The sequence below is a fragment of the Polypterus senegalus genome, chromosome 6 (assembly GCF_016835505.1).
Source record: "Polypterus senegalus isolate Bchr_013 chromosome 6, ASM1683550v1, whole genome shotgun sequence".
Classification (NCBI taxonomy): Eukaryota; Metazoa; Chordata; class Cladistia; order Polypteriformes; family Polypteridae; genus Polypterus; species Polypterus senegalus.
Window position 1 is genome coordinate 133955811 of NC_053159.1, and position 144179 is coordinate 134099989.

Sequence of the window (144179 nt, forward strand, 5' to 3'; positions counted from 1 at the left end):
GGCACACAGGCCTATTCTAGAAGCTTCAGGTGCAAAGAACAAACAGCCCCCATGGGACAGGTGCACTCACGGTGGACTAACACAGAGCTGCCAAAGTCCCCACGCTGCACATCTGGGGGGATTGTAGGAGAAAAGGACAACTACCCAAAGAAAAACTCACACAGACAAACCAAACACAAGCAGTGACTGGGACTCTGAAGTTGCATGGTAATAGAGCCCACCACTGTGTCACCTCTAAATATTATGGATGCTGCTGAATCCTTGCTCATTAACTTTTTCTTCATTCATACATGGCAAAAGGCTGAGTTGTGTTTACTGTATTCGTCTCCAGTAATGAGATCTGAATGAACAACTATAATGTGCGCCTAATTTGTCTTTGAATGTCTTTTTACAGTAAATAAGATCGTATGACACTCTTATGACATGGCTCAGTGATTATTGCTAATGACCGATGGCTCCAGAGTCTGGGCCTGGCTACTCTCTATTTAGAGTGTGCATTTTCTTCCAGTTTTTGTGGACATTTTTTCCAGCTATTTTTTCTCAGCTACTGCCTGGGTGCCCTGCGATGGACAGGTGCTCTGTCTGGGGTTTGTTCATGCCTTGCACCCTAACCTAGCTGTGAGAGACTCCAAGAGTGATCTTGGTCTGGATTAAGGGTGTTAGGAAATGACATGAGCAGCATGTGTGACTGTTGATGAATGTGTGTCCACAAATGACCAGGCACCCCCTCTAGGCTTAGTGTTAGCAGACTGGAACCTTTGTAACTTGAGTAATAGTGCATAGGTGGACTTTTCACAAAATAAAATCTGTGTCTTCAATATCAAGCTATGACAATAATCTGCATCCTCTGGCACTGCTTTTTAATAAAAAATAATTATATTTCTTATTGGAGTCATTATTACCATGAGCACGCCATGAAAATGAGCTTCTTGCCATTGTTACTGTTATAGCACACAACACTAGATAGATAGATAGATAGATAGATAGATAGATAGATAGATAGATAGATAGATAGATAGATAGATAGATAGATAGATAGATACTTTATTTGTCCTCAAGGCGAAATTCACAGAATTCATAGAAGAAAGTTAAACTAAAGCTGGTGTTCTTGGCTTCTTTATTGTTTAGCTTTTTTAAAAGTTGCTGTTCTCCACCCACATCATTCATACAGTGGCTATCAAAAGGCATTTGTTGAGGTAAAGGCTGACATAAGGATAAATTACTTTAGAACTTTTCCTGACTTTAATAAATAATTTTGATTTAAAAAATTATTGTAAAATTAATAAAACCTTTTAACCCCTGTGCTGCATAAGCATGCACACCCTTTAATTAATGCTAAATTTGATTTCATTCCAACTATGAGTGTGTTTGCATAGGCCTCTATCTACTTGGTGTGGCCTGTAGGGGGAGTCGCTGAGCCCCAAACCCCAGACACAAATACTCCACAATAGCCTTCGGTTGAAATTAACTTATTTCAATGCTTTTTCTCCTGCATTCCTTCCAGGTGACCTTTGTCCTTTCTCCACACTTGACTCCAACTCCCTGAGTGAAGTTAGGGGGCTCTCTGTATACTGGACACTTGAGTATTTCCAATGCTACAACATTGCAAGGAGGAAGACCCCTCAAATTAGTATGCCTGCTCTTGGTAGCTCCCCCCAGGTGGCACTATGGGACTACAATGCCCAGATTGCTGCACAGGTATGCGCATGGGCACTCCAACCAAGGGAGGCTGCCACCTAGCACCTTGGGAGGACGTACCAAGCACCTGACATACTTATTAAGTTTATTTTTATTTATTTATTTTTCAATTGATTAATTGGCTGTATTATTTGTCCTGTATGTCAGTATCCTTGTTTTTATGTTTCTGCTGCTATATGTATCTGAATTTCCCCATGGGATTAATAAAGATTAATCTAATCTAATCTAATCTATAAAATCATACATATTTTTTTTTCTTTGTTGCTAATTTATTATTATTCTTACCTAATCTTATTTGTTTTCTCCTTTCTTGTAAATTTCTCTGTGACATTTGTAAAGCACATTCTTTATATGAAAATGTGCTATAGAAATAAATGTTGTTGTTCTGGCCTTGCAACGGTCCATCCACCCCCTTCAGGATGCCAGTCCATCCTTGCCATCCATTACATTGGCAAACTTGAATTTTCTTAACATATTAACATTGAGTTATTGCATTTTATAAAATGGTGCTCTCACAACTTTCTCAAGGTAAGTGTGACTAAAATGAAACAGATGGTGACAGACTTTAGAAAGAAAAACATACTGTATTTGTTTTTCAAATAAACGAAAGCTACAAATGTTTCAGAAGCCAGGTTGATGATCAGATGTTATCTTCTTATTTTGCCCAGACTGTGGTTAAAGAAATGAATAATGGATAATTCAAACTGATGATTTACTAGCAGATAAAGACTTTATTAAATTTGTCTCCACTCAAATCAGCATTTTTGTGGACACTAATGTAAATCCAGAAGTGTCTGTCTGAGCTCCCTGACAAACACGTAAAGCATAATCAAGTCGACAGGTACTCTCATACAGTTCACATGTAACAAATTGAAAATTGGAAGGGCAACAGAATTAATCAGTGCTAACTTCAAATTGGATTTCGAAGATGTAAGATGGATTACAAATAAAATAATCTACTGACTTTAAATGAACTGAGAATTTACTTAAGTTGCATCATTCTTATTATGAACAATGAATAAAATGCAAATAAGCCTAACAAATAAATAAGAAGCAAGTCTGGAATGCTATTGCAGAAATCACTAATGTAATCGTGATGAAAGTTACTGAACATAGAAAAATAAGTAACATATGTGAGTGCCACGGAGGGGCATCCCAGCTGGATGGTGGAATGACCACTGGACAAGATGGAAGGTACCAGGGGATGGATAAGCAGAAACCGGAGGCCAGGAGCAGTTCTATCCCCATACGTTGGCTGGCTGTGGTCCACTGGAGGCGTCTCAACTTAGACACCCGCAGGGGTACATGGGAACTGGAGATCAGAAGTGCAGTCCCATTGGGGTCCCTGGGTGCGAGAAGGGGGCACTATCGGGGGAGGACTGCCTTGGTTTCCAAACAAACTTGAAGTGAGTGCTCTCCACAAGTCATCACCATTCCAGGTCCAGCATAAAAGGAGCCCACTGCCTTACCTTGAGGAGTCAGAGCTGGGCGACACTCACCTGAAGGCAGAAAAAGAGGAAAAGAGTCTTTGTTTTGTATGATAATTGACTGTTCTTTATAGTATTTGGTGCTTCATGGATTAAAAATCTATTACTTGAACCTGTGACTGTGTTGTGTTTGGGGCTCAGCAGAAACCCTCTACTGGTTACATATACTGTATTTTAAAATATAATATAATATGCATTACACATTGTAATGAGTGTAATGAAAATGAGGCTTTAAGTAGAATATTTTTGCTTGAAAAAAAAAAACCAAAACTACATCTCAAGACAACAAATACCTTTAAGGCTCTTTGAGACTCCGGGTGCCGTTAAATTCCTAAAGAGTCACTGAGGTGCAGGTTCAGATGGCTAACCAACAGTATTTTATAATGTAATTATAATAAAAACAAAAGAACAACCCTTTGATAAATTAAGCCTTCCATATTCACAATGACAAAAGAATTAAGCAGATGTACTAAATAAATTAAATTTCAACACATGTACTTTAAGTGTGTTTTCTCTTTCTTATTATCAGATATTTTGTCACTTCTTACACACCTAATCAAATGAATCTTCTGTTGTAAAATAGTAATACATTTATTTAGCGTCTCCATTGAAAAAATTAAAAGGAAAGCCCTGAAACACCCAATGGAAGGAATAAAGGTAGGACAGCTTTTTGAGCACAGACGACTGACCTCCAAAGTGGTCAAGTTAAAAATATTATCTACATAATTAATATAGGGCGGCACGGTGGCGCAGTGGTAGCGCTGCTGCCTCACAGTTGTGAGACCCTGGTTTGCTTCCCGGGTCCTCCCTGCATGGAGTTTGCATGTTCTCCCCGTGTCTGCGTGGGTTTCCTCCGGGCGCTCCGGTTTCCTCCCACAGTCCAAAGACATGCAGGTTAGGTGGATTGGCGATTCTACATTGGCCCTAGTGTGTGCTTGGTGTGTGGGTGTGTTTGTGTGTGTCCTGCGGTGGGTTGGCACCCTGCCCGGGATTGGTTCCTGCCTTGTGCCCTGTGTTGGCTGGGATTGGCTCCAGCAGACCCCCGTGACCCTGTATTCGGATTCAGCGGGTTAGAAAATGGATGGATAATTAATATATACAAATAAACAAAATAATCACAGAATATTGTACAGACTGGAGAATTCCTGCCAATCCCTAATAAAGACCAAGAGAATTCTATTACCACAAAATCCTTAGAACTGAGCATAATTGTTGCAATAAGGAAATGGGAGAGGCTGAAAGAATAAGCTATTTTTCATAGTAGCTAGAAAGGAATAACCATGAAATATAAACTAGTGAAATACATTTCTTAGGTTGGTTATGCAATGAGAATAGGTTTACTGTAGAGACCAGACATTGAAAAACATTTAATGAGATAAAAGCAAGGGACGATCAAGCACAATGATATTTAAATGGACTGTTAATGCACTTGGCTACAGTTTCATATATTTGTATTTTGTAAATATTAAATTCTATAAGCTTTCAAGCATGTGGTGTGATCAGGAGTTCATGGGAGAATCTGCTTCTTAGTGCTCCAAAGTGATCGTGACTTCACGGGGGAGATTATTGTTCGATGTGGTGCATATGGTGCTGTGAAACGCATCACTCCATCTTCACCAGTTAACTCTTCTTCTTTTGTTTAATGGTGGTTGGCATGGTAACTCTCCAAAGTCCAAACTTCTAATAGATCTATACGATGGTGCCAGTGCTTGTGGCCAACCAATCAGTACAATCCATTGTCCAAGTCCCACCAGCAATAGTTTCTGGTTGAACAAAAAGTACAGTACATACCCTGTGTTGCTGCCTTATCTGCACTACCTGCCCAATCCTATAACAGAGCTAAAAAAAAGTCCCAGAAACTACAAATGGTTCTGAGTTCCTGCTGTGGGAATGTTACCAAAAGTCCCTGGTTTATGAAAAAGTTCCTGCGGTGAGAATGTGCCTTATGTGGCCCATCCAAGTTGGTTCCTGCTCCTTGAGCCTATTACCTTTAGGACTGGCTTTAGGTCATCAATAGCCCTGAAACAAATAAAGCAGGTTTTCATATCATGGGTATACATAACATACATAACATGTACATATAAAATTCAAAATAAGCCACATGCAAACATTTTGTTTATTTCAAATGTATAAAATCTACATTTGGCTCTGTTTTACACATAGATAAAATATACTGCTCAAAAATTAAAGGAACACTTTTTAATCAGAGTATGGCATCAAGTCAATGAACTTCTGGGCTATCGATCTGGTGAGTTAAGTAGCCGAGGGGGTTGTTAATCAGTTTCAGCTGCTTTGGTGTTAATGAAATTAACAACAGGTGCACTAGAGGAACAACAATGAGGCCACCCCAAAACAGGAATGGTTTAACAGGTGGAGGCCACTGACATTTTTCCCTCCTCATTTTTTCTGACTGTTTTTTCACTAGTTTTGCATTTGGCTTTGGTCAGTGCCACTACTGGTAGCATTAGGCGATACCTGGACCCTAAAGAGGTTGTACAGGTAGTCCAAAACCTCCAGGATGGCACATCAATACGTGTCATTGCCAGAAGGTTTGACTCAAGGGCATGGAGGAGATTCAAGGAGACAAGCAGTTACCCTAGGAGAGCTGGACAGGGCCGTAGAAGGCCTTTAACCCATCAGCAGGACCCACTGGTATCTGCTCCTTTGGGCAAGGAGGAACAGGATGAGCACTGCCACAGCCCTACAAAATGACCTCCAGCAGGCCACTGGTGAATGTCTCTGACCAAACAATCAGAAACAGACTTCAGGAGGGCGGTCTGAGGGCCCGATGTCCTCTAGTGGGTCCTGTGCTTGCTGCCCAGCACCATGGAGCTCAATTGGTATTTGCCATAGAATTCCAGAGTTGGCAGGTCCACCACTGACACCCTGTGCTTTTCACAGATGAGAGCAGGTTCATCCTGAGCACATGTGACAGACATGAAAGATTCTGGAGAAGTTGTGGAGAACGTTATGCTGCCTGTAACATAATTCAACATGACCGGTTTAGTGGTGGGTTAGTGATGATCCAGGGAGGCATATCCATGGAGGGACTCTACAGGCTAGACAACGGCACCTTGACTGCCATTAGGTATCGGGATGAAATCCTTCGACCCATTGTCAGACCCTATGCTGGCACAATGGGTCCTGGGTTCCTCCAGGTGTACGACAATGCCTGGTTTCATGTGGTGACAGTATGCAGGCAGTTCCTGGAAGATGAAGGAATTGATACCATTGACTGGCCCCCACGCTCGCCTGACCTAAATCCAATAGAACACCTCTGAGACATTATGTTTTGGTCGATCTGACGCCGCCAGGTTGCACCTCAGAGTGTTCTGGACCTCAGTGATGCCCTTGTCCAGTTCTGGGAGGAGATCCCCCAGGACACCGTGATCCATCGTCTCATTAGAAGCAAAACACCTGATGTTGACAGGCATGCACACAAGCACATGGGGGCCATACAAACTACTGAGTACAATTTGGCGTTGCTGCATCAAAACTTTGGCAAAATGGACTAGCCTGCCACATCATTTTTTCACTTTGATTTTCACGGTGTCTTTGAATTCAGACCTCTGTAGGTTGATCATTTTCATTTCCATCAAACAATGTGGCATCCTTTCATTCCTAACACATTACAAACAGTCCATATCAGTAAAGATATCCAGCAGGATTTTTTTCCCATTAAGATCTGATGTGTTTTCAAAGTGTTCCTTTAATTTTTCTGAGCAGTTTATATGTGCCCCATGACAATGAAATTATTTAAATATGCTTTGAAATTCATGATATATAATGTATTGAGCCTATAAAACATAGTCACCCCATTGGAGGTTTTTATATTTTATGTTATACAACATTAGAACTTGGCAGATTTAATTTGCCTTTTTTGGACACTGATTAACAGAAAAAGAGTCTTTAATGTCAAAGTGAAAACAGATCAAAGTGGTCTAAATTAATTACAAATACAAAAATTGAAATGACTGATCACATAAGTGTTCACCCCTTTAGTATGACACAAATAAGTGAGCAGTAGGGCAGCCAAGAATTAGTTCAATGGAGTTCATCTGTCTCTAGTCGAGGGGATTAAGTTGTTTGTAGTGGAAATGCACCTGTATGTGGAAGGTCCAGCTTGTAGTGAGTCAGTATGTTGGCCTAAGTTGCACAATGAGGAAAAAGAACAGTCCAAATAACTCCATCAAAAGGAGATTGAAAAGAAAAAGTCAGGGGATGGAGACAAGAAAATGTCCAAGTTCAGTTAAAATAATCATTAATGAATGGAAAAAGTATGGCATAGCTGTAAATCTGCATAGAGCAGACCATCCATAAAAACCGAGTGATCATTTAACAAGATGACTAGAGAGGGAGGCCACCAAGAGACCTGTGATAACTCTGAAGGAGTTACAAGCTACAGTGGTTCAGACTGAAGAGACTGTGTCCGGAACAACTGTTAACCAAGTGCTTCACCAGACACAGCTTAATGGGACAGTGGCAAAGATGGAAAAGCAAACAACACATGATATCTCACCAGACACAGCTTAATGGGACAGTGGCAAAGATGGAAAAGCAAACAACACATGATATCTCCGTCAGAAGGCACATGGTAGGATGAGGCATCACAGAAGGTTCAATGATCTGATGAGAACTAAATTGAGCTTTGTGGGCATCATGCTAAATGCCATGTTCGGCACTGCACAGTATCAAAAACATATCACTTGTGTACTATGGTATGGCTAACTTTTATTTTTTAAATGCTCAGCCACAATTTACATTTACTGGGACATCTACAACTGAATACAGGAGTGTCTTATCAATTATTCCTAGGACTGGTCAACTAACTGCAGTGACCCAAGTTACAGGCATGATTTTACATTTATTCTCAAGCCAGACTTTATTATGATTCTTAAGGAGTTGATGGAGACATTTAATATACACAACTGAGTTACTGTTGGATTTCTTCTCTCTGAACCTTGTGGCAGATGACTCAAGGCATCAGCATTAGCATGTCATTTTCCCTCTTTATACATTAAAGTATGTTCAAAAGCAGCTGCAGTCAATGCCCAGTGCTGAATGCCAAATACGACACTCCTTTCTGTTCACCAAACAGACCTAGAAAGGGGTTGTGATCTGTCCATTATTACAAATGGTTTGCCTAAAAAGTACTGATAGAACTTGCTCAGACCAAAGATTATGGTTAACGCTTCTTTTTCAAGTTGTAAATAACCCCACTCATCTTTAGTCAGCATGCAGGACATATAACCAATGGGTATTCTGTTCCATCCTCCCGCCTATGAGAGAAGTCTGTCCACACATTTGGATGAGGTATCACAAGACAGGTACAGGTATTTCCCCTCATCAAAATGAACCAATAACTAATTAGATTTTAATGGTTCTTTGGCTTTCTGAAAAACCTGCTTTTCCACAACTCTCCAACAGCATTGAGATTCCTTATGTAACAGTCGATGGAAGGGTTTCAAGGTGGTGCCCATATTTGGAAAAAATCAAGGATATTTATGCAACTCCAAAAATATTTTAAGCTTCATCAGGCTACCTGGTTGGGGTGTGGTAGAAATTTAACATCTTATTAAAGAAAGAAATATCCCCTAACAGGAGAAATCAGTTATCAGGCAGGAGAAAAGCTATTTATTGTATCTTTTAATTATTCCTCAGAAAAATGCCTTGGAGAGAACATTCTTCAAAAACAATCCATTACAGCATGGTCAGAATGATCAGAATGGTCAGAAAAACAAAAAATAGAGGTTCATTTTATAAGCTGTTGAATTTACATACAGTGTAAATCAACGCATATATTTTACTCTGGTTGGTTCCTTAGTTTACACCCAAATGATTGATATAAAAATTTAAAGTCCATTATATTATATTCTGGTTCTTCTTAAACCTTTGAGTTGCGCCACCACCCTTGAAATTTCTGTACATATAACAACTGTCCGCTCTCATTTACAGTACAGGACATCTGCTGATTTCTTAGTCATCCTTCAGTACATTTTGTATGTTACATCAACCTTTCTTCTGGTACATTCTTTATTTACTTGACCATCTCAATATTTTTCCTAAACCAATTCTTGTATTTCAGTGTACATTTTGTTGTTCACTTGACCTTTATCTGGTTTCCGACATTTATTAACCCTTTATGCTGTTTCTGAAAGATGAATTCTATGTTACCCTAAAATTATTCTGCCACATTACCCCCTTTGGGACTTCATAAAGTCCCACTAAAACTGTAAGGAATAATTTCCTCTTGTAACCCTATTTCTAATCCGTATAAAACGTGTGTATACTAAATATGTCCCCCCATAGAGGCTAAAAGGAAGCAAAAGATTCCTGGCTAGCTGTGTTTTAAGATAAATCACATACATCAATAATAGCTAATAAACTCAATAAAAGTGAACATAGAAAATCAAGTCAACTAATAACATATATCAAAGTTCTTTTTCTTCAGAGTATATTGGCATTACATTTTTTCCCCTGTAAATCTCAGATTGGTTTCCCATAACCTGATAATTTCCATGTAGGATGATAAAAACATTGTCAAGAACTATCTGATTTCCTTATTTTCCAACAAACATTAGCTGTCTTAGTTCACAGAAGTGTACATAGTTCTATATTTTTCACCAATAGTCAGGTAATTTAATATTACTGTTGGTGGTGATACAGACAATGCAAGTATTTACTTTAAACTTCCAAAGTCCCTAGTTTATGGTGCCAATGATATGTACAACAGTAACCAGAGACAGAATCCTTATAAAAACAACTATTCTCACATCCACAAAGTTGGCCCTAATTACATCCAACTGTGGTCTTAAATTAGATGATCACCTTTGCTACATGAAAACAGATATCCTCCTGAAAGTAGGTGTCAATCCTCCCTTCAGAAGATGTCAGCACTACTCTCATTAATTCAAGCCACTGGCTCATGTGAAGGTCACATTAAAAATGCAAGGGTTGTACCCAAGTTTCTTTTATTGATGTTAAAATCTTTTGCCACCAGCTGGGATCCTTGGTTTGTATCTGGGTTTTCCACTTTCACATACTCCACATTCACCACTCCATGCACAAGACACTTCATCTCTGTTGTGCCAAATTATTACTTTGTTTAGCTATCTTCTATATTACTTGGGCCTAAGAAGCCATAATAGTAATTATTTGTCCTGTATTGCCACCAACTATTTCTGTCCATATAGCCTTAACTACCCCAGGTCCTAAAAAATACTGATAGGACTGTACCACAAACTTCATTTCCCTTATACCATGTTCAACAAACTTTAAATGTTTGTACTATATCCTGTATTTAATATAGCACGTTTAAACCTTAAAACCCAATATCATACAATTTGTGTCCAAATGTTGTATCTAATCCTAATGCAAGGTTACTAATACATTAATATTCACATTTGTTCCATCCTTCTGTATCATTTACTATAACAATGGTACATTTTTCTTGCTTCAAAGCTTTTGGTTTAAACTATATATTCACCTGTCATAGAGTTATGTTAACTCTATGTTATCCATCCTATTATTAAAATCAATAACCAAGAAAAAAAAATTGTACTGACTTTTAACTGGTTATGCTACAAGTGCTAATGATCACGTGTTAAATCCCAATTAACAATTCAAATTACATACAAACATTTAAAAGTATTTTTTTTCCACCAAGTATCAACAGCCTTATTAAAAACAGCTATCCAAAATTATTTACTCTTACAAATTGCATTTACTCTAAGTGCTGACTAAGTTATGCTACTAACATTTTCTAAACTGTTCAATTATATTGTCCCAATTGCTATACAGGTTAAACCCAAAATGATTCAAATTAACAGTACTGTAATTGTGCAGTAATTCTATTAATAAAACAATAGTTACAAATATTCAATACATGTTGCTTATGAAAAAGAGTTCATGTGCCTTGCTGTGCTTGTAGATAATTAACTTTTCTTCCTATACCTTCTGTAACTCCATAGTTCAAATCATGAATTTTCCTGGAAAGAATGCGCTGCAGAAAAACTGAGATTAGGTTGTGGTTTCTGACTCCTAGAGCAAGAAGAATGAAAGTACAACTGCCATAAAACTGCAAATGAGTGGACAAATTGTAAGGGATATCAAGGACAGTTAAAGTTTGCTCTGGCAAAGAACATAGAACCCTGTATAGTAAAACTGCAAAGGATATCAATATCTGTAACTTTTAATCTAATGAATGAGGCTCTGGTCTGGATGCCATGCAGACTGTCCTCAATGATTCTGACCCCATGATGATCATTCAGAATCAATGGTCACCTGCACAGTTAGCAGCAGGAACTCATCATCCCTTGGACTGGAATTTGAATACATTGTCCAGTAGTCAGTTGGTCAGTGGCCTGGTCCACAGCTTGATCCCCTCTCTGGTATGGCTTGTTTCTCCTTGGACTCGGATGATTTATTTGTCTGCGTATCTTTGGCACAGCTCAGTCTCCAGGTTCAAATTCAAGTGCTGTCATAAACATTGTCCTAGGAAAAACAGCTTTTTCCTGCAGGTGCAAAAGACTTCAAAAAGTTTTGTTCCATATTAGTCGGTATTGCAATACTTCATTAGTAATTTTTAAAAGTTACTTATAGATCCCAAAAATAGTGTCTCATGAGATATTAGGCCTGTTTTGTTGGGGATACACCTTATCAAAAATAACACTAGGAGTAAAACAGATGGTCATTTTATCCAGTCTCTGCTTGTCTCTTAGTCAGTTTGTTTTTAATGGCCAAAAATAAATTTTGTAGGTGGCAAGTGCAATGCACAAGTTTTCATTCTTTGCACACATTATGTTCCAAATTAGATACCTCAATAAAAAAAATCCTCTATAGCTGTATCTAGTTTGGCCATTTTTGTGGACTCCACTCAATTAAAAGCATATTCAAGTAACACAAAAACATCAGAAAGGTTTAGGGCAGTCACCCGTATAATATTCCTTGGCTCTGAATAGGAATAATTGTGAGACGATCACAAGACTGAGTCCAAAACAGAACTGATGATGTGGAGGTAAGATGGCTTTTAAAGGCCAGTGGAGGAAGTGACGTCATCAGGGCCAGAAGTGCCACCATCGCTAGTGCCAGAAGTTATGTCACCACAAGACCCAAAAATTCCCCCAACACACACACACAGAACCGAAAGTGCCGTCATCAAAGGCACCGGAACCGGGTGAGAAGACGTACGTCCAGGAGTGGCAAGGTAAACCAAACCAAAACAAAGAAAGGAGAAAGTAGAGTGGTGTGGAGGTTATTAGTTAAAGAGTCATCTTCTGTGGAGGTTTCTGTAGAAAATTTAATTTAAAGTATTTACTTCCTTTCTTATTCCAATCTTGAAGTGGAGCCAAGACAGGCATTCTTTTATTAGAGCATCAAATTATATAAATAAAGCTAAAACCTTCTATCAGCGATGTATCATTCAAACAATAATATTCAATTTTACACTTAAGATATTCAAATTACTTGTGAACAAGGAGTGATGGGAAAAGAAATCAACATCTCACACTTTAGTTGTTTTTTGCACACATTTTTGTTGATGTCACCCTGAGATGCTTCTTGCAGCTTCTCCAGAGCAATGTACAGAAAAAGCACAGTCTACCCTTTTAGTTATTTAACCCCCCTTTTGTAAAGCATATCTTAGTATAGAACACTACCTAGACTGGAAGCCAGTGCTCATCACCAGTTTTCTTGCTGTCCTAGAGAATATGTCCTTTTCTTACTTTAATTTAAAAATTACTAAAAGAACTTTCTTCCATTTGACTATGGCCAGTACTCAAAGAAAAAAGGTACAATTTATGCCAAATCGGGAAATGTTTCATTCGACCTAATCATATTCATTTTTAAGTTTAAACATTGTATATATTGTGATTAAGGCGCTTTATTGGAGCCGACCCGACACAGACTGACACCAGAGGCACAGGTAAAATAAACAAAAAGATTTTATTTTTTCTTCACCTGTGGGGCATGAGATTCCCTGTAATCCCCACAGGCACAACACAGTCCCAAAAACACCACCAAAGAAAAACACCCAGACCACTCTTTTTTTCCTCCGCTGCTCCCAGGGCCGCTTTGTCCTCCTCCTCCCGATTCTGGCGCCCTGAGTAGTGGCTGCAGGCTCCCTTTATAGCCCACCCAGAAGTACTTCAGGTGGTAATTAACCTAAATTAGACTGCACTTACAGGTGTGGCTGCATTGCCGCCCACATGGGCTCAGGGAGCCTTGCAACCCCACCTTGGTGGTGGCCACGGAGCCCAACCAGGATGAGCTCTGGTGTTCCATAATACTGGTCCCGATGCAACCCAGTGGGGCTGCCACCAAGTGTTCCGGGGGACGTAGAGTGCATCCCATGGCTGCTCCCACGGATCCAATGTTGAAGAAGCGTCCTGGCCGGGCATGGGTCCTGGCCGTCCGCCACAATAATTATGTACTCCTTCATCAATTGCCTCATCATTTCAAACACCAGATATTTTCATACATTGTCTTTAACCAATGTAAATGGCACTATATAGCGCCTGACCCGACACAGATTGGGCACAGGAGGCATGTGTAAAATAAAAGGATTTTTTATTCCTCTTCAGCTGGAGGGCACGTCTTCCCCATACTTCCCCCAGCCACAACACAGTCCCAAACACCAGTACAGCACCAGTAAACCACAAACACTCTTCTCTGGCACCACCACTCCTCCCTCACAACCTTGTCTTCCTCCACCCGACTCTGGCCGATGAGTGGTGGTTGCTGGCTCCCTTTTATAGGTCACCTGGAAGTGCTCCAGGTGTTTGATCACCGAGATCCGGCGGCACTTCCAGGTGTGATGAAGCTGTTGTCCACACGGGCTCAGGAGTCCCAAACACACCACCCCCTGGCGGTACCTGCGGGACCCAACAGGGCTGCCCCCAACTCCAATTCCCAGGGTGCCCTGTGGGAAACTGAGGCACTACACCAGCCCAGGGGGGCGGCCATCTAGTGTCCAGGGGGAGGTATTGCACTGTCCAGGGCTGCTCCCCCTGAATACAGTGTGCAGGGGTGTCCCGACTGGGCATGGACGCCAGGCGCCTGTCACACCAAGCATATTCCCAAATTCACTCATATTCCTTCAAATATACTTCACTCACAGAGATCTCGTTCACATTGCACAACATACTCAAACTTATTTAAACTCTTTCTCATTATTATTTAGCATCTATTATTTAAAGCATTTACACACTCTTTTCCTTTCATTGCTTACATTTGTTTTACTCCATGCAGAGAATATGCAAGTTTGAACCTTCATTTCCTAACACCTCATGAAAGCATTTAAAACAACAAATATACACCTTCACATTCAGAATTTTGTTTTTAATAAGTCAGCTCACACACACACAAACAAGCAGCATTTTATCCTAGAAAGAAATTGTCTCTTTTATATTTTATAATTATTAAAGAACATTTTTCCTAAAGACTTGACCAGGGTCTGAAGGAAAGATGTATTACACATCTTCATCTTCTTCTTTTGGCTGCTCCCGTTAGGGGTCACCACAGCAGATCATCTTCTTCCATACCTTTCTGTCCTCTGCATCTTGCTCTGTTACACCCATCACCTGCATGTCCTCTCTCACCACATCCATAAACCTTTGCTTAGGCCTTCCTCTTTTTCTCTTGCCTGGCAGCTCTATCTTTAACATCCTTCTATACTCAGCATCTCTCGTCTGCACATGTCCAAACCAAAGCAATCTCGCCTCTCTGACTCTGTCTCCCAACCGTCTAACTTGAGCTGACCCTCTAATGTATGCATTTCTAATCCTATCCATCCTTGTCACACCCAATGCAAACCTTAGCAACTTTAACTCTGCCACCTCCAGCTCTGTCTCCTGTTTTCTGGTCATACAAACATTTTTATAAGTAAAGTGGAGACGTTTTCATTTTATAAAATAGTATACATTTTCAAAACTCACATTTTAGCCTAAATTAACTCAGAGCTCTGGAAATTTATTAGATATTTCTAAATTTGTGTGCTAAATATATTTTTTAGCAGACACTCGTAACGTTTAATTTAAATACCAATACATTTCAGACAAAGAAGTCCCATTCACACGTCCTCTCCATTTCTCTTATTTTCTAGTCGCACTCTCCTTGCATGCGTAACATTACAGCGCATTCAGATTGGACTATTTTAAAAGTACAGGTATTTATTTTAACCAGTCTCCCTCACTACAATGTGTTAATAGGATCTTCCTTCTACATCATCAGTCCACTTGCTCTCACGTTTGGAACACTTGCTGCTGCCATTGTAAACATCTGGTAAAAAGACAGATTCCCCTGTACAACATCTTCACTTCCTAAACCTTCTTTCGGCCACTGGCCATTACTTAGTTTCCTAAATTTAAGACCTGTCTTCTGTTCTACGTATATCAGCCTTAGACTTTCCAGCCCTACGACCAATTTACACACGCAATCTCTCAGTCACAATAGTTACACCATTTATTTTCTTTCAATTCGTAATTTACTTACAGAAAAAACAAACCTTACAAATCCATACTAATGAAAAAAAAAATCTTACTTTTAATCTTAGCCCTTCCTTTTTCTATCATACAATTGTGGTCTTTTAACCCTATTCTACCTGTGCGCTTCACCATTTCATGGGTTGCAACCTCTTAACGTGTATAATGTGGCCTTCACCATTCCACTACACACGTGAAGCGTCCTTCACTTAAATCTACTTGGAACGACTCCAAGAGCCACATGAACAGGAGACAATTAAGTGTCCAAAAGTTAAATGAAGTGAAGACAAGAAGTCTCCACTCAAACCGAAGACCTCAAGTCTCCAAGAGTTAATCCTAACCCTATTTTAATGACCAATTCCTTTTCTTTATAGAACTTACAGTATGTTCTTAACTACACTAAAAACTATCCTAACTCTATACAGAAAACACGCCTTATTTTAACGGCTTGGGATATTACCCAGCCCCTTATCCCCAAAAGAAAAAATGAACATGCCTCCTCCTACCATTTCAGGTCTGACAATTGTGTCCTCCAAATGGGAGTCCCGCGCAGATGGGATCAAGTCCATTTCAATTTTGTGTCATTGGCTTCGCATCTTTTCAAATTCTTCTGCTGGGAGTTTCCTCCGAGGTATGGAACGCCTTATCATTGGGCACCAAAAACTGTGGTAGAAATTTGACATCTTATTAAACAAAGAAACGTCTCCTAACTGGACAAATCAGTTATCAGGCAAAATAAAATCAATTCATTGTATCTTTTAATTACTCCTCAGCAAAATGCCTTGGAGGGAGCATTCTTCAAAAGCAGCCCGTTACAGCCTGGTCATAATGATCAGAATGGTCAGAGAAACAAAAAATAGAGGTTAATTTTATAAACTGTTGAAATTACATACAGTGTCAATCAATGCATATATTTTACTCTGGTTGGTTCATTAGTTTACACCCAAATGATTTATATAAAATAAAAGTCCATTATATTATATTCTGGTTCTTCTTAAACCTTTGAGTTGCGCCACCACCCTTGAAATTTCTGTACATATAACAACTGTCCATTCTTGTTTACACCTGCTGATTTCTTACTCATCTCTTAGTCATCCTTTAGTACATTTTGTATATTACATCAACCTTTCTTCTGGTACATTCTTTATTGGCTCGACCATCTCCATATTTTTCCTAAACCAATTCTTGTATTTCAGTGTACATTTTGTTGTTCACATGACCTTTATCTGGTTTCCGACATTTATTAACCCTTTTTATGCTATTTCTTAAAGATGAATGCTATGTTACCTTAAAATTATTGTTCCACAGAGGTGCTTCCTTAATGGCTACTACCATATTAGGCACTGGGTTGATGCCATGATGATCTACTTTATATCCCATCCTTGTCACCAGTAATGTTCTAATGACCAGTCAGAATAATTCCCAATTTATGAATTTATTTCAGAACTTTCTTGGAACAACAGGCACTACACATAATTATTCTTCAAACCCTCCCTATTCAACTGCCCTCCTTTTCCACACCTCTCTAATAGGACCCCTGCGGCCTGATTAATAATCCAATGGTTACTTAACTTGTGAAGGTACATCACCCACCTTACTCCTAGTCATTCCCAATGCAAACCTTGTTCATCATTATTTCATGCTATGACTAAACTTGACAAGATGCTCTTATATCAACATATGTAGCAGATTTATTTTTTATGAATTAGTTTAGTCATTTTGAAGCATTTACTGATTTTTCTTGCCTTCAGCATTTATGCATCAGCTTTTTTAAATTTCCTGTGCTATATAAATTGCCCTGGAAGTTATTGTTCAAACTAGAAAATGTTAGCACAAGCAAAAGCTGTATTTCAATGCTCCTCATCTGACCTGCTCCACACTTCACTTAAATGAGTTCAAGCTTAAGTAAAAAATGTTATTATTTGCATCTGCTAGCTTACAGAATTATAATTACCTGGATGAACTTCTGAAACATTTCAGACTTTATAGTATTTAATTGACTTGATGGTCGAGTGAAAGACATGCAAGTCGCCACTGGAAACATTTAGGGTGCCAAATCAGTCATCCCCTTTTAATTCCAACAAAAATATTTTCTTCAGAACAAACAAAAATCAGAGTGGCTATGCGTGCCAACAGCACATTTTTTTTATTAATTGATATAATTAATAAAAAAACATGATTTTAAAAAATGCAATAATAGTGTGGCTTTAAACAATTTATTTTTTACAAAACACAAAATTCCTTTGCCTTTATTGGTACTATTTTAGTTATGTTGCAACCATGAACCAGAAAAACATTAGTAATAGAATAAAAAAAAGTTTCTACAAAAGACTGCCAACTGGCAATGTAATAACAAAGTTTTCAGAAAGGAACTGTCTTGTCTTGGGTTTGGTTCAAGACTAAACAACTTTTCCCATCAGTAGCATGTTATAAAGATTGAGCACCCAAAGGAGTGGAGTCAGTTGCCCTCAGTAGGTGTATTCTCTGTGCTAAGGTGGGGACAAGAGAGGAGAATGTTAGCACCAGCACCCTCTCTCGTCCCAAAACGGTATTACATACCTATGATGAGCCTGGAGAGTGGTCCACAGATGCACATATGTGACAATGTCCAGAGTCTGCATTTGATTTGAAGTGATTTCCTTTAATTTTCAGGATAAAGTATTTTAGAACTTAGTTGCTTGATTGTATGATTGTAAGTAAAGCTTCATTTTATATATTGGACTTTACGAAAATTATCTTGCCACTTGCATTAACAAGAAAATTCAGTTTATAGTTGCTGTTTAAGATGCACTTGTTAAACACTTGATTCTACTTGCTGTAAAAAAAACTCTATCATGAATGTTTCTCTTCTAGTTTGTATTATCTAAATCTCATTAAAGTTATACTTTACACCACAATTGTTCTTTGCTTTTGTCAAACACAAAGTGCACAAGCAATTTTTTAATATGGCAAGTATTACAAATGCATGAAATTAGTTATGATTTCCCATCACGTATTATTTGCGAAATGTGGACAAGTAAAGGCAACAAAGGTCAGTGATGAGGCAGTGGTGTGTCATTCAGAATCCTAAATGGGATGATCCTAAGCACAGTAATGGAAGGATCCCCAGAAGTTATGGTTCCAAGGATGGATTTGTATTGAGAGAAGAGAGGTTTCAAAAGGCTGCAAGTTCCTTACATCAATAGGTGGCTTTTGCCGACCTTGGTAATGGACAAGTGTAAAAGCACTGTGATGTTTAGGACTATAACTGCTGGGGTCACTAGGGCTTATTCTAGGATGTGGTTTCATGAATTGTCAGGGTCATTTCTGAACACAGAGGTGACCTCTACATTTTCTCCTGAAGTAGTATCTCACTAGAGCTTAAAATCCCCTTTTGGTAACTGGCCATTTCAGCTTGCAGTTGGGAGAATAGTAGTTAGGAAGGGCCCACCTGGCTGAACAAAGTGGCCAATGTGGTTCTGGATGGTGGAGAGGGAAATAGAGGAGTGTTAGTTAGTGTTGTGTGTGAGCAGCCATCCAACTGGTCCAGGGAGGAAACCTACTTCTGTGTTTGGGTGGGGGGTCTAGTCTTTATTGTTCTCACCTTGTTATCTCACCTTGCATTTTCACACTACAGGAGTACAAGTTCCCAATTCTCCTACATGTTTATGTTGTTTTAATAAATCACTCTTGTTCATTTAGCTGAGCCTCCTTCAACAGTTTTGGGTTTAGAGTTTCCTCATGAGCACCCATAAAAGCCATAAAACATTACCTTTGTGAATAAAATCATTTTGTCATGTGGTTTTTACATAATCAAAGTTAGATTAAATAAAGTTTTCTTTTATTTCCACATTTTTTCATTAACCAGGCAATTTGCTACATGTGAACAAGAGTCACTCGACCTTATGGTGTCAAGTGACCCATTTTTAACAGCACTTTCTATAAAAGATCTCTTCCCACATGGCCCACCACAATAAATTCAACTGGGAGAGCTACTCTCACAATAGAGATAAGAGTAATTTCTTTAGGATTTTTTTTTCCACTTATCATACATTAATCATAAATTTGTTTTTTTTATGTTTTTGGACAATGCCAGAGGAAACCATTACTTTACGAAGTGTCTATCTGAACATAAAGGGTAAAAATAAACCATTTACTATACAAGATTGGATAGAAAATGCACAGTACTATAACTAAAATCTAGACTTATTCTAGAATGTAGTGTAATTTTAAAATTACATAACCAAGAATGCATGATCTACTTCTGTCATTGTTGCAGCAACAAGTGGAGCTGATTGACCGATGCCCTTGAAAAAAAGTATTCCAGTCACTAGCACTACATTCATAGGTTTTTTTTGGAGCTAATCTTCTGAAATTTTAAAACCATTCCCATATTGACTTACCATACTGAGCAGAAGTATGTAACTCATCTCCTGGAGAGCTGACTTGGCTCTGTGTTTTCACTTCAGCCAGGTTGCTAATTAGAATCCAACACCTGCTGTTAATGAAACATAACATGAAAATATATGACTTGTTAATGCTCCACATTAGGACATTCTTAATATTGTAAATTGTGATTTTTCTGAAAACATCATTCAAATGTTTTGCAGATACTGACTGATTGTATGGTAGCTATTGGCTTCCTGAGCACTCTGTTATTAGTTCACAGCTGGCTAAGGCATGTTAAGCAAATCAATTAAAATTAAAGCAAAAACTAAGTATATTCCATTAGAGCAGCATTAATTGAATATTAATTAAGAAAGAAACTGAAACACCTGTTGCAGCTGTTGTCCTGTTGGATCTGAATTTGAGACCTCAAGAATGGTCCTCATAATGCATGCAAGACCTATTTTGTCACTCTGAAACTGTGGAATGAATGCAAGAGTAACTCGATGAGATGTGCACATGGCTATGGACATTTGTGGCAGCTTATTCCTGCATGCTCCTTTCAAGTTCTGCTATCACATTACATAGTTTTCCTTCTTTCTGTCAATGCTAATCTCAGGAAACGTTACAATTCTGTAAGAAAGGTGTTGATTATGATGTAAGATTTATCTGTTTTGGAAAAAAACGTCTATGCAGCTGAGGAAAGCTACCTTTCTTACCAGCTTCTTTGAAACCTACATGAGTTGTACAGCATAAAAATATTCCTTAAAGTTTCAGGCCATTGTTTATTGACATAGGCAAGACTGACACCATAAAAAGAAAGGGTCCCTGTATGCTCTGGTGTAGTCATTTAGGAAGCCATTATCTAATATGAAAGTCTAGAACAGTGGTTCCCAGACTTTTCTACTTTCCACTCCTTTTCTGAGATGTTGAGTGAAAGATCCTTTTCCCACTGTACTCTTGGATCTTTGAAAGGGAGGGACTGTAAAATGGTTTTATATATTACAGAAATGCTGTCTGATTCCTCAAGAGTGATTGATATTTTTTCGGCCATAGAGGTAGGTGGAAGGTGAGGAAAATTGGGCAGGTTTTGTTTAACAAAGTTTCTAATTTGAAGGTAGTAAAAGAAATGTGTTGCTGGTAAGTTAAATTTAGAGCGTAATTGTTCATAGGATGCAAAGACGTCATGGTACAGATCTCTAAGTGATTTAATCCCAAATGTTTTCCAGACATTAAAAACTGCATAGGTTTGAGAGGGTGGAAAAGGGTGGTTCTCGTGCAAAGGTGCCAGAGATAAAAGCTTCTCTATCTTAAAAAACTTCCTACATTGGTTCCATATTCTGAGTGAGTGAAGCACAATTGGGTTGTTAGTACATTGGCGATAACTTGTATTTATTGGGGTGCAAAGCAAGGAATATATTGTGGACCAAACCTGTGTATATTCATCTATTTGTATCCATGTCCAGGTTTTTATAGTTTGTATGTTTGCTGCCCAGTAATAAAATTGAAAGTTAGATAGAGCCATGCTGCCTTCCGCCTTAGGTGTTTGTAGGATCACCCTTTGGAGATGTGGATGTTTTGAATACCAAATAAATGAGGTTATGGTTGAGTCTAATTTCTTAAAAAAAGATCTATCGATGTATATTGGAATGTTTTGAAATAAAAAGAGAAGCTTAGGAAGGATATACATCTTAACAATGTTAATTCTTTCAGCTAAAGTGAGATGAAGGGTTGACCATCTATGCAAGTCTTGCTTAATTTTTTCCATCCAGACGGCAAAATTTTGTTGATAAAGAGCTTTCTGTTTATTTGTGATGTTTACCCCTAAATATTTAAACTTATCTGCGATGGTAACAGGGAAGGAGTTCCAAGACATTTCTAAGCCCTACACCCCTACAAAAGCTTTGACTTATATTCGCTCCCTCTACAAAAGAAACACCAGATTTGAGGAAGTCAAATTTATTTTTGAACCACAAAGTGAACCACATACACTACTGTGTGTGAAGAAACTGATCTCAAAACTGAATTAAAAAATAAATTGAGCAAGTTACCTTTATAAACCTGAATAATATTAGAAATATGCCCCCTTGAAGCTTAGACACTTGATTAACGATCCAGTAGTTGGGTTATCCCGCGAACCATCAAGTGCCACAAGAAAATGACACATGATCAAAGATCAAGGGGTTTGGGAAATTGAAAACCCCTGTGAAGCAACAGGTGCATTTCGTGCCACCAAGCAATGAAACACAGTCAACAAGCTTTGTTCAATGATAACATCTACACTGCATTTCAAAAACAGATGCATTACACTGGTAAAATTGCTGTACTACCGCCAGGACTGCCAGCAGGGGAAATGGTCTGAGAGTAAGCAACAGATGTTGCATCTAATTCAGTCCCCCTTGTTCCCCCCTGGCAAAAATGTCAATCACACCTCGAAATCAGTAATGTTTCACGATAAGGTCTTGCATAGAAATCAATACTAGACCTTGGCTTTCTCTACAGATCATTGGAAAAGTCCAAATTCAATTCTCTTTAAAAAAGTTATTCACCTCTATGAACGCTTCTCCCAAAGCAAGGAACCTATTACAACATGCATGTCTGTGGCTAATTCACAGGTAACAATTGCATGCACAGGGCTTATTGTTTTCATATCACAGAACAGGAGCACTAGCTGATAAATGACCTACAAATGACAGCACACTGCTAGACATTGATTGCACCACGATAAAGCCGCACAATGCACCTTACTCAATTTTGGTGAATTGCGATGCAACCTTCCACTTTGTTGCACCCTGTGAAATGCCATATCACACCACAGGTTAAGAACCAATTACTTATTATGACAATATCTGAGCTGGTTTTGTTGACCGTAATTGCAGGTGGCTTGTAAAACACCAATTTTTGAACCTCTTCCATTTTCTTGACGTAGTATCTTCCTGTGGACCATTTCCAAGAAGCTAGAGAAGACATTCAACAAGTAACTTGCAAATTCTAACGTTTAAATTTAGAGTTTCCTCCACTTTGAGATCAGCATTGTGAAATGATATTTTAAGGAAGGGGGTATTGTTGACATAAATTAAAATATGCAAGACATCATTGTGTTGTGAGCATGCATTCCAGAAAGTCACTTTAACTTGCATTCATTTCTGTATTTATCACACATTGCACACACAAATAAGTTACTATAAAGTTTTTACACAAACTTGTGAGATAGGGAAATAAGAACATAATGAATTTGACAAACAAAAGTAGACTATTCAGTTCCTCAAACTTGTTTGTTTAGCTAATAGCTAAGCTATTGCTGTATCTCATCAAAATATCTAGTTTTAACTACATAACTTGTTAGTTTGTTCTAACTGTTTGCACAAACAAGAGCTTCAGTCCAAAATGCACTTCTCTTTAATTTCCACTAGTGTCCAAATATATGTGACTCTCCATGTTGTCAAAAGAATTTGGATCTGCATTATGGATGCCTTTGAGAATTTAAAAAACCTGGATTAGGTCTCTTCTGCCTTTGACACGGTCAACCACCAGAACCTCCTTGCCACCCTCTCTGACCGTGGCATCACTGGAACTGCCCTCAGGTTGTCTGAGTCCTGTCTCTTGGGCAGATCCTACAGTGTGTCCTTGTGAGGAGAGATGTCCCTGTTCAACTCAGCCCATTATCACTAACACCCTCTTAAGTATGCCTGCAACCTTCAGGTGGTGATGGATGACCAACTATCCTTCAAGGACCATGTTGCAGTGATCTTTTGGTCACTTTATACAACATATGCAAGATAAGATGATATCTGATGGAGTATGCAGCACAACTCCTGGTCCAGGTTTTGGTCTTGCCCTATTTGGATTACTGCAGTTCTCTGCTGGCAGGGGTACTAACATGTGTCAACAATAGTCTACAGCTGATTCAAAATACAGCAGCATGTCTGGTGTTTAACCAAAAGAGACATGCCTCTCTGTCCAGATCACTACATTGGCTGCCTCAGTTAGCACCTAATGTGCATCCGGAAAGTATTCACAGCGCATCACTTTTTCCACATTTTGTTATGTTACAGCCTTTTTCCAAAATGGATTAAATTCATTTTTTTCCTCAGAATTCTACACACAACACCCCATAATGACAATGTGAAAAAAGTTTACTTAAGGTTTTTGCAAATTTATTAAAAATAACAAAATTGAGAAAGCACATGTACATAGGTATTCACAGCCTTTGCCATGAAGCTCAAAATTGAGCTTAGGTGCATCCTGTTTCCCCTGATCATTCTCGAGATGTTTCTGCAGCTTAATTGGAGTCCACCTGTGGTAAATTCAGTTGACTGAACATGAAAGGCACACACCTGTCTATATAAGGTCCCACAGTTGACAGTTCATGTCAGAGCACAAAATACGCATGAAGTCAAAGGAATTGTCTGTAGACTTCCGAGACAGGATTGTCTCAAGGCACAAATCTGGGGAAGGTTACATAAATATTTCTGCTGCTTTGAAGGTCCCAGTGAGCACAGTGGCCTCCATCATCTGTAAGTGGAAGAAGTTCGAAACCACCAGGACTCTTCCTAGAGCTGGCCGGCCACCTAAACTGAGCGATCAGGGGAGAAGGGCCTTAGTCAGGGAGGTGACCAAGAACCTGATGGTCACTCTGTCAGAGCTCCAGAGGTCCTCTGTGGAGAGAGAACCTTCCAGAAGGACAACCATCTCTGCCGCAATCCACCAATCAAGCCTGTATGGTAGGGTGGCCAGACGGAAGCCACTCCTTAGTAAAGGGCACATGGCAGCCCGCCTGGAGTTTGCCAAAAGGCACCTGAAGGACTCTCAGACCATGAGAAACAAAATTCTCTGGTCTGATGAGACAAAGATTAAACTCTTTGGTGTGAATACCAGGCGTCACGTTTGGAGGAAACCAGGCACCGCTCATCACCAGGCCAATACCATCCCTACAGTGAAGCATGGTGGTGGCAGCATCATGCTGTGGGGATGTTTTTCAGCGGCAGGAACTGGGAAACTAGTCAGGATAAAGGGAAAGATGACTGCAGCAATGTACAGAAACAACCTGGATGAAAACCTGCTCCAGAGCGCTCTTGACCTCAGACTGGGGTGACGGTTCATCTTTCAGCAGGACACCGACCCTAAGCATACAGCCAAGATATCAAAGGAGTGGCTTCAGGACAACTCTGTGAATGTCCTTGAGTGGCCCAGCCAGAGCCCAGACTTGGATCCGATTGAACGTCTCTGGAGAGATCTTAAAATGGCTGTGCACTGACGCTTCCCATCCATCCTGATGGAGCTTGAGAGGTGCTGCAAAGAGGAATGGGCGAAACTGGCCAAGGATAGGTGTGCCAAGCTTGTGGCATCATATTCAAAAAGACTTGAGGATGTAATTGCTGCCAAAGGTGCATCGACAAAGTATTGAGCAAAGGCTGTGAATACTTATGTACATGTGATTTCTCAATTTTTTTATTTTTAATAAATTTGCAAAAACCTCAAGTAAACGTTTTTCACATTGTCATTATGGGATGTTGTGTGTAGAATTCTGAGGAAAAAAATGAATTTAATCCATTTTGGAATAAGGCTGTAACATAACAAAATGTGGAAAAAGTGATGCACTGTGAATACTTTCTGGATGCACTGTATGTATATGCAGACACACTGCTGGTGTTGCCACCTTTACATGACATCAAATCTCACTCCAGTCACTTTTCATGTGTAGCTCCTAGCTTGTGGAACAAGCTGCCTGCCTCCATTTAAATTTCTGGATCTTGTTTGATGAATTTCTGAATAATTGCTATTAAGGCTTTTCAAATCTAGGAATTGTAACCATGTAGCTTGTATTTTGTTCTGAGCTATTCACTTCTTATGATCAATTTGTACCCAGGAAACAAACTGACATTACGCAAATTTATGCACATTGTTGCCAGCCAACAGTGTCTCAGTTGGGATTTGCACACTGGGGGAACATTGTCCCCAAAACACTGGCACAGTGTGGGCAAAAAGGGAGCACAAATATTGCTAGTCCATCCATCTATTGTCTATTTCAACTTATCCAGGGTAGTGTTTCTGGGTACCTGGAGCCTATCCCTATAAGCAATAGGCAAAGCCAGGAACAACCCCAGACAGGGCACCAGCCCATTGCTATATGAACACAGTCACAGCACAGGGCAAATTTAGCAGTACCAGTCCAACTAACCATTTTTGTACTGGGGTGGAACTGGAGCATCCAAAAGAAACCAGTATAGACACAGGGAAAACATGCAAATTCCACACAGGGAGGACCTGGGCTGCAAACCCCTATCTCAGCCATGCTACCACTGCACAACCCCTTACCAGTCCTTTCCTTGAAACTTTTTTAGTGCTTGTTTTTTTATCAACTAAATCACACAAAATTAAGAAGATTTAAAATATAATTAATAAAAACATGATTTTAAAAAATGCAATAATAGTGTGGCTTTAAACAATTTATTTTTTAAAAAACACAAAATTCCTTTGCCTTTATTGGTACTATTTTAGTTATGTTGCAACCATGAACCAGAAAAACAATAGTAATAGAATAAAAAAAAGTTTGAAAATTAATTTAAAAATGATACTTTTTGAAATTGTTCAAATTGTTATTTATACTTTTACAATCGAAATCACTTGGTGGCTTTCCTTTGGACAGCTTCGAGTGCTGCATGATTCTGTTTTGTTGTATGGTGCTCAGAACTGCCCTCAAGTCTCACTAGTGCATATATAGTCTGAGAATAACATCCCGCAATCTATATTCAACAGGTTTTGCTATATAACCTAATATTTTATTGGCCATGTGAATTGCTTCTACACAATGACAATGTTGTCAATGTAATCCCCCTTATTCTTTCTCAGAGGTTGCATCCCATGTGTCTCCCATCTTGCTTTTATAACTGACGGTCCTCTTGCCTACATATAGCACTTTGCGCTACACGTGGGCCAGTAACTTTTGGCCAAATGCTTTTCATCGATGGTGTCGGCTTTGTATTTTAACTAAGGGGATAAAATCGACCCTGCCGTGGATTAAACGGGTTTAGCAATACATGGTTGAATACCCAAAATTATTTGCAAAACGATCTGTAATAAGTTTCTAGTGAGTAGCGGTTTTGCGCTTCCAGTTTTACCTGTACGTACCAAGTTATTCTGCTTTCGTGATCCGATGACAATAGAGAATTGTGACTGTTATGAACCTGTATATGTGCGTTTGATTAAGCATTAAAAAAACTAGTTGCCAAATACTAAAAGGCACCAGTTTCAACACCTTTAAATCACTGTCTTTGTCACATTAGTTGTCACGTTAGTTGCTGTTGCTTCCAGCATGGGGTGCTGCAATCCTTGCGCTTATACTACTGAATCCCTTATCCTTGCTTATGAAATAAAACGTGAGCTTGTTTTTCTTGAATGGCGATTTTGTTATGTGAGAAGCAAACAACATATACGGATTGCTCCAAAAGATGAAATATTTCCTTTTCCTATAAACACTTTCGAGTATAGATTTTGAGAATGGCACCGAAGACTTCCCTTCTTTTTTATTTTCACTGTTTCTTGTAAAAAAATATATAGTAGTACCTTTCACTGCGAATATTACCACAAAGCAAATCAATTTGAAGGACGCATCAGGCTAATCTCTAAATTTCCACAGCTAGAATTTCATGAACTCAATAGTGACCTCGTTTGGCCAAGGTGTAATACATGGCTATCCGAAGGGAGGAGGCAAAAGTGCCAGGCTATCAGCTGCCACTTTCGAGCAACTTTGTGGTTCTGCACCCTAGCATATAGCGAGGATTCAACGTAGCACCACGGATAAGAAACCTCCCACTTAAGAATTTTACGGTCGGCGATGACTCGTAATTAGTCGAGCACCGTTTCAATTAACTGTGCAGTAGAAAATGAATTCCTGGATAGCACTGATAACAGAAGTGGGCAGAGGAGTTTCCAAAACAATTATAGTTAGACACTCATCAGGTGAAATGTAATTATGCTAACCGCTGTGCCACCGAACCGCAAACGATTAAATTAAAAAAAAAACACCAGAGTAACCTTTCACGAGTAACATGACAAAATACCGCATGTGTTACGATGACTGGAAAACACACGACTTCTTATTTATTTTTGTATCGACAGGCAAATTCCTGACAGTTTTGGTCCACGGAACACTTAAGCTTATCCCGTTGCATTGTGGTCTGAAATAAGATGCGGAAAGAATGAAGCTAGTAGAAAACGCTTAGAGGGGGAGGAGACACAACTCTGTCCGACCAATGTGTAACGACGGGCGGGGCGGGGCGGAGGCGCGAAGGGAGGGGCGGTATTTCAGTGGGGCAGTGAGCCGCTGTACGGAGAGAGATACGCTCCTGCTTGTCTGAGAAGCGTTCGGCTTGACAGAGAAGTGGTATACACTCTAAAACAAGGTAATGGCGGGCTTTATGTTGTTTTAATGGTTGTGGTACGCGGAATTACAATTTTGAGTAGAAAAAACTGCGTTTATGCCCGCTTGTTCGAAGTTGAGCTTTTTTTTTATTTTTAAGTAGGAGCTTCCCATAAGAGAGGTGGCGATGGTTGTAAATGCATTTTAGCAAATGTGCTGTGCGACGTGTTCTCGCGCGTTTAGATTTCATTTGTACATTTTTATCTATTTATGTTGACCGCAGCGTGATCCCTGCGCCCCGAGAATGAACGCGCATTCCTGCGCATAAAGGGGAGGGGGCGGGGATTGTAGCAAGAAATCGAGGCGCACGTCACGCTGGTCCTCTGCGGTTATTTATTTATTACGTTTGCGGAGGGCTGCACCGCGAGTTCACGGAGACCGACGGGTAGGTTATATAACCCACCAGCTATCTTTTGTGTTCAAGAGAATGTATGACCATGTAAACGTGTTCATTTGTCTTTGGGGTTCATTTGGTAAGCAGTGTGTCCGGTATAGTTTATAGCTTCTTCCCCGATGTGCATTTACATGGGATGACTATGGCATTTTACAATAAATGACACGGTCTTCTCGGTGCCGCCGCCGCCACCATCACCACCTAGGGGAATATTCGGGTGCTGTTTTGAGCTGCGAGCATACATCGCTTCATTCGTAGTCGGTTGTTGATGTCCGAATGGAGCGGTTTTCTTGGGGTCCCCTAGGTGGTGTGTGTCTGTGCCTTTTTTTTTTTTTATAGAACTGTATACAGTATTTGATGGTTCGTTGTGACTTGAGTAGATACGTTTGCCCGAGAAAATCGCTTGCAAAGTGTATCTCAATCACACATTCGTATTGTGCACTTTTTTCAATAAAAATGTACACATTGGCTAGCCTTGAGTGTTTTTGTCATCTGTAACGAGAGGATTATTGCACCCGTCTCATTTATGTATGCAGCTTGTTTGTTGAACTAATATATTTGTAATATATTAATCCAATTTTTAGTTTAAATTTGAGAACTCGTGTTTAAGTTAATGAAAGTAAAAAAATGGCTCTATTACAAGGGTTAAAACGTGCATTGAAATGGGCAGTACACAAATAATGCAATTCATGGTCAAATTCAGGCCTGTTCGTATTGGTAATTCAAACATCTACATCATTTGCAGTTTGCATTATTTTATCCTTTTCACTCTGCGGTGTAGTGCAAGATAGGACCTGCCACTTTTCTCGGCAGCAAACGTCCATGTATAATTGTCTTTTTATTGTCATTGACTAAATAGTTCACTGTACTCTAAGTATCTTCCAGTGTAGTCAACCTTGCTAGGTCATACACTTGAATTAAAATGCTTTTTAAAATTATTATAAAGAGGACTCCACACCATGCACTTGATAAAAACGACATCTTAAAGGTACCTCGTTAATTGAAACATTTATTGATCTATGTTGGAATAATTATGAATGGTTACAGTTGCAACAGTAAATGGTACTGCTTGTGTTAGTTGAATTAAATCCTAGACTGCAAGGCTGCTTTTCTGCAGAAAACCCATTATTTTAATAGTTGTATAGAATGTTAGTTTTTCTTTGAATGGTCATTGTGGTGACATCCAGTCACCCACAGTCAAGAGTGTATGTTTTAAATGTTAATGTGGTAGGTTTGGCTGCTTACAAGTTATCATGCTGTTTTGATAGTTTAGTTACTAGAACAGTAATATACTTTATTCATCTTTGAGTTTTGCCTTTTATGGTGCATTCCGTTCTGTAGCTATCATAGATAACTTTCTTATTGAGCCCCTTCTAATCCAGATTTGGGGTTACAGGCAGCCATAACCTTGTAGGACAAGACAGGGACCCCAGAAGGTTCTTAGCAGGGAGCACTAATACATATAACTACATAATTCCATAATGGATCAGTTTTAAATGTTGCTATTTAATCAAATGGGAGGCAGTGTGGCAGCTTGTTGCCTATGGATAATGTGATGTGTCCTGATGTCCCCAATGAGACGAACACTTAACTGGTACTGTCTTATTCCAAGACAGTGGCATGCTATAAACCTTTATTGCTTATGAGGCTATTCTAAAAATTATCTTTAATTTACTGACTCTTCAAGTTGACAAAGCTGTCAGTTTTCATAGTGTTTTAAAGCCAAATGACAGTAAACTGTTTAAACCACTTAAACTGGTCAATTTTTTCTTTTTGTGAACCGCTTCTTAAATTTATCTAAATTGTGGTGGTTCTTCTCCCAACAGTTTAGTTTGACCTGCTTTTATGTGGAAATTTCAGGCCATAATCAATTCCTTAAACTTAGACATCCTGCTTCTCTGTAGTGTTTTAATTTCTACCAGTGTAACAATGTTTTAGCTGCCTTGTTCCCAACTGCTCATGGTGTCTCGAATGACGCAAAGCTTTGTGTTTAAAATGGCCATATACCCACAATATTTGACATCTGAGAGTAGTCTTTGCTGTAAAGCATTTAAGATGCTGTTTGGTGCCTAGACCTTTTGTGCACTTAGCGCTCAGATGTATCTTCCTTGTAGTTCAATTAAGTGTCTAGTGTTTGTGCATGTGCTCTTTTGTCTGAGGATTCTTTTACTGGAAATGCAGTTGCTGTTAATGTTGGGCAGATGGATCAGCATATCCTAGACTAGTGTGGGGTTTTTTTTTTTTAATATATGAAAGTCTCCACTGTAATATTCTAGTGCATGGAGCTCTCCACTGAGACTATTTTATTGCCTTACGCACCTGATGTACTACATGGGCATTGATGAACCTTTATGCACATGTGTAAACATGAAAAAAATTTTAAGGATTGTATTTTCTTTATGTAGAGTCTTGAGTAAGTCAGTAAATAACCCCAGCAGTCTTGTCTCGAAGGAATTAACTAAATTGCCTCCTCATTTTCTAGAAACATGTCTGATAGAAAAGCTGTGATCAAGAATGCAGACATGTCTGAGGACATGCAGCAGGATGCAGTGGATTGTGCCACCCAGGCCATGGAGAAGTACAACATCGAAAAGGACATTGCAGCCTATATTAAAAAGGTAAGACCTCTTCTGGGATGGTCATTTGTTAGAGAACCACTTCTCCTCCAAAGTGGTCTACATTAACAAACTTCAATTTTGATTGACAATTTTTTTTAATGAAATTTAAAATTATAAAGAGCTCCATGTTCATGATTCTTTCCAGTACAGTGCTTGACAATGCATTCTTTTGAAGCTGCCTCAAATTTAGTATGTGATTCTATTTAACCAAAGTTTGTATGAGAGACTGTAACATGGCATTCAAAGCAGCAAGTATCTGAGTAATTTATACTACTGGAACTTTAACATTCTCAGTGGTCTTAATTGTAGATTCTGTAGAATGTGTATTGCCTGGTTTAAACCCAGGTCTTACCTACTAGTGGATTGCAATTTATGTGAAGTAATACAGTAATTCATGATTGAATTTGATGAGTTGTATGTAATTGGTGTGTGATATTATATATAAAAAATATAATTATACACACACATGTAAAATTCCTAACTAAAACCTGGCTTGCTCTTTCTACAGGAGTTTGACAAGAAGTATAATCCGACATGGCACTGTATCGTGGGAAGAAACTTTGGGAGTTACGTCACACATGAGACCAAACACTTTATTTATTTTTACTTGGGGCAGGTGGCCATTCTTCTCTTCAAATCTGGTTGAAGGAAGGATGTAAACAATCCTGGACTGCAATGCACTGATGGCTAAAGCCACATTTCTCCACACACTAAAAGAACTGGCTGTGCAAATGCATGGACTGTATACAGTATTTAAATGTGTATATGTTGCAGTAATTAACTTTTTTCTTTAGTTGCCTGGAATAAATAGGGGAGAGGGTAGTGTAGGATTTTTTTTGTTTATGCTTTATCTTTTTATTTTCTTTTGTATTGCACAAATTGTTTAAAAAAAAAAAAAAAAAATTAATGGTGGCCTTTAAAGGGAAAATAAACGAGTCTAAACTCCTGAGAGGGAAGGAATGTTCTACTGTGCATTTGTTGTTCACTCTTATTCCCATCTTCATGAAGTGATGGCAATATGCTGGTCTGGCTTTTATTTAGTGTGAGCTTTAATTTTACACTCTACATTCTTTTGCATCTGCTAACTCTTGACATTCTAGTTATGAATTGGTGGGATTTACTAAAGTGCTATATAAAGGTGTGGTGTGTGTGGTGGTTTTTTTTTTTTGGGTGGGGCAGCAAACATCAGCTTTCCATATTTAAATATTTAAGGCCAAATATCAACTTTTTTTTTTTTTTTTTGGTGGTATGTTGTTGAATTTGACCCTGTCTAAAATGTTAATGCAAGGCTTTAAATGTGATGTTTTCATGAGGCTCCATTGTGTGACTTCATTAATACTTAACCCTAAAAATTGTGTGAAGTCTTCAGTGGATGCATGTTTTATCAGATTATTATGGTGAAATTGATTTCTGCCTGCAGTGTTTTTTTTTTTTAATGCTCTTCCTTTTATTGGCCATCTGCTAAACTCAAGTTATATGGGCATGTTTACAAGACTCCAATATGGTCCACTTTAATGACTGATCATCTGTCTTGACAGTTTTTAAATCTTGAAGAAAGATGTAGAGGGCCTACATTATCTTGCTACATTTTACTACTCTGCCCTCTGGAATCTGGTAGACAAGGAGCAGCCTTTTGTGCATTTTTTAGTACCCTGATATTTCAGCAGGGAGAATTTGTCCTATTCTGTGATATACTCCTCTGCTGTCATGACTCTCTTCCTTGGCTACTGCTTTTAGGGATGAACAGTAAATGGAAATGCAAGGGGATCCATATTAGAAGGGGTCCTACATAGTACTGAACTGGACAAGAGTTTCTGACCACAGTGTGTGATGTTTTGTTCTTCAATGTATATTTTAAGTTGAAATTTTGGCTTTCTCACCGAGGGGGGGGGAGATGGTTGTAGTGTAATTAAACTGCACATGGACCTGTAGATATACTGTTGGTGGTTGCTCTAGGTGAATTTGGTTTCTTGTAATTTTCTTAATCTACTGGAGTACACCTTGATTTAATGAACATTGGAAAGCACTAGTTTAATGAATTTTAAAGGTTGGATTTCAAGATATGGTTATTCTGAGAAATGATTCTATATCAATATGCACCTACTGTCACTTTGTGTACTTGTTTTACCTACTCAGATTGCATTGGTTTTCAAGATGGCACAGTGTAGCGAAACACATTGAAGTGAATTGATTATTGCACTTCTATAATGCATAATGGTATGAAATCTGCTTAACAGCCATGTAATATGAAATGAGGCAAGGTAGTTGACCTGCTATAATCCTAACCATGCTGAATAAGACACGTTTTATGGTTGGATTTTGATCAGCAGATTTATTACAAAACTCGTTCGATCTATAAGTATACGTGGTGAATAATTAGGGAAGTTGCATTGTATAAAAAATCCATATTAAGTGGCTTGTTTGAAATATCTTCTCTAAACTGCCTTTCCGCTGCACAAAGGGGTATGGGAATGAATTGATTGCATACTGTGCTGTTGTTCCCATCTCATTTGGAACGTCAGTCTGTGTTGAAGCCTGTTGAGTATGGCTTTGAACTTTGTCGCTTTGGAGCTATGAAAAGTAGTAGCTGCCAGAGTAAGTATATCTGTGACATGTTAACATTGTTAGTCTTAGGCAGAGGGCATGTTGGAGTGCTGCTGCTTAGTTTTCTGTGTTTAGAAAATTTCTTTGAGGACTGTAGAAGAATTTTCAGTATTTTTCTTATTTTTGTTTGCAGTGGCTGAAAGTAAAATTTGAGGCTAATCATTTTCCAATTTGGTCATTTTAGGAGGGTTTAGTAATGGTTCTTGCAATGGAAGACAGCCCTGGGTGGAACATTATTTATTTACTACTACAACACTGTTGCATTAATTGATGTTGTGCAGCTCTATGGGCTCTCTTTAGCTGCTGTTTTTTCTTTATAGTTTTGTTTTTTTTTTTTTTAATTTGTTTCCACGCATGCTTTAAATGTGGTGGAATTTGTGTCATGGTTTGTCTTAATTCAGCACTATTTTGTAGGCAATTGCTCAACAGACAATCTTGACTTTTAATGATTTATTTTGTGTACATTTAGTTTTATTTTCTACCTTTTTCCTTCAGTATTTTATTACAAAATGTATATAACATAATTTATTGTAGAGCCTTACATGGTGACTTCTGAATTTAGTGTGGAGCAATGAATTCTGCTGGAGGAACAGCTAGCTAGCTGTTACAAAAAAGCAAATGTGCCCGACCAGATTGTAATTCAGTTGTATTAAATTTGAAATTCGCAAGCTAACAATAAACATGAAAAACTAATGGCTGTTTGGAGGTGCATTTTTCATTAATATTTAAACAAGGTTTATTAAATGCTGCATGGTGTGTGTGGTTGGTTGGGGGTGTGTTGTGTGGTTTTTTTTTTTTTAGTATTTCTGATTTACATAATTTGCTCTAATTAGACAGCTGTAACTAACACTTTAGCAGCAAAAAAAACTTGATAAATGTTCTTGTCGGCTTTCCTAGCTATAGCAGTAGAACCAGCTTTGTGTGAATGTGTTAATAATTGAAAGTATTTTGTATTCTGTTAAGTGTGATTACATCAGCCTATAACTGTAAAAAAGAACCATAAAGTAGTACTTGGCTACAGCTAAAAACCTTTTCATTTTTCCTGGCTCATTTTGGAGCAGCAATATCTCATTTTTCTGCCCTTTCTCTTGATGCCTGAAACAAAATATAATAACTAGATACTCTTATCTATGGAAAAGAATTTACAGTTTGATACAAAGTTTTACATGTCATTTTGAGGTTAATTACTTGCAACAAACTAAAATTGGAATTAATATAAATTTACAATCTATTTGAAGAGTAATTGTGGCATTTGCAAAGGCTTGGGCACCCTAATATGTCCACACTTAGCAATACCCTTTTGCAGAAGTCACATCTTGCAAACCTTTTGTTTTTGTAGCCAGCCAGGAGTCTTTGAATTCTAGTTTTGGAGAACTTCTTACTCATTCTACTGTGCAGATTACTCCTAGTTGTGAAATGTTTTGGGCTGTCTATGTATGGGTAGTACATTTAACATCTACACAAGATTTTTTTCAGAGATTGTCAAGTCTGGGGATGGTGGGTCAATTATAAAACCTTTTTAACCTTTGTGTTTATTAGGTAGTTTAATAGAAATGAAATGATGTCCTTTTAGGGTGAACTTTTTGTGATTCCATCTTGGGTAAAGTTTATTCAGAACTACTCTTCCATGAAGGCCGTGTCTGCAGTTAACACTTTTTATTGTAAAGCAGTGCGCCACCACTACTTCTGTGCTACAGCGGACTGCAGCTATCTTGCAGTCATACAGGGAGGTTTTGCTTTGCCTTTCTTACACAGTATACAAGCTGTCCTATATATCTGGGTCCTGGTCGTTCAGATTTTGTCTTGATCTCTATGTTTCCCCATAACTAGTGTGCCATTCTTGCTGTCAGTTATATTTACTAATTTTATTTTTCCTTCAAATGTCTAACCAAATTAGATATTTTGTTAACATGTCGGACTTGTTCCAAACCTTGAACAAGAAAATTTTACTTTTGCCCTTTCTCTCTTTGGAATCCAAATGAAGTTCGCCTCTTCATGTGTCCAGTCACGGTTGAAGTTATCTGAACACGTTAAACTTTAGTACAACAAGCATTTTATTCTATAAATTCTAAATGTATCTGTATAATTTACATCAGTTTTTGTGAGGTGCTAATCTTTACAGTTGCAGTTTTACTCTTGAATGTGTTTAGTATAGTGCTAAAACACTTGTGGATATTTTTATTTAAAAATTCTCAAAGCTGTTAAGCACTATAGTGGTACGGATAGTCTTGCATTCCCACATTTCACTTGGTGGTCTTTGCTACTCCTGTTTCAGCACATATCTTAGTGTTTGATATTTTGAATACTGGATTAATTGTAAGGTGAAAACAAATATTTTTATCACAGTACACTTCCGGTCTGTCCTCAAGGAAGTACATGGAAGTTACACATATTACAGGAGATTTGCAAGACCTTTTGCGAGTAATTTTATAGACTGAGCAAAAGGGACTTGGGGCATTGCGTATAAGGAGTTTGTATGATTAAATGAGCCATTTCACTAGCCCTAATATAAAACATTGTGTGTGTGATGAAAATTGATTGCCTACCCCATGTGAAATGTAAGATGGTGTGGTGGAAATACTATGAAGAATTGGGTGCTGCAGTGGTCAGGAATTGAAGAGGCTTGTGCAGCGTAGGATGGGAAAATCCAGATACAAAGTCTGTGCTGGTCCACCGGGGCCAAAGTATACATAAAAAAAAATCCTGAGTGCTCTCCCCTAGACTTGCTCGTATATTCTGAGACAGGGATGGATATTTGAGGAGTAAACCACAAAACAAGATTTTTTTTTTATATACATTAAAGAACCATCAATGACAAATTTAATAATATATTGGAACGATTATTGTAAAAGTAAAGTTGAATACATTGGACTTTGCAGGTGCATGACTCAAAGGTAAAGTACCACTTCTGGTTAGCAGGAATAGCCTAAAAGTTGATAGAAATTTACATTTTTTACCTTAATTGTATGTAAAATTTGGTTAACCTAAGTGAAAGCATACTCAAGTTATCATGTTTACGCAAACACACACACGCATGCATACATACATACATAGACATAATTCCAAAAGTGGTATTTTTGGACCTGGAGATCTAAAATATTGAGATTCATCAAAATCTCGACATTCAATTTTTGGATGATTACACTACTTTGCCTATACTTCGTATATAAAAACGTAAAAAAGCAATAGATCTGTTCAGCACTCCATAGATTTACGGAGCTAAAGATGTTCTGTCAAGTAAGATGGACAAAAATCCACATTTGTTGTGCAAATGTGACTCCTACTGTTACTACTACAGATGAGGTTTTTATTAAGTATTTGCTTAATAGTGTGTGTGTGTGTGTGTGAGATGTCTTCAATCAGGCTGCTTTTATTAACACTACAAGCTCATGTAATACAGTAAAACAATTTAATGCGTTCAGAATGTGGGCTAAGCAGTGGTGTAATTTTTACATTTGATATACCCTGTAACTTGCAGTTAGATGCACCAAGTATTGAGCTGCATAGTACATTGGAAATTTGCTTCTGTTCCACATGTGAATACTGGTCATGTAGTTTTGCTCAAACAAGTATGATTTCTTTGGGAGTATAAATCGGGAGCCAAGAATAAAAAAATTGCCATGAGAAACTAAAGCATACTTTTTGGTTAAAGGGGTGTGTGTGTGTGCGTGCTTTTAATACTTCATTGCAACAATTGGACAAATTATTGTCTCCATTTGTGATGGAGCATCTATGGAGTTATAAATTCTATTTGTGTGCTCATTGTAGATGAATGAATGGGAAAATGTAACATTTTCTTATTTCCCTTTCCTGCAAGACATATGAGTAGAAGCCCTTGGCATTTTTAAAATAAAAAGGCCATTTTAAAACTGGATCGCTCTGAATTTAGAACAAGTTTTTAAAGTTTCACCAGCCACTCTGGCAGTACCCAAAGTCATATAACCAGAAATGATTTAATTATTGTAGAAGAAGCTTGTTATCTCTGTTTAAAGATACTAGAAATGTAAACTATTGGAGTACAATGAACATCTGGGCACAAATTAAATGGTACCAATAGAATGGATTTATGATTTACAGTACATTCAGAAAATATCCAGGCCCACTACACCATTTCACAAGTTTAGAAAGTTTTTGCCAATTTATTAAAAATTAAAATGAAATGTTACATATCCACAAGTATTCAGGCCCTTTGGCTGGGATGACAGCCTTAAGTCCTTTTGTGTATGACATGATAAACTTGGTGCACCTGGATTTTCTGGCATTGTCCTCTATAGATACTCTCACTTTGGGCAGCTGTTTTCAGGTGTCTTCTGAGATGTTCAATTGGGTTAAATGTTGGGCCACTTCACATTCACAGAGTTGCCCCAAGGCTACTCCTGTGTTGGAAGGTGAACCTTTAGCTCTTAACAGTCTAAGGCTGGTTTTCATTAATTGTATCTCTGTGCTTTTCTCTATTTAGCTTTCTTCCAACCATGACTAGTTCCCCAAGTCCCTGCTGCTGAAAAGCAACCCCATAACATGAGGCTGCCAAACCATGTATCACTGTTGGAATGGTATTGCACAGATGGCGAGAGATTCTTTGTTTCTTCCAGACACAATGCTTAGAAAAGAGGCCAAAACAGTTCAGTCATGGTTTCATTAGACCAGAGAACCTTTTTTTTTTCACTATCTCTGTGTACTTCAAGTGCCTTTTTGCAGACTCCAAGCTGGCTTTGGTGCCTCTCTTACTGAGGAGAGGTTTCCATCTAGACACTCTGCCGTAAAATCCCGATCAGTGGAGTGTTGTAATGATGGCTGAACTTCTTGAACTTTCTCCCATCTCAACACAGGATTTCTATAACACAGCTAGAGTGACCATTGGGTTCTTGGTCACCTTTCTTACCAAGGCCATTTTCCAATGATAGTTCATTTTGGCTGGGTAGCCAATTCTAGGAAGAACCACAGTTGTTCCAGTCTTTTTTTTCCACCATCCTATTTCTAAGCCCTGCAAGTAGTTCCTTCAACCTCATATCTTTGTGTTTGCTCTGACACACATAATCAGCTATACTGTAAAACATTGTGTGTACCTTTCCTAATCATGTTAGATCAGTTGAAATGAGCACAGATACACTGAGGATGATGTGGAAACCTCTACATAGTTCAATAGAATGGGATTCACCTGAGCCACATTACATAACAAGGGTCTGAACATTTATGGCACTGTGCTGTTTCATTTTTTATTTTAAATAAATATTGGTAAATATTTTTACTATTCTATTTTCTTGTAGTCATTCTGGGTTATTGAATGCTGTTTGATGTGGGGAAAATTAATATTACATTTTAAGACTGAAACAATGTAAAAAACTAGAGGGGTCAGAATATTTTCAGAAGGCACTGTAGATCACTAATTCTGTAACATTTGATATCCTATTGTGTAAATGATATACCAACTGATGGCCCACAAAGCTCTTGTATGTCCATGTAATACATAAGTAACAAACTTTAAGGTGTGCCGTAAAGTAGCCTATAATGGTACCCTCTGATATGCAGCTTATCATCAACTTGACAACACGTACAAAAGTAAATCCTATCTTGAGGTGCTTTAACTTTGCCCTTGGAGCATTCGTGCAGAGTTCTCTACGTTTTTCAAACCCGTTGCATTGGACACTTGTGTCTGTGTGTATATATGAGCCAGTGTAGATGTTAAGCCATGGCACTTTAACATCTGACAGTATTTTTACATGTAAAGAATGCCCACTGTGTAATGTCTACACCATTTAATGCAAGGTTAATTTTCATCACCCAGGTTTGTTGGAACTTACACCACATTTCTCAGTTTAATCCTTGTGTTCAGCGGAAATTGTGCATCTGAAGCTATACCTCTTCCTTGGGATGGACTTGCATTAGTGTGATTCAAACTTTTCATGTGGTAGCATTTGATAAGACTCCAACAGTACTTGTACACGAGCCAAATATTCCAATTAGCAGTTCATTTTCTAGATTAGATATTTCTAGTGAAATGTTAGAGAAATAATTTGCAGCAGCAGGAACAAGGCATGAAGTTAAAAAACACACTATGACAATTATAAATGGCCATTAAGTCTAAAGGTACACTTTTAAAAAGTGAGAGGAAATGAGCACAATGCTGGATAGTGCCTTTCTTGTGTCCTGCCCTTATCGATGATATCGACCTGCTGGTGAGTGATACTTATGATAGTTCAGCCATTTTAAAGAAGGCTGTTCAAGCTCAGTCCTGGGGCCTCCCTGTAGCTGTAGGTTTTTGTCCCAACCAATTTCTCTAAATTATAAGTTTTTTTTTTCTTTTACTTTTTATTGATCTTATTTTTTATTTAACAAATTTTTTACTTTGCAGAAAAAAATGTAGCAGTTTCAGATTTACATTATATAACAAGACTTTTTCCCCATATCTCTAAATGCTTGGATAACACAATACTATTTTGTTATTTTTTTGTTTATTCACTTTTTTTCTTTTGGGGTTGCTTTCTTAATTGTGTGAGAATACTGACAGCTACTGATCAGTGTAGAAGATGTAGGTGCAAATGATGCACAGCAGCCACTTGAGTGTTATCCACTTGTGTAGTTATTAGCAAATAAATGCTTACGTAACCTGAACATTAAAACAAGATACTAGAGTAAATAAAAAATAAAGGCAATTTATAAATTACAATGTAACTGCAATGGATAGAAGCTGTTGCAATACAACATGTTTGCAATGGCTTATGGATAGTTTACATGCACACACCACAACGCTCTGCTGTTAGTCTAGTTGAAACCAAGGGCAAGTGAACATATACACTCCACTATAGGATTGCACAATTGTTGAACATTGTGCTGTAGTGAAAATTAATTGGGCAGAGGAAGTGAAACCTACTGAAATTCATTGATGGATGTTGGATCAGTACAGAAGAGAATACAACATGATTCAATAAAAAGTTTATGAATGGGTTTAAAGCAGGAAGAACAAATGTAACTGACAAAGCTTGATCTAGTCAAACCATCAGCATTGCGCACACAAGCCCATACTGATATGGTGAATGCCTTCATCGGAGAAGACTGATGGATTACGTTGACGACTGTTGATGCACATTTGGATATCAGCTATGGATCTGCACTTACCATACTACTTGATGACTTGAGGTACTGTAAAAATCTGTGCAAGATCGGTAGCCAAACAGTTTACCGGTCAGCACAAGGCATCATTATTTGGTGTGATTCAGAAGGTTTCACTTCCTCTGTCCATAGAAATCTCACTACGGTGCTTTGGTGCAATCTTGTAGCAGAGCATCAAGGTTCATTTGACCTTGGCTTCAATTAGAATAGTTACAGAGTGCTTTGTGTTTGAACTACCCATAAGCCATTTCAAACATTGTATTGTGTCAGCTTCTATCTGTTGTAGTTATCAAATAATTTTCAAAATGCCTTTATTGTTTGAGTTACTCATGTATTTATCAGCAAAAAAAAGAACAAATGTTTCCCTGTCTAACATACACAAATGCTTGCTTCATCCAGTAATCATTTAGCATAACCAGTCTGTAATATCAGGAGTAAGCCAAAAAACATAGCAATTGGGGAAACTGCAACTTGCTTAACTAATAGAAGAATCTAATTAAAAGAAGAAATTGGTTGTGGTGAAAATCTGCTGCCACTGGGAGGCGATTGGGCTGAACATGAAAACTCCTGATCTAAAAGACTGCAAGTGTGTGGTTGAAGGCATGACATTCACATATGCCTAATGGGACTTAAGAAAGGGAATCATACAAGGGGGCCTTGTTGCAGTCATCAAGGAGCACATGAATTTACTTCCTCCACAGTTTTACAGTTGCCAGCCCGCTAGAAGATTCATGACCATGGGCTAACTCCACCCACCTCTCTGCCTTCTGCCACTCCCACTGCACTCTCATTTAAGGTCTCCTCAACCTCAAGAAAGTGTCAGTGATCACCAACTATAACTTGTTCTGCACAGCGCATTTGGTAATGCTGGCTGTGTTTGAGTGCACTGCACCTTTATTTCATCAATGTTAAATGTGGCTTTCTACTTGGGACCCCAACTGTTTCTGAACCCTTTTTTGTGTTTATTATACTGTAGAGTGCACAATGTTAAACACAAGTGACTGATGCCCTCTAACCCTGTACAGTGGGCAGCCAGGTCACACTTTTGAGCTTACATTCTTTGGTATATTTTCAGAATGCTCTAAAGATGGTATGAAATAAGTTGGTATGAAAGTCAGTAGACAAACCTGCTCTTAGCAAATGACTTTTCGTCAAAGATGAAGTTGGATATTCGTAACTATAAATGAAAAAAGAATACAAGAAAACATTAAAGGAGAATTTGACCATAATTAAAAAGAAAATGGCAAACTACAAATATGTTAGAAGAACTGGGAGTGTACAGCATGAACTAATGTAGAGAAGTGATAAAAACAGAGTATAGTAAAGCAGAAAACAAGAACAATGCTCACCAGTCATTTTATCCACACCCTTTACATGGGTAAAGAGGCAAATATCTGATCTTGGCTATATTCACAAAGTTTGATATGGGAAATGAAGGCCTTAAAGTGGGACATTTCCAATGTACAGTACACCTTCCTTGTGAAGGTAACGCTAATACCTGAGTTCTGTCCAGATTCTGCGGTTGTGAAGTACCCTTCATGAAACATTACGAGCAGCATAGATAACAGAATTGAAGTTAATATGAATCTGGATTTCTGACCATTAATGAGGGGCAGAGGATTCACAATCTTGTGTGAATGTGTTTCCTCTGAGTGCACTACTGTACTTTTCTGGAAGTATTTTTAACAATAGTTCAGGTAAAAATACATGTCCATTGAAAGCATACGACTGGATAACTTCATGTGTATTATGCAACATGGGTAGCGTGATATTTTTTTTTCTCAAGACATTTTCATATTGTTTGTTATGGTCTAGCGTTGAACTCCAAAGGTGGCCATCTTATTAGAAAGTTTGTCATCTCTGTTCTTCATGAAAACAAGAGATTAAAAATTTTGCTTTGCCATCACTACAAAACACATGAGGTTTGTAACACAAAAATGTATGTAATTTTTGAGTGAGATATTCCTTTAAAAATTATTTTTCTTCTCTGTCTGTGGCTCCCCTATCGGAATCCCACATAGGGTTTCCAGACCCCCAGCAAAGCGCCTTCTTATAGCTGCAGATATCAGTAGGTTTTTATAGAAAATTTGTCAGTCTAGATCCATTCTGCTAGTATAACGACAACCAGTGCCACCTTATATAGTTTTAACCTGCACTAAACTTATCGAGCTCTAATGGCTTGTAAAATGGCCTCAAAAATAGAGAAAATGATATTTCTTAATGCAGACTCAATTAAAATTCAAATAAAATTGTCCAGAAACTAAAAGCAGCTGTAACATTTTGGAGTGTGTACTGAGCGGAATGACTATATTACCCCTAAAACATGGCATATGGTGTCATTGGGGGGTTATTACAATAAAATGATGTACTGTAGTAAAAAATGCCTAGTCACCTTATTGTTTGTTTGTTAAAAAATGCAATGGTACGGAGAAGATATCATATGGTGTGACATCAGTTTGAACACCCACTAAAGTACATACGTCAGAATCAGTACTTTCATTATAAAGTATGTACAACTTTGACATGTGTAACCTCCTATGCAGATAATCCAGTTCAAGTTAAAAAAAAAAAAATCTCAGTTTTACCATACCATACTCGGAAATAATTCTAAGACTCCGGATGTTGTTGTCAGTTTCCACAGCAACGGTGAACCATCAAGAGGAAGTAGCATGGCTGCCGAAGCAGGACTGCTCAATGCCGGCCTCTCGGTGTTTGAGGCTCAGAGTAGTCAGCTCGCAGCTGCGCTGGAAGAAACCGGAGATGTCAATGGGCGGGTCAGTAGTTCTGGGTCTCAGTTTAGCCGATGCTATGAAAAGCTGCGATCTTTGGGACAGGCACGAGTGTCGGACAATGAAGCTTTCCGGACAGAGGTGCACTTACTCTTCGATCAGCTCATCTCCGAAAATTACGAGGGGTTATCTGGTAGTGCCTCAAGGGTCATTGAGCCACAGGTAAGGAGCGAGCCTGAACATTTTTGTTTCTGTGATATTACAAAGAGGATATAAATGTCAGGTAGAGCTTATGTCAAATTTAAGTTTCTTCTCGCATAAAGCGGGGTGTGGGTGTACAAAATCCAGCGAAAGCCAAAACAAAAAATGATCTGTTAGATGGTAGGAATGAAAAAAACGCTGATGGTCGAAGTAACTGTCTTCAAGACAATGTGATACTCCTTGCGTCTATGTAAGATACAGATACTGAATTTCCCCATAGGATTAGTAAAGTTGTATCTCTCTCTCTATGTATATCCCATACTAAGGAACATTGGACTTTTGCTTGTCAACGTAAGCATATATTGGAATTTTTAGGAAAATGAGCTTTTAAAGCAACAGGACCTTGATTTGAATATTAGAATATTTGTTATACAGTTAATTTTTGTTACCCGTTTTGTCAATAAGTGCAATTTCCAGTGGACTATGATATGTTTTATTTTGAGACCTCACAGGTCTCACAAAGCAGTTTAAAAAACGTAACCTTAATCCATGTATAAAACCCTAAGCTTAAAAATAGGGTTAGGGTTTTCCAATAATTGGTTGTCTTTGATTTTTTGTTATGTTTTACTCCATGGTGACAACGTTTTCTTCTGTTGTTTTTTTCAAAAGCCAAGCAGGCATTGGATCATCTTCAAGAGGTGTCCTGCTGCAATTAAATTCTGCAGCCCATCTCTTGTCTTTTTCATTTGAAAGGGAAAGGTTCTAGAAAATCTATAGTGTTAGAAATTTAAACACAATGCTTGATTTAGATTTTTGATCATCAAAGTTAAGTTGGTTTTGAAGAAAGAAACTGTCACTGTAAAATCCCAAATGGTAGAAATGTGTAATTCAATATTTTAGTTGAGAATTTCAGTCTTTTGAGAATGTATAAAATTAGAATTGTATAATACAATTTTCAGGTTATGGCTTAAAACCTTTAATCACCCCTAGTAGGTTTTCTTGATTCCTTGACCGACTTATTAACCATAGCGTTTGCCTTTCAGATCTCCAGTATCTCTTTCAGATTTAGGAGAACTTATCACATTTTTGATATATCTAAAGGGTCAATGAAGTTCACCCAAACGGAGACTTCTTCTCCGTTACAGCAGATGTTGTGGGGAAAGACTGTAGATGCCAGGATATAAACTACTCACATGAGGCAATCTTGTTTTGTTCCCACATTGGGAGCCTGTTCAGTTACATGAGTTATGATTATGACATGTGTATGAGCATGCATGAGGGGATCAACCCAAACATATGTTTTTTTCACTGCTATTTTAAATGAACTATGATATTTGCTTCCACTGCTTAACATACTAGCTTACTTAGGTTTATTTTAAATGTCCAGAAAAATATTCTGCTTGTACTGTCATTGAGCTGGAATCCTTCATTCTCACTCTCTGGATAGGTGCAGTGGTTAGAAGTTTTTATTCAAACCAGTTTCTTAATGGGTCAGTTACAGTAGTTATTTTTGAAGTCAGTTATTTCTTCAGAATCATTTGCCACATGAAATTACATTCTGAATAAAGCATATTATAAGTTTAAAAAAAATAGCTATCACACTCTTGTCTTTTTATAAGGGTGCCTGAGTCCCGTTAAGAAAAGCCTCAGACCTTGCCGAATACGTCCATTTTTCAAGTAAAAAAGGTTATTGAGTATTTAGTCTTGAGATTATATACAGTCATATGAAAAAGTTTGGGAACCCCTCTGAATTCTTTGGATTTTTATTTATCATTGGTTGAGCTTTCAAAGTAGCAACTTCCTTTTAATATGACATGCCTTATAGAAACAGTAGTATTTCAGCAGTGACATTAAGTTTATTGGATTAACAGAAAATATGCAATATGCATCATAACAAAATTAGACCGGTGCATAAATTTGGGCACCCCAACAGAGATATTACATCAATACTTAGTTGAGCCTCCTATAGCCTTTGATGAGTGTCTGGATTCTGGATGGAGGTATTTTTGACCATTCTTCCATACAAAATCTCTCCAGTTCAGTTAAATTTGATGGCTGCCGAGCATGGACAGCCTGCATCAAATCATCCCATAGATGTTCGATGATATTCAAGTCAGGGGACTGTGATGGCCATTCCAGAAGATTGTACTTCTCCCTCTGCATGAATGCCTTTGTAGATTTCAAACTGTGTTTTGGGTCATTGTCTTGTTGGAATATCCAACCCCTGTGTAACTTCACCTTTGTGACTAATGCATGAACATTATCCTGAAGAATTTGTTGATATTGGGTTGAATTCATCCAATGCTCGACTTTAACAAGAGCCCCAGTTCCTGAACTAACCACACAGCCCCACAGCATGATGGAACCTCCACCAAATTTGACAGTAGGTAGCAGGTGTTTTTTTGGAATTTGGTGTTCTTCTTCTGCCGTACAAAGCATTTTTTGTTATGACCAAATAACTCAATTTTTGTCTCATCAGTCCAAAGCACTTTGTTTCAAAATGAATCTATGTGTAAATGAGCATTTGCATACAACAAGTGACTCTGTTTGTGGCGTGAGTGCAGAAAAGGCTCCTTTCTCATCACCCTGCCATACAAATGTTCTTTGTGCAAATTGCGCTGAATTGTAGATGTACAGATACAGCATCTGCAGCAAGATGTTCTTGCAGTTCTTTGGAGGTGATCTGTGGGTTGTCTGTAACCATTCTCACAATCCTGCACATATGCCGCTCCTGTATTTTTCTTGGCCTGCCAGACCTGGTTTGAACAGCAACTGTGCCTGTGGCTTTCCATTTCTTGTTTACATTCCTTACAGTTGAAACTGACAGTTTAAACCTCTGAGACATCTTTTTGTAGCCTTCCCATAAACCATGATACTGAACAATCTTTGTTTTCATATCTTTTGAGAGTTGCTTTGAGGATCCCATGCAGTCACTCTTCAGAGAAGAGTCAAATGGAAGCACAACTTGCAACTGACCACCTTAAGTACCTTTTCTCATGATTGCTCAGTATTGAGCAGTTACATGCATTCAAATCAGCAAAATTACAAGGGTACCCAAATTTTTGCACAGCCAGTTTTTCACATTTGATTTAATTTCATACAACTAAATAATGCTTTACTAAAAATCTTTGTTCGGAAAACACCCCAGTACTCGGATGTTCCTAGGAAATGAAAGACATACCACTGTTATCTTTTTTGTTGAAAGTAAATTATTATGCAGGCTGACAGGGGTTCCCAAACTTTTTCATATGACTGTACATATTGCAAAACAACATATCCATGTCATTTTAAAAAGGAAAAATAAAGAAAACTACAAATCATTTTGACATTCAGCCATTTTAAAGAAAAGATGGGCTGCACACTTTAATTCTCCATTCGTCTTCCTTTGCGACAGGGCTAAGGGCATGGATTTGCCTTGGAAAGTCATTGCCTAGCGCCGTTATTGATATTGAGTACTGATACCCGTTTTCTGGTCTCTGTTCTCTAGGCAATAAAAACTGAGAGAGTCTTACTTAATAATTGCTTATATTTGTTCATTATTTTGCCAAGATATTCCCTGCTGCCGCTGGATTGGTAATGCACATGTCTGCTGTGAGATTGAATGTTGTAATAACTTGGGGGTGCAGGAGATGGTGGAGTGAAATTAGCCAATTTATGCCCTAAAAAGGATTTTCTGTTTATTTTAGTGACTGCTTCCACCATGCAGTGACGCACACTCCCTGCTGCTTCGTTCTTTCGTCTGCTAACGCATTCTGCCTGGCTCCACTTCACTCTGCTCACCTGGGGTCAGATGTAACCTGTAGACTGTGCTCACCCGGGGTCAAATGTAACCCACAGGCTCCACTTCACTTTGCGTACCCAGAGTCATATGTAACCTGTATCCCATTCTTTCCCCTGACTCCTTGCTGGCAGCCACACGTCCAGATCCTTGGACTGTAGCAGCTGGGAGACAACTCCGAAGTGCTCTGTAGGTGCTTTGTTTGTGTGCTCCCCTTGACAACTCATCGTGCATTAACAAAATTGACAATTGATTTGTGGCACTTCAGTCTGCTTCAACTGCATTTTTTCATTTTTTGTATCATGTTTGTGCTGAACAAACTGCTGAAACTGTGGCGTGGAGGTGACTTGGCTCTTTCAAAAAATCTAAGGCTTTTATTAAAAATACAATGCAATGTAAGCAGTTCACTTCAGATGTATTGTTATTAGTACAAATTACAATGAAACTCTTGCATCCTGTTTTCACTACCCTGCTGCTCTGCATGGATCTCTGTAGACTATGTGAAATAACAATGCAGAATGCATTGGGTGAAAAGTAAGTGCCATTTTGGAAAAAAATAATCCTATGATTTGAGTGCACATCTGTCTGTCCATTACAAGCTGTGACACGGGTGTAGCACAGAACTCTTGAGACCAATACATAAGCAGTCTCTGTGGGTCCCTGCCTCTTGAAGACAAACATTTCATTCCAGGCTACACAAAGTGGGCCATGGGCAATCATTACCCTTTCCCTCCCCTGCGACTATGATGCCCATTAATGGGCAGAACATAAAAAAACTGAAAAAATAGAATTGCAGGATATAGCTTGTCTCTGTGGGCTTGATTGGGTTGTCATAACTCCACTCGCATCAGAGGCAGTGATGAGACAAGCGAACATAAATTGTATTTTCACCTCTAGAGAAATAGTTCCAAGAATCCATGATAAAATAATTATTTCTAGTTTCCTTTCGTCATCACAAGGATTCCTCATAAACGCAAAGGCATATTTTCTAAAATTGATATATTTCCTGGTTCAAAGTGGATGTATTTGGTACATTTTACGGCTTTTTCATTCACATATGGAATGGTGTACCCATAAGTCCCATTGTAGGCTGCAAAAACAGACAAGGTAATTTTAAAACTTATTAAAAAAATGCTTCACTTTAGAATGCATTTTTATGTGGGAAATGATTTCAGAGGGAATTTAAAAAGTAAAGGCAATTTGAAAATTACATGGTAACCGCAAAGGATAGAAGCTAATGCAATACAACACGTTTGCAATGGATTATGAGCAGTTTGAACACACAGAGCAGTACTCTGCTGTTAGTCCAGTTTTAGCCAAGGTCAATAGAAAATGGATGCTCCAGTGCAGGATTGCACCATTGTTGAACAACACAGTGAGATTTCTTTGGGAAGAGAGAGTGAACCCTGCTGAAACGCACCGATTGATGTTGGTTTGTGCAGATCAGTAAGTTGTTTGGGTGTCCATTTTCTACTAACGTTGCACTATGGTATGTGCAGATCCATAGCTGATGTTTGAATGTACAGCAGCAGTTGACATCATAATCCATTGGTCTCCTTAAATGCAGGCATTGCCATGTTGATGTGGGACTGTGTTCACAAGGTTGATGGTCAACCAGATCGAGCTTCATGGGTTACACTTGCTCTTCCTGCTTTAAACCTTTCCATCCATTCATAAACTTTTTGTTGAGTCGTGCTGTTTTCATATCTGTTCTGAGCCAAGATCCTTCTGTGTATTTCAACAGGTTCCACTTCTTTTGCCCAAAGACCTGTCACTTCGGTGCAATACCACACTGGACCGTGGGTTCAGTCAATGTATTCATTTGACCTTGGCTTCAACTAGACTTTAACAGCAGAGTGATGTGCTGGTCATGTTTGAACTACTTATTAGCCGTCATGAACGTGTTAGTTAACAGTATTGCGTCCTCTTCAATCTATTGTGGTTACTGTGTAATTTTCATGTTGCATTTACTTTGTATGCATAACAATTATGAATAAGTAACTCTGACTTGAACAGTACCAAACTTTTTCTTTAATTTGTAGCCAGTTCGTCTTTTCAATTAACCATTTATTTAATCAAAGGACTTTGTTTAGTTGGTACTACAGTACTGTATTTTCATTCCACCTTGTGAGATATTCTAATATCGAACAATTTGTCTTTTGTGGGCCAGAACAGATTAGTATGTTTTGATCCTTTAAATTTTCGTCTTTATTTTTGCAAACATTATATTAAATCAAATATATTTTAAGAATTGTGCACTCAGGCATAACATTAAATACAGTAGCTTTTGGCCACCTTCTTTAGAAAACAAAATAGGAATTATCATTTTGAATAGAGGTGTTTAACATTTGAAGACACGGTTAAGGGTTCATAATCTTAACAATCAAGTGAATGAATATGAAACTAAAAACGTATTTTACATCAGTGGCAATAATTCCCTTCTAATTAAAAAAAATTGCTGGAAATATAAATATGTAGTCACTGCAGAGCTAGATATTTCACACTAAAGAACCACTGCTATTAAGAATAAAGTCCTTTAAGCTCCAAATAACAGGGGGTGGTGGAAATTACAGTTTTAATATTCTTGCAGCTGTACCCAGCTTTAAGCCATTGTTACAGAAGTTCTACTTTAATTTTGGATAAGCTATCCATTTCTTTCTAGTCGATCAGCATTCCCATGCCCTACTTTAGATAATGCTTTGTGTGGTTGTCTCCGCTTCTGCAGGATTTTACTAAAAAAAGCTTTCTTTAGGACATTTTCTGTGATGACAAATGAGTAGGCTTGTTTTCCTTTTACAACAAAATAGTCTAATAGAAATTTTTATTTATATTCAGTAATATTTTAGATAAATTATTTTTCTATACATTGACAGCCCCTAGCTTAGATTTTTTTGAATGTTGGAGACTCCTGCATGGCCCTCGACATCCTCAGAACAATGTGAGGAGGCTAGTGGTCCTTATAGAGATTTCTAATAGCAGATTACCCTGTGAAGAGGGTCCAGAAAAAGACATTGAAACAGTCTATATAAAATGTAAGCCAGCTTTGTCAGTACCAGGAATCGCAAGCATGGACCAACCACTAGATGATGTCCTGGGTGTAGAGTTTGCTACTTAGCACTCACTGACTCCGACAGGAAGTTCATCGACAGGAAGCCAGCTACATTTAGCTACGTTGTAGGCTTACACACCCCCAATGAAAGTGAGATGTGGTTTCTGGTTACAGAATTCACTTTTTTTGATTGTCCATGGCATTGGCTCTGTAAGTGGACTTCTCAAAAAAGTGTCATCTCTTCCCCCAACTTCTAAAGTAACCAGCATGGAGAAACTTCAGACTGGCTTGTAATTAGTGCCAATGAATTTGTATCACATGCTGATAGACAAGTAAGTCACATTAATCAGTGAATTTAAGTTGTAATGAAGAAAAGTGACTTTTGTTTCTGTATATAAACCAAAGAATTTTCTTGGCGCAAGCCTTTGTGGTGTCATTGACTCCGAAATACTATCTTAAGAATCATTTGAGAATGAGACGCTAAATTTCAAAGAAGATGCCTCCTTCATTTATATCTGAGTTGTGTGCAAATTGTGAATTTTCCATCCATCCATTTTCTAACCCGCTGAATCCAAACACAGGGTCACGGGGGTCCGCCGGAGCCAATCCCAGCCAACACAGGGCACAAGGCAGGAACCAATCCTGGGCAGGGTACAAACCCACCGCAGGACACAGACAAACACACCCACACACCAAGCACACACTAGGGCCAATTTAAAATCGCCAAACCACCTAACCTGCATGTCTTTGGATTGTGGGAGGAAACCGGAGTGCCCGGAGGAAACCCACGCAGACACGGGGAGAACATGCAAACTCCACGCAGGGAGGACCCGGGAAGCGAACCCGGGTCTCCTAACTGCGAGGCAGCAGCGGTACCACTGCGCCACCGTGCCGCCCTGTGAATTTTCCATTAAAAGAGAATTTATTAAATGACATGGTTGCTTTTGAGGGTACTCGGAACTTGAGGACCTTAGGCTGGAGGTTAATGGTTAACTTTGTATCTGTATTAAATAATCTGAGGCCATATGTTCTGAATATGTAGTTTTGTGTGGTGCTGTGTTTGCTGCTTAAAATTGGTAGACCCAGTTGGTGATAAAGGTGTCCTGAGTAGGCTTTGCACAAAGACTGCTTGGAACAGTAGCTTCTGCCTTTGAGGGAAGGATGGAAAACATGGAGTCTGAATCAGTAGTTTTCAAGCTTTTTTGACTTATGGACTAGCAGAAAACTGAGAAAATCTTTGTGGACCGGGGAGATTAAAAATATAATAAAATGATTTAGTCTGTATCATAATTCCAGACTGTTGAACGCTAGATCGGAGGCCTGGTATGTTTGGACAGCCCTCCATAAAGTTTGGAGTTTTGAGCATCAAGATTTACTATCATTAGACCGGATATTTGTGTCTTCCTTCAAAAACTAGATTTACTAGCATCAGATCATGAGAGGTTTGGTCCTTCTTGGAGTTTTGAGGTCATCAAAGTTTAATAACATTAAATTGGAAGCATGAATCCTCCTGAGTTTTATGCATCCATATATACTTGCAGTAGATTTGAGAGCATAAATTGGGATGGCGTGTGCCCCCTCTGAGTTTCGAGCATCTAGACAAAAATATCACATACTTTTTCTTTTGAATTCTCATAAATATTCACAATTGCTGAAACAAATTATCATGGAAATCACTGATTGTTCTTGAACTGACAAAAAAAAATTATACGGACTGCTACTGGTCCACGGATCGGTGGCTGGGAAACACGGGTCTAAATGACACCCTGTGAAGAATTCATCAGTGGAGGCAACTGCAAGATGGTGCAGCACAAACGAGGTTAGGTACTGTCATGCTGGAAACCCTGAGCCTGTTTGTGGACTTGATTGAGGAAGAAAAATGACACATTAAAGACACAGCTATGCAGAGTGATTAGGATGATGTTTCTGTAGAGAATAACAGTAGGGCAGTCTTAAACACATTATGGAAGGTTCAATGGGACATCATTCAGGTGCTTACCGGCAAATATGGAGAAATGTTGATCACAACTGAAGTTATTGTTGGAAGGGGAAGGAGCACAAGAGATGAGGCAATTATACAAACATTTTGGGTCCATTTCTTTGGCAAGAGATCACTGTTGGCGGGTAGCGGAGAAGATCTGCAGTTGTCTGTCTGCTGAGATGGATGAGATCAAACCAGAAATATTCAGGGTAATATGTATGTTTTTGTTGCTATAGATATTGGGACTATGTATACATTTGTTTTGGAATGTATACATTTGTGATTTTGGGCTGTACAAAAATAAATTGTATTGTTTTGTGGAGCAAGAAACTACTTATGAGGGCATGCTTTAGGGTATCTTATGAGTAGTGATGCAATAGTGGTAGGTTTCTTGCAATTATTAAATCTTTTTTTTTTTATGGATTGAGAATTCTTGGAGATCTCTCCATATTGTTGACAGTAAGTCAGATCAGTTTAAAATGGAAATACAACATTGCCGAAGGTGTTTCTTGATTTTATTCCTTCCTGTTAGTATTGTTTTCTAGTACAGATATTAAAAAACAGTGTAGGATTTAAAATTGTTCAGCTGAGCACCCAAGGGCTGCGTCTTTGCTCTTTGTGACTAGTGTAGTCATCTGGGCATGTTCATAGCCTGTTGTTTTTGTAGTGCGCAGAATGAGAGTCAGCACCTGAAAATTTGGTTGTGGGTCTCTCCTGCAGAAGAGTATTGTGTAGTTTGAAGATGAGGCACATCGGCTACTCCAGATGGGATTAGGAGGCTAAAAAACAAATTGGTGCAGTGTAAGTTGTCCTGAATCAGTCCTACTAGAGAAAGGCCTCTGACAGAATCTCTAGTTTGCCAATTTGCTAATCATTATAGATTCCCATCCTTACATAAACAAGCGCAATATTAATTTTTTGTAATTGTTAGTTGATGCTATGGAGACTGTGTCATTTCATTTTCTAACCTGATTAATCTAGACCAGGGTCGTTTGGGGGTGAGGTGGGGGCTGTGCTGCCAGAAGCAAACCATGAACAAAGTGCCAGTCCATCACAGGGTTACAACACACCAGACACACACTGGGGCAAATTATCATCACCAGTTCACCTAACCTGCATGTCTTTGGATGGAGGGAGGAAACTGAAGCATCCTGAGGAAACCACACATATACAGGGAGAACATGAATGGAGCACCTGGGATGTGAACCCTGGTTTTCTTACTGTCAGGCAGCCACCATGCTGCCTGCTGTGGATATTGTCCTGTGTCAAAATTTCCCTGCAAAATTCTGCATGACTGGTGATAAAAGACACAAACTGCCTGGCAGCAAGCACACACACAAAAAAAAAAACACTACATGAAATTTTACATGCAGCCATTTGTTTCAGTTTAGCTTTACAATTCAAAGAAAACACTTGGCTTATTTAAGACAATCATCCTTAATCCTCATAGTTTTGAATAATGATTGAAAGAATAGTATTATTGGTACAAATGTCAAAAATGAGGTAGGTTGTTTGGGGTTGCCAAGACTGTTTGTGATTGGCGTTTGAGGCTGATTGTGTCAAAGAAACCTGGATTAAAGCCATTTTGCTAAAGTAAAAGCAACCTACAATAATGATATTTGGGTTAATTTCTCAGGAGGTCTAATGGTACATGGTCCATACTTGTTTGAGAATCCCCAAGGAGGAGTGATGTGCTCCTACTGGAGAAAAGGAAATCTGCTCTAATTACTCAGCTTTTAGCACAATTGCCATTTGCCTTCATAATTATCCAATTAGATGCTGTATATGCTAATTTGGTTCTTTTTTCAAATATTTGATTTATTTTCCCCCCCTTCTATGTTTCAGGATCTATAAATTATTAAAATATGTTTTTTATTAAAAGCGTCGTCGGTACATATGTCATTCCCACATATTAATGATGTACAGGGTGGTCCAGATCAAATTCTGCAGATCCAGATCGTCTGGATGACTTTGATTATGTGGGGACGAGTCCAGTTCAGCGCGAAGACGATTCTTCATGTCGTCAGTTCGCACACTTCTCGATGGTCCAGGATTTTTCAGGTGATTTTCTATGTAATAAATTTAATAAGTTATAGTGTAATGAAAATTGCATAATTACATCTGGACCACCCTATATTTAAACTACATTTTAAATGGTGACTGGATTAGTTCTTTGTAACATTGAACCACCAGATTGCCTATGTATGATTTCTAGATTTCCCTCTTTCATGTCTTATATTTGTTGGATGAATTAAATTCTATACAGTTTAACTACAATGGATACATTACCTTGCAGGATGTATGCATGCTGCTTGTTCAAGCCTGCCAGCTGGTCCGGCTCAACCAGGAGCATCTAGTGAGTAAACTGTGCCAGCTCATTCATCACCTACTCAATCGACTCCAGGTACTGTGACAGCCTTGCCTTTTATTCTAAATTGGAATAACCAATACCTGCATAATACTGTATACGGTACATATAATATATAGATGAGAGCAGTTTTACAATATGTCTAAGAACTCTTTTGCATTTATGTGTTAGCAGAATATCATTAGTCTCATTTAATTTAGCACATTTCATATCCAAAGGGGGGACAGAGGTGATTTTATAGAGAGTAATGTGATAATTATTTAGCAGGTTTAAAAGAAGCAGAAAAAGTAACTTCCACAAGACACATTAATTATAGCTTAAAGGTGAACTAGTTTAAACCCTTTTAGCTGAAAACACATTGAAAATGTAAAAAATATACTTGGAAGGAATATGGTGTTTTTAGGCATGTATAGTTAATAAGATTTTGTCAATATTGTAAATGAATTATATCAATCATATAAATGTATAAAATCCAAATATACTTTGTACGTATTAAAGATTTTAACTCATTTTACTCATGAGGACCAGTGGAGTTTAATTGGATATGATGTAGTAGAAAATTGAATTTGAGTTTGTGGTTATTAGAAAAGTGGGGAAAAAGCAAAGGCCAAAGAAAACACTGTCAAATTTCCTATGTTAAAGAAGCCAGTTTATTTTATTAGGCTAAACTTGTTTTAACTGATGTGGAACGGGACCCGGACACAGACAGACGGACATCATTTGTTCACCCAACACACGTTTATTTACACAAATATTTACAATTCCTTTAGTGCACGTCCCAGTGCCTCCAGCACCGATCCCCCAAAGTCCAGGCCTCACAATCCTTAGTGCCTTTCCTTCTGGCCGCCCCTCCACTCCTCTCTCCGAGCTCTGTCCATGTCCACCCGACTCTTGCCGATGACGGAAAGGAGGCAGCCCCTTAAATAGCAACCTGGATGGGCTCCAGCTGCTTTCCTGGCAACCCCCCGCGGACTCACCCCCGTGTGGCGGAAGTGCTGAGGTCCAGGTTTCTTCAGGCACCGGGGCACTGCCTGGCGGTGGCCACGGGCCCCTACAGGGTTGGGCTTCCATGCCCTTTACCCATGGCCCCCAACACAACTAGGGCGGTCACCCCCTCGTGGTCTGGAGGAGGCACAAGCCCTCCTCCGGTCCTCCTGGGCGCCCCAGCTGGGCTCCACCCCCAGCCGCATGCGACACTGATAATAATTTATTTCTCAAGATTGTAATGTTAAATTTCAAGCTTTATTACTCGAGTAGAAATCCATCCATTTTTAAATCCACATAATCCAGTTTTGGGTCACAGGGCTATAGCCTATTTCAGCAGCGTTGACCCCAAGAAAGGAACCAACCCTGAATGGGATGCTAGTTCCTCAGAGAGTACACAATGAGCTTAAATGTTATAATTGAAAAAGATGATTGTTTGTATGCAGACTAATTCTTCACAATATGCAGAATATTTTTACTGGAGCCATAAAATATCCATCAGGTAACATTTAACCCGGCATTTATGTTTTCCATGCTTAAGCACACTGTGACATTGTTGCACTTACTCTTACATAGTTCCTCGATGCTGCACAACTATTTGAAGATCCTGTTTACCATGTTTGTGCTTCAATCTGTTAAACATTTGAGAATTCTGGTTTTCCCAATTGCAAACAAGGGGAACCTTATATTGGGTATGTTTCTTAGATTTAAACCACTAATCGAATAAGCAATCTCTTTTAATTATCTAGATCTCTGTTTGCTTTATTCTATCTTCTTCTGAAAAATGAAATTCAGAAGAATTATGTGAGGTTCACACGAGTTAGAACTAACTTTTTTTTTTTTTTTTTACATATGAGTAAGCATATCCTTCTCAGAAATGTAGTCTGAATTTCCCATCAGATGTGCAACACTCCAAACTGTTCCTTAAGGGGGGCACTGACAAATTCACATTGAAAAAAAATGCACAGTCACAAATGCATGCAGCTAATAAGTTAATCTCTCCATCTTCAGCTGTTGCTGTGGAGAAAAGAAAATTAGGTGGACACTTAACAAAAATCAAGAAAAAGTTCACGTGCATGTTAAAGTGTTATCAGCTTTTAATTTGTGGCTTGTGATGTTGTGTCCACTGCTTCTGAATAGCTTGTGAATCCAGATGTAGAGGTGACCACATCAAGGTATCTTTAAGATACAGTGCCCTTCATTATATTTGGGATAAGGACATATTTTTCCTTGATTTACTCTTCTGCTCCACAGTTTAAAATTACAACTCAAACAATTCAGATGTGATTAAAGTGCACATTGCAGACTTTCATGTAAGGGTAATTGCATACATTTTAGTCACACCATGTAGAACACTTTTTATACGGGGTCTCCCCTTTCCAGGACACTATGATGTGTGTGATTAAGCACTGTATGTTCAGCTTAATGGCTGCCTGCAATAATTAATATCGACATATGGATGTGTGCATCGTCTAGAGTATTTATTAAGGATTGTATATAATGTGGTGCCATAGGTTGCTCAGTATGGTTACTCTTTCATTTACATGGTTTTGTGTTTAACCTCCATTAGTGTATCTTCTAAAGGTGTAAGTCAGTTTTGTTTGTTCTGTCACAAATTACACAGTATAATTACCTTATTTTCGTCAAATGCTTTTTTGTTTTCTCACCATTCTTGTATATTATTTCTCCTTGTGTTATTGTTTTATTTTGCCATATTTTCTTTATTTCATTTATATTATTTTTATCCATAAAATATCTCTATCTAATAACAAACTGTTTTTAGTTGTAAAATCACCTGTTACCAGAGGCTTATATATTATAATTGAAATTTTGTTAATATTTTTCCTTTACATATACAGTACAAATATAAACTAAGATGCGTTTTCTAACTGAATGCATTTGCCATCGTGCACATTTTTCCTCTGTGCATTTGTTACTATGCTAAAGTGCATCAAATAAAGGTTATAGTGATTCATACATTTCTATTCTGTACATACATCTGTTATTGAGATAAGTGTCATGTTATAGCTAATGTATAAAGAAGTTTTGCTTTTAATGTTCTTTGTATAATCCATCTTTCCATTAACCAACCCGCTATATCCTAATTGCAGGGTCACGGGGGTCTGCTGGAGCCAATCCCAGCCAACACAGGGCACAAGGCAGGAAACAAACCCTGGTCTGACCTTTAAATTCAGAGCATAGTTTTACACACTTGAAGATCCTCTTGGAGATTGTGATTTTGGGTATTGGTTCACATTTAATAAGACCAACAGATATGTGTGGCTGATGTGACATGCCAATACTCTTCCTTTATCTAGAAATGTATTATTTATCTCTGTCTTTTAAGTATTCCAAAGGTATCAGGAATATGGGAATTAAACTCTTGTGAAGGATTACATTCTGTCACATCATAATTTTTTGTTAGAAATTGTGGTTATATTCTACACAACTTTTACCATTGCTGAGAATGTCCTTGTTTTTATTGGGGTTGAGGTTAGGAGCACGCACTGATACAGCGAATTGTAGCACCCACCACATGACAAACCAATTCAGGACCCCAGGTTAGGACCTGAGTGCAGCCATGCAACAGGTGACACCTCAACACCACACTAGTTATTTATAGTGTTGTAATCACCATTGTAGCTGTTTTGAGTTTCAGGAGTTTCAAGAATGTAGCTCCTTTAGTTCATATGATTTTGTTTTTTGTATTTGTATCTTTACCATACTAAGTGAATTGAACACCAGGATACAGCTCTCTAGTATGGTGGTGTGAGATGAATTAGTCATTTTATGATACATTTTATAATACATATCATCAATATACTAACCCCTTATTCTAATTTAAGACAGCAGAGGTGCTGAACGCTTCCCCAGCAACATCACTTGATGACATGCCACTCGGGGGGCCACACATACACATATGTTAACACTAACTCGTATAAGGCCTTGTTAGGGTACCCAATTACTGTAACATTCACGGCTTTGGTATTTGGACCTGGAGAAAAATCCAGTCGGCGATAATGTGCAATATAGATATTGACAGGTCAGGATTTGTATGTGGCCATCTAGAGCTGTGGGGGAGAAGCACTACCTCCTGTATTATCATGTTGTTCCCTTTTACCCACGAGGAAGAACTTCGATTGTTCACACAACACAATAAAATAGAACAAAACTTGACAAAATCATGTGCATATATGATTGACATTTCTACTTGGCTATACATTTGACTAATAAAGGAGATCGTAGTGTTCTGTTTTGTATTGTTAGGCAGTTCCTTTTCAAACTGCTATATTATAAATAAGAAAAAACTTAAAACTTACTAATTTAAAAACCTTTTATTCCTAGGAAAATAGTGCCTCACAAATAAAGATTTTGTGCTGGGTATTTTAAGTTCATTTCTACTTCTCACCACTGTTTTTCTCCTTTATGCTTTTCCTCTTGAGTGCCGTGATGATAACAGGAGACAACCATCAGTTTCATATTCTGCAGTTGAAATACTCTGATGTATTGTGGTGGTGGCTAACTGCTTTGGGCATAAATGTAATGGCCAACAAATGAAGGGAGAGGCAGGTCTTCAGTTCATAAACTGATCCTGTTTGAATGTGCTTCACCGTTATGCATGAGAGGATTTTTTTTTTAATGGCTTATTTAACAATATTTTAGCAAGGATTCATGTCTGGGATGTTGTGAGCATACTGTATGTGTTGTTCAACATGAGTAGCTTATGATTTTGGATTTTTTGATTTGGAACAGCCTCCCCTTGCAGTTGAGAGCAGTCCAGAATCTTAATCATTTTTAAACCCTGCTTAAGACAAATCTGTTTTTATGTGCATTTAATTCTTCTTGATTTTATGAAGTTGGTTTCATCTTATTTATTATTATTATTATTTTGCTTTGATTTTATTGATTGGTTTAATATAGTAGTGTGCAATGTATATTGAGTATATATACGCTGTGTAGTACCTGCTAACCTTTTTGTTTTTTAGTTGTACAGCACTTTGGTCAATGAAAGTTGTTTAAAGGTGCTTGATAAATAAATAAATAATATATATATATATTTTTTTTTCATAGATATTTTCATATTGTTTGGTGTTGTTCAATGCAAGTCACCATTGAAGCCCAGTTTTGTTATATCCATAAAATTGTGATCTTAAAAATTTTTCTCAGCCTTCACTACAGATAGTGCGGGGTAAATAACTAACAAATATAAAAAATGTTCATTTTTCTGCAGAATTTTTCTTTAAGGAATCATTATTCAGTTTGGAAAGCTGAAGGTCATCTGTGAAAATTAAGGTTCTTCTGAAAAGTTAACTTGTTTGCAAGGCATAGTTTGCATTTTCAAATTAGTGTGCAGTGCAAGATTATTAGCCTGAAGTTGTGGACAGTGGTCTTTACTTTTAGCTTTTTAAACACTTCAATTATTTAAGCTTGGATCTGTTTTAATTCTTAGCGTTGTTTTTCAGATCACTGAGTTCAACTTGTCTTATGCACCAAAACCAAAAAAAAAATAGATGTGTTTCCGTAGCATGTATAAAGTATATGTGAGCGGAGAAGAATAATTGTACAATATCCAGGCCAAAAGTATAACAATATTTATACATTTTTGCAGATTAAAGCAAAACTTGACCAATGAGTTTTATTCCATCTTGCCCAAAAAATAAGTAAAAAATGCTAAAATCCCTGCAGCACCAGTTACTTAAAATATTTATATGCCGAAGTGAGCTTTTCTTTTGAACACTGAACCCAATGATAATATTTTGTTATATGTTACTTGTATTTTGTAGTGAAGGCTGAGAAATTTTTTAATCTCATGTTTTCATGTAGAACAGAGAGATAAAAGTTTACAATATAAGAGAAGCCAATGGTGACCAATGCTCTGCATTGGGTAATAAGAAAAAAAACTTTCACGTGTCGCATAATCAACATGCCTGTTATCTAGCTGTATGCACAAAACATGGAAAACACATCTATTTATTGGTAAAATATTATTAAATGTCTACTTTTCGAAAAATCAGTGCACATCATAAACAAGAAAGGCATTCCCATAATGTGCTTTTTAATTGAGTTGACTGGACTTATGACCAATAAGTGGGAGTGGGAGAGGCAGAGGCGGATCGTCAATTCAATTCAATTCAAAATGTGTTTTTTGTTCTGTTTATTCAATGCACTTCATAGAGTTTCAGACAAAAGTATTTGCCGGCACATTCAAGGAAAATTTATTTTGTTAAACAACTTTGCTATGGTTACACAGAGTGGCAATGTGTTGCATGTTGGTTAGATGTGCAAGTAAGAAATGTATTCTGCAGTACTGTACTTCTAATTCTACTGTCACTATTGATCCATTCAATGATTGCTCGCTCATATAGCATATATGTTAACTATAGCGTAGATAATGTTGGGTGCTTTGCAGGTTTGTTTCACATATATTTTACTGTAGTATTGTCGACTCCCATACCTTAATCTGCCTCGTATTCTGCAGGTAATTGTTGATGAGAAAAGCTTGGACTCCTTGGTCTCTTACACTGTACAGGCCCTTTATCACTGTAGTTCCTGGACCCATGAAGAAATCCTCCAAGCTCTAGCAGCACTAGTCTACAACAATGGTTTCAGATGCCATAAGGTGAGATACAAGTGTCTTTTTAAAATTATATAAAGAAGTAGTCTTTCTTTTATGCATAACATTTATTAGTATAGAGCTCTAGTATAAATGTTTTACAGTTGGAGAACTGGCAGTTTAAGTGATTTTCTCATGGTGCTTAAAGTTCACTGTCTTACCCACTAGGCAATACTGCCCACGTAGAAATATTTGAATTCTTAAATATGATTAAACTTATAATTTTCCAAACCTCTTTACAGTTCTGTTTTAAATGTCTGTTTAAAATGTTATCTTTATTGTTTATTTAGCACATGGCTGATTTGGTGGGAAAAGACGGAATTCTACTACGGTACAGTGATCTTTACCAAACAGACATGGAACTCTGTCGAGCAGCTTTGCATTGTATGGCTAATTTGTGTCTTGGGTAAGATTTTAAAAGAAACTGTAAACCTATGCTATAAGATGGTAATTTTTACTAGTGTATGGTGTTTTCTGTACATTTTTCAGATAACTTTTATACTTTGAATAATGAATAATATTTGTCAAGCAGGTTGTAAATATTTCTCCTGCCTTATGTCTGATATGAGTTAAGTACTGTATGTTGGTGTTTTACCATGCTGTCAGATCACCTGTGACATACACCTAACACCCAAGTTCCTATCTTACTGGAGCATAGTTAGAAATGTCAAAACCAGATTGCTCAGGTGAAGTGAAACAATGTGCTCATAACAGAGACAAAAGCAGAGTTTTTTGCAAGGACGCAAGAAATTCCATTTATCAAAAATGGAAGAAGTACTGCTTTTGACCAAAAGACCCTTATGCCTTCTATAAATCTTGATGGTTGAAGAGTTATGGCTTGGAGCTGCTTTTTTGGATCTGGTCAGTTTGCCGTTATAGACAACCAAAGTTTCCCCTTTGAATCAGAGAGTACTTGAGTCAAAAAGCTAAAGCAGAACTCTAAGTGAACCTTGCAACAAAGCAGTGACCCAAAATATTCAAGCAAATACACAAAATAATTTCTCAAAAGAGAAACATATGGATGGTTAAGGAATAGCCAAATTATGCCCAGATGATAACACTGTATAAATGCGATTGGTGAACCTGAAGTCAATGATACACACATGAAAGCCCTCTAACTTCACTCATTTGATGGAGTTCTCTTAGGAGGAGTGGGCAAACATTTCACAGAGACAATGTAGGAGATTGATTCAACCCATTCATCCAGTTCTTAGTTGTAAAGGAAACTGTTTTTTTCTGGTAGCATCTGGCACAATACAGGAACCAGTCTGGGACAGGGCCCATACATGCACAAACCCATGGGACAATTTAGCATCATGAATCAACCTGACATGCACATCTTTGAGAATGTATGAGGCAAACCCATTCAGATACATTGAGAATGTGCTGACTCCACTTAGGCAATGACTGGGTATGGAACCTGGGATACTGCATCTGTGAAACAGGAGCACTAACCAATGTGTTATTATTCCTGTACAGGGGGTACATTATGCTATAGGGTACTGAAAAGATAATTAAATAAAATAGCTGTGTACTCTTTATTCCCTTAACTATTTTTATACATTAATATGGTGCATAAAAGTCTACTCAGCTTTGACTATTATGGAGCAATTAAAATTCATATTCTCTGAGTATTGAACACTTATTTCTAAATCAGGCAGTCAGCAAAGTGTATTATAGGATACTTAATGGCAAAGTAGTTTATGAATTACGACTGAAATCATGACTAAATAATATTAAAATGATTTAATTCCTGACTGTAAGCTACAAATTATTAATGAAGACATCTCTACATAACTGTGCCAGATATTCCGTCAAAACATAACACTAATTAATAGAGACTCTGAGTAAATCAATATCACAGCATTTGGATATTTATTGATTAAAGAAAATTGTAATATTCTTCATGTGAAAAAACAATAATTGCCTCCATTAGGTTATGCTATCATTAGCAGCAGTGTTGGCAGTAAGATATTTCCAGTAACTGGTAAGTGACTCACAGAGTTTTAGTAAAGTTTGTCTTGTGTTCTTTGCAGAACTGCTTTAACTGACATTGGTTAGTGTTTAAGGATGCATTACACATTTCATTTGTTGCCACAATATCATGATTGGGTTTATGTCTTCAATATGACTGCAGGATTCCGTACTTTTTTTTTTAAAAGTACTGTAATGTATGATATTTCCTTGGATGGCTGAGAATACTGCTTAATCAATTCTAAACATCTTGGGGAATCATCAAGGTGCAGTTTGGAAAACACAACATTACTACTCATTGTGAACACTGATTTTAGTTGCAGAAGAGGAGAGAAAAGCAGTTTGACCCCTTCATGTTGTTCTAGGGTTCATTGAAAGTTTCAGAGCTTTAACATCTCAGTCTGAAAAGAATTAACAGTTTTTTATTTCCTGAGGTTTTCAGGAATTTCTTTTCATCTTGCAGTGCCTCTCTAACATAATTGAATGCTGATGCCCAGATGTAAATTGCTGTCTCTGCTCTGTAGACAGCTAGACAAAAATAAATGAAAATGTCACACATACAATTGCTCACATCCTTTCACTATACGGAAACCTGTTTAATTATTTTGCAAAGAAAGATTGAGCACATGCGTTGTAAGCAATCAAGTGACACAAACTGAACAGATGTTATAGGCAAACAAACTGAAGTTTAGTAAGATTAGCTCAGATTTTTTAGCATAGGCATGTGAAGAGAGAAGTTAGTGGCGTTCCATATTTTAAATATTTGAGGATGCAGGTGCATGTGCCACTTCGAGGTTGGTTGGGGTGTTTGGCTGATCACGTATTCATGTGCAAATGCGAGTGGGTCAGTCAAGTGTCTCATTCACACTTCAGAGTAGGTGGAGGACAGCACATGCAACTTATCTGGGCTATAAAGGAAGACTGCACGGCGGAATTGGGAGACCAAAAAAATGAAAACGAGAGAAAGGAAGAGTGAATGGAGGTTAAGGGATAAGTAAGAGGCATGACCGATTGAGCTTATGCTGGGAATAAAGGAGGCAGGTAGTTGGGAGTATGCCCAGGGGAAGCGAGTATCATTCCTGCACTCAAATGTTGGACTGGAGAAAGGGTGCTCCTATTGAGCAACACCGGGGAGTAGGACTGGCCCTGTTGTATTGGGCTTTTCACTTTGGATGCCGAAAGACTGGCTGAGGGAGATGTGAGTAGGAGTCCTATAGACGCTGAGGGACTGGCAGTGGGATCCTGAACTTAGTAGTAATAGAGGAAGTGATGCCATATTTTAGGAAGGGCATTGGGGATCATGACTGTTTTAAAGGAAACTTATGCTTGTATTTTAACCATATATTTATTTGATTATTTATTGATTTTTAACCGCTGCCAAAATTGATTTTATGGATTATTATTTATTTTTACACTTTCGGACAATGTTGTTTTTTTAAATAAAAACGAACACTTTGCACCAACCTCTTGCTGACGGTGTGTGTCCTCATTTGCCAAGCTTAACCTCACCAGTTCATTTTCAGTTTTAAGAGGGTCTTGGAAGCAACCAGTGCCAGTAAATTCATTCACTCGAAATGTTGTCCTTGGTTCTTTTATTACCAAACATTGAGCAAGAGCGACTCATCCTGCGTTAAAAATTTGATAATTGAATTGTGGCGCTTTGGTCTGTTAAATCCCGGTTGGGGTCTGTTGCAGACTGTCTTTTTCATTTGCTGAATGCCAAGTGCAGGTAGCTTGGATAATTAAAAAATCTAATGCTTTATTAAAAATACGGTGCTTTGTAATTAGTTCACATGTACTGTTATGAGCATAAAATACAATGAAACTCTTGCGATGCTTCCACTCTGCGTGAATCCTACTCTGTAGGCTATGTAAAACAACAACAAAGAATGTAATAGGTGAAAATTAGGCTCCATTTTGGAAAAATTAATCATATGATTTGGGCGTGCATCTGTCTTGTCACAGGCCATGGCAGAATATAACCATTAAAGAAACAGAAATACATAAGTAATTGTAGGATAATCAGCAGAATATAGTTTGGTGAAGAGGGGCGTTTGGGGGCTTTCATAACTTCACCTGTGACATCAGCTATGAGCAAAGAAGTGATCAGGAAAAATAGTATCAATAATCTGCAGTAAAACCTATCATTTCCATTGTACTTTTTTTGTTACACGCATACCTCAAAAATGCAAAAGGCACCTTTTCTTAAAATGAAATATTTGCTACTTCAAAGTGAGAATATTTGGTAAATTTTAGGGCTTTTTCACATTGGGACACTGGTATTCATAAGCTTCATTATAAAATGCAAGAGCTAGCTTGTTATTTCTTAAATGTGTAAAATAAGCTTCACAGAACACAATTTCATGTGGTAAATTAATATATGTTATGATTGTGAAGAAATAATTTTGACTTGAAAAATACCAAACGTATTCTCTAAATGCAATGTAATCTACTGTACCTATGTATTTATTAATGCAAAAGCATTTAACCATAAAAATGACATGGTCATTGATTATTAGATGAGTGGATGAAAAATTGGTGTAGTAGTTCTTAGTTGTTCTTGAATGAGATAACCGTCATTTGGTTGAAATGAGGTGAATGTGTTTTATATTAAAAATAACTTTAAAAACAAGAAATGTGTTATACTTGTTCACATTATACCTATGTGTTTTACTCTCTTAGAGTTCCTGGACAGCCTTATCTAGAAGAACCGTACCGCAATTCCTGTTTTAAAACTTTTTTGTCAGTACTGCAGTGTGTGAAGCAGGGCGACTTATGTGATGTCACCTGTTGTGGAGTAAGTAGGAACTTTCTGAAAAGTTTATATAAAATGCACAAAAAGTAACCACACTATGTTGCATTATTTTAGTAATAACCTTTTATTCTTATCAGCCTGCAATAAACAAATAACTTTTATTCTTCACATTACTTCAATGTTAAAAGCAAAATTTTATCATAAGTTTCTCAGCTCACAATTTGCTTCAGTGAAATTAAAACCTGAATGGAGCAAATCCTGCCTCGATTATTATAACTCCCTACCTTTAGGTGCCGCTTCTAATCTTTTATATCACAGCTCTAGTTGATTCAAGAGTCGTAACACAAACCAGCAACAGTGAGCACATAACATCCTTTGCCTTCACTGGCTCCCTGCACCTTACAGAATTGAATTTAAAATTCTATTAATAATGTGCGGCACAGTGGCGCATTGGGTTAGCGCTGCTGCCTTGCAGTTAGGAGACCCTGGTTCACTTCCTGGGTCCTCCCTGCGTGGAGTTTGCATGTTCTCCCTGTGTCTGTGTGGGTTTCCTCCCACAGTCCAAAGAGATGCAGGTTAGGTGTATTGGCGATTCTAAATTGTCCCTAGTGTGTGCTTGGTGTGTGTGTGCCCTGCGGTGGGCTGGTGCCGTACCCGGGGTTTGTTTCCTGCGCGGTGTGTTGGCTGGGATTGGCTCCAGCAGACCCCCTTGACCCTGTAGTTAGGATATAGAGTTGTGCTTGAAAGTTTGTGAACCCTTTAGAATTTTCTATATTTCTGCATAAATATGACCTAAAACATCATCAGATTTTCACTCAAGTCCTAAAAGTAGATAAAGAGAAACCAGTTAAACAAATGAGACAAAAATATTATACTTGGTCATTTATTTATTGAGGAAAATGATCGAATATTACATGATCGGGTTGGATAATGGATGGATTCTATTAATAACCTACAAAGCTTTAAATGGCCTTGCACCAGTGACTTTCTCCATTACTGTGCTCCTGTTCGACCACTAAGATCCTCTGATTCTGGCAATCTTGTTGTGCCTCACACTAATCTGCACTCTATTGTTGACATGGCTTTTAGCTGCATAGCACCCAGACTTTGGAATGAACTCCCGAAATTAATAAAAACCGCTGACTCAATTCATTCTTTAAAAAAAAAAAACAAAAAAAACTTAAAACTCATCTGTTCATGAAGGCTTTTAGCTTAATCTAACATTCTGCCCCTTCTTACAGTCTTTCTCTCTTTCCACAGCATAATTTGTGTGTGTATTATATCACAAAATATGTTATTTGTTTCAGGCATTTCTTTTAGTATTGAATTTAGTATTTTACTAGTATTTTATTTATTTGTTTCTTTTCTTCTGTGTAATGCTTTGTATTATCCTGTATTTATCAGTTCAGTGTTCTATGCAGAAAATATTTGTATCCAATGTTACATATACCCTGCTGTTTAAATAAGCACCTTGAGCATGGATAAGGCATTATATAAATAGAAGATTTTATTTATTATTACTACTATTACTACTGCAAAATTATATTTCTGCACAGATATTTTTTTTGTTGTATGTTAGGAAAGCTTTTAATGTAGGAAGGATTTATATCTTTACTGATACTATTCATTTAAAAAAGACTTTGAATTTTAGTTGCTTCAGAGTGCTTTAAAGGGAATTCAGTCAATTCTAAATGGAGGAAAAATGAAACTGACCCAAGATGAAGAGTTGGGCTCCCTTTTGGCCATGCTGAAGGTACATGATGGATTTATTTTTTCTTTAATTTTAAAGATAGCAAAATTGTAAAAATTTGAGCTCTCCAAAGTAGGAGAACTACACGGTTCTGGAATTTGTCAGGTTTTAATGTCATTAAAATATAATTTTTTATCCATGTTAACACTGCAAAATTCCAGAAAGTCAGAAACTTTCTCAAGATCTTTTAACATACTTGTACTACACTAGGTTAAAATCTTCAATTAAACTAACATATCTCAGAGTAAACTGGAGTACCTGGACAAAAGCAATTCAGACACTTGGAGAACATGCAAATGCCACACAAGCACTGGCCAGGCCAAGAATTTAACACAGTCAAAAGGGCAGTAAGTATGTGTATATTACCAGTGCATTGTACATTAAATTACATTATTATCAACAGTACATTTATTATCAGTACATTGCATATTTGTGAGACTTTTCATTTCAAGCATGCAGTGAGCATGAAGGAGGGAGCTTCTTCTTACATCATTGTGGGATAATATAAAGCCAGCCAAAAGACATTTTTTCCATCACCCAAGATCTGTAGAAATAGTTCAAGGAAAGTTATAATTATTAAGTTATAATTGGGTTAAGTAATATGCCAAAACTACTATGGGCAACTAATTATTAAATAATAATTTGAAATGGAGGACACATGCCACTTGCAGGATTGAAATGAATACAAGAAAAGAAGCATTTTAACTAAAATATTGTTTTGATGTTTCTGTTTCTTAGAAATACATGTTCTTTGGACTGCCTGGACTAAATCTTGAAATGCCAGCAATCCTGTACCCAACTCCTCTTCCACAGTATGAAAGAAGTTCTTCTGCAAAACAAGAACCTACTGCAGATGTATCAAGTTCAGCTAGAGAGTCTGGGGTAGGTATGCTAATACTGCATAGTCAAACATTACCAAGAGTGAAACCATGAATCTCCTGTCAAGTCACACGTCTCCTTTACATAGAGAGTTTTGTTTTTGTCAAAAGAAAAAAGGCAATTGAGCCCATCAAGCTTGTCCAATATCTCATCCAGATACTTCTTGGAGGTTGTCAAGAATTTTGCTTCAACTATGAAAGGTCATTTTGATACTAAAAGATTAAATTTGTTAAAGCCTATTTGTACATGTAATTTAAAAATAAAATTATTAATCAAGAATCTTTTATATTACAAAAACCTTTTCTGTTATAGAAACCCTGGAAGTTATAAAGCCAACATACAAAACAAAAAAAGAAAAATTATTTTTTACAAGGTTTATTTTGATGTCTGTTTTTACATAAGCATTGAGAAGTTGATTTTAGGGTTAGTGAAACACCAACCCATGTGGGCACAAGATACTCACTTCTATGGATGAGTCAGTATGTTGTGAATGATTTATTTCATAAGATCACATGCCAAATGGAAATTCACAGTGTATTTATCTCCTGTTAACTTTTGACCGAATTACAAGTGATGTGAAGGGAGCCGCATTGTTGACACAGAAGAATATGAAAAGTCCTGTTTTGTTAACATTTAGACAGCATTAAGAAAGTCTTTTATAGACCTTAGTTTTGTTTGGATTAAAAATGATGTTGATATCGTATGGGGTTACTTAAACCGATAGAACATTACATCATTTCTAGACAGAGAGCTTGTCAAACCTACTGAATGAAGTTGCTGGATCTCCTTGCCCTGGGGATGTCTGGTTAAACAACTAGAAATCACATTAGTGCAAACAAACGGAAATTATTATTTGAAAAAGGGAAAATAATCGACACAGACCAGGTGTCATTGGGGGAAATAAAAGCAGGACAAAGCGAGGTCAGAAATAAAACACAGAATAGAAAACAAAGTAAAACGTCATAAAGAGGTTAATAAACAAGTGGGCCAAACACATACATAGCAGGTTAGAGATAATGAAAACTGAAATTCAAAAGACTCAAAAAAACCTTAGGCGTGAAACACCTGCAGAGCAAATTACAGTATATGAAAGCAGAAAAAAACGACAGTGTCAAAACAAAGAAAGTAAACATTGCATTAGCGTAAACAAAGAGAAATTATTACTCGGAGAAATAATGAAAAGGTGAAATCGAATATATGGACATAGGTGATAAGACAGAAGTATGTAAATATTGTAAGGCTTTGAAGTTTAAGTCAGAGAATTTCAAAAACGGGGTTTACCTCACATGCATTTATTGGTTACTTTTTAAAAAAAATTATTAACCGCTGATGATGTAGATCGTTTTGTCTGTGCTGAAATTCCAAACAGAGAAATCTATCCTGAAATATGGTTCAAAGCCATTAAACACATGTCTCGCTGACCTCATTTAAAAGATTCAGCATATTGGGACTCAAAAGATTCCAAACATTGTTTTTACCGAAGTTCTGAAATAAAAGTGAAACTAATGAAATAGCAACAATTTAAAGAAAAAAAAATCTTAAAAGTGTATCCGGAAAGACAAAAATGGGGGTTGGCGAACGAAGCTCCCTAGTATTATATATTTTTAAGAAAGGAGATGAGCATTTCATTTGTGAGCATACAGAGACACACAGCATGTTGGAGTACTGTTAAAGTAAAATTGATTAGTTGCAGTGACAAATATAAAAAAAACAGTAGCTTTGGGCTTTTAGAGGCTATACCTAGAGACTACAGGAAGAGTATCATCATCCTTATATGCAAACAGAAATGGGTTGCAGTGCATTCTGACAGTTAGAGGAATTAAGCTCATTGAAGTTGACCTGAAGATTCTTGAAAAGATTGTAGAAAACATATTAAGAGCAGTAACATTTATGAATGTGAGGCAGTTTAGCTTGGTGGCTATTCCAAATTACTATAGATGCAAATCCATGTGAATGTGCTAGGAGAGATTGAGTGATATTACTGTTTTGTGATTCAGTAAAGGCTTTTTATAGAGTGCTTAGGGATGTGGTATGGTATTGATATGCTATTGAATGAGGAGAGAGGATGCCTCCCATTTGCTATTGACCTGGTTGCAATGACAAAGACAGGAGAATTGCAGCGGAAGGAACTTGAGTGGCAGAACTGTTTGGGAAAGAATAATTCCAAGATGGGTGTCAAGAAAACAAAATGTGGATATTGCAAAAGAGCTACCAGAGAATGAGTAAAGTGGATGTGTAATCAATGATAAAAGGGTGCCAGTGAGATTGACAGCCAAAGAGTACACCACAGTTATTAGACCCATATTGCTGTATAGTACATAGACAGTGTCATTAAGAAAGAATAAGGAGATATGGAAGTATGTGGGTGTTGCAACGTATTATAAATAAGAGTGTAGAAAAAGGTTAACGTGGTTTGGCCAGATATTGAAAACAGATGATAATGCTGGAGTAAGAAAAATATTTAACTTAAAAATAAAAAGTAAGCTTTAGGATTAGGTGTTCTTTGAAAATGGTTTGGTATATTCAACTGTAAGGAGCTCCAGTTAACTAATAATATGAGCCAATGGGGGAGCAAAAAACGAATATTATATACAGAAAAGTATTCAGTTACTTCAGTTACTTACATAGTATTTCTGATGCATCTAATTGGCTCTCGGCACTATAACCAAAGGCCATTGTCTTAGATAATTACTCTGGTGAAGCCGGGTGACACAGCTGGTTCTTAAATAAAGATGAAAAATGAAGGGGGTCAAAATATGACAAAATAATAAAAAACACTGTGCAAATAAGGCCATTGTCTGCTATTCTTGCTTCATTTTTGCATTCATAGCAACGTGTTTCCTGGGAGACTGTATCCTTGAGAGTCATTAGCTAGAACCTCAATATCTGGATATCTGAATTTGATGTGGTGATAGCTGGCCTTTCTTGTAATACAGAATTGGGTTAACTTACCCAGATGTCCTTTAACAAGATATTGAACACAAGAGCTGTATGTGAGGAGACTCTAGATCAGGGAGGGTGGCACAAGAGAGTATTGCTTGACCAAGCACAGGGTTTGAGATGCACAGCACACTGCCCAAGGGAACCATCCCTAAAGGCAAAGACGTTGAACAAGTTTGAGCACTTTTGATTTGGGAATGGTGACTCTGGGTTATAGAATTTCCAATTGGTGACCAGTGCTTTTGGCAATGCGAATATGTAGTGAGACATTTTGGCAACGCTCCCTTTTAATTTTCCTTATTTTTCTGTGTAGTTGGTGGACTCACTTGTTAAACTTGTGTCAAGGTAACTAAAAAGTAATTTTAAGGAACATACGATGATTAATTAATAAGCATAACAATTATAGAAATATAATTTCTTATATATCAATATAAAAAATGACACCAAACAGAAAAATGTATTAACATTGTTCTTAGTTCATTTATAGGTTTTCTTGAATTTTTCGTTTAGTGTTTTGATTTTGGAAATTTATTCTGACATCAGCTTGTTATTGCTATAATGCTCAGCCATAGGGATCATGAGGTTAAACCATTAGGCGGTGACTCAAGGCTTCTTCGTCTGTAAATTGGTTAAAATCTTTCCTGACACAGATAGTCATGAGTGAGTTGCACAGTGTACACATGAGTAAGCGGGTCTTTCACTGGTCCTTCTAGATGTAATTTATGTTGACAGCGGTAAAGCAGTTTTATGACGGTAAGCCTATAAAAGGACATGGACAGTATTTCATAGAATGTTTGTATCATGGCCCTAGGTTCAAGTGAAGAACTTTGCTTACACTAAAGTGTCCCCATTGTCTATGTCATATAGTGCTTTATCTGTTTCTGTGGTGTGGATGTGTCTCCCTTGGGTCAGTTTGGATGTTAAACTATTTCATACGTCCTCTACAACTTTATAGGGAAAGAAATGTGGCTTATTATGGCACAAGAAGTTAGTCGTGGAACTTAATTCTTTAGGTGCTTAAACATGTATGAGTGACTCCACAGTGTTTACAGAGGGATTTCATTGTGTCTAGCTTCAAGAGCTTCTAGGATCAAAGAGGGCTGAAGAGTTCACTGACACCAATGAGAATGAAGAGATACATGTGTGAAGGTGTAGCATCTGTTGATCAGATTAAAATCCACTGTTAGTCACAGGTTTCCCTGCATGAGTGTGTCCATCATAATAAGCATGATTTCAGCATGTGGTTACAAGTGTAAGATGAATATCCTTTTAGTTGCATGTTTGGTCTGTAGGCATTCCATTTTATCTTTGATTAACACTTAATTCAGAAGGCAAGCTGTCCAAATGTTGACTAAGAATAGAGCTGAAGAATAGTTCAGCTTCTGGAATGCAGTTGAGAGGGAAGCCAATGAGCTTTTTACATATCTGTTAAATTCATTCTATTAGTAGTTAATTTAGCTGTATCACATTTAGGGCCTAGTAAAATGGGCAATCCCTGTTTTATTATACATTCTCATACAGTCTGTTTACTTTTGAATACAAAAGTAGATGTCCTTCCTGGCTATATGGGTAAAAATACTGACCAGTAATGATGCAAATCCCAGTTGTTATTTTTACACTGGAACAAATGGTACAGACTACGTGTGCTTCTATTTCTGTGAGACCAACTCAGGATAAAAACTAGCAAAATGATCTGATGATCATGTAAAATCTTAATCGTCAGAAGGTTTGACATTTTGTGCGGATGTTGCAGGATAGATGAATGCTGGTTTATGGAGCATTGGGGTGCCATTTAGAACAAGAAGAATCTCTTTAAGAAAACCCTCTTTTTTCTGCTATATATTTTGTTACTTTTAAATTCAAAATCTATATACCAATGTCTGTATTTTATTACTTTCATTTTAAATTTATCTGACACCTTTATCAAAAGTAATAAACAAGTTGACAGATATACTACAATGTTTGCTCAAGGTCACATAGAAACAGGTGGGAATTGAACTGGCAGTCTTAGCCAGTACTGCAAATTGCCTACATTGGTGACTGTTAGGATGCTTGTATAATTTGTATCAAGAATTGTAGCATAACTGCTATATAATTTAGGCAGTACATCTAAAGTTATTTGTTATTTATTTAGTAGATTCTTTTCTCTGGGTCCTTTTGGTTTTCCTCCCACTTCCCAAAAGAGCTCATGTTAGATTCTGATTGACAATATGGTAGTTTAAGAGTGGCTGTATTAATAGGATGGCCCTGCAGTTGACTAGTACTGTGTCCAGGGTTAATTCTTACTTAATGCTTGATGCTGTCAGGATAGGATCTCGACCCCTGTGATGATAAATTGAATTAAGAAAATCATAGCTGCAACAATGCATATACAATAGAGTATTTAAAGCAGCAGTTTCTATACACTTTTAATTATTTCATAAGTGCTTTTCCACATTGTACATCAAATAACCAAGTACCAGTAAAATCATAACTGGAACCATGCATCAAACATGCACATCCTATGAATAAAAACAATCAAAGATAGATTAAAATTAAATGCTGTTACTACTGTTAAGTTTAGTTTAGCAATAGTTCTTAACCAAGCATGAGGCTCACAGTGTCTTCACTCAAGTTAATTGCAGGTTGGGGGGGAAAATGGCTGCTGCTCAGTTGTTGTTAAAGACAAGCTAGTGTGTGCTTCAAATTTACTTACTGTCCGTGTCGATCTTTTTCTGCTTGACAGAGTAAAAAACGGAAATCCAGAGGGAAGAATCGAAAAGAAGTGACAGATACCAGGCCAGAGGAAGAAGATAATGGGGAAGAATCTGGAACGCTAAAAATGGGGACAGGTCTTGATAAACTGAAGCTGACAGGAGGAGATGCAGTAGTTCGAAAACGGGTGCCAACACCCCAAGGATTATCCTTACAGTCTTCTTGTAGAAGAGTAACCAGCAGCTCAGACTCTGAGTTCTCAGATCCCGAGGGAGGACTACAAAGTAAACTGAGGTGATACTTCCCTGTACTTTTTTAGGAGTTTGAATGTTCTGGCCTCTAAAATACATGTTTGACATGACTTTCATTGAAGGAAGGGAGAAACAAACTAAAAGTACAGTTCTATACTGTATTTCAGAATGGAAAGGCAATATATGTTGAAATGCTATGTGCTATGTATATATATTTCTTTAAATTAAGTATTTCATTTTCTAAAAAATCTTTAAATTATTGGGATGTGTTTTTTACTTTACTTTTTTTACTTATGAAAAGTGTAGGCATGACTGGCCAAGAATAGTTAAGCGAATAAATGTTAACATGTTTTGTACAGGCTATATATTTAGACATGACATAGTTCTGAATGTTTAATACCCAGTTAGTCTTCATTTGATAAATTTAACAGGATGAACAAACATATAACAGTTAACATGGTATTTACAACACCTTGGGCAGTATCAGTCTGTACTCACAATGGCCAGTTTATTAGGTACACCCGTTCAACTGCTTGTTAATGCAAACATCTAATTAGTCAATCATATGGCAGCAACTCACTGCATTTAGGGATGTAGATAATGTCAGGACGACCTGCTGAAGTTTAAACTAAGCATCAGAATGGGGAAGAATGTTGATTTAATTGACTTTAAGCATGGGATGGTTGTTGGTGCCACATGGTCTGGTCTGAGTATTTCAGAAACTGCTGATCTACTGGGATTTTCACTCACAACCAACTGTAGGGTTTACAGGGAATGGTCTGAAAAAGTGAAAATTATCCATTGAGTGGAAGTTGTGTGGGCGAAAATGCCTTGTTGATACCAGAGAAGGAGGAGAACGGCCAGACTGGTTTGAGCTGATAGAAAGACAACTGTAACTCAAATAACCACTCATTACTACTGAGGTATGCAGAAGAGCATCTCTGAATGCACAACACATCAAACCTTGAAGCCGATGAGCTACAGCAGCAGGAGACTACACTGGGTGCCACTCCTGTCATCTAAGAACAGGTAACTGAGGTTACAATTAGCATTTACTCAACAAAATTGGACAACAGAAAATTGGAAAAAAGTCTTGTAGCAATGGTTCAGGCTGGTGGTGATGGTGTTATGGTCTGTGGGCTATTTTCTTGGCACACTTTGGGCCCCTTACTACCAATTTAGCATCATTTAAATGCCACAGCCTACCTGAGTCTTGTTGCTGACCAAGTCCATCCCTTTCTGGCAGCAGCGTATCCGTCTTCACATGGCTACTTCCAGCAGGATAAGGTGCCATGTCACAAAGCTCAGATCATCTTAGACTGGTTTCTTGAACATGACAATGAGTTCACCATACTCAAATGGCCTCCACAATCAACAGATCTCAATCCAAAAGATAACCATTGGGATGTGCTGGAATGGGAGGCTTGCATCATGAATGTACAACCGACAAATCTGGAGCAATTGTGTAATGCTATCTTGTCAATATGGACTTAAATTACTGAATGTTTCCACCATCTTGTTGAATCTATGTCACGAAAAATGATGTCATTTGTGAAGGCAAAAGAGGGTCCAACCCAGTACTAGCAAGGTGTACCTAATAAAGTGGCTGGTGAGTGTATTTTTAACTGTAAGCACCACTTTCTACCCATTTCTTGTGTTTACCAAAAACTCTTTTATTGCTTTAGTATTTTTTGTTCACTCTGCCTTGCAGAACACTTATACCTCAGAAAGATTCATAAGTTTTCTTAAAAGCACTGCATGCTTCACATATTCCCACAGATTTTCTAAAATAATCAGGTCTGGGGACTATGGAGGTGCTTCTGAAATCACCAAACCCATTTTACATTTAATTTCTTCACTGGCTGTGGGGCATTCAGTTTACAGGATTTGATTATATTTCTTCTTTCCACCCACACTAGCCACACAGCACTAAGCATAATATATTTACCTCCATGCTTAATGGTTGGCAAGAAGTTTTTAAGGTTTCCTAAAACTTTGAATTCAGATATTTCACTGGGTTTGAGATGAATAAAATGAATGAGGCAAAATATAGTTTAGTATAATGCCACTTTTTGTGAGTCCAATTAACATAATCAAACTCTTAGTTTATTCTTTTCAGATGTAGCTATTTGCATTTGCTGTTTATTGGATTAAGTGTGTCTGAAGGTATTATGTTGTTTTAGGGAAGGTGGTTCCTGATACAAACTCTTTTTTTCAGCAAATGAGATGCCTGCTTGATTGGTTTTGGATCGGTTATCATTGGCCAGTCTAAAGCTTTCCATTGCTTCCCCAAGAACTTCTTTGTTGTATGTTTTCAGTCATTGACTTAGTTCAGGAAGAAGTTCCAGATAGTGAGTTTCACAAATTAAATGGTATGCTCTGAATGTGTCATTTAATCCTTTCTCCACACTTTTTATCTTGACATTACTTTTTTTTTGTTTTATGTAATCGTACACTTTGATCCATTACTCTACTGACCTATCTGTGTATTTTTTTTTTATCAAATTCTAATAGGCTCTTTCAGTTTTTGTTGCTAAATGTTTACATCTTGTAGTGGGGCTTTATAATTCTGGTGTTAACTGTGATTGTGCAGCATGGTGGTGTAGTGATTAGTGCTGCTTTATCACAGATCTGGTATTGTCTGTTTGAATCCCCTGCCCATTCGCTGTCTGTGTAAAGTTTGCCCTTTTCTCTCTTTGTTTCTGTAAGGGTTTTTTCACTAGGTACTCTGGTTCTATTTCCACATTGCAAAAAATACATGTTAGGTTTATTGGCTGTTCTAGATATGGTCTGTATGACAATGAATGTAAGAGATAGACTGCCACCCCATCCAGGATTAATTACCAGCATTAAATGTGGTACTGCTAGAACTAGACTTGGCCAGCACACCCACCCCCAAGACCCTAAGTAAGATTAACAGGTTTGATAGTGTACTCTGTTATGATGATTATACAGGTGCCGGTCATAACATTAGAATATCATGACAAAGTTGATTTATTTCAGTAATTCCATTCAAAAAGTGAAACTTGTATATTAGATTCATTCATTACACACAGACTGATGTATTTCAAATGTTTATTTCTTTTAATTTTGATGATTATAACTGACAACTAATGAAAATCCCAAATTCAGTATCTCGGAAAATTAGAATATCAATTAAGACCAATGCAAAAGAAGGATTTTTAGAAATGTTGGCCAACTGAAAGGCATGAACATGAAAAGTATGAGCATGTACAGCACTCAATATTTAGTTGGGGCTCCTTTGGCCTGGAATTACTGCAGCAGTGCGGCGTGGCATGGAGTCGATCAGTCTGTTATGAGATCCCATGTCGCTCTGATAGTGGCCTTCAGCTCTTCTGAATTGTTGGGTCTGGCGTATTGCATTCTTCCTCTTCACAATACCCCATAGATTTTCTATGGGGTTAAGGTCAGGCGAGTTTGCTGGCCAATCAAGAACAGGGATACCATGGTCCTTAAACCAGGTACTGGTAGTTTTGGCAGTTTGTGCAGGTGCCAGGTCCTGTTGGAAAATGAAATCTGCATCTCCATAAAGTTCGTCAGCAGCAGGAAGCATGAAGTGCTCTAAAACTTCCTGGTAGACGGCTGCGTTGACCTTGGACCTCAGAAAACACAATGGACCAACACCAGCAGATGACATGGCACCCCAAACCATCACTGACTGTGGAAACTTTACACTGGACCTCAAGCAATGTGGATTCTGTGCCTCTCCTCTCTTCCTCCAGACTCTGGGACCTTGATTTCCAAAGGAAATGCAAAATTTACTTTCATCAGAGAACATAACTTTGGACCACTCAACAGCAGTTTTGTCTTTAGCCCAGGCGAGACGCTTCTGACTCTGTCTCCTGTTCAAGAGTGGCTTGACACAAGGAATGTGACAGCTGAAACTCATGTCTTGCATATGTCTGTGTGTGGTGGTTCTTGAAGGACTGACTCCAGCTGCAGTCTACTCTTTGTGAATCTCCCCACAGTTTTAAATGGGTTTTGTTTCACAATCCTCTCCAGGGTGCGGTTATCCCTATTGCTTGTACACTTTTTTCTACCACATCTTGTCCTTCCCTTCGCCTCTCTATTAATGTGCTTGGACACAGAGCTCTGTGAACAGCCAGCCTCTTTAGCAATGACCTTTTGTGTCTTGCCCTCCTTGTGCAAGGTGTCAATGGTCGTCTTTTGGACAACTGTCAAGTCAGCAGTCTTCCCCATGATTGTGTAGCCCACAGAACTAGACTGAGAGACCATTTAAAGGCTTTTGCAGGTGTTTTGAGTTAATTAGCTGATTAGAGTGTGGCACCAGGTGTCTTCAATATTGAACCTTTTTACAATATTCTAATTATCCAAGATACTGAATTTGGGACTTTCATTAGTTGTCAGTTATAATCATCAAAATTAAAAGAAATAAACATTTGAAATACATCAGTCTGTGTGTAATGAATGAATGTAATATACAAGTTTCACTTTTTGAATGGAATTACTGAAATAAATCCAACTTTGTCATGATATTCTAATTTTATGACCGGCACCTGTATTTTATCCCTGGACTGTGGAATTTGTTGGTGATTTCAGCAAAATTGATATAACTTTATTTGTCCCCATTTGGCTTTTTACAGAAGCTTTTTAAATAAATAAATAGATCAGTAAAAATAAATAAATATACACTAGGTTCTTAACACACATTGGCGTTACAGTAAAGCAAAAGAAAGAAAAGTTCTGACTTGGCTGTCACAGTCACAGTGAGGCAACATGCAGACATATTGCTCTTGGTTTAAAGCAGGCCCTGTAGCATTTTTTGACAGACCTCTGCTGAATAATTCTTTGGTTGAAAGTCCTCAGTGTTTGTGTGTCATAGGGAGGATGTGCAACATTGTTCATAATGGCACTCAGTTTTATTTTAATCCTCTCCTTTGCTATGACCTCCAGGGGTTCCAGAATGCATCTCATAACTGAACTTGCCCTTTTAATTAGCCTGTTGATTTGGTGGGCCTCTCCTGAAGTGATGTTACCAGCCCAGCACACCATAGTATTGAAAATCGCATTGGCCATTTGAGTTGTAGATGTGGAGGATGTCACTTCCCATAATAAAGGAATGCAGTCTCCAAAGGAAAAAGAGCCTGCTCTGCCCCTTATGTAGTTCTTATGTGTTCCCAGACCAGTCCTACCTGTCATTGATGTGTACCACCTCTACATTTACTCCCTGAATAGTTACCAGATATACAAGCTCTTTGGTTCGGCAAAAGTCAAAAGCCAGTTCCTTGGTTTTGCTGGTGATAAGTTGCAGACAATTCTGTTTGCACGAAGAAACACACTTTTCCACCTGGCTTCTGTACTCTGTCTAATCTCCTTTATTAAAACACCCCATAAATGCAGAATCATCTGAGAATTTCTGCAAGTGACATGGCCTTATATTTATAGTCTGAGATGTACAGAGTGGTAGCGCTGCTGCCTCGCAGTTAGGAGACCCTGGTTCGCTTCCCGGGTCCTCCTTGCGTGGAGTTTGCATGTTCTCCCCGTGTCTGTGTGGGTTTCCTCCGGGCGCTCCGGTTTCCTCTCACAGTCCAAAGACATGCCGGTTAGGTGGATTGGTGATTCTAAATTGGCCCTAGTGTGTGCTTGGTGCGTGGGTGTGTTTGTGTGTGTCCTGCGGTGGGTTGGCACCCTGCCCAGGATTGGTTCCTGCCTTGTGCCCTGTGTTGGCTGGGATTGGCTCCAGCAGACCCCTGTGACCCTGGGTTCGGATGGATGGATGGATGGATGGATGTACAGTACAGTTTCCGTATTAGAAACACAGTCCTTGAGACTGACTGATTGTGTCTGCCTGACAGAGTCCATTATCCAGGACATATCCACCTGCATATCTCTGAGTGTATCCCTTAACAGTGATGGCTGGATCATATTGAAGATGCTGGAGAAATCAAAAAGCATAATCCTCACAGAGCTGTCAGCTTTGTCTAGGTGAGAATAAGCAGATAGATAATTGCATCTTCCACTCCAGTCTTTGTCCAATAGGCCAGAGGTGGACTTGTCAGTGGACATTGCAGATGATGTATTAGGGATGGTGTGGGGAGAATGGTCATTGGAAGGGGGTGAAGTGGGAGGGTCAATTTATTGAATTGAATTGGTTCAGGGAATTTGCTTTGTCCACATCCCCTTCTAGCATCTGAGTTCTGGATTGCTTGAGTGCAGTAATTATACCCAGTCCATCCCAGACATCCTTAATGTTCTTCTGAGTGAGTTTGTTTTCTATTTTTCCTCTACTTAACTTTTTCTTTAGCACATGCTGTACATCCTTCAGAACCTCTTTGTCACCAGATTTGAATGCTGTCTTTTTTTTCATTCATGAGACCTTTTGGCTCCTTATTAATTCTGGGCTTGTTTTTTTGAAAGTAACACACTATCTTTGTGGGTGCCTCTGTATTGACACAGAAGTTAATATAGTCTGTGATGCAGTGACGGAAACCCTTGACATTGTCCCCTTTGTAATTTGCACATCATTTCAGTATAGCAGGTCCACCTTGTGTTTTACTTGAGGAAATAATGTCACAAACTGGTAGAAATTTGTCATCCTTTGTTCCTAAGTCACAAGGTTCCCACATATTATAACTGCAGGGTCAGAGTGAGTACTCATTAAAGTTTTGGTGACAGAATAAATCATTTCCATTTGTCGAGGAAGGAATATAAACATTGGTAAGGATGATGTGATTTACTGTATCTCCCTGGGCAAATAACATGTACAAAGTTTTAACTATAATATGCTCCCTTTTATACCGTTCTTCATTCACGTAGATGAGCAGTCCCCTACTGTCTTTTTTTTCTGCACTGCACCAGGTCTCTGTCTGCTTGTATAAGATGAAATCCATCTGGCATTAAAACAGCGTCAAAGGTATATCCGGTTTAATTAGTTCTTGTCCTAGTTCTAGTCATTTTTCTATTGTTGGATGCAGCTATTATGCCAGAGTTCTATTTGTAGATAAAATGTCAATCTTTAATACTGTTGTACCAGCAAAGCTGACCACCAGACCCTCAATTTAGAACATAGCACCATTCTCTGCAACTTGACTTTGAGATCCTAACCAACTGACCTCAGCAACATGGAATGCCAGCATCACATTCTCTATGCCTGACACTTAATACAGGAACTCCACAGGGTAGTGTGCTGGGCCGTCTCTTGTAATCCTTGTTCACCTACAGTGCTGTGGTCAGAAGCCACTTCCTCATTAAATTTGCAGACACCATCATCATAGGCCTGATCAGAAGTAAGGATGAAACAACTTACAGAGATTAGGTTTACCTGCTGACTCAGTGGTTGCCAGGACAACAATCTCACATTTAATGTCAGTAAAGCCAAAAAGCTAGGCATAGACTTCATGAAGCATAAGGAAGACCACATTTCCATCTATATCTGAGAGATGCTAAAAAGATGAACAACTTAAATTTCTTGGAATGACCGTAATCCCTGAAAAACTGAAGTGGACATAACACAATTCGTCTTTTGTCAGAAAAGCTCACAAGTGCCGCTACTTTCACTGATATCAGAGGAAAGCTTACATGTCTCCCTCTGTTCTCACAAATGTTTACAGGTACACAGCAGAGTCCGTCCTCACTGGCTCATATTCTGTTATGACACTTGTTCAGCTTAAGATCATAAAGCCCTTAAGACGGTGGTGAAGGTTGCACAGAATCTCACAGGCACATGGTGTAGCTACTGTCTGTTCAAGACATTATAACACTTACTGCCTTAGGAAGTTGAACAGTCATATTGAAGGCATCCTATATAACTGCTATTGTTATATTGAAGGCATCTTGCATATATTTAATTATAATGTTGCATGCTATTTATACTTTCTTGGTGTGTGTAGAGTATGACTTTTGTTAGTATTGTAGTGTTGTCAACTTTTCTGAGGAGAAATGCAAGTGAGAATTTAGTTGTACAATATGTACTTGAGAATAAACCTAAACTTGATTCATTGATCAACCTGATCATAGCTGATTTCTAGGTATCTGCAGCCTGTTTATTTTCCATGGTGTTCCAGATTGTTAATGTTGCTATGCCCAGTTGTTGTGGTATGTTTCTTTTGCCTTCTTTTCTCTAAGTAACACCTATCTAGACTTCCTTTTTTCTTAGACTCGGTGTAGAAAAAGAGAACAGCAAAGACTAAATCCAACACTCCACATTCATATGGTTTTTGCCTCATTACAACATAAAACACACAAGCAAAGAATAACATGTGGTAGCTGACTCTCAAAAATTATAATCATGTAAAAACAGGTGGATTACTATTGTTATAAAATTTTATATATTGAGAAGAACCTGTAAATAAAAGGTGATATTCATTTTAATCTCATTGTCAGATCTACACAGAAAGCAGATTTTTATAATTCATTGATTAATAAAATAAGACTATATTAAAATAAGACAGCGTTCTGTAATTCTCCTTATTTCTAATTCACTTGTAGGTTGTATCAGGCTAAAGTTCGACAGAGTGCCCTGCACTGCTTCCTGTCTACAGTAAAGTGCATTGAGAAGAAAGTGCTGTATGGGTACTGGTCCTGTTTTGTTCCTGATTCCTCTGCTGTTGGAAGTCCCCAGTCTTTGTCTTTGCTCACGATTGCTCTTAAAGACCCATCTCCCAAAGTAAGCTTTGTGACATGTGTTTAAAAAATTAATTTTTTTAATTGTTTTCTAATTTTCCTGAGAATTGATAAATATTTGTGCCTATTTACAGTTTGCCATATATCTGAATATATAGGGTGGTCCAGATCTAATTATGCAATTTTCATTACGCTATAACTTGTTAAGTTTATTATACAGTATAGAAAATCACCCGAAAAATCGAGAAGTGTGCGAACCGACGACATGAAGAATCGTCTTTGCGCCGAACTGGAATCGTCCCCGCATAAATCAAAGTCATCCAGATGATCTGGATCTGCATAATTAGATCTAGACCACCCTGTAGACTTAAGGAATATAAAAGATGCAAATGTCATAAGTCACCTTTTGATCATTTGTTCAATATATATACAGTTGACACTCAACTGACTTAACACAAATCCTAAATTCAACAAGTAGAAAGAAGGTTCTGCTTTTTATAGGGTTCTGTTTTTTATTTGCTAGTTTCTACTTATGTTACAACATTGCGCAGTATTTTAGGTATTCTGTCATACTTAGAAGGCACACCCATTTGAAAATACAAGACTTGTCAGAATCACTCACCACAAATACATTCAGTTTAATATTGTTTTTATGGCTGAGACATGCTCCTCCTGCTGCTTATGTCTACTGTAATATTCAAAAACCTACAATTTTTGTCATACACCTGTTTTTTTAAATTCAGTGTCTATTCTCTTAGAAAACATTTACCATCTTAAGATTCTAAGCTTTGCTAGGATGGTGGGCCTTGTAAGATGTGTTATTGGGATACTTGTTCTTCTTCTAGAAAGTAAATGAGGGCGCAGTAAAGACAAATCTAAAGTGCCTACCCATGGTAGTTTAGTTAAACAGAAAGCCTACATCTACATTACTGTTTTCATTTTAAAATGGTATTTTTAAACAAAAACGATCATTCGTCTGTACTGGGCGTGCAGACATTAGTGGAAAAGTTCATCAAAGGATGTTAATACCCACGGCCACAGGATTTATCGCATAATTGCAGTGATTGGTAAACTATTTGCCTTTTGTGCAGAAATTCGGCATTCAACCAGTACAGAATACAGTTTAGATACATACTGGTAAACAACACAGCAAGCATGTAAAACAACTTTCCAGTGTGTTCTATGTTAAAATATGTATGGTTTTCATCCATGAAGGGTGATCAATCATGGATTGAGGGCTACATAATAAGCAGAACAAACAGATCAGAGCACGATTAGAGCCTGTGTTTTCACTTATCCACACTGCAAAGCTGAAGTATACTGCTTGGAGAGTGTTTTCAAAAATCTCACTTTTTTTGGGGGTTAAAAGTACTGGGATAGTGTGGGCAAAATGCAAAAATGGAAACTAATAGCTGCATTTTTAAACAAGAACTTCCAATTGTATTCTGGTTAGATCAGGTCAGGAACATCCTAGACAACTGTCTGGATTGTCTGGGTATGGTCAACATCTGCATAGCAAGAATGAAGGTTGGTTAGGATATTGTAGGAAGGGCTGATATTTGTGTGAGAAAGTTACCAAATGAATGTTTTTTTTGTATTTTATAAATTAGTGCTGCAGTTAATTACTATATTTCTTCTGAGTTTACGCCAGATTTTATAAGATCCTGACCTTAAGCCATAGATAGTAAAATAACTTGGTTCCACATGATTGTTTGTAAAGATTAATGTGATGTTTTTTTATAATATCCATGATGTTATTAGTCAGGAACAATGGGAATTTATACCTAGTTATTTATAAACATTGCATGCAATCTTCGTTTGATTATGTCCTTCAGTCATACATATCTAGACTGAATAGTTTTTAGCTTTTGAACACTTGCAAGTCACTTCAGTTGCAAGTATAGAGCTGATACTTGTGTGGTAGAGTTACAAATACCAGCTTAATATTGTAAGACTCTGATACACATACAGCATTGACTCTGGGAGTGGACGTCCTATTCAAGGAAGGGCGAGAAGCACTATGGAGATTCTAGTAGTTTTGTTGGTAGACTGAAAGGTCACACCAGTGTCTGTCTGCTTTGTTTAGTATTTGAATAACAACTGGTCAGAGTATTTCATCTGCTTAAGCTGATGTTACATTATACAGCCTCTAGTTGTGGGGTGCGTCAGATTTGCCGACAGCAGTTGCTAATCTTGTCACAGAATATTGTCAGTTTAAATGCTGAAAATCACTAGGCATGTCTATTTGACCGAATGATGACCTTTCAGTGCAGTTAAGCTCCCTCCTTTTGTAACAACCAATATCACCCAGCCTGGTGGAGCCGGCACTTTTTGAAGGGATAACAACTACAGCAAATTCAGCCAAAATCTTTTCCCTTTTCTCTTGTTCACATCCTGTCGTGATATGTAAAACATGAGACGTCGGAGAGACAAGCTTCTCTTCTGTTTGTGAGATCCAAAACACCTGCATTCGCTATTACTCATTGCTAATTTCTGTGCATTTTACTTATGGATGAGCATTCATTGGTTATCAGCTCCCATGCACACAGAACTCACCCCTATAATTAAAGACAAAATTGGAGCAAGTTGGAGTGAGCCGTTGGGTATGTCACATTACGTGACCATCCTCACAAAATCAAGCTGCCATCTGCCTCTGAATCAGTAAAATGAAGGATGTGACTGAAAATAGCTGGAATGAAACCAATAGATTCTATAGACATGGTAACACATCCTTGATAAACATTTTTTACCAGATGAATCTCAGAAAGCAAGCTGTCCAAATATATTAGTTGAGCTTCAAAATATTTCAGTAACTTAAAGGGAATACAGTTTGGAGCAGGGAAGTTAGCTTTCTACATCTTTGTTAAGTCTGTTCTTTTTCACAGAAGTCTTTGTGTGTCACTGAAATCCTGTTAACATTGATAGACACCCAGACTGATATTATTTGAACTTAAATTGTATACAAAAATTAGACAGTAAAATTGTGAGAAGAAGGTTAAGCTGCTAAATAAGTTTTCTATAAAGTCTAGGGGACAACATGAATGTAGCTTTTTAAAATTTGAGAGAACTCGATGTACTTATTATAATGTTCATAGAAAGCTGTCTTCTGTTGACATTTGTAATGAACTGATGGGGTAATTTTTAATGTAAATAAAACATGTTCATTTTATAATTTTGTTTTGATTTCTGTGGTATGTCTATTGCAGTGCAAGTTTTAAAATTGTTTGCAGTTTCTAAATACATTCTTTTCCTCAGACACGAGCCAGTGCATTGCAAGTCCTATCTGCTATTTTGGAGGGTTCCAAGCAATTCCTGTCTGTTGCAGAAGACACCAGTGACCATAAGCAAGCATTTACACCTTTCTCTGCTACACTGGCATCCAGTATTCGTGAGCTGCATCGCTGCCTTTTACTAGCCCTGGTTGCTGAATCATCTTCTCAAACTCTTACTCAAATTATAAAGGTATACAGCTAATTGTTAATCCATGTGCCCTGAAATGAAATTTTAACTATATCACATGCTGTGTATATTGTATACATTCTTTTTTGGAGTTTATTTGTATGGTTTTTAGAAGCATAATTTTTACTGGTATTGTTTATCATTCACTTCTATTGTTGTTAAATAATATAGAGGAAGTATATACTTTGGCTTTAGGTTATTCAGTGAGATTCTGTCATCCTTTTTCTAACCACCTTATCAAGTTAAGGTTCATTGGGAGCATGGGATGCAAGGCCATACAGAATACATTTATGGACAGTAAGCTAATTTAGATTTGCTGATTAACATAACTTGGATATCTCTGAGTTACCATTTTTAATATTTTAAGCTTCCATTCAACTGCACACACCTTCAGGTGATGAAATAAAAAGTATTGTTTGAATTTGTATTTCTACTATTTCAGATGCAAACTGTATATGAAAAACAACTCGGAATATTCAGTTTTTATGCTAAGTAGATAATCTGCATAGGCAGCTGTTTGCTTGTTATGTCAGAGAAAAAGCCCAAGTCATGATGGAAGATCTGCACTTTGGAAAGTCTGATGTCCTTTTTTCTGCCACTTTCAGGATTATTGCAAACTGACAAGTGAAATGTGTGTTTATTTTTCTGTCAAATTTCAGACCACCTTGCCTTTTTTACAGACTAAGGATTTAAGGGCATGGGAACACTAAGCAGTACTGTTAGACTTAATACAGCAACAACATTTCCAGTGCATGGCCACTAATATGAGAAACATGGAACCCTGATTTATATTATCCCAAACAAATAAATTGTCTACTTAATTAGTTTTTTTTTTTTTTTTAATTTACAACATTTTATACTGTTGCGCTATTTAATTGCCTTGATTTAAAAGTACTGTTTATTGAAAGCTTCTTTTGTGTTGTTTTGGTGTCCATCTTTGTTATCATGAGCATTCCTTTTTTATATATTTTGTCTTGAAAAGTAAGCAGTTTCCTTCGCAAACATGAGTCTTTACAGCAGACATCAACATGGCCACGTCCGTCTCATTAATTGCATGGTAACTTTACATTGTGCTTTCTTGTTCAAGAAAACCAGGAAACCGCTACATTTTCATTAAAGCACTTCAAAAGGGAAATAACTAATGAACAGAAATTATAATTGTTAATATTGAATAGGGCCACATTTGTTACATTTCAAAGCTATTTTTTATGCTTATATTTTTCATCCTTAGCCTAATCATTTCAGTGTCTAGAAGTTATTTATATAATACTGGGTGTTCCAGATCTAATTATGCAGATCCAGATCGTCTGGATGACTTTGATTTATGCGGGGACAATTCTTCATATCGTCAGTTCTCACACTTCTCGATGGTCCGGGATTTTTCGGGTGATTTTCTATGTAATAAACTTAAGTTATAGCTTAATGAAAATTGCATAATTAGATCTGGACCACCCTATATATAAATAATGGGGAATGTGTTGTTTATGTTTTTTACTTTCATTTTGTTAAACTGGTGTTTCTAGTAAAACTGTACTTTAGCTATATTTTCCTACTTTCCTTTCTCAATGAGGAACATCTGTGAATGTGTTTTTCTTATAGATCTACCTTGTTTTTATTCAGTGAGTTTTGATCAGTTTGTTATTGTACAGTACCTTTCATAGAGTTCACCCTCACAACGCATTCGGTACAGATTTCTTATTATTACTAAACAATAATGCTGTCTTATGGCAATTATATTGTTTTACTTTACTTTTTCATCATTTCATTGTCTTATTTATTTAAACCATTTTTTCTCCCCACAGTGTCTTGCTAATTTGGCTCTCAATGCACCCTATGCTCGCCTGAAACCTGGTCTTCTGAGTCCTCTTTGGAGACAAATCAAGCCGTATATTCGGCACAGAGGTGTGTGTCTGTATGTGTGCTAGAACATAATTTTGTGAAAAATTAGAAAATGTAATATTTTCTTAGGAATGCAATTTTCTCTGTTTATATGAGAGATATGAAAGCACAACCCATGGATGCCTGTTGACAAAAAATTTTCCCTTACAATTACTATGTGATATAAAAATGCACACAATATGGTTCTTTTTCTAAATAAACAAACTTAAACGCAGAGACAGAGACATGATCATAGATAAAAAAATAAATTTAGTCAAGTGTGGTGCTGAGGTGTCACACACTGCACTCGTGCTATTATTTAACCAATTATTGAAAAGGAGGATTGAGCTACTAATTTAAATTGTGTCTGCAGTTAAAAATCGGTAAAGTCCGTCCGTGATCTGCCAGAAGTAAATCTGAACAACTTTGTGCCAGTTATATTTGCCTTTGAGTACAAATGCCTCCATTTGCTTAGATATAGAATTCTTAATTCTAAAATCAACATGGGATTTTTATTTCTCAAGTTACTGTACTCTTCCTTCCTAGTTTGGGCAGAGATAATCTTTAGTGAAAAAAAGAATTTAATAATCTGTATACAAATTTAATATACAGTTAATTGTGAAAGACCACCTGGGCCCACTGCAATGTGCCTATTGAACAAAGACTGGAGTGGAAGTGGCAATTAAATGCCTGCTCCACAGGGCTTCTTCCCTTCTGCAGAAAGCTGGCAGCACTGTGAGGATTATGTTTTTTGACTTCTCCAGTGCCTTCAGTATCACCCATCCATTCCTGCTAAAGGGTATGCTCAGGTATAGTCAGTGCAGATTTGTATGCTGTGGTGTACTGGACTGGTAACATCATTTCAAGAGAGGCCCACCAAATCATCAATGTAATTCAAAACGCAGACTTGGTTATGGGACATGTTCAGGACCCATGAAGGCAGTATGCAAGGGAGAGAATTAAAATAAAACTGAGTGCCATTATGAACAATGTTGCACATCCTCTGACACAATAACACTGAGGACTTTTAGACAGCAAAACATTAGGCAGAAGTATGTTAAGAAATGCAACAGGAGCTCCTTTATACCAACAGCAACACACCTTTATAACCTTTATAATGCCTGTGACTGCTCTTTTTATCTTTAGCCAACTCAGAAGCTTTTTGTTCCTTTTAGTTTACTTTTTTTTTTTAGTTGTTCTTGTGTATATTTGAGATGGGGCTAGTTGTTTGTCATAATATAATAATATTTAATTTATTTTTTGCACTTTTGTAAAAAGGAAAATTTCCTCTTGACAAATATCTGTCTTGTCTGTTATGCCTTTTATATATTTGCTTTTATTTTGATGTTTATATTTTTGAAAAAATGTAGTTAAAATTTATGTTTACAGAAAGTATCTTGCTTAGATATTCAGGACCCTGATTGCATTACTGTCTCTTAGAGCCCTGCTATGTTGTTTGATACACTTTTCAAATGTAATGGGTTACTTTAATATGCCAAGTGTTGCAGCCCCAGAGTAATTATTTTAGATCCAACATATTTCTGTTTATTTTTTCATTGCTGTGCTCCACAGATTGACTCTGCACGAGACATATACTGTTCTTCCGTCATAGTCCGGTGATTTATAGACACAAGTCTGGTGTATCGGCTAACATGCTGCCCCACAGCTTCAGAACCCTGGGTTTGTGTTTTGGAAGTATTCAGGTTTTCCTCCTGCATATCAGATATCTGCATGGTAGGCTAACTGATGAGTCTAAATTGGCCCAGCGTCAGGCAAGTGTTCTCTGCCATGCTCAGAGTTGGATCATGCCTTGTACTAATATGGTGTCAAGGTAGGCACTGGCATCTTGGATCCTGAACTGGATAAGCCATTTGGACAATAAGTTAATCCATATAGTTGAAGATGCAGGAAGAAACTATTCCTGGAGTAAATATAAGTGAACATGTGAACTTTAAAGGTAGTATTCAGCCAGGGCACTAAAAATTGCTTACTGGATTTCTGAAGTAGTGATCATAACCGCAGCACCAGCGTTCCACCCATTTCATCCATCAGTTTCCATACCCACTTATATAATTTCAAGGTAATGGGGTAACAGAGTCAATCCTGGTAGGATGCTAGTCTTTTGTGGAGCATTAGCATGTACATTTACACCCTCTATACCGTGCCACTGAAAAGTTGGAAATTAACACACACACACAAATGTTTGTTCTCTTTATGTCTGTGTGAATGGACTGCCATGTAAACTAATCCTATATCTCACAATGCAAATTTAAAAAAAGACCAAGATCAAAATCTCTCATTAAATATTTGTTTTTGCAGTGCATTACTGTTAAATTATGCAGTGATTCTGTGGAGGCAGAGTTACTTTGTGAGTAAGACGAATGTCTTTAACAGGTCTGTTTTGTTGCCTTTTCTTTAGATGTGAATGTGCGTGTTTCCAGCCTAACTCTTCTAGGTGCACTGGTTTCAACTCATGCCCCTCTGTCAGAAGTTGAGATTCTCCTGCGCCAGCCTTGTACAGCAGGTATGAACAACAGTGGGATTGCTACACCACAGGAAGCTCGCAATACTCTTGAAGGTTACAGAAAACATCCTGTTAATCATTCCACTGACCTTCAGACTGCAGAGAGTTGGAGAAAACCTAATGCCACTTATGAGTCGCCGCATGATACTGGAGAGTCCTTGGGAGAAAATGCTTCTCAAGACTCCAGCTGGCTGCTTCGTTTCTGTATCTCTCTTGTAATGCTTCCACGAGAAGAAATCTATTCTGATAGTGACACAAATAGTGCAGGAGGTGGATCAAGTACATATGAGCCCTCGCCTGTCCGACTGGAAGCTCTTCAGGTTAGCATCATATTGTGAAATGATGTTTGTGACAATTTTTTTTTTTGTTTTTGTTTAGTTTCTTTTTTTCACTCAAAAAGTCTTCATCTTTAAGGTTTGAGTCTATACACCCTTTTTTTCTTTTTCATGTAGGTGTTGGCTCACCTTGTAAGGGGATATTTTAGGGTTATTCAGGCTCATTTGTTGGAGTTAGGAGAGGTGGCTTCTAAATGTATGAAGGAAACAGATGCCTCGATTCAGCTGCATGGAGCCAAGGTAAGCATGCCATTTGTTTAATTCAAACAGTCTTTATATTTTCTATCTAAAGTGCTTTCACTGTGATCACTTTCCCTAAATGTTTTAGGAAGGAAATGATGCATACAGAGCTAGTATTAAAAATAAAAAGCAATGTGTTGGTTTCATAATGAATTCTAGTGGCAGTGGTGATCTTAAACTTATTGGTGTAATCCTTACATAAACAAATGATTGATATTTGTTATTTGTAGGTTTTTTATTTCTTTTTGAAGCTTACTGGTACAATATATTTGTGTTTGTGTTTTTTCCTAGCTGCTTGAGGAACTTGGTTCAGGTATTATCCAACAGTACAAGTCTGATTCTAACATTCCTGAAGGCAAGATTATCTCTGTTGAAGAGGTAAGCAGAAATATCCAAGGAATACAGATTTACATTTAGAAAGTATTCTGTAACTTTATTAATAAACAGGTAGCTGAGAATTGCAGCACTTATTTCTCATTTACCTTTGAGTGAGCAGAGGAACAATTTTTCATGCAATGAGTGAAAGAGAAAAATGGAGCATGGAAGTAGACATTCAGTAATCCAACTATTTTTGGAACTGTTTACCTCTGGTGAATGTTCACAAAAAGGAAGAGTCTATCCTGGCATATATTAGAGCAAACTGGACCTGGCGTTTTGGAGGAAAGCCAGTCTATCAAGGGGCAGTTTTTTCAAGTAGGTCCACACTCTAATGTTCTGAGTCATTTTATTGTTGTCGGTAGAGTACTTGAAAAAACAACTCTTTGGATCAGTATCATACAAATGGAATTATGTAAATAGTAAGAGGGGACTTCACTTTTTTGAAATACAGAAATGGCATATCTGTTAATTTTTCATTGAATAAATTATTGCAGGGTCAAATTCTGATTTTTATTTCTTTCCATTTGCATCACCTTTATCTAAAGTTACTGCTTAAATGAAGATCAAATCTTGACATGTTATTTTTTACATGACTGTATGAGCATGGTCATTAATTTTTTGCCATTATAATTTACACTTCAAGCAAAAAAGAATTGTACAATGTTGTGTGTGTATTGGCCACATAGCCTTTCTACTTGATTGTATGGACAGCACTGTGTTATGAGTTTTAGTTGCACACTTTCATTATAGTTATCTCTTTGACTTGGTATTCTAAATATTCAGCTCAATTAAATTCAGCTTATTTTTGCATAATACCCTTCACTAATTGCAGTGAAAAAACATATAAGTAAAACTGTTTAGAAAACAAATTACTTCACAACACAGTTGCAAGGTATTGCTATATTACACAAATTTGGGAGTGGGGTATAATCTGAGTTGGTTAAAACAATTGTGTGGAGCTTGTAAATATGTTTATGCTGTTTACTTTGTTTTGTATGATTAGAAATTTTTGGTAGATGTTTTATTTTCTTAAGAGATGTGCAAGTTAAGTTTACATCAAGGCAAGGAATACAATATCTTGCAAATATAATTCTTACCAGGATCTTAAGTTTAAGTTACATGTACCAATCTAAAGAATTAAAAACAAACAAACCATCTTAACCTGTGATGCTTTCTGTGCTTTTTCCTTTTTTAATATGTCTATCCTCAATGCACAATGTTTAATCTATTTCTAGGTTTTGACATTTTGGTTGAGAGTGCTCAGTGGTCCTCTGGTAGCAGCCCTGCAGAACAGCCATCATCCCACGCTACAGACAACTGCTTGTGATGCAGTCTCTTCAATCCTACCAGAAGCTTTTAGTAGGCTGTCGGTATGTATCAAATATTCAAAGGCTATACTCTGTCTGTCTGTCAGTACTGGTGCACATTTCTAAATTATTAGTCACTAGGGGGCTGAATGCACACTAAGGAGATGCCATTGGATCATCTGCATTCTTTCTGCTGCTGGCAAGCTGCTTGTTCTGCTTCTCTCGCTGCCCAATCATTTCAAAGCCTGTAAGCAGCTGTCCTTTTGCCACTTCGCATCTCTGTTGCTCGCGATGTGGAAGGGGGTCTGGGCGGGCAGGGTTAGTTTGGCTGAACTCACGGTAAGGAGATCTATTCTGATCATCTGCAGGCTTTTTGCTGCTAGCAAGCTGCGTGTTTTGCTTGTCTCTTGTCGTTGTTTTAAGAGCTGGGAGCACATGAAGCGTGTCTGCCAGCAGCAATCCAACAACTGCTAGTTTAGATGTCCGTGGACTTGTTTTAAATGTTGTCTCACTGCCTTGTCTCGCATGGCATTGTAAACGCAATACTTGTCCTTTACTTCCGGCCCCAGGCATAGTTAAATCTCTTTCTTAGGTTATATAATGCTGCTCGTATTGTCAAGGATGGGGGTGGGGGTGAATTTGCGGCTGCGGCTGAACACATGCTAAGGAGGTGCCGTCGCGCTGCTATCAGTCTTCCGTGCTGTACTCCGCCGTCCCTCAATCGGACCTGTCACTTAAAACAAAAAAGGCTTCAAACTGGCTGGGACGCTACAATACTTTCGAATTTTACTGCTTTCATATTCTTTACCTTTCTCTGCATGTGTATCGCGCCATCTTTTGTTTGAGCCTTTCGAATTCCACTGCTCTCATAATCTCTTATCTGCCTTTTTTCTCTCCAACGCTTTTGGGTCTCTTTTCTCCACGCTGCTCTTCTTCTTTCATTGACATTTCACCTAGAACGTATTGTCCTCGTACACTTTATATGTGCTGAGAGCACAGGATCTGTGTGTGCTACGTGCCTTTACATGACTGAGTGTTATTTAATATTGTTTGCGTCTCGCGGGTCTTTTAAGTGTCTTCCGAGAAGATCACGTATCGTCACCCTGCTTTTCCTTTCCAGGGTTTTTTTTATAATAGAGAGATGGGTCATGTGCAAGTTTTGATGGCTCAAAAACTGAAGGACTTAACTTTGAGTGTTACTGCAGTTCACAGTAAACTCCATTACACACCTACTAATGTCTGTAATGGCTGCATAGGCAATGACAGCTGCTAGTGATAGATAGATAGATACTTTATTAATCCCAAGGGGAAATTCACATAATCCAGCAGCAGTATACTGATACAAAGAAACAATTTTAAATTAAATAGTAATAAAAATGAAAAAAATAAAAGTAAAAAAGCAGACAATAACTGAGTAATATTAGCATTTACTCCCCCAGGTGGAATTGAAGAGTCGCATAGTGTGGGGGATAATAGTGCTGTTGCAAATTCAGGGTTAACCAATTCCCTAGCTTGTTAATCAGTAAATTGTTTGCCATTGAGTTTGTGCTATACCAGACATATTTCATTCACACTTTATCAAGCAGAGCTTGCCCATCCCTTGTAAGTATGGAAATGGGTGGCATGTTTGCACTTCAACAGATAAAGCAAAAGATCTACAACTGCTTAGTGGCCTTAGTACAACACAAAAGGATTTACTCAGTATTTAGTCTTTGCCAAAAGTAAGATGTACAGATATACTGAATTACCTTGACATGGGGCATTTTGCACATCACTGGAGACACTGTGATATAACCTTTGTTTTTCTGTTCACCAGTGTCTAATGTCACAAGTCATCATTTATTCTGTTAAGGTGGAAAAACCTCCTTTCAGCAATGGAAGATAAGCAACAGTAAAGAAATAGTATAGAAAGAATTACTTCCAAATTGTAGCACACTTTTATTCAGGTTGCACTTGTGGTAAAATTCATTCAAGGGTCTGTGGCGTTATAAGTTTTAGTTTAAAAACGGTACACTTGGACTCAAAGGCCATATTTGTGCTGAAAAGCTGTATGTCCTTGGAGTGTTTACCCTCCTTAGAGATAACCCAGAGTGTGACTCAGGCTTGAAATACTATGTAATTATGGGTAACCCGAGTCAGACATGGGGTGATGGTAATGAGCTGCTTTTACACTCTTAAGTCCGAATAACTCTCAGGATAGTATTTTTCTGCCATCTAGTGGATTTAATAAAATTATGCTGCAAAACATTAATGTTTCTTTGTGTTTTGCCACTCCAATTTGGCATCAGTATACATGAGTGGGATGGAGCTTTCAACCAAAACACAATGGTGTGTAAAAGGGAAGCCAATTTTAGAAAAAAACTGAAACCAAACCATTAGTTGAATCAAACAATAGTGAAGACAATGTGAATTGGTCATCAGACGTTGTCACGGATAGGGAAACTAATGCATTTGGCAACGTATGACCAATCCGCCATGATATGCTTGGTGACTTTAGTCATGTAAAACTGTAGTGGGGTAAAAGGTGACAAGAAAGATGCTAGCCCCCTAAGCACTGTTCAGAATGCAGCAATTGTTGATGAAATGCAGAAGTCACTAAGCCTTGCATTTTGGTAGCCTACAATAACAGAGTGGACACATTGATTGTATGGTTCAGGGACAGACCTCTTACCTTCTCATGCGGAAGCAACAGAAAATATATAAGAAAGGTGTGTGAAGAAACATCCTTCTACTGTGCCATTTGCGGTGTCAGACTGGGTGTTGTTGACTGTTTCAAAACATATCACACCAGAGATATGTACTAAATGTATCAGTAAATCAGTACATACTATATTTATGTTAAGATTTTGATATTTACATGTTTCTGTTACATGTAATGGCATTTTTTCTTAGTGGAAGAAAAAAAAAGTCATTTACTTTTTTACCGGGGGCAAACTTAATGCTGTGTAGTTTAACGGGGAAATTAGTGTGCAGACTCAATCAGTTCAGCCAGTTTCCTCATTTACACTCCATGGGTTGCAATCAAGGCACTTGCACCCACAGGGATAAAAAGAGCCTGAGTAGTTTCGATTGAAAAAAGGGGAAAAGAAGTGAGGAAGTAAAAAGAAGAAAAGATAAAAGAACATAATCAGTTGGGGTTGGTGTGAAGAGAAGGCGGAGAAGCGAGCAGCGGAAACCCTGTGGTGGAGCTACGTTAGAGGCTCTTGGGGTGGTCCGGATCACTCCTGCTACTCTGTGGAGAGCAGGAGTGATCGGAGCTCTTAGGGATACTGCAAATGCTGTTGGAGGTGATAGGGAAGATTGAGCCAGTGGATTCTGAAGGGTGGTGACAGGAACAGGAGTTGAGAAGGAGTGAGAGAGATCACTGGATAAAGAAATAAAAAGGGAATTCTGATTGTTGATTTTGTTCTTGGTTTTATAGAATATTTATTATTTATTTGGTGATGTTAACTTCCTCGCAAAACACTGGCTTATTTATTGATGAAGCAATGCATTTTATTTCATTTTTGGACACTGCCTTGTTTATTGTTAATAAAAGCATTAGCACTTGTTTTGTACCAACCCGTGTTGCGATGTGTCCTATTTGCCATAGTCCATCTCAGCTTATGACTATTGATAACCCGGGTTCAAGGGGAGTATGCCTGGTGCAGGTAACGAAGGCATTACAGCACTTTTACTGTCTCTTCAGCTGTAACTTGGTTCATTCTTGAAAGAGTGGAATCAGGTTTGTTGACTGCAACACACATAGTGATCACAAAGTAAGCTCCAACTTTTGTAAATCTAAGTGGAGGATGCAGTCATTACAGTTCTTAATAACATGCCTACCATTGTTAGACATACATAAATGAAAGATGTGTGTGTGTGTGTGTGTGTGTTGTGCGTGTATGTATATGGAGCAGTCTGCTCTGCTCACGCTCAACCCCAGGCACTAGATGGCACATGCTTGCACCTCACTGTTCACTACAAAAGACCTGTGTGCAGCAAACACCGCTGTGCTAGTGAAACAGATGAAGAGGTACAGCGTCGACAGGAAACAAACGCTGTGGCTCAACAATGTGCAAGTGAAACACCTCAGCACTGAAGGACAAGGCTTGAAGTTTTCACTAAAACATTTTCTGTCTGGAGGTATTTTCTTTAGAAAAAAAATAATAGGACTCATATGCCAGTGATACAGCTAAGATATGGTATTGCCAGTGTCTTCTTACAAAAGGCATTGGGGCAGCAAGCACAGGTGGGTCCACATCCTCTGCACTGGGTAATTCATAAGAGTTAGCTGATCCCTCTCCAAGTTCACAAATATTGTAAAACTGCTAGGGAGTCTTCAGGTTGTTTTTTGTTCTGAAGACCACTTGCAGCTAGTCAGACTTATGACAGAATATACACTAGTTTAACCATGTAATAGGAGAAAAGGGTTCTCGTATTGCCTTCCTCTGATAGAAGTCTCCACAATGACGTGATCAAGAGCCATAAAAATAAATTTATTTTATTAGTGTGTTGTGGATTGCCTTCAGAAAAATACAGGCAAACACAGAAGTGTAAAGAAGGCTTTAAGGATCAATATTCCTTATTTGCCACCCCAAAAACTGTTTTAGACCCCCAAAAACACTTTTTAGTGAGTTTCACATTTAGCAATTGCAAAATTGTCAGAGAAACAGATTTTAGTGCCAGTTTCACAAAACCCTATGCAAATAAAAAATTGGCATCTTCTTAGTGTTTCTGATTTGGTGGTTCAAATTATAAGTGTAAAGAAAATTTGTATTTTTTTTTTTTAATTCCAGGACAAAATGCAGATTTTGTGCATTACAGTACTGCTTGGATTAAACCACAGTGAGAACCCTCTTGTTAAAGCAGCCTCAGTCCGTGCTCTTGGTGTCTATGTTCTTTTTCCTAACCTCAGACAGGTAAACTCATCTACAGTGTTAACATGCTTTTTGCATTTTCCAGTAGAATGCTTAATTCAAATTTAACATATTTTTAAGGATGTGAATAAATTTGACTGATTAAGTAATTTTTGAGTGGAGTTCTTAATCTTTACAATTACAATCCCATAAGAATACTGTACTTTCTTAACAATGCTGAATAAAGACAGTAAAAAATACACCTTAAGGATTTTTCATTGTGTTGGCATAATATAGGATGGATTACAAGTTGCTTTGCACCCATCTGTAGATTAGAATTGCTTCAGCAGTATTCATCTATAACATATGCTTATGAAAACTGGGTTGATACCTAACTACTTAGGAGTATTTTTAACATTATTTTGTAACTTTTGCATTCACATTCATAATCCTTAGCATGCTCTGGACTGGACTATATTTGAAATATATACCTGTACTATGACACATTGCAGTTTTTGTGTTTTGTTTTTTTTTTGTTCAAGATTAATTATTGGATATTAATTAGTTATTTTTTTTAACCATCTACTAATAACATGTTTTTCTTTTTAGGATGTGTTGTTTGTGGCCGACACAGCCAATGCCATCCTGATGTCTTTGGAAGACAGATCTCCAAATGTCAGAGCAAAAGCTGCCTGGTCACTTGGAAACCTTACAGATACACTCATTTTCAATATGTGAGACATTTGGGCTTTACCAATTGCATTGTAATTGTATCTTCTCTTTTGTGCCTTGTGTAATGAGATCAAGTTAATGTTTAGAGTTGTAGTTTGATATGCATCTGAGTCAACTAAGCGTAGGAGAGTCTCGCATTTAGAAAGAATGATACCATAAACTAGGCCTGAAATTCAGGATTCAAACCCTAAGTCACGTACTCCAGGGCATGAAATCATACAGTAGGAGAGATAAGAAGATCTAACAGAATGGTCAACAGTGATATTTTGAATGCCATAGCTCCAGGTGTGACTCTATTGTTCGTTCTACAGATATTTAAGCACCTTTGTAGTATACTAATGCAATATAGAAATAGTAAAAATATTTTCTAGTTGAGTCTTCTTCCTCCTTCTCATCCTCTAAAGCTTTTCCCACTTTTATGTGAGGTTGCCATTTTTGTCTGTTGTACATTTCCTCACCTGATACTCCTTTCTCCCTTAGATCTCTCTTCAAACAGTCCATCCACTTTCTGTTTGGTTGTCCTCTTCTCTTCTATCCCGACATCTCATGTCCATGCTTTTTCTTCCCACATTGTTTACCTCTTATCTCATTAAATGCCTATTGCTCTTTAATCTTGCTTTCCTTTATTTTCTTAGAGCTTTTCACAGCTTGATCTTATCAAGCTTTTTTTATTCCACACATCCAATCTCAACATCCTAATTTCTATAACATTTTGTTTCCTTTCTTGAATGTTTCTTACTGCCCAAGATTCTGATTCCTACAATAATGCTTATCTGACCACTCTTTTTTATACAGTTTACCCTTCACTCTTACACTTATTCTTTGGTCACACAACACTCCTGATTCCTTTTTCCAGTTTTTCCAACCTGATTGCATCCTGTGGTTTATTTCTGAACTTAACTCGCCATCATCTTCTTTTGTTGCACATAGATAATTGAACTTTTCCACCCTTCTTCATCTTGTTCTTATCCCTTAAATCATAGATATTCAGTCTTTTTCCTACTAATCTTAAGGTCTCTATTCTCCTTAGTTATTTTTCTCTACTTTAGTTCCCCTTCTGCAGCATACTTATACAGTAGTTGCCACATTGCACAGTGTTATCCACAAATAACATGCACCTTAGGGCCTGATCAACTATTTCCCTAGCAATAACATCTGTAACTAGATTAAAAATATATACACAGTATTCTCTGATTTTTCCATATATGTAAAACTACTGCACTACCTATTTCATCTGCTGTTTTGTGTGGAGAAGTCTACTTGAAGAAAAACTGAAAGTTTCTCTTTTTTTTTTTTTTTTTTTTAAAAGGGAGACCGTTGGTGTTTGTTTTCAGGAGGACTTCTCAGATTTGCTTCTTTTGAAAATGTTCAAATCTGCTACACGAGCTTCTAATGACAAGGACAGGGTAAATTCTTACAAATTAATTCTGGAATTATTTTTATTTTTTGGTAAGTTGGCAACTGTTGAAAATCTGTGATTAAGCAGACACTCCGAGAAAAGTCTTACATAAATGTGTATCATTTAAATTTTAGTATAGAAATGCTGCCTTCTAGTGGCTCAGTTTGTTTTCTTACCCCAAAATGTGGTTAGTCCAACCACAAGACTTCAGCCATTTCACTGGGCACTGGTGTACCATACAGTACAGTGTTTTTCCCCCAGCAGACTGTAAGTTTTGTTAACTACTGAAGCAAGTCTTAATCTTCTGAAATCATCTAGAATTCCTTAACACAAATTGTTAGTTCTTACACATAAGTTGTGTTTCTGTGAATGTCTTGCCACAATGCTCTGAATTTCCTTGAATGGATTTCCTTTACTTAATGCAGGTGAAGAGCAATGCAGTGCGAGCTCTAGGCAATCTACTGCACTTTCTGCAGCCACATCACATCGCCAAGCCACATTTTTTAACTGTAGTGGAAGATTCATTCCAGGTACTAATCCAGACTGTTCAAGGAGATGCCACCATGAAGGTGCGCTGGAATGCCTGTTATGCTCTAGGAAATGCGTTCAGAAACACTGCACTGCCTCTTGGTAAGCTTCTTCAGTTGTTCTGGTATGAGTTTGAATTCCAGGAGCTACCAGCTGAAATACTGTAATATTGTACTAGATTATTTTGGAACTTTGACCATCGTGTACACAAAGACAAAAAAGTTTAGATAATGATCGATTAAGTGTGCTACTTGTGCTTATCCTTAGCGGTTATTTCCTTGTGAAAACCATCAGGAAATTTTTCATGGGATAAGCTTGGAAATGTCCTTGCAAACTACACTTTGGAATAGGTAACAGGAGTTCAGGGTTAAAGTAAAACAATATGTTGCTCCATTGTGCATCATATCCCTGATGCTATATCATTTTATATTTTAATATTCTAGATTGTGGAAGGGGCAGAGCTTATGTTAATTGAATCTTTTATTCTAGTGAAGCTGATCACTTCAACAGCCACACTACAGTAAGCCTCACAGAGAGTATTGTCTTAGTATTATATTTACAGTATATAAGACATTACTGACCCATGTAAAAATGTCCTGATATCAAATGAGAATGCTCTGCATGGTTAGAAGTCTATACCCCTTCATTTAAATCTCAGCTGTTGTTGAAATCATGTCAAGCCTTTAATAAGCTTTTGTAAACAATAGCATTTAAGTGAAAGTTTTAGCATATTTAGTAAGAAATCATTTAAAATTTTCAGTGTCTATAATGGGTTTTGTAACTATGTTGAGTGTCACTTTCAAACAATGCCGTGGGTATCAGAGTGAAGGTGGGTGACTGGTCCACTGTGGGTTATATAGTCTGTGCTTTTCTTGAGGATTTGAATCTCTTTTCTGATCGTAACAGAGGTGTGCTCTATGGTTGTTTGTTTCTTGCTACTTTGCTGGCTGAATGACTTACTATTTGAGTCAAAGGTACTGCATTGTTTTTGAAGGAATATATATTAGTGTCTTTCTGTATCCAATTTCTTTCCTTTTTTAAGAGAAAAAAGAAAATTATGTAATTGTTCGCCAAAACATCTTGATCACCATTATTGTAGGATCTCTAGGATTCTTAGAAATATCTTTGTTCGTTTTGGAAATCATCTAGGCCTACTTCTCTCAAGAAATGTTAGCCAATATATTTTGAGTTCAGAACTTTAAATTTTTCTTTTTAACCATTACCTTCAGGTACAGCATCTTGGACTTCAGAAGCTTTTGGTGTCTTGACCTCCGTAGTAAAATCCTGCAAAAACTTCAAGGTGCGCATCAAGTCCGCTATGGCTCTTTCTATTCCAAGCAGCAGAGAGCGTTATGGTTCCAAAGAGCAGTTTGCAGATGTTTGGGGTGCATTGGTACAAGCCCTCGAGAAGAGCGAAGACACAGAAGATTTCCTGGAATACAAGTATTGTGCTAGTCTGCGCACACAACTTTGCCAGGCTTTGCTGCATCTGATTGGCTTAGCAGATGAAAAAGACTTGGACTGCATCTCCAAAACACTAGCAGAGAAGGGAGAAGCCTTCCGAGCTTACTTCTTGCACTACCACATCTCCACAGCTGAAGGCAGTGAAGTACCACCTTGTTTGGGCCTCCAAGAAAGAGCTCAAGAGCTGGAGAAGGTTATTGTACACCTAAGAAGCATGGAGCAAGTCCCGCAATTTCCAGAAGCTGTGGTTACTTATTTGGAAAATATTTCACAAAGTTGTTCTGGCTCTGCACAGGCATCTTAAGTTGTATGGTCAGATTTTAGAAGCTAGAAGTAGTGAAACAAAGGCTTGAATGAGTGGTTCCTGTTTTAATCATGTTCAGATGGATTTTTTGGATGACAGATTTCATAAATGATGTTTAACTAACTTTGCATACGTGGTTACATTATGAATGCCAAATTTTTCAGTTTGCTTAAAATGCTCAAACTGTAAGAAACTGAATAACTGATAAAAGTTGGTGGCTTATTCTTTATTCTGAGAAGGCCTATGTGTGGGTCACCAAACACAGAAGTGACTTATACATGACCCCACCTTCATATAGCTGGGCTTGCCCATTTTTTTAATTACACTGTTTTCATATTTTATGTATTCTGTCTTGAAACAAAAACTATGCAATGTCTTTGAAGGCCTGGGCTATGGTAGTATTACCAGTGCTCTGATGCCCAGATGGTGCTGAATTATTTCCTCTCCACAATTTACCCATTTATAGCCGAAATCAGTGCATACTCGTTCACACTCATTATTCTCACATACATCTTCTCCTACAGTTGGTTTGCACATTTTACCAGCACTTCACAACAAGAAGTTAATTCCATTTAAAGCACATCTGGTGGAAGGTGTTATTCAGAGTGCAGGGTAAATAAACTAGCACATTGTGGTTATCATGAATTAAAATAATACACTTCCATGTCATATATTTATTATTCTTTGTACATAATATACAAGGAAACGTATGGCTAAAATGTTAACTTTGCACCTTTTGAAAGATTTATGTGTTTTAAGTAACCTGAATGTGATCTGATCATCTCCAGTGTCATGTCTGTGTCTGAGCCTCTCTGTCCATCTGTCTGTGGCATACATAGATCATGATCAACCATTTCCAGTCAAACTTGATATTTTAATGCAGTCCTAAAACACTAAAACCTTATTGATTATGAGTAAAACTGGCTCAGTGGAACTTCTATTTTACCAAATACGATTGTCTCTTTTTTTAATGGAAATTGTGTCTAAAAAAAATTTCCCTTTTTGGGAAAAAAAAAATACCAAAGCATATAAAAAAATCATAAGTTTGCAGAAATGTAAAAAGTCAAATATTTTAACTGTTTTTCAGTTATTATTATTTGTTGTTATTTACAAACATTTCCAGTCTGCTCTCATTTTATGTTTAATGTTGAAAAGGGTTTTGTGCTCAGCGGCCCCATTATTTTTTTTTTGTTTTTAAGCATTTTTCCAAAAAGCATTTTTTAAATAGACGTATGCATAATATTTATTTGAAACATTCTTGAAATTCTCAGCTAATTTTAAGCAATCACCATCAAGAAGACCTGACATGTCCACATGGTGATACCCCTTGCCTTTTAAATCTGCTTTTGGTTTTACCACATTTATTTATAGCAAGCGAGGACTGATGTTGGGTTTATTGTTTTTAGATTTGGATAATGGCAGATATAGCTAAACTGCATATGTATGGTGTGTGCTATGGCTCCATGGATGTGTTGGTGGTCTTGCAACTATACACGAGCAGCAGAACCAGGTTGTGTTTAAACTGTAAGTTGTTCCACCCTCTGTGTAAGGGTGAAGGACACTTTTCTTTTTCAGCTGTGTGACAAGAATATACAAAGACTATGAAAAGGTAGTGTGGTGTAGTGGTTAAGGCTTTAGACTTCAAACCCTGAGATTGTGGATTCATATCCTGCTACTGACACTGTGTGACCCTGAGCAAATCATTTGACCTGCCTGGACTCCAACTGGAAAACCAAAAGAAGTGTAAGCGGTTGTATCATGTACTGTATGTGAGAAGTCGCATTGAATAAAGGCGTCCACCAGGTAAGTAAATGTTATCAGGTGGTGACATATCCTAATCTCAAAAAACATTTTGCCACAAAGAAAATTTAATCTGTTGAAGATTTAAAATCAAAAGATTTGAAATCATTTGCTGCTGCACATCCTTTCCAAGATTTGGAGCCCTGTAAAAACTTTTAGATTGTGAAGAAATAGACGTACAGGCCTTAGATTGTTGAATTGATGTACGACAGCTGTAGTCTCCAAACCTTTCCTACATCAGAACTCTTTTTGCCCTGCTGGTCAAAGTGATCTTGTTACGTTGGTGTGCAGTCCATGGTGATAATGGTGATAATTGCTGTGCATAGATTTTCTCAATAGTTATAAGTGGAGTGTTTGTTTTTCATAAATACATTTGACTCCATAATCTAATTTTCTGACATTACTATTATTAAGATAAAATGTAAGGAACAGAGGAGCCAATTAGCCTAGGCTTTTTGAATTGAATTTGTTGTATTTCAGGCCAAGAAAGTGCCATGCTTTAAAACTATATTGCATTATACAAGATCATTATTATACTCCTCCTGTTACTTACAGCTTAAGTGTAATTAGCCCACATGGGTAATGCAGAACAACGTATTACTGGAATTGAGCCATCTTTTATATATATATATATATATATATATATATATATATATATATATATATGTATATATATATATATATATATATATATATATATATATATATATATATATATATATATGTATATATATATGTATATATATATATATATGTATATGTATGTATATATATATGTATGTATATGTATGTATGTATATGTATGTATGTATATGTATATATGTATATGTATGTATATGTATATATATGTATATGTATATACATATATACATTTATACATACATACATACAGTACAGGCCAAAATTTTGGACACACCTCCTCATTCAATGTGTTTTCTTTATTTTCATTACCATTTACATTGGTAGATTCTCACTGAAGGCATCAGAACTATGAATGAACACATGTGGAGTTATGTACTTAACAAAAAAAGGTGAAATAACTGAAGACATGTTTTATATTCTAGTTTCTTTAAAATAGCCACCCTTTGCTCTGATTACTGCTTTGCACACTCTTGGCATTCTCTCGATGAGCTTCAACAGGTAGTCACCTGAAATGGTTTTCACTTCACAGGTGTGCTTTATCAGGGTTATTTAGTGGAATTTCTTGCTTTATCAATGGGGTTGGGACCAGCAGTTGTGTTAGTTGGACGATCATTTATTTTTCAACAGGACAACGACCCCAAACACACCTCCAGGCTGTGTAAGGGCTATTTGACCAAGAAGGAGAGTGATGGAGTGCTGTAAATGGTCATGAAAATAAAGAAAACACATTGAATGAGGAGGTGTGTCCAAACTTTTGGCCTGTACTGTATATAAACACACACTTGTATGCAATTTTTGGGGACAATTTATGTGCCACATATGGTACATGTGTTGAACATGATGGCGAACAAGTTGAGACATTCCTGTAAATCATCTTGCACATATGAATTATTTTGTTAATAAATTATTTCCGCTATTCAAATGTTAACATAATTTTGACTCATACTGCACTATGCCAACCTGCTTCTTTATGAATTCCAAATGCTCTTTGTTGCTGGATTAATTTCTTGGCCATAATCATATCTTACAGAGTTGGGCAACACTCCTAAAAAATGCATTTTCTACAAATATCTTTAAATATTAAATCTGAATAAGTAAGCAATGGGCAGTGGCCAAGTGTCTAGTCTTTCCTTATTGACGGGGAACTAGGAAATGTTTTACATAAATTGCTGCCATTCTCATTTTTAAATATTTGAAAATGAAACAAAGACCAAGTGCTATTTTATTTATCCTGCTTTAAATTTACAGAGACATAGTGAAATAGTTTATATGTATTTTTTTCACTCTTGGAGTATAAGCACACCAAATAATTTGCTCAGGGTCACACAGTGAGTTCCGAGGTGGGGAATTTTTAGCCATCACACCAAATTACCAGACTACTCTGTATCTGCCTTTTTATTGAAGCATTTCCTAAATAAATCTAGTTATTGTTTCTTTGGTGAAACACATAGAAAAACAGCTTTGTATTGTTGAGATAAAGCAATCAGAAGGGTTGCTTTTAATGTTACTCTGCTTTGTATTAATCATAGTAAAATTTGGTCAAACATCTAGGAATTAATTATGAATAACATAGCAAAGAAATGTCAGTGTTTTGTTTTGGATAGTTTTTAAAGACTGCATATTAAAATCATTCTATAGCGCAGAATAAAAATTTAAATTTACATAGTGTCTTTTACAGATTCTATATATTTTCCTAAAGATAATGAAAAGTTTTATTTGAATAATAAGAGAAAATATGAACTTGACAATCGTAACCTGTTCCGACCAAATAAGTGACAATTACTAATTATTTATCCACAAGAGCCACACCAGTGTCAAATAAAAGCCTGAAGTCAGCTGTTGTGCTTTGTTTATGCTTGTGTGTTACCTGCAGTGCTGCAGGTCTACCACAAGTGGGCATGTGTGAGTTCACAAAGGCCCCGGTGGTGAAACAAAATACCTGGCATAGTAGCAGTGCAGGTGATTAGTTATGTTGCCCACAGGTTTGGAGGCACATGCACATGTTCACATTGGGATCTGTTTGATTACTTTAAGTTCCTTATTCTTTCTTGATGGCCTGTAGTAATCAGCGCTGGAAATGGCATTAGCCCATTCCTTCAGGTTCACCAGCACTCCGTGAGGAGCTGCTTCTTCTCCTTCTCCTCCTCCTTAATTCCCATTTGTATATGGGGTCACTATTTTTTACTAGACTTCTCTACCACCAATCATATACATATAGGTTTGAGCATTATTTTTACGAGCAATAAACAAAAACGTAACTGAATTAAGTAACACATACAGGAGCTTAATGATAAACAGCCCACTACTATCTGCAAATCATCCCCCCCTTTTTGTGTATAAAGACCACAATCGGGAAGTGCAGTTAAACTCCTAGTTGTCAATTTAAGGTTCTAGATCTCACATATGCTCCTATATATAGATATATAAGATTTGTGTGGTGAAGCAAAACAACTCATCTGTCATTTTAGATACAGAAACAAAATGAAATTTCACTCCAGCATGCATGGTGGAGGAGTCTGAATCTAATGACAGTTCTGGGGAAGGAGCACACATTTGGAGCAAAGGAAGGAAATGAAGAAAGAAGACTTTGGTTTTTAAGTTAACAGCAGAGTTGTCATTTCCATATGAGATTGCCTGGGCTCTTTTTTCCAATTTCCTTGTTGTTGTTAATATACGAATCAAGAAAAATTGCAAAAGTCAAATCATTTACTGGTTACTACAGTTTTGTGATAAGTCCTCTGGCTGGTGGTAATGATTTTTCCACCAATGCACGCTTACCCAGTGTAGGCAATCTTCAGGGTCATGCATGTTTTTGGTTGTTTTAGTGTGGATGGTGATTCCTTCATAAACAATATAAAAATGCTCAGTATGGACGGAGATCATTAAATGAAAATATGGTAGTGTGAACGTACTGCAGTCTTCAGTTCACCTTGCTGGGCTTGACCTTTGAGGCAGTGCCGGAAGTTGGAGGCACTAAATCACAGTCTTGGTTATTTCCACAGCTGGTGCTGCTGGGTACAGACGTCGTCTTCCTGACTTTGATGGTGAATTAGCTGCAGAGTATAACCCAGGTCATGCTAAAAAAATGTACTAGAAAATGTTCGCTGTAGACATATGTTCAAAGATGCATGGAGTAAGTTACCAAGTAGTGTAATAGACAAAGCCAGACTTGGTGTTATTATGGAGGACTTAAGTCGAAAGGACTAGCGAGCTTTGTTGGGTTGAATGGCCTTTTCTTGTCCAAATTTTCCTAATGTTCTAACAGTCTGCCCTGATGGCAGGCTTGGTATTCTGTATGTTAGTAAATGAAATGCAACACACTAGGGATTGTATGATTGTAAAGTGCGATGGCTTCAAGACAATGTGGAACAAGATCGAAGCATCCAGCACCGCGTAGTGTACAGAAATGGTCAGACTGAAAAGCATATCTGTGCCATGCATGCAGTACACTCTGATAAACCTTCAAGGGCAAAAAAGAAGATACTGTCTTCTGAACTGGCTATTTGGTGTAATAGTTTATACCATCCAGAAGGTGTTCAGTTTTTATTCAGAATGTTCTGGTGTGTCATTGAAAAAAGTTTTAACTGCAGCAGCCATTTTTAATCACGTTTACACCAGTTCAGGTGTAATAGTTCTTTAATGGCACTTTCTTGGATTGTGTGGTTCCTCGTATATAACCTTTGCATGGCAATGAACCATGTTATTCTGTGATGGGTTATTTGCATATGGAATTTGTTCTTTGGGTTTTGAAAAGGTTCTGAATATGTGGACAAAACAGAAAGCTTTTAATGTATAGTAGGCTACCTAAGGCCAAGGAAACCTGATCTTGGCCTGTGTGAATGTATGCGGCGAGAGTCCTTTTTAGAATGAGGAAAATCTGTTATCATCTCTTCGTGGTTCTTTATGGAGCCTGTTATGGTTCTGAATGAATACATTTTTCTTTCTGGAAATTTCTTTTGGGTGGTTCTTTTGGTAACAAAAAATGGTGGCATCGCTCTGAAGAGCCACTCTGGCACGTTTATTTTTAAGAGTTGGCAGGGTAGAAACCAACCTTGTGGATCCAGTTTAAGGTCACAAGTTAGCTCAACGTACGTCTTCAGGATGTGAGATATAAACTAAAGCAGTGTCCAAGTTGAATTTGAACTTCTCTCTAAAGGGATCTGTGATCGCAACATTGCAAGAACTTTGCATACTTTAAGTCCTTCAAGCTCAGTTAGCTCACAATGAAAATCCATTGAGGAGCGGAACGTCTGATATAGCGGGTGTGAGCCGCGGTGACGTCACAAACGTAGGTCAATAAAACAGTTATTACTCACGGTGACCACCAGGGGTCTCTCTGACCTCACCAATGACACGAGCGCGTCGGCCACCGGAGCGTCTTCTGTCGTGCGCTCGGTGTTCATAATGTGTGCATCCACCGGGTTTTTAAATACCAGCAAACAATTTTAAATTAACAAAAACTGTAAAACAAGAATAGTATTGCCTTTATTACATGTTGTAGATTTTAAAACCAGTATGATTAAAATTCCTGGTTTATGTCCCAACACTTATAATCAGTGGCTCTATTCCTACTTTGTTAATGACCTTTGCTTTAATTAAATCTGTTGTTCCACCTCAAAAATGTTAACTTATTATTATTTAATTTCAGAAGCCATTTTCATACCTGGATTATAAGCAGAATGTTTGTTTGTTTCCTTACTGTGAATTATTTTTATTCTTCATACACTGCAGAAAATAATTTCCTTGCCTTCAGTTTACTCTCCATTACTTTTAAGCCACGTTATTTCCTTTAACTTTTCCTAGGTGATGGGCACACCCATTATTATTAGTTCTTATTATTTTTGGCTTATTTCCTTTATGCTAGGTGACTTCCAACATTTGACATACAATTGGTTATGTTTTTTTTTTTTTACTTTTCCTTTAGGAGCTCAGGCAGGTTAAGCGACTCACTTATGGTCACAAAGTGCCAGAACCAGGATTTGAACTGACAGGACTCAGGGGTTGAAGCCCAAATTGCAATGTCAGAAATGCAAATGGTCCTGAGTTAGCTGCGCTTGAAAGAGACAACTTGAACATGACAAAGACTCTGATGGCCTAGCCCACCAGAGGCCTTCTGTATTTGTAACCTGCGGCAGTGTCTAGGCACCACATAGAATAATAAAATAGGTTCTGGTTAAGGAGTCAAGTGGAGTGAAAGCTGCTAGCCTCCGGAATCTCATCCGTCCATTTTAACCTTTGGTTACCCATAAGTGGTTCATTGTCTGTACGTGTTGTCTGATTTAGGAGAACAAGGCCAGGGGCCTGCCCTGAAGAAACAGGCATAAGGCAGCAGTGAACCCTGCATGGAGTGTCATTTCATGGCACTGTTTACTCGTTCAAGCACACTCCCATTTAAAATTACCAATTAACTTAACATGCAAGTGTTTTCATAGTCTGGTGGGGAACAATTCAATCCCAAGGAGAACATGCAGGCTACAGACAGGGGTCTGCTCAGGCTTCAGACTCCATACCCTGCAGGTGTGAGGCAGCAGTGATAACCGCTGTACCACCATGATGGTCACTTGCTAATCCTCTTGTGCTGAAAATAGGAAAGCATTTTTGAGGATGAGCAAAAATGAAAGGTGACAAAAAGTTAACATCTGACAAGTCTACGCTGATCTAGTATGAGGAAGTGTGAGTGCGTAAACTGGTGTGATATTCAGGGCTGAGTCCACTCTTTAAAAATCCTGGTTCTTTAATGGCACTTCATGGTTCTTTAGTGGGGTGTGTGGTTCCTCATAGCTCCGTTGCTCCACTAAGCCCTGATTTCATTCTGGGATGGGTTCTTTGAATAGAAAGTTGGTTCTTTTGTGCTTTTAAAAACTTCCTAATATGAAGAAGAAACCTGAAATCTTTAACACATGGTAGGCTACCTAGCAGGATTCTAACAGATCAAGAAAACCTGACTTTAACCTTTGTTATTGTACATTTATTTGCAGCAAGACTCCTTTTAAAATTAGAAAGCCATTGGTGTTTCACAAATCTGCTACAATCTGTTTGGTTATTTAGAGTATCTAAATAAATAAAGGTTCTTTCTGGAACCTTGATGTGGATGGATCTTTTGAGAACCAAAAATAGTTCCTCTATGGCATCGGCATGACGAACCACTATTGCACTATGGGTGTCCTTGCAACATGGACTTGCTAGGCTGCGGCTCAGCATGAAACAGAAATAGCAAATTTGAAAAGTGAATCGATAAATCGACCCCCATCTTAATAACATGCAAGGCCATAGTGCAATCTTAGTGAAATTAATTTGCAGACAATGTTCCACAGTAGAAATTTGCCGTGATATGTCCGCTGTTTCCACGTGTTGCCTTTTGATCCCAGTCATATATGCACTAGTGGTTCTCCTACGTCCCCACAGGACTGCTGGTTAGGTTGCTTGGAGATTCCAAAAATTCCTGTGTGAGTGTGGAATGGACCTGCTCCTGCTGGGATGGGCTTTGGCTCCCTAACTTGGATTGAGAATGTTATTTTATGTTAGATCAATGAGGATTTGTGTTTAAACAATTGTATCAAAGGTTCCAAACATTTTTAAGCTAAAGACTCTCATTCTGCTAGGCCATCAATCAGTCCGCCCTCTGGTTCTAAATGCGCGTTTGGCATAAGGCTGCATTTCCAACAGCAAAAGGCTCCTCAGAACAAGGGGACATCTTATCAAATAGCCGGGGAGCTGGCAGGGCACAACAATGGCAGGTTTGTCCCTTTGGAGGCTTGCAGGGAATCCCCAATAGTGTAAGCCGGTTAAATATTATCCTGTGACAGAAAGGTGGGGGCTTGTACAGGCATTCGAGTCAGACCAGCGTTGGGTAAATGATAATAAAGCTCTGATCACATTGTCCTTAAAAGCTCACTTTGGTTCTTTACTTTTCTATTAGTGGTTTTCACTTTTTTAAAAGTGTTTAGTCAAAGGCTGTAAAGAATGGTTAATCTAATAAATAGCTGCTGACAGGGCACATCAGAAAGAGAGGGCTTGCCTCTAGGAAATAATACCTGAGTGATTGCTAAGCCATTAAATGAACACAAGACATTCGCAGGACAGCAGAGCCCTTGATAAAGAATATGACGCTCATTCTCCAGAGTAGAACGTCTTTCCTCTTCTTTTCAATTCCTGTTGGGCTCCCAAACGGCAAACAGCTGCCAGTTCTTCATGACTGGCACAGACCATGCTGGGTTCACGGACCAGCCAATGCTGGCAGAGCTGCTTTGGAAGCTGTGGCTTCTCAGAATCAGAATTAGAATTCAGTTTATTGGCCTGGTACACTTAATGTGCACTCTGAATTTGTGTTGATAATATTAGTGCAACATACAAAGACGACGCAGAACACAAAAGATAAATATAAGAAGATAAAATCTAAAATGGTGCAGCATACAAGGGCAATGCAAAAAAATGAAAGAGGTAGTCGGATTAAAATGTCCAGGCAGCCTCGTGTGCAGATATACATAGATAGTGAGTAGAAGTTGTTGTACCCAAAGACTTCATAGTGATATGATTTTGCTGGTTTTGTAGAGAATGGGTGGGTCGGTGCCTCAGGGGCCACAGGACAGAATACCCGTGTTTATCTGCCATTTCACACTTGTCATGGGATGCTATCAGAGTTCAGCGTTTTATCAGCTGCATGACTGATGAAATTATGACAGCAGAGGGCTTAAGAAGCACTGCTGAAACGCAGAAGAAAGGACACACATGACGTTGATAAGGCCTTTTTATGAGAGCTTGTAATAAAATGAAGGCATTGCTTCTTTCACAGAACAAAAATAATAAAAATTTTAAACAGGCCAATAAAACAAAAAAACTGGCTAATCTTTGTTTGGAAAGAAGTGACATTTTCAGCTGTGAATTGTGGGGAAAAAAAGGTGAAAAGTCTCCGCCGTATAGAGTGTCAAGGGTATTCAAGGTATTTACAAGCGTTCCGAGTTCCTGATTCTTAGCCTGAGCGAGCCAAACTTAGGGGGCTTTCAGGTTACCCTTAGTTGTGCCTTGAAGCTGCCGCTGTCTTGCCTTTGCTCACTGATGCAGGGCTAGGCCAAGGCCCGCCAATCCAGCCAGCTAGCGGGTACTGCGGCTTTACTTTAGAGTCTGACCAGACAACTGTTGATTCTTCTCTCGTAACATTTTAAAGTCAGCCTCATTTTTTGTCCATTTTCTACTTCCGTGATTTAAGTGGCTCTAATGTCATCATCTTTCACTCAATATTCACGTTCTAGCCCTTAAAACAAAGGTCAGGCATTTCTCTTTTAGGGTTTTTACATCTGAAAGAATTTGTTATATTGTACACATATGGTGCAGCAGTATTCAGTGACATTTTTTGCAAAAAAAAAAAAAGAAACATTTTGAGCGTCGTTCTGATTTTCCTATCTGTTGGAAGAAACTTCAAAACAATATAAAAGAGTTTTGAATGCGTCAGAAACACCCAGAATTTTTTTTTTAATAAAATATCTGGAATTAATGTGTCTAGTTTTACTATTATGAAACGGTACAAAAACCAGAATTTATTGTATCCCCACTTTTATTATTTTCAAATCAGTACCCATAGCATACATATATACTGCTCAAAAAAATTAAAGGAACACTTTTTAATCAGAGTATAATATCAAGTCAGTGAAACTTATGGGCTCTCGATCTGGACAGTTAAATAGCAGAGGGGGTTGTTAATTAACAACAGGTGCACTAGAGGGGCAACAATGAGATGACCCCCAAAACAGGAATGGTTTAACAGGTGGAGGCCACTGACATTTTTCCCTCCTCATCTTTTCTGACTGTTTCTTCACTAGTTTTGCATTTGGCTACAGTCAGTGTCACTACTGGTAGCACGAGGTGATACCTGGACCCTACAGAGGTGGCACAGGTAGTCTAACTTCTCCAGGATGGCACATCAGTATGTAGCATTGCCAGAAGGTTTGCTGCGTCTCCCAGCACAGTCTCAAGGGCATGGAGGAGATTCCAGGAGACAGGCAGTTCCTTAATAAGAGCAGGACAGGGCCGTAGAAGGTCCTTAACCCATCAGCAGGACTGGTATCTGCTCCTTTGGGCAAGGAGGAACAGGATGAGCACTGCCAGAGCCCTACAAAATGACCTCCAGCAGGCCACTGGTGTGAATGTCTCTGACCAAACTTCATGAGGGTGGCCTGAGGGCCTGACGTTCTCCAGTGGGCCATGTGTTCACTGACTGGCACCGTGGAGCTCGATTGGCATTTGCCATAGACTACCAGAATTGGCAGATCCACCACTGGCAGCCAGTGCTTTTCACAGATGAGAGCAGGTTCACCCTGAGCACATGTGAGAGATGTGAAAGGGTCTGGAGAAGCCATGGAGAATGTTATGCTGCCTGTAACATCATTCAGCCTGACCGGTTTGGTGGTGGGTCAGTGATGGTCTGGGGAGGCATATCTATGGAAGGACTCTACAGCCTAGACAACGGCACCTTGACTGTCATTAGATATCAGGATGACATCCTTGGACCCGTTGTAAGACCCTATGCTGGTGCAGTGGGTCCTATGTTCCTCCTGGTGCACGACAATGCCTGGCCTCATGTGGTGAGAGTATGCAGGCAATTCCTGGAGGAAGAAGGAATTGATACCATTGACTGGCCACCACACTTTCCTGACCTAAATCCAATAGAACACCTCTGGGACATTATGTTTTGGTCCATCTGACGCCGCCAGGTTGCACCTCAGACTGTCCAGGAGCTCAGTGATTCCTTGGTCCAGATCTGAGAGAAGATCCCCCAGGACATGATCCATTGTCTCTTTAGGAGCATGCCTCCCCACCCTACGACGTTGTCAGGCATGCATACAAACACATGAGGGCCATACAAACTACTGAGTACGATTCTGAGTTGCTGCAATGAAATTTCCTCAAAATGGACTAGCCTGCCACATCATTTTTTCACTTTGATTTTTGGGGTACCTTTGAATTCAGCCCTCTGTAGGTTGATCATTTTCATTTCCATCAAACAATGTGGCATCCTTTCATTCCTAACACAACACCAGTCAATATCACTATAGATATCCAGCAGGATATTTTTTCCCATTGAGATCTGATGTGTTTTCAAATTGTTCTTTTAATTTTTTGAGCAGTTTATATTATGGATCATTCTGAAAGACAGATCATATTATGTCAGAATATATACAGTTGATAAAGAACTTACACTCTGTATGCAAATTACAACACCAATAGTGAAAGATTCAAAAACAAAATTTGAAACACAGACGGTGGAACGTGATGTCATTTGAAAGTTGAAAAGCCCCTCTCATTTAGTAGATACAGTATGTCTGCCCGTCAAACTGTACACAATTGAATCAGGAGGTTCAAGAAAGCCTTGGGACAGAGGCTGGGCTCAGGTGTCACTGTGATACAACATTTCAGCCCTCTTTGAGGAAAGAAAGCCAAACATTGCAATATGGTATTGGGGTATGTTATATTGCATTTTAGTGTAAAACACCGTAGATTAATAAGCAATAAGAAATTGAATGATTTTATGCAGTATAAAAAAGTCACATTATTGTTTGGTTCCAATGGCAGGTCTAAAACAATGGGGTGGATTTTAGAGGTTTTAATCTCATTGGGTTTTTAACAATGGATAATTGCCTCCAAGACATTTCACCATCATCAGTTTAACCGGAATGCAGGTAGAAATCCTCTCGCTGTTTCATTGGGATTCAAATCTGCACTCCTGCCTTAAGATGAGATTGAATCTTCAAAGAAGTGAAAAAGAAAAATTCAAATCGCCAATTTATTCAATATAAAGTTGTCCATAGGATTTCTACAAGTCCTTTAAAACAATGTTAAATGGGATTAGCCCCTGGCCCACCCGATCATTTTTGCTCTCTTAAAGTACCTGGCTCCTTTTTCCATATGTGTTGATCCTGATGCGTTTTTGGGGATCTCAGTTTCCACCTCTGTGTCGCTCGTTTTGGATGTCTTTATTCCTTGTTCTCCACAGCTTTTTCTACTTCTTGACTTTTCATCATACTCCTTTTTATCCTCTAATTAGAATTTTATTTCAGTGAGTTCTTTAGCTGCTAAGACCCTCCTGGCATCATGCTGGAAAATAAATTCTTGGAGGAACTTATTTTTTATAACTTGTTTCTTTTAGACCTTTCAGCTGCTTGTATTACTTTGTCTTCTGCTTCCACAATATCAGCTGGGAAAAAAAGAACTTCTGCCTCTTTCCCAGTTGATTTTGGAGTTTGTCAGGGGTGTTCTTCCTCCTACTCTGTTCAATGCTCGCATGGAGTGGCTTCTGCCATTTTGCTTTTGAGATTGGTGACGATGTACAGCCTCGCCTACATCTGAAATTTGTATCGAAGAACTTCATAAATTCTCCATTCACTAGGACTGCTGAATTGGCCTGCTCATATATGTTCTTTAGTATCTTGAGAATTTGTTTGTGCAATTTGTACAATTTCATAAAGACAGCCATGTAGAATGGTGATGAAAGCCTTCTTCAAAACTTCGAAGCAATTATATATTTTTTCGACAAGCAGTTTGAGTACGGTGCTTGTTCATCTTAATGTACTTTTCTACCATAGCTTTAATTCTGTACAAGCTTATTCTTAATAGTACTGTACCTTGCTGGGATGACTAACAAACAAGACTGTGCAATAGTTGGGGCATTCCTTAAGATCACCTCTTTTTGGTATTAAAGTGAGTAGGCTTGTAGTCCAGGTTGTTGGACTACAAAGTGCTTCCACATCAAGACGATAACTGATTGATTCTCTGCCATATTTGAGGAGCTTTCCAGGAATGTGGTCCAATCTAGGGCTCCTGTTCTTCTTCAGTCTATTCAAGGCATTCCTGACATCCAGTCGTGTGATGTTCTCTGCAAGTGTTTTTTCACTGGTAGATGTTTCTGTATTTTGTTTATCACTATACTTTTGCAGCAGTTCATTCTGCAGAGTTAAGTTGTGTTGGGTGCAGTGTTCCCTTTAAGCTGAGCGTATGAGCAATCGCTTGTCCATTTGAGGAGCATGGCTCATATCTATCACGGTTCCTCACAAAAAGACCAAACTTTCAAACGAAATTAAAGTATAAAAGTTAAATAAAAATGAATTAAATAAAATCCATTACTGGCCTGATTTAAACGAGTTTTAATCCAGCCCTGCAAGATGGAGGACCTGCTTGGTGGCAGGATTGGCACTCCAGCCACAGCAAAATCCTCACACTGTTCCAGTGTGGCGCTGAGGTGTCACGCACTGCACTTGGGTCCCATTCCAGGTGGTTTGCCGTGTGGTGGGTGCTGCAACATGCTGTATCAGTGCATGCTCCCAACTGTGCCATGCATGATGCCAAGCATTTAGAAAACTCGATGAGAATAATACTTAAAATTTAGAACAGAAGGTTAATATTGATAGTTTATAACTTATGCAAGACAGAAAAGGTCTGAGGAGAAATGGAATATTCAGTGAATATTTAAGTGGAAATAACACTTTTTGTGAAGAAACTTTGTTATATCAGCTTAGTTAACTTTCCATTACTTCATATGAAATATGCAGTACAGCAAATAATCATATGTGTGATGTTTTTTGTGATTTGTACTGAAATTGCGTTACTGTCACTGGCACTCAACAATTTTTGGTTTTTAGATCTTGTTTTTCAAATTTAAAAGCAATGCTTGGGTAGTAGCAGCCATTTTGTATCTTTAGATTTCCTTGTATCTGTTTTGTCTACACGCCAAGCAGTTTTGAAATTTTAAATGGACTGGTAGCTCGATTGAAAGTTTAAAGCGTCAATAACCAGGAAATCAAAATAACGAAATAAAGCCGAAAAGGGATTGCTAAAGTTTTCAAGACCAGAATTCTCCATTAGGCTCACACAAAGCTCTTTGGTTTTTCTACAGTCTCAGATGCTAATAGATCAGTGTTATCTGCTTATAAGGTGTTTGTGCCTCCTAGTAGTTCTGGGAATGGGATCCTCAAAATGGCAGCACCCACACAATAAACAGAGTGGCTTCACAGTGAATGAAAGAACAAAAATAATAATATTGACCATGTAACGATCCCTTCCTTTTTTAACATTTGGTTATGTTGCAGCCTTGTGCTAAAATCATTTTAGATCATTTTCCCCCATCAAGCAACACTCGATACTCCAGAATATTAGAAATTCTTGCAGATTTATTAAAAATAAAAAAGTGACTTATTCCATTGGCACAAGTATTCAATATTTAGTACTTCATTGAAGCCCTTTTAGCAACGGTTACATCCTGGAGTTTTCATTTGTCTTCACACACACAGATTTGAGGATTTTTCTGCCAATTTTCTCAACAGATCATCTCAAAGATCACCTGTCATGATGGAGATTGTGGTGGACAGGTATCTCCAGAGATGTTTGATGGGGGTTCAAGTCTGGCTGGACCACATTCCCAGAGTTGTCCCTAAGCCACTTTTGTGTTGTCTTTGCTTTGTGTCCATTTGGAAAGGGAACCTTTGGCCCGGTCAGGTCCAGAGCACTCTGGAGCAGGTTTTCATTAAGGATATCTCTGTACTTTGCTCTGTTGGGTTTTCCATTGACCCTAACTAGTTTCCCAGACCTCTCTGTGTTTGGCTGCCTTCATACTGCCCTCAATTCTGACCAGATGCCCTGTCCCTGCCTATGAAAATGAACTCCATAACATGATACTGCCACCACCATGCTTCACCATTGGCATGGTGCAAGTAATGGGCATTGCATGGTTTACTCCAGATGTGATGAGGCCAGGCGGTTCAGTCCTGGTTTCATTCAACCAGAGAATCTTGTTTCTCACAGTTTGAGAGTTGTTTAGTTGCCTTTTTGCAAATTCCAAACTACTTCCATGTGTCTGTTACTGAAGAGAGGCTTCTGTCTGGCCACTCTGTCATAAGGCACAGATCGGTGAAGTGTGGTGGTTGTTCTTTTGGAGGTTCTTCTCATTTCCACACAGGCTGTCTGGAACTAAGCCTGAGTGACCATCAGGTCACCTCTCTTACCAAGGCCCTTGCCCCCTGATTGCTCAGTTTGGCTGGAAGAATTCTGGCAGTGCCAACCCTCTTTCATATAAGAATTAAGGAGGCCACAGTGCTCTTGGCAACCTTTAATGCTGCTCAAACATAAGCTCTGCAGGCAACTTCCTTGACCTCATGGTTTGGTTTTTGCTCTGATACACATAGTCACATGTGGCACCTTCTATAGAGAGGTGTGTGTGTTTCTTAATCCAGCCATCCATCATTTGTCCAACCCGTTATATCCTAGCACAGGGTCACGGGGGTCTGCTGGAGCCATCCCAGCCAGCACAGGGCGCAAGGCAAGAACAAACCCTGGGCAGGGCGCCAGCCCACCACAGTGTTTCCTAATCCTGTCCAGTCAATTGAATTGACCACAAGTGGACTCTGAACAAGGTATAGGAAGATGTCAATGATGATCAAAGTAAATGGATTGAATACTTGTGCCAATGTGATATTTCAGGTTTTTTTATTTTTAGTACATTTTCAACAATTTGTAAAATTCTGTTTTTGCTTTGTAATTCTGGGGTATCAAGTGTTGCTTGATGAGGGAAAAATTAAATGATTTTAGCAGAAAGCTGAAAAATAACAAAAAGTGAAAAAGGGTCTGAATATGTTCTAAATGTATGGTAATTCATTCTAATAACTTGATTTGGACTAAATAATACCACCACTAACCTTTCTATGAAATTCAAAATGTCCAAAAATGCATAAAGAAAGCTTGTATAATATATTTTTAACAGTAGCCAGATTGGCCACATCAATTTAGCCTGATCTTGGTAGATATCATAATCCTGCTACTGAGCACTTTGAATTCTAATGACTTGCCCTGTTTAGTCGATCCAAAATTTCCTTTGTATGCTGATCTGATTGAATTTACATTAACCTGCTGTTTGAATCCAGTTGAGTCTGAAATTTTTAGACATGATATGAAACCCTAAGGATTCTAATGACATATTTAATTACCTTTGTGGCCTGCACCTTCAGTTCAATGTAGTTTGATGGATGCTAATAACTCCTCTATGACTAACAGCTCTTCTTGTAATCTAATGATAGTGAGATCAATTATGCTGATGGTTTGTTTTTGCTGGCAACCTAATCCTGATGAATTTTTCTCCATACAAAACATATCTATTCTGACTTGTTACTTTTGCATTTTTAAATATTTTAGAATCTTTTAAACTTTTTAAGCCTCACCCCTGTAAACAGGGCAGTTAGATTAAGATCAGTTTCGCTCTTGCATGAAAATTTAAAATGACTGAAGAAGGTTGGCATCAAGAAGGGCATTTAGCCAACTTAGGTGACTTCAGAAAATGGCAGTTAAATTGACTGGCAGAGAGAGAGAGAGAGAGAGAGAGAGAGAGAGAGAGAGAGACACTTTTCTTTGGCCTGATCCTGTCAGACTTACTTTGGCCTGCAGTTTCACTCCAACTGAGTCTTATCCTATTAGAAATTATAATATCGCTATCAAAAATCCTTGATCCCACTTGCAAATCTAATGGGGCCAACAGTTCTCCCTGTTCTCTATGTTTGCTACATTGCTTGTGGCTTAGGGTTTGATTTATGCTTTCAAGCTCATCCTTTATATTTTATATTCTCACTGTCATGCCTGGACAGCAGAGGTCTGTAGTGGATGGTGTCACATCATACATTTGCTATATGCATGTCTGAAAGGGGGAACCTGGAGGTCTTTTCCAGCCTGGGGTTGGGCTCCTTTGAGTTTTCCAGGCCACAGAGTTACCATGGGCTGGAATGCACTGTCCAGGCATGCAGTATGGCTGAAAAGTGAGAGCTGGCGATGGGCAATGATGTTCTTGATGAGCCTCATGCAGGTGCAGGAGTTGAAATTGAAATTCCGAAAGAATTCATGTCCTTAAAGCCAGAGCATCTGGCGTTGGCATTGCAGCTAGAAAGATTCAGACCTTTGTATGTCGAAGGCCAGCATGGTTTAGGTGTCGGAGCCCAAGAGCAGAATTATCAAAGTGCAGGTTTGCTATTTTCTGACCTTGGTGTCGTCGGTAATGTTCTGCTGGTGTCATTGTTTTTCTAGTGACCGCATGGCTGAAGTGGCAAGGCCGGTACTGTGAATGAAGCCCAAAGAGCACTTGCTGTCAGACCTCTGTACTCTGTAACTCTAAGATCTGCTCCACTTTCTGTTCCTTCATAACGATGTCACCTGTGTTGTTCTCAACCTCTAGATTTTGCCAGAGCACATGCAGACCCAAATGGGATGCAGCTTATTCAAATTGTTTCAGTGAGGTCTGTAGGTTTGGTGGCTGACTCACCCAGTAAGGCAACATCATCCACATAATCAAGGTTGGTAAAGTGGTGTTCTGGAAAGGTGACACCATCATTGTTCTGGGCAATTCACTCAAGAATCCAGTCCATGACCACACACAAGAGTGCAGGAGCCAAGACATGCCTCTGTGTGACTCTAGAGGATGTCACAAAACACTGGGAGAGGCAGACATAAATCCTCACATCGGCAGAGGTTCCTTCATGGAGGACCTTGTTGAGAGATACTTTTCAGAATTTTATGTTTGATATTCTCCCTGTAGTCACATCCAGCCTGAGTTCTTAAGTCTGTACATTTGTTTAGCAAGACTCTGATCTTATTAGAATGCTTAATGTCAAGAAAGTGTTTTAAATGAAGTATAAGCAACAATAATTCCTCACAGGCCATTCAAGATGCTCGAAGTGGTGCAGCTTTAACCACCTTTAGAGTTTGTTACTGTTAAATGCCACTGGTTCTGTAATGGAGTCTAACAGTCTGTTGAAGACATAGGATTCTTCAAATTTGCTGCCTTAATGCAGTCGTATCTTTCAGGTTTTCCAGCTTGAGTTTTTAAGGTTCTGGGCTTGTGAGATGCCAGATGCCTTCAAGCTTTCTTCTGATATGGAAGCTTATCACGTATTTGCTAAATGATAGTGAGCAGTTGCATAAGAGGCTCTTATTGTTAAATAGTTTTGAAAACATGTAAACAAAAGATGCCAGGTGCTGTAAAATGCTCCGAGTTCAATGAATGGATGTGATTAGAGTGAATATCTTTTGTTGCCCAACAAGCGAGCCCTCTGTTTATTCCCGGATATCTTCTCTAGTGTAAGCAGCATTGACTTGCTTGTCAGGGTGGCGGCACAGAATGAACAGTCAAAGAGCAACATCACAGGCTAGGCTTAGTATCAAATAGCACTTATATTTATATTTTTTAATAACTTTCAGATAGGTTTATAATACTGATAAAATCTGGCAATAAATTTTCTTTAGTGTGTCCATGCAGCACATTGATCTACCTTGTCTTGAGGTGGCACGCTGATGTGATAAAGTTGCTTTTCCTTGAGAATGGTGTGTGACGATGGTACTGTTCCCTGGGAATCATTTGCAACATATACTTATTCATGAAAAGCACTTGCCGAAAATCTTGGAAAATATCCACCTGCTTGTCCACCCACTTGTTACAACCTGCTCTTTAGTGAAGCAGCTCGTGTCCGGAAAGTTCAAGGTAACAGTGCGGTCTGCTGATGCCTGCACCCCATGGCCGATCTTTATGGCTTTGGTGTCAAATTGTATTTTTACTGCCTGTTGTAAGAACCACTTTCAAGGGGAATGCAATTACCTTATCAAAGAGAGTGATTTATAGCTCAGGAACAAGATATGTGAGCTATAGACTTCTGGTACCAACTTCTGAGAGTCCGTCTATGTAGGTGTGCCTTGCGCTATGGGAAGAAAATGTTTTGACTTGTGCCAGTGCTTCTGAGAATATTACATTGAAAGAAAAGAATGCACTTTGGGTTCAAAGTGGAACTGCAGGCAGGGACCAAGTAGCATAAATGACACTTGATGTACAGTGAGCGTGCCATAAAGATGCTCATCCAGCACATGAATCACTCGCATGGATTTGTCTATTACAGTATATGTTTAGTTTACTAGAAATTCTCCCCCACACGGGCTGTCATTTTTAATGGTCCGTTTAAAACCAGGGAAGATTAATGTTTCATGCCTGTGAATGTGAAACAAAATAGTTCTCTTAATTAAATTTTAGGATCAAACACAGCTCTTGTCAACATATGCCTGCACTCCGATTGAAGAGGTGTTCTTTTTTACCACCCTGATTTCCAAGACTTGCACTTTCTCCTCACTTCTGAAGCCTTTTGTGCACTCACAAGTCTGAGGTTCCGTGGTTTTCAGTTTTTGCCTCATTGCCAGGGTCTGTGTCTGCTGGTGCCAGTCTTCTTATCCTTATGCTTAGAGACTTTCAGGTCTCCAAGGCTTGAACTGCCACCTCCATGAATTTCTAATGATGGAGGTTTCAATATTTAGAAGACTGACCTTCACAAGTTTTAGAAGATTACAGCTTTAATATCTTTTGAAATCTTTCTTTTTTTGTGAATAATTTTGTTTGAAAAAAAAATATTGTCTTTTGTGAGCTGGTAAAATCCCTGATCAAGTGAAAGTATTAACACTAGAATTACCTGAGTCTATGAAAAAACTCGTAGATCCGGCCCACCTTAAAACCGTTCGCACCTCTCTGCCAGCGTCCTTTGTCATGTAAAAGTGCTGATAAAGGTAAGTTGCAAGCAGCCGGCTATTCCATCCCACCACCGACTTAGAATGTGTACGAACCTCTCCTGGCTCATGCCTTGATTGATTATCTGGGAGTGAAGGGGAGTTTTAGAGTGGAAATAATAGATCGTTATTTGGAACATATGCATTTCATGTATGTTCCGTTTCTACAGTAATCTGTGTAAACACATTATTAAAACAGAAACTTTTTCATATTTTAGTAATTAATGTTACAAAATGTAGGCATAAACTATAAACAGATAATCAATCAAGGCATGAGCTGGGAGAAGTTCATGTACGTTCTAAGTCGGTGGGGGGATGGAATAGCCGGCTGCTTGCTGCTTGTCTTTATCGGCACATTTAGAGGACAAAAGACTGGCAGAGAGGTGCGAACGGATTTAAGAAGCGATTTAAGGTGGGATGGATCTATGAGTTTTTTCTTAGTCTCTGGTAATTCTAGTGTAAAGGATGATATGCACAGTATGGACTATAGTTGTCACAAATGCTTCAACCCCAAACCCAAATAACAACCAGAAAAGAACAGAGGTGATAAAAGAGGAAGGTTTTTGTTACTCAGAGTGAGTGAACATTTGAAACAGTGCCCCATAAGCACATAGGGGTTTTTAGAATAACACAAAGTTAAGCCTTCTGGTCCTTCTGTTTACCCTCAGGCCTCCTTTCCTTATCTAGCCACTTAGCAATGGATTCCTCCCAATAACAATGCCCCTTGTATACTTACTGGAAGGCCTTTTTTGAGCGGCTCAGTTGGTAAGCCCTCACTGCTGTTTCCGGGTTATCTGGCCAACACTCAAATGTCTGTAGGTACCACTGAGGATCTCCCATTAGCGGCACTAGGTTTCCCCACAGACTTCTCCCAGCACAAAGTGCCAGTCTGTCTGTCCTCCCCAATACTCCTGTGATTTGTAGCCCTCAGTGCTGTCTAGTGGCCGGGGGGACATTAACAAGGGTAACAAATTGGTTGTTCCCTGTCCCACTTTCACAACAGCTTCATGAATTAATTCCTGAGTACCACCAGACAGATGTGATGGGTACAACAAGTAGATAGTGTCTTTAGTTTTTTCACCGACCACTAGACCAACTTAGCACGTCTGGAGTAGGAATCACACAGAAAATTCAGAATGTCAGGATAAGAGCTCGACTATGACCCAACCCACCAGAAAACAGTAAAATGGCGACTATTTTTGGGATGATCTGAGGCACCAGTATAAATGTGGAGTGATGCCCAGCATGTTTACTTCATATATTTGATTTCTAGTTGTACCATATAAGATACAAAATAGGCTCCCAAATATTATAATAACATGTAAATAAATAAATCCATTGTCTACAAAAGTATTTGACCCCTTGGAGGTTTACGCATGTTATTGTTATACAACATTGGACCACAGTAGATTTAATTTGGCTTTTCAGACATTGCTCATTAGAAAGAGCCTCTTTAATGTCAAACTAAAAACAGATCTTTAAAAGTGGTCTGAATTAATTAGAAACCTAAAACAAAACCTAGTTGATCCCCTTCGTCAAGTCAGTGTTTAGTAGATGCAGCTTTGGCAGCCATGACAGCCTCGAGTCTGTGTACACAGGTCTCTGTCAGCTTTTCCCATCTGAACACTGCAGTTTTTTCTGCATTCTTTTTTGCAAAACTTCTCAAGCTGGCCCAGGTTGCATAAGGATAGAGTGTGAACTGCCTTTATCAAGTTGTCAGTTAGATTGAGGTCTGGCCTCTAACTTGACCATTCCCGAACATTAAGATTGTGTAGCTTTAAGCTTTGGCCTTGCAGAAATACAGGTCTTATTCCATGGTGAGCATTCTGGTACCCAACATGAGGATTTCCCTGTATTTTACCACATTCATTTTGCCAAGCCCATTTTGGGGCGGAGTGGGGACTCTGAGGCTAAGGATCTGCTCTGGTATCCCAACGGTTGCTGGTTCAAATCCCCATCACTGCTAAAAGAGATCCTACTCTTTTAGTAGGCCTCTCTCAAGGCCCTTAACCTTCAATTGCTCTGGAGGCACTGTACAATGGCTGACCCTGCGCTCTGACCCCAAGGGATATGTGAAAACTAACAAATTCCTAATACAAAAAATTTCATAAGGCGAAATAAAGAACAAAAAAAAGAGACCCCACATGCCCCTGGGTGAATTTAACAGAGAGTCAATCACTCTTTTAACAATACAGTGCATGGACACTTAGTCATTTAATGCAGCAGTATTTTCCACTCTTGTTTTCAGTACACAGAGACCAAATCATTTCATTGGTGGGAGGATGGTCCTCCTTGTCATTTCAATGCATTGCGATTCAATTGTTTCATTGAATAGTATTGGTGAAAAGGCCTTTGATTGATTCCTATTTTTCTGGGATCGGATGCAATATACTTTTGTATGTGATACTGAATTTGAATTCAATTTTGATCAGACATACCCAATCTGAGTTTAAACAAATCAGATTTTCACCAAGGATGTGGCTTAATTACACCATTTGTGTACATCATGTGATCTGTTTAAACAATATAATATGCTGACCTTACAGAATAGTTGGCCCTTGCGATTTGTGGGGGTTAAAGATGCAGGACCCTGTAAATGCGAAAATACATAAAAACATTTGACAACGTATGCTAATGACAGAGAGTGTACATCAAAATTACAATAGTACACTATGCTGTATTTAGATAACAGTAAAATGCAAAACTCAAGTTTGTACTGGGCACTTAAGCCTACCTGTAGATTGAAAAGCGTTAATAACTATGTTCCTCACTGGAGTAGCTGTTACAACAGCTTCACGGATTTCCTACTCTTTTTCTGTTAATATACCTTACTTGCAAGCAAATGTGGCCGCTAACTTCGCTGAATGAAACATATCCGATTATACAACCTGCCCCTGTAGTGTCATCACTTTTCCTGTCTCTTGGGAGCACTTCCACAACCACTAGAAGCACTATGTGTTGGGCACATCATTGTATTCTAAGTTTACTGCAATAAATACATTTCAAAAAGTTTCGAAAAACGCCAGACAGAGCAATTACTGTGCAAGAAAATCACGTGGCTACCGAGACAAAGATATGCGTTGTCCCCCTGACGATGAGTGTAGCTCCGCAGTTCTTTAGTGAACAGTAATATTTTGCAAAATTTAAGTTATTATAGTAAATTTGTGTGTACATTTATAGCAGTAAATGTTTATCCATCCATCCATTTTCCAACCTGCTGAATCCGAACACGGGGTCACGGGGGTCCGCTGGAGCCAATCCCAGCCAACACAGGGCACAAGGCAGGAACCAATCCCGGGCAGGGTGCCAACCCACCGCAGAGTAAATGTTTAATATTGCATATATTGTATGCACTTATAACTTACTAGACCTTTTTTAGTTTTTTTTACATTTTTTGCCCCACGCACATCACTTGTGCTTTTGTGCAGTTGGTCACAAAACTAGTTTCCATTTAATTATCGATGAGAAACCCACAAATGGCAGATCCATGAATCCCATACCCATGAATCACATGGGCCGACTGTATCCATACCCTTTTTATGTATTTGTAGTGATAAAGGATGAAGCATTTTATATGCTAACTCTATTGGAGTTTTTCTCAAGTTTATTTCTAAAAGGTTTCAGGTAATGGGAGCACAGAAGAAGGAGTAAGGTGTACATCAGGAAGGCTGATTTACAGTATGATTTCTAATAACTGAAATGAACTTTTGTGTTTTGATATATTCTTGTTTATCATGAATGACTGCCAGATAGTGGCAATGTGATGCATGTTGGTCAGACTTGCAGATGTCACTGCATACATAAACGTGCTACAACTAATCATATAAAGACGAGAGAGGTTTTAAGATAAGGTTGTTCTACTCATAAATCATGATGCCAAAGTGATGATGTATTGCATGTTAATTATGGTATATTTACTGTGAATAAAGGGGGAAACTTTGAATGATGGAGGTGACCGGGAGACAAAATATAAAAAAATGCCAGCAAAATATCTTTACTGAGAATCTGTCCTGTCTTTCATCAAAACCTAATCCATAACCAAAAATCAAAGTCAAACCCAGAAACGAGTCTTTAACATTAATGATGAAAACAAATTTCTTCTGATTCTTCTGATTTATTTATAAACCTTCATGACCAGCGAATTGCTGTGGACTCACACCTCAGAGCATCTTAATCTGAGGTTTTTCACTGTGGTAAGGTGGCTCAGTGGTAGCGCTGCTGCCTTGCAGTAATGAGACCTGGGTTCGTTTCACAGGTCCTCACTGCGTGGAGTTTGCATGTTCTTCCTGTGTCTCCGTGAGTTTCCTCCGGGTGATCCGGTTTCCTCCCACAGTCCAAAGACATGCAGGTTAGGTGCATTGGTGATCCTAAATTACCCCAAGTATGTGCTTGGTGTGTGGGTGTATGTGTATCCTGTGGTGGGCTGGCGCCCTGCCCGGGGTTTGTTCCTGCCTTATGCCCTGTGCTGGCTGAGATTGGCTCCAGCAAACCCCCGTGACCCTGTGTTAGGATATAGTGGGTTGGATGATGGATGGATGGATGGTAAACTGCTGGTGGCCAGTTGAAAACCCGCAACATCTGGCTCACAAGTGATCTCCTTACAGTGGGAGCTGACAGGAGAACTCCAAGTAGTCAGCCACTCGAAGACCGTCTCTGAATGTTGCAAGCCGAGAACTTCCTGGTGATGTCAGCTGATCTCTCTATCATTCCCCCACCTTTTCTGAGCAGCACTGCCAAAACACTTCACCCATCCATAGTGCGAATCCCATCCTCATTGCCAAGTGAATTTACATGGATCCACAGCATGAAGGATCTCTGTTTGAAGATTTGCACTGTGGTCAACTGCCGGTGATGAGTCACAAACCCGTAACGCCTGGCATAGTAGTGTGAGCTAAAAGGAGTTCTGAAGGAGTTCTGAGCCACATGTTCACTTGGCGCCGAGGATGGGATTTGCACTGTGGATGAGTGTAGTGTAGCAGCGACACTGGGCAGAAATAAAAGCTTGGGGCTGGCAGAGAGAGAGAGATCTGCTGAGGTTACAAAGAAGTTCTCTGCTCACAGTGTTCAAGAGATGATGAATGTGCCGCTGCAAGGAGGTCGCTTCAGAGCCAGATGTAATGGGTTTGCAACTCACCTTTTGCCAGTTCATCCCATTGCAGATCTTTGAACTGAAATGCTGTGTGGTGTTAGTCCCTGGAAATTCAACCTGCGAGTGCACAGCGACTACCTTTTATCCTATTGTGGTCAGTGTGGTGCACCTCCAAGTGATGTAGCAAAACCATAACAAATGCTGCTCAAAATGATGGCACATATGAAAACCAAGATGGAATTAGAAAATAGTAAAACTTAAAAATGATCAGAAAACAACACTCCAAGAAGAAAATGATCATAATTGAAATCGGGGGACACAAAAAACTGTATTTGTTTAAAAAGAACAGCAGTATACATTCAGACAAACAAGGAAACATTAAGAATGAATACCAGTCATAACAGATTAGCACTCGCAAGAGAGAACTTTACTGTACTCTGGACACGTGACAATGACCACGCTGTAGCCCCGTAAACCTGGAATGATAGATGAATTGAATGGTCTGTAAAGCAGAAAGGAATCAAAATGTTTTTATACATTTCTGAACTGTACTGACTCACCATATTAAGAAAGTGGCCTCTACTTCTAAATCCTAAAAAAACTGAAGAGTATTAATAGAAAAAAAATATTCAAGGATTCATTTTTACATGTTACCTGCGTCACTACATCTCAACACATAGACACACACACACAACTTCATATAAGCCGACTGTGTACATAGAGAATCAGGTCATCTTTAGACAGGGTCATGAAAGCACCACAGACATTGGATTGGATTTCTTCAGCAACTTGGATACTGGCATCAAGAGCTGGTAGAGTAAATGTGACCTTAGAGGTGTGATTCACTTGACGCTCTTTATTTCCATCCTTCCTCCACACAATGTCTGTAACTGTGCTGGACGTTCACTGGTTACCTGTAAGGCTTTGCTTTAATGGTGATGGTAAAAATTGCCTCATGCAGTAAATGAAATTTCTCCATATTTGCTAATGAAGTTCCCTTGTACACACAAAACAGCAAGGAGCATTTTTTTCACAATTAAAAAAAAGAAATTGTCCTCTGATTGTGGCCTAACGAGCAGCAAGGAAACTTAATTGAAGCAGCAAGATTGAGACGCACTTAGGGGGTATAAGGGTGTAAGTCTCTGTCTCCTCTGTGGTTCATGCAAGCAAGTTAAAAGGCTGTTGTTTCTGCAGCAAGTGAACTCTGGTCGGCGAGCTCATTAAAATGCAAATGGACTGAGGTGGTGGCAAGGCTGCTGGCCCCTGAGAGGAGCACTCGCGTGGTTATTTGGGACGCCTCAGTGCCGGGATGTGCGGCTGAATTCATTGTGCGCAGGTGATCACGCAAGATGAAGAGTCCAAACTTCACAGAGGTCAGAGGGAATCTGCTGAGATGGACACATCCCTGGGCATTCATCCCCATCTATAGCAATTAAAGCATCAAGTGCTTTGACTCAATGTGCCTGTCCTGGCATTCTCAGAGGGTACAAGCCACTGGGCTGGAACACAAGTCATTCCCCTCTCCGTGTAAAAAAAAAAAAAAATAATGAGGAAAAAAAAAAAAAATGCTGACAGATGATCCATGGTGAACAGGCTGTGTCATTTACTGAAGCCCTCTCAGTCCACTTTTAGGGTCAATGGAAACCAAACCTGGATGAGACACTAGTTCATTATAAGGCACTTCTTCTTCTCTCTATGCCTTTACAGCCTCATCAATCCACCTTTGCTATTCTTCTGTTTTAACTAACTCTTCATTTTATTCAGTTTTACCCTTTCTTGTAACAATTTCTGTATGTTTTCCAACCCCATTTTCCTAGAGAGGAAAGAGAACATACAAGTTTCATATAAACAGTGAACGAATCTGAACACAGATCTCTGAAGTAATGAGGCAGACATGATACCCAATGTGCCACTCTGATCATTTCCTGTTGTTCCAAAATCAACAAAAAGAACATTCCATCAATTCATCCACCCGTTTTCAAACCTGCTTAGCCTGAGCAGGGCCGTGGAGCAGCGGAGGCCTATCCCAGAAAGCACTGGGCACAAGGCAGGGACAGTCCCTGGACAGGACGCCAGTCCATCCGTACACAAGCACACACATCACTTGAATCACTTCTGCGAGTATCTTTGTCATACATACACACCTTTCATTCAATATTGACAAAGATATATACTCGCACAAGTGGCTCAATATGATGAATCTGGCACCCAAGTTTTAAAATTGTTCTAATATTGGTCAATGCATTGATGATACTGATTATGTAATGATGTTTTCTCATTTTGATGATTTTTTTCTGTTCTAATCTGGTGCATTAGAGATATACATAATAGTGTCAGGGTGGCACAGTTGGTAGCGGTGTTGCTTTGCAGTTAGGAGACCCGGGTTCACTTCCCAGGTACTCCCTGCGTGGAGTTTGCATGTTCTCCCCGTGTCTGCGTGGGTTTCCTCCCACAGTCCAAAGACATGCAGGTTAGGTGCATTGGCAATTCTGAATTGTCCCGTGTGCGTGCCCTGCGGTGGGCTGGCGCCCTGCCTGGGGTTTGTTTCCTGCCTTGCGCCCTGTGTTGGCTGGGATTGGCTCCAGCAGATCCCCGTGACCCTGTAGTTAGGATATAGTGGGTTGGATGATGGATGGATAATAGTGTCAGTGATGCACATACTGTACTAGTGTTTGAATATTGTGTTAAACTTCTCCTTTACAGATAATTTAACAATGCCAGTTCACCTAACGTGTATGTCTTTGAATGGTGGGAGGAAATCAACGTGGACACAGGGAGAGAAGGCAAACTCCAAGCAGGGAACATCTTAGACTTGAATCTCAGTCTCCTTAGGAGCATCCCATAGGAGCACATTTTGATTGTTCAGGGAATCTTAACTTGCAGAAATAATTCAAAATTGTACAAATTGCATATCTAATACATTGAAGGGTGTGCAGCATCAATGAAAACCTCCATCCATGTTCATTGCCATGTAATACAGCTTGTTATGGCAGCACTGGCTGCATTAGGAGCCCCAGTTTATATGCAGGCACCCACCCTTACCAGCACGCAGCCAATTGAAAGTTACAAATTACCCAAACTTGCAAAAAGACATGGGAAGAACATGCAATCTTCCACACAGACCCAGAACAATAGGCAATAGCGATGAGGATTGAGCCATCATGGCACCCCACTGAATTCCCGTTACATAGAATTGAATTTAAAACAGGTAGCACCGGTTTAAGGAAGTCTATCAGCTACAGGAGTTGGGCACTTATTGCTGGATAAAATGAGGAGATGTCACACCTTCAAGGGATGTTTTAGCAACCTGTTACTCAAAAGCCAATGATTAACTTTACAGCGCCTTTTACTTATTCATTGAATGATAAATTGAGTAAAAAGAGACAAACAGTAAGATGACCTGAGTGCTTCATGGGGCCTCACAGAAAATCCACCATCCCGTGGGAACTCACTGTTGAGATGGGCCCACCTGCCGCCTCTGGCCCTGACTCCTTACTTTTACTTATCCTCCATCTGGGCAGATTAGAAAAGCTAGGCTGACCTTCACTCCACTCAAACTGGAAAGACCCAAGTTTTCCAACATAAAGAATAAGTTGTTTACCCAGTATTTATATGTTTGCATAAATATTGTGTGCACAGTATATACTGTATATTTTATATATATATACATAATATATATTGTCACACAAGCGCACCAGAAGGTCACCTTCCAGGCACACCTAATGTACTGTATGTGCTCCCACCACAGAATGAAAGGGGGTGCTGTTGCTAATAGTCTTGTTTTCCTTTTCCCCCTCACAGCCTTGAGAAACTTCCCTTTGAGGGCAATGATCTCAAGGAAGCCCCGCCCCTTCCCGTCTACTCGGTATAAAAGGCAGACACTCCCAAGAGGTGGCGTCTCATTTTGGACTTGACCGCTGTAGAGAGCACAAGAGAGAGAAAGAGTGTTCTTTAAAGAGCACTGTTTCAAGGGAATTGTCCCAACCAGAGAGTGCCATTGAGTGCATGTTTTATTTGCAGTTTTCTTTTTTTGTTGGAATCAAATGGGGTTTGGCCCGGTTGGCACCCCAAGCATTTGGATTTTGTTTTGCCTTATCATTTGCTCCACTACAATGTGTGTGTGTGTGCATTTTAACCAAATAAATTGTTCTTTTTGGTTCATACTGCAACTTTTAAGTCAACACCAAACTAACAGGCCTACTATGTATTTCATTGCTAAAGCTAGTTTAAAAGAAACGTATGGCAAATCTTCAGTAATTTATGGTTATTGGGGGTAACAGAGTAAACACAATCATTTCTTTGCTTTTATGTTTGAATGCTTAGCAAAGGCTTAGAAGTATAAGTTATGGTCTGTAATGCCATAAGTAAATTTCTCAGCATTTTTTTACATGTCTGACTTGGCCAAAAGAGAGGCAGAACTGGCTAAACTGGATCTGGTGCACCTCAGAAGGGTTGCTGGTGCCCCCTTTGCCGAGGCTGGGTTTTCCAGGGAGACCACTCTTCATTGGCTGCCTGTTAGGTTCTGGATAATGTTTAAAGTCCTTCTCTTTGTTTTTAAATCACTAAATATTCTGGCTCCTCTGTATATCTCAGATCTCCTCATCCAACATTCTTCCTCCAGGGCATTTGGATTGTCTTCCCAATCTCTTTTATTAGTGCCACGTTCTCACGTCACAAGGAAACGGCATTGAGCTTTGTCATGGCCTGCTCCAGAGCTCTGAAGTGAGTTACCTTTTTTATTTGTCAGAACTTCTTTCACACTCCCAACGTTTAAATCTCGTTTAAGGACTCACCTTTTTTTTCTGGCTTTTGGAGACACAGAATAAAGGTTTTACAATGGTTTGGCTTGGGAGTCGCTATGCGTTTATGCTTTGGGTTTTGGAGACCACCTATTTTTGTACTGTCTTTGTTAATTTAGTCTTATTCTGAGTTTTATATTTCAGTTTTATTTGTGTTTAAATTTCTAGAACACTTTTGTGCATCTGTTTTACAAAACAATTTGATTTGATTTGATTTGAGACTATCCTTCCCATGATTCTTTAGTGCACTGGTCTAGCAAGGGTATACCTGGAAGGTGGGTCCTACCAAGAATCTTTTTGAAAGAGATATGAAACGTATGTTCAGCTTATAAATAGTCCGTCTCCTGCTCCACTCTGCCAACTCGTTGGGTGAGATCATTGAGAAGGCATGTCTTCAGTTCTCCGTCATTAACAGTGGTCAATATCACAAAATGTGAAAAAGTGAAGGGGTCAGAGTTCAGCTGAAAGCACTGTATAACTTGAAGCTGATGCCAGCCTGTCTTCCCTTTATATCTGAGTCGGTTGATTGGGCTATGGTGTAGCAGGCAAAACTTTCTCCTTGGATCATTTTGTTGGGGTGACAGCTCAGAGGCAGAGTTGTGTGGTTTTCTACCAGCTTTCATGCTTTGTTAGCAGAATCACAAACACATGTTTTGTCCACCTATTTTCTGAGCCATGAAGAAACACAGCTTCAGGTACAAGGCATGAACAAATCCTGGATTTATGGCAGCCAGCAGCCATACCACCCGTACTTCAGAGCAGGTAACCCACTTGAAGCTAAACATGTTTGGGCTCAGCCAGTGCTTGGATTGGAGACAATCTAGGAAAAGCTTGGGTTTCCACTGGAAGAGGTGTTGGTGAAGCCAACAACGAGCTAATACCCTGTGGTCTATGTATGGATCCCAATGTCCCCATGCAGTGACAGATACACAGTGCTGCGAAAATGGTGCCATCCTTTTGATGAAGGGTAAAACCGAGGTCGTGACTTTCTGTGGTCATAAAAGATCCCTGGGCAAGTAAGGTGCTTCCCGATGTCCTGGCTAAATTGCCAATCACGGCCTGCGCATTCTGGCCTCCTAATCATCCCCCCTCTCTAATTGGCTAGCTATTTCTCTGACCCTGTCACCACCTAATAATTAACGTGTGGCGAATGCACCGGTGCAAAATGACTGTCACTGTATCATCCATTTGGATGCTACACATTGGTGGTGGTTGAAGTGACTCCCCCCTCTCTGTGTAAAGTGATTTGATTGTCTTGAAAAGACAAGTGCAATGTCTTCTTCTCTTCTTGGATGTGTGTAGTAGAAATCAATATCTATCTATCCATTTTCCAACCGGCTGAATCCAAACACAGGGTCACATGGGTCTGCTGGAGCCAATCCTAGCCAACACAGGGCAGGGTGCCAACCCACCGCAGGACACACACAAACCAAGGCCAATTTAGAATCACCAATCCACCTAACCTGCATGTCTTTGGACCGTGGGAGGAAACCAGAGCGCCCGGAGGAAACCCACGCAGACACGGGGAGAACATGCAAACTACACGCAGGGAGGACCCAGGAAGCGAACCCGGGTCTCCTAACTGCAAGGCAGCAGCGCTACCACTGCGCCATCTTGGTTGAGACTAATCCTGCGATGAGACGTGACTTTTTGAAGAGGCTCTTTGGAAGGAAGTCCTACGAGACGGAGACTTTTACCATGAGATTTTTTTCAAGTCACGACCTACATACTACTATTTTCAAACAAGACCAAGGTCATCAGGTGCATTCTGGCATTTAACCTGGACAGACACCAATCCATTAAAGGGCTTACTTATGAACACACAAACACACACACACACACACACACACATACAGACACTGACGAAGATCCAGTTTAGAATCATCCATTCATCTAAATATGGCAGCGAGAAACAATGAAGTCAAATGAATTGACGTGAAAATTGTTGATTGGTTACACAGCAAATTGGTTAAATGCGTATCAATAGGCTATGCTGAAGCAGATGGGGGTGATTATGTGGAAGATGAAAACATCAACTTACAATATCCCAAAGAATAACTACAACCATTAACACTGTCTGGTCTTCCACTAGCCGAGTTACTGTTGAAAGAAGGACGTATCATAATGTTATTGAGTAATTTATGTATGAGTGATGGACTATGCAATGGAACAAGATTAGTTGTATTAAAAATTGGTTGAACAATTCTAACGTGTAAAATTTTAACAGGCGACAAGAAAGGTAATGTTATACATATTCCGCGAATAACATGAGACACAAAAGGAGATCTTGATATGCCATTCAAATTAAAACATTTACAGTTTCCCGTGAGAATAGCTTTTGCGATGACAATTAACAAATCACAGTGACAAACATGCGAAAAAGTCTGTTTATTTATTATAGAAAAAGAAACGATATTCACTCACGGGCAGTTATACATTGCATTGTCACAATGCAAGTCTAAACATGGAATCAAAATTCAGTGCTATCTTAAATAAAAGTTAATTCCAAATATTGCTTTAACTGAAGTTCTAAAGTAAAAGTGAAAATAATGCACATGTAACAATTCACATGAAAATAACAATCTCTTTAAATTGTATATCCAGTTAATCAAGCCCGGGAGTTGGCGAGCGAAACAAGCAGGGGACAGAGCCCCCTAGTCTTAATTAAAGAAAGAAACTTATCCTCTTCCAGGACAAGTTTGATAAAACCTTTTCAGTCAGTAATCAGGCAGGAGAAAGCTTGTCCATCTGCGTCATTTATTTACTCTTGCAGCACCATGCTGAAGAGGGAGCATCCATCACAGCAGTCTGTTGCAGAATCATCAAAATGTTAGACGGAAAAGTCTATTTTATAAATAACTGAATTTACATAACAGTGTCGATCATTGCATACATTTACTCTGGATGGTTCGTTGACTTACACCTAAATAACTTATTAAAAATAAAAGTCTATTTTATTATACTTTTGTTCTTCTCATATAAGAATATGAGAAGAACAAAAGTATTATAAAATAGACTTTTATTTTTAGATGTTGTCGTCAACTGAAAATGTCTGCATGTATAACTGTCCAATCTTGTTGTTTACAGGAGATCTGCTGATCTTTTAGTCATCTCTTGGTGCATTTTGTGTATTACAGCAACCTAGTTCTGGTAGATCCTTTGATCATCTGACCATTTCAGTAGTTCTCCTTCTAAAACAAATTCTTTATATATTTCAGTGTGCACTGCAAACCAAAATACTTAAGTGCTGTTACCTCCAAATTATTCTCTCACATGTGATACTAATCCTCTACAGGGAATATTTGCACATACATTCCCACATGCTAAGTGATCCATTTATTGAACCTACATACTTCAGTCCTCATCAACAGAGGGCCAAAACCTATCATGGCAGCGTTGGTACAAGGCCTGTAACCTGCCCTGGACAAGATGCCCATCCTCCAGACGTCACACACACCCTCACAACCTTCCACCGATTTCCTGAACCCATTTGTTCAGAGCCAGTTTAAAGTCAGGTGCAGGTGAGGACTGAACCAAGACTCATACCCACTCTCCTGGTACTGTGAGCTGGCAGTGCTAGCCACGGAGTCAACAGGCCTCCATTTGTTAATTAAGCTGGCACTTTTTGATGAGCTTGGCCATTTGTACCATACAACACCCGGATTGTCTTTCAAATTGAGCATTTTCCGCTAATTTTGCAGCAGATTCCTCCACATCTCTCTACCCGTGTAGTCCAGAGGCAGGCGGTAAGAAGTCAAATGTTTATCTAATTGTGCAGCTCTTAGAGGCTTATCTGGGGAAGTCACAAGTCACTGCTGCTGAGCGATGGCTTGAGAGCCACAAAGTGATTCTTTTAGGCCATTTAAAGACCTGCCAGAGGTTATTAAATATTAACTATTGTATATTACTATGTGTTTGTCTGTCACATAATTGTTACAGTTGTTCTGAGATTATTCTATAATTAGGGTAAATATTTGTACGTAGTAGTTTTAAGCTGATAATTAACAGAGATAAACTCAGGCAAGTATATACAAACTCAAGTAGGTGCAAAAGATGGTGCTTGGTGGCTGATCTGCTTTTGGAATAGAAAAAGGCAATGGACAGGGAGAGTCAGACAGATTTTCCAGAAAAGAATCCTGCTTGGGTTAATTTAATTTATATAACGGCATTCACAAGCACACTCTCGCCATGTTCTTTATGCCATATTCCTTTATAGTAAATTTCTGTTACTGTAGGAGTGGCACGGTGGTTAGGGATACTGCCTCAAATGTCCATGATTTCCATGATCTGTGTTCAGTTCCTGGCCTGGTCATTGCCTGTGTGGTTCACACCTTTATCTTATTAATTCCAACATTACAAACAAATGCAGATTAGGTTAGTCTGCATTTCCATAGTGGTCTGCTGCAGTTGCTGGAATGAGTAACAGGCAAATGTGGAAAGCTGCCTCATATTGACTGGTTAGACTGTGACTCCTGTAACTGAAAAGTCTGATGTTATTTTCAGGCATTCCATATATGCTGACTATAAGAGCGGCAATATTTACACCATTCAAAGTTGAATTGAGGCCCCCTGGTCTGAACTGGTCGTTTATTTGGTACTGGGGAATGTCAAAGACTTAGCGGTGGACATTACTTGTGTCTCCAGTTTGCCCATTTACCTCTCAGTTTACCCCACCTTTATTAAGTGTGCCCTGCTGTTCGACCATGTGCCTTCTTCTTATTGTGTAACAATATAATAAATTCAATGAAAGTACTTTCCTTAAATCTTTAGGAAACTTTTTAGAAATCAGCATACCTTGTGTACCGTATCCTAACCCTCCAATTCAATCCATTAATAAAATAAAGAACTAATTGACCATTAAGCTGTGTTGCTACGCAGCTTAAACATTTGTGTCAGGGAGCACACAGAGATGGCCTGGCCCATCATTTAATGTGGTCTGCTTATTTTTGATCAAACTCTCTTCTTTTTGAGGGAAGCACAGATGTTGAAGATCCAGGCACATTTAGCACATTAAAGAGTTACAAAGTGTGCTGTAAACCAAAAGGCAGAGGGGCAGAGGAACACGAAAAGCCTAGGTGGTGTAAATTTACAGTCACATTTATTTGCTTAGCAGATTTTTTAACCAAAGTGACTTACAAAAGAGGTCAATATAATTGCGTAACATCAGTCTCTGGGGACTGTTTGGGAATGAGTGTTACAGGACAAGGGTACAACATTGATTTCCATAACTGAAAAGCTCAAAATAAAATGAAAGCTTGTTACAATTAACAGATTTACAAAACCTGATAGCTCTCACATAGACAGGAAGCCACCAGTCAAAAGAGTCTTCAAATCCTTCTTGAATACATTGAGGGAGTCAGAGTTTCAAACTGGGAATAAATACAGGGTGAGTCCAGATTATGCTGACACTAATGGTACTGCTATGTTTATACTTATATACAATTTTTGTGGACAATTTATGTGCCACATATGGGACATGTGTTGAACATGATGGCAAACAGGTTGAGACATTCTTGTAAATCATCTTGCACATATGAAGAATGTTTTGTGAATAAATTGTTTCTGCCATTCAAATGTTAACATCATTTTGACTCACCCTGTAAATACATCTTGTAGCACACGTGCACATGGGAGGCAGCTAAAGGGTCTAAATGAGAGCAATTCCACGCCAGACCAGGGGGTGGCAGAGTGCACTGACCATTTTTCTCACTTTCCTGGGAAATTCCTCCTGGCCTTAATGATGTCACTTCCTGTTCTGGACCCTTGGATGACATCAGTTCCGGTGAAGAACCCACGACCGAAGAGACTTCCTGTTCCGGCCCTTTCCTTGACGTCATGTCCGGGTCTGAACCTATGGAAGAGGGCCCTTCTGCTTTCACCCTTAATGGCTTCGCTTCCTTTTCTGTCCTTTAAAGTCACCATATTTAACTAACCTAGTCAGTTCTGTTTTGGACTCTTTTCTGAGCACATCAGTGCTAGCAATTTAAACATTTGCAGCCAGGGAATATTATACGGGTGGTTGACCCAAACCTTTTTATGACTCTTGTGTCTGCTTTTTGTGACAATCTGTAGGGTAGGAATGCAAAGGGGTATTGAGGGGGTGTCTAGCTAATAAGACATAGCATGAGGAAAGGGCAACAACCAAGTGGCACACGGCAGAGGGAGAGATCTCACACAAGACCTCCATAGGAGACAGAAACTCCATCTGATAGGAAGAGAGCAACTTGGGTTACCAGTGAGGGAAGGTAGGGGGCAATAAGCTCCACAAGTTTGATGGGCCTCCTGAAGGACTAGGAACACCAGTATAGGAGAGATATAGAGAGAGGGAAAGTGTGACTTCAGTGCAAACATGCAATGTCCTCTCAAAATAATCAGGGCCATCTTAACGTATGGGCACAATGGGCACTAGCCAGGGGCCCCAGAATCATAGTTGCCCACGATGTTTCTGATGCCTATGTATGTTTCTGTTTTTGCTATCAAATCAGGGACCCCGGCACACTACTTTCCCCAGGGAATTATGATGCTATTAAGACAACCCTGAGAACACTACAGGACATGTGACCCTACAGGTGTTAGGAATGACGGCGAGAGGTCATAGGGGGCTTCTTCCTTCTACCATCTCATAGGTAGCAGTAAAGTGACCCCAACTGAGGAAGCTGTGGTTTGGCTGAGTATCTGAGTGCAAAGATTTACAGGAAGCCATTTCTTTTCCTACCCAACCATTAAGAGGAGCACACCATATTTAACTTTGATGTCCTCTGTTGGCTATCTGGTAGCTCACAAGCTGACTTTGAAACATGGCTTTTTTAGGGTTACTGAAGGTTTGGGGTGGCAGGAGGCACCAGGTGTGCCTGCCCATGATCTCAAAAGTCACCCTAAAAGGAGGTTTAAAGGGTGCCTCAAAGTAGCGGCAGATAGTCTAGAGTAGGGATGAGAGTTTAAGGTTAAGGGTAATTCACAGGATTATGGGTATACAATACTGAATTACAGTGTACTGAACTTGGCTTTCTTGACTCTGGTCGACAGGAAAAAAAAGCCTCTTTAAGGTCAAAGTCAAAACAAATATCTGCAAAGTGGTGTAAATTAAGTCCAAATATAAAAAGCAAAACATTATTGATCACTTTAGTATTAACCGCCTTCAAGTCAGTATTTAGTAGATGAACCTTCGGCAGCCATGACAGCCCTGAGTCTGTGTTTACAGGTCTCTGTCAGCTTGGCACATCTGAACACCTCTATTTATCTCCTTTCTTCTTTACGAAACTGCTCCAGCTCTGTCAAGGTGCAAAAGGATCGTCAGTGAACAGCCTTTATCAAGTCCTGTCTCAAATGCTAAATCTTACTTGGCCACTCCAGGGATCTCTTTTATAAAAAATGGGGTGCATTCAATCATAACAATATGCATACGCCAAAAAACTGGACAATGTGTATGCCAAAAAAAAAAAGAAATGATAAAACCTGCAGCATGCACATTTGGACTCAACCATGGAAACAACCATACTGTAAATGGACTGTGCTAAATACCCTCACAAGTCTCCAAAATGTTGCGAATCCATGGATCAGAGTTGCTGTAAATATGCACAAGCTTTCCCATCAAGCTTTCTTTCATAAATCTGACTTTTGCATATAAAGTTTTGTATGGGGCCAGGATATTAATGTTGTTTTTAGCCATTGCTGTGTAGCTTTGGCTTTATTCCTGGAATCGTTGTCTTACTTGAAAAGCAATCTTCTCCCAAGAGGCCGGTTTCATGCAGACTGCATCAGGTTTTCCTCCGTGATGTCCCTGTATTTTGCTTAATATCTTTTACCTTTCACGCTCATAAGCCTTCCAGGGCCTGCCACAGAGAAGCATCTCCACAGCATGATGCTGCCACCGCCATGCTTCATGGTGGAAATGGTGTGTGTTTGATAGTGTGCAGTGTTTGACTTACACCAAATATGGTGTTTAGTCTGATGGTCAAGTCTCATCAGGCCAAAGAACCTTCTTCCAGCTGATTTCAGAGGCTCTCATGTGCCTACTAGCCATGTGTGTTTTTTCTTTGCACCCTTCTTCACCGTATACTATTGTCTATTGGGGGAGGAGCGATAGTTTTACATTCACGTAAAATTGCAGTCTTTGGTTTTCGACAGATCTTGACGTTTTAGGGTCCCCTGATACCAAAAACATCAATTTCTCGATGATGGGTGTGTGTGTGTCTGTCTGTCACATTTTCTTTAGGGCGGTCAAGAGCTAAAATGGCTGGATGGAAAAATATTAAACTCAAAACTTAAGCCTGTTATGAGATGAGCCAAATCGTGCAAGAGAAAGAGGCACTTAGAGGAACCCTCAAATACTGTCATTCTGCAATTAAATATCAACTCTTCTCATCAATTGCAATCGTAATTACCTATTTAATGAACAGAAGGACCAGCATAAGAGCGGTAAATAACTAATTATTGAAATGTTATAGAACAGTTCCGGTAACTTGGTTCCTAGGGTGCAAAGCCACTGACACTCTTGTCTGATTTGTTTTGTTTTAACAGTGGCTTTATCTTTGCCACCCTCCCATAAAGCTGGGACAGGTGAAGCACTCGTCAGCAGCCGTTGTCTGTACAGTCTCTCCAGTCTCAGCCACTGTAGCTCGTACCTTCTCCCAGTTCCCTCGTAGGTCTCTTGTTGGTCTCCCTCTTCTAGTCTTCTTCTTGCATTATCACTCAGTTTTTGTGGACAGACTGCTCCTGGCCGATTTACATCTCTTCCATACTCTCTCCATGTCTTAATGATTGATTTAACTTGATTCCAAGGGATATTTAGTGACTTGGATATTTTCTTGTTTCCATCCCCTGGCTTATTCAGTGTGTTCTTTTGTCTTCATGGTGTAGGCCAGGCCACCATACTGACTCACTACAGCTTGGGCCTTCCAGATGCAGGAGCATTTATACTACAATCAACTGAATCCCCTTGACTACAGATAAGTGATGTCCCTTTAGCTAATGATATGACTTCTAAAACAAATTGGTTGCATCAGTGATGATTTACAGTATATACTCACGTATAGGTCGAGTCTTCAAACCTGAAAAATTGATGGTAAAATCAGACCCCGACTTATACGCCCGTTCAAAAATGTGACACTTTTTTTTTTTTACATCTTCTTGCCTCCTCCAATATCACATCCAATATCACATCAGTTTCTCAGATGCATCGAATTTTATTGCAGAAGCACAGTTACCAATTTCTTTCACTACTTCAACGACGTTTAATTTAAAACCAGCTTCATATTTACTTCTGATCGAACACTCCATCGTAGATAAGGGATGTTCTTACGATAAAGGTGTATGAAGGTGTTAGATACAAAAAACACAAATCAGTGCAAACGTTGCTTTGGAATAGTTTGAGTATTACTGTGTGGTCACGTAGGCACAATACATAGAAAAAAAGGCAGTATGCTCTGTGGTTAATGTCTCAGGTGGGCGCTAGAATATTGTCATCTCTTGGACCAATAGCATGAATTTTCCATATTCGACTTATACAACCGACATTATAAAATACCAGGAATTATATGTCCCGACTTATCCGCGGGAGAACTTATTTGCTAGTATATACGGCAGATATGTTGTATTGAAGGGGGCGATTATTTTGTGTTTTATATTTGTAATTAATTTAGACCACTTTGCAAAGATCTGATTTCACTTTAACATTAAGGTGTCCTTTACAGTTAATCAGTTTCAAAAGCCAAATACAATCCACTGTAATTCATTGTTGTATAACAATAAAATGTGAAAGCTGTCAAGAGGGTGAATACTTTTTATAGATACTGTAATTAGGAGTGCAGGGTTTTTAGCTTCTGTTCACCTGCTGCTGACGTTTTTATTTGTGATATGTTTGGCTTCCTTGGCATTATTCTGGGTGCCGACCCCATGCATACCCTTCCCTTATCACACAATGCGACCACAGATTGGAGTTGGACCAGCTTTGTCATCTTAGTCTTGCTCTACACTCTACCAGTATTCTTGATGGAGAAGTTTCAAATTCTCAAAGAACAGTTTTATATCCTTGATGTGCATGTTCTACAAGTTTACATCAATCTCAGGTTTCTGAGGTCCTCACCATTTGAGAAGATAAACATCTCTCTTTCTCCTTGCATGCCTGTGAGACTGTAAAATGTCTGAAAAAAAAGGATAAATGATTAGTTCT

The 144179-nt window shown here is 38.5% G+C and overlaps 2 protein-coding genes across 3 annotated transcripts; both read left to right on the top strand.

The window, feature by feature from the left end:
• The first annotated feature begins 28335 nt into the window (after positions 1–28335).
• LOC120531653 (dynein light chain 2, cytoplasmic) lies at positions 28336–32602 on the top strand. Of its 2 annotated transcripts, none has more exons than XM_039757255.1 (3): positions 28336–28434; positions 31328–31463; positions 31972–32602. In XM_039757255.1, the coding sequence occupies exons 2-3, from the start codon at positions 31332–31334 to the stop codon at positions 32107–32109; spliced, it is 270 nt and encodes an 89-aa protein (XP_039613189.1). In that variant the 5' UTR covers positions 28336–28434; positions 31328–31331; the 3' UTR covers positions 32110–32602. The 2 variants fall into 2 exon arrangements, with proteins under 2 accessions (XP_039613189.1, XP_039613190.1); XM_039757256.1 differs by lacking the exon at positions 28336–28434 and adding an exon at positions 28765–28836.
• Positions 32603–43829: 11227 nt separating this feature from the next.
• On the top strand, positions 43830–104064 carry heatr6 (HEAT repeat containing 6). The gene is made up of 20 exons (XM_039757257.1): positions 43830–44128; positions 55212–55319; positions 61747–61887; positions 62172–62287; positions 66538–66652; positions 68262–68363; positions 69099–69242; positions 74905–75167; positions 83594–83771; positions 86984–87190; positions 88990–89089; positions 91485–91909; positions 92042–92164; positions 92456–92542; positions 93778–93912; positions 98628–98750; positions 99297–99421; positions 100729–100825; positions 101244–101448; positions 102576–104064. Exons 1-20 carry the CDS (start codon positions 43847–43849, stop codon positions 103112–103114), a joined length of 3615 nt encoding a protein of 1204 aa, XP_039613191.1. The 5' UTR covers positions 43830–43846; the 3' UTR covers positions 103115–104064.
• The last annotated feature ends 40115 nt before the right edge of the window (positions 104065–144179 follow it).

Excerpts from the sequence above, each read along its gene's own strand:
- LOC120531653 (XM_039757255.1), top strand. The coding sequence starts at position 31,332 with ATGTCTGATAGAAAAGCTGTGATCAAGAATGCAGACATGTCTGAGGAC. Across the intron at positions 31,464-31,971 it reads TTGCAGCCTATATTAAAAAG|GAGTTTGACAAGAAGTATAA; the intron begins GTAAGACCTCTT and ends CTCTTTCTACAG.
- heatr6 (XM_039757257.1), top strand. The coding sequence starts at position 43,847 with ATGGCTGCCGAAGCAGGACTGCTCAATGCCGGCCTCTCGGTGTTTGAG. Across the intron at positions 87,191-88,989 it reads CTCTTACTCAAATTATAAAG|TGTCTTGCTAATTTGGCTCT; the intron begins GTATACAGCTAA and ends TTCTCCCCACAG. Across the intron at positions 92,165-92,455 it reads TTCAGCTGCATGGAGCCAAG|CTGCTTGAGGAACTTGGTTC; the intron begins GTAAGCATGCCA and ends GTTTTTTCCTAG.